Source organism: Anabas testudineus, chromosome 13, assembly GCF_900324465.2.
Source record: "Anabas testudineus chromosome 13, fAnaTes1.2, whole genome shotgun sequence".
Taxonomy (NCBI): domain Eukaryota; kingdom Metazoa; phylum Chordata; class Actinopteri; order Anabantiformes; family Anabantidae; genus Anabas; species Anabas testudineus.
Window position 1 is genome coordinate 14,118,172 of NC_046622.1, and position 140,713 is coordinate 14,258,884.

The 140,713-nt window shown below is 40.9% G+C and overlaps 10 protein-coding genes across 19 annotated transcripts; 5 read left to right on the top strand and 5 right to left on the bottom strand.

Annotated features, from left to right (window-relative positions):
* Nucleotides 1-5,907: 5,907 nt before the first annotated feature.
* On the bottom strand, nt 5,908-20,248 carry baz1b (bromodomain adjacent to zinc finger domain, 1B). 2 transcript variants are annotated; one of them, XM_026369639.2, is made up of 21 exons: nt 19,469-20,248; nt 18,020-18,136; nt 16,984-17,128; nt 16,477-16,669; nt 15,957-16,078; nt 15,526-15,723; nt 15,260-15,448; nt 13,837-15,124; nt 13,457-13,612; nt 13,144-13,282; nt 12,869-13,032; nt 12,603-12,717; nt 12,369-12,467; nt 11,980-12,157; nt 11,613-11,798; nt 11,171-11,318; nt 10,428-10,575; nt 10,009-10,121; nt 9,281-9,420; nt 9,077-9,180; nt 5,908-8,679 (listed from the first exon to the last, which is right to left on the bottom strand). In XM_026369639.2, the coding sequence occupies exons 1-21, from the start codon at nt 19,585-19,587 to the stop codon at nt 7,977-7,979; spliced, it is 4,764 nt and encodes a 1,587-aa protein (XP_026225424.1). In that variant the 5' UTR covers nt 19,588-20,248; the 3' UTR covers nt 5,908-7,976. The 2 variants fall into 2 exon arrangements, with proteins under 2 accessions (XP_026225424.1, XP_026225422.1); XM_026369637.2 differs by having other exon boundaries at nt 13,837-15,154.
* A 458-nt stretch (nt 20,249-20,706) lies between these two features.
* On the bottom strand, nt 20,707-23,073 carry bcl7bb (BAF chromatin remodeling complex subunit BCL7B b). Of its 2 annotated transcripts, none has more exons than XM_026365257.2 (6): nt 22,926-23,073; nt 22,369-22,444; nt 22,174-22,261; nt 21,845-22,003; nt 21,518-21,621; nt 20,707-21,402 (listed from the first exon to the last, which is right to left on the bottom strand). In XM_026365257.2, the coding sequence occupies exons 1-6, from the start codon at nt 23,036-23,038 to the stop codon at nt 21,331-21,333; spliced, it is 612 nt and encodes a 203-aa protein (XP_026221042.1). In that variant the 5' UTR covers nt 23,039-23,073; the 3' UTR covers nt 20,707-21,330. The 2 variants fall into 2 exon arrangements, with proteins under 2 accessions (XP_026221042.1, XP_026221033.1); XM_026365248.2 differs by having other exon boundaries at nt 20,707-21,405.
* Nucleotides 23,074-25,756: 2,683 nt separating this feature from the next.
* hip1 (huntingtin interacting protein 1) lies at nt 25,757-63,228 on the top strand. 2 transcript variants are annotated; one of them, XM_026365474.2, is made up of 31 exons: nt 25,757-26,120; nt 42,549-42,612; nt 43,386-43,528; nt 43,699-43,755; nt 45,078-45,158; nt 45,835-45,911; nt 46,710-46,771; nt 48,037-48,177; nt 49,012-49,069; nt 49,275-49,350; nt 49,680-49,823; nt 50,463-50,560; nt 51,097-51,169; nt 51,348-51,531; nt 52,024-52,112; nt 52,298-52,414; nt 52,830-52,931; nt 54,271-54,465; nt 54,612-54,759; nt 55,007-55,093; nt 55,608-55,715; nt 56,633-56,769; nt 57,000-57,110; nt 57,254-57,312; nt 58,502-58,595; nt 58,858-58,958; nt 59,194-59,299; nt 59,389-59,512; nt 59,600-59,661; nt 60,350-60,467; nt 60,562-63,228. In XM_026365474.2, the coding sequence occupies exons 1-31, from the start codon at nt 26,004-26,006 to the stop codon at nt 60,570-60,572; spliced, it is 3,144 nt and encodes a 1,047-aa protein (XP_026221259.1). In that variant the 5' UTR covers nt 25,757-26,003; the 3' UTR covers nt 60,573-63,228. The 2 variants fall into 2 exon arrangements, with proteins under 2 accessions (XP_026221259.1, XP_026221265.1); XM_026365480.1 differs by lacking the exon at nt 25,757-26,120 and adding an exon at nt 31,855-32,465.
* Nucleotides 63,229-70,879: 7,651 nt separating this feature from the next.
* LOC113147791 (protein yippee-like 2) lies at nt 70,880-79,135 on the bottom strand. Of its 2 annotated transcripts, none has more exons than XM_026339022.1 (5): nt 78,950-79,135; nt 74,117-74,348; nt 73,505-73,548; nt 72,940-73,108; nt 70,880-71,026 (listed from the first exon to the last, which is right to left on the bottom strand). In XM_026339022.1, the coding sequence occupies exons 2-5, from the start codon at nt 74,231-74,233 to the stop codon at nt 70,937-70,939; spliced, it is 420 nt and encodes a 139-aa protein (XP_026194807.1). In that variant the 5' UTR covers nt 74,234-74,348; nt 78,950-79,135; the 3' UTR covers nt 70,880-70,936. The 2 variants fall into 2 exon arrangements, with proteins under 2 accessions (XP_026194807.1, XP_026194815.1); XM_026339030.1 differs by having other exon boundaries at nt 73,000-73,108; nt 78,950-79,127.
* Nucleotides 79,136-79,860: 725 nt separating this feature from the next.
* gdpd1 (glycerophosphodiester phosphodiesterase domain containing 1) lies at nt 79,861-88,704 on the bottom strand. Of its 2 annotated transcripts, none has more exons than XM_026341492.1 (11): nt 88,505-88,704; nt 87,469-87,618; nt 86,850-86,892; nt 86,296-86,431; nt 85,608-85,653; nt 85,106-85,227; nt 84,850-84,939; nt 84,268-84,401; nt 82,583-82,642; nt 82,208-82,259; nt 79,861-81,763 (listed from the first exon to the last, which is right to left on the bottom strand). In XM_026341492.1, exons 2-11 carry the CDS (start codon nt 87,602-87,604, stop codon nt 81,629-81,631), a joined length of 954 nt encoding a protein of 317 aa, XP_026197277.1. In that variant the 5' UTR covers nt 87,605-87,618; nt 88,505-88,704; the 3' UTR covers nt 79,861-81,628. The 2 variants fall into 2 exon arrangements, with proteins under 2 accessions (XP_026197277.1, XP_026197269.1); XM_026341484.1 differs by having other exon boundaries at nt 87,469-87,621.
* A 1,184-nt stretch (nt 88,705-89,888) lies between these two features.
* Nucleotides 89,889-93,110, top strand: LOC113173849 (transmembrane protein 120A-like). The gene is made up of 12 exons (XM_026377446.1): nt 89,889-89,957; nt 90,291-90,409; nt 90,580-90,696; nt 90,799-90,858; nt 91,012-91,107; nt 91,210-91,299; nt 91,536-91,601; nt 91,805-91,866; nt 91,951-92,043; nt 92,212-92,276; nt 92,584-92,652; nt 92,976-93,110. The coding sequence occupies exons 1-12, from the start codon at nt 89,889-89,891 to the stop codon at nt 93,087-93,089; spliced, it is 1,020 nt and encodes a 339-aa protein (XP_026233231.1). The 3' UTR covers nt 93,090-93,110.
* Nucleotides 93,111-94,721: 1,611 nt separating this feature from the next.
* porb (P450 (cytochrome) oxidoreductase b) lies at nt 94,722-111,415 on the top strand. The gene is made up of 16 exons (XM_026369782.1): nt 94,722-94,846; nt 98,216-98,400; nt 104,183-104,231; nt 105,036-105,164; nt 105,476-105,625; nt 105,937-106,061; nt 106,197-106,286; nt 106,560-106,658; nt 106,889-107,005; nt 107,145-107,263; nt 107,834-108,015; nt 108,152-108,301; nt 108,409-108,676; nt 109,151-109,296; nt 109,628-109,713; nt 109,854-111,415. Exons 2-16 carry the CDS (start codon nt 98,228-98,230, stop codon nt 109,996-109,998), a joined length of 2,028 nt encoding a protein of 675 aa, XP_026225567.1. The 5' UTR covers nt 94,722-94,846; nt 98,216-98,227; the 3' UTR covers nt 109,999-111,415.
* A 1,010-nt stretch (nt 111,416-112,425) lies between these two features.
* Nucleotides 112,426-119,533, top strand: taf15 (TAF15 RNA polymerase II, TATA box binding protein (TBP)-associated factor). 5 transcript variants are annotated; one of them, XM_026372417.1, is made up of 17 exons: nt 112,426-112,573; nt 113,262-113,295; nt 113,781-113,814; nt 113,924-113,990; nt 114,316-114,373; nt 114,464-114,651; nt 114,709-114,744; nt 114,874-115,048; nt 116,756-116,790; nt 117,321-117,353; nt 117,454-117,563; nt 117,703-117,832; nt 117,917-118,018; nt 118,113-118,182; nt 118,288-118,376; nt 118,516-118,636; nt 119,083-119,533. In XM_026372417.1, exons 1-17 carry the CDS (start codon nt 112,564-112,566, stop codon nt 119,120-119,122), a joined length of 1,332 nt encoding a protein of 443 aa, XP_026228202.1. In that variant the 5' UTR covers nt 112,426-112,563; the 3' UTR covers nt 119,123-119,533. The 5 variants fall into 5 exon arrangements, with proteins under 5 accessions (XP_026228202.1, XP_026228186.1, XP_026228194.1 ...); XM_026372401.1 differs by having other exon boundaries at nt 114,464-114,744; XM_026372409.1 differs by having other exon boundaries at nt 114,464-114,744; nt 118,519-118,636.
* A 228-nt stretch (nt 119,534-119,761) lies between these two features.
* Nucleotides 119,762-132,675, top strand: mmp28 (matrix metallopeptidase 28). Its single transcript, XM_026375391.1, is given in 9 exon segments — nt 119,762-119,914; nt 119,916-119,994; nt 121,151-121,227; nt 121,864-122,063; nt 127,269-127,490; nt 127,808-128,053; nt 130,812-130,961; nt 131,299-131,466; nt 131,865-132,675. Coding segments are annotated over 9 exon segments (1,596 nt in total). The 5' UTR covers nt 119,762-119,855; the 3' UTR covers nt 132,260-132,675.
* Nucleotides 132,676-132,750: 75 nt separating this feature from the next.
* Nucleotides 132,751-139,929, bottom strand: LOC113172415 (protein FAM124B). Its single transcript, XM_026375378.1, has 7 exons — nt 139,347-139,929; nt 138,932-138,963; nt 137,724-137,933; nt 137,152-137,547; nt 136,681-136,877; nt 135,751-135,913; nt 132,751-134,965 (listed from the first exon to the last, which is right to left on the bottom strand). The coding sequence occupies exons 1-7, from the start codon at nt 139,415-139,417 to the stop codon at nt 134,364-134,366; spliced, it is 1,671 nt and encodes a 556-aa protein (XP_026231163.1). The 5' UTR covers nt 139,418-139,929; the 3' UTR covers nt 132,751-134,363.
* Between the last annotated feature and the right edge of the window lie 784 nt (nt 139,930-140,713).

The window sequence follows — 140,713 nt, forward strand, 5'->3', positions numbered from 1 at the left end:
TCCTGTCTCCTGCTTAGTGTCGTGCAGAGTTGATTGGAGTTCACCCAACATGTGTGTGTATGTGGTGTGTGTGTGTGTGTGTGTGTGTGTGTGTGTGTGTGTGTGTGTGTGTGTGTGTGTGTGCGTGTCTCTCTCCTGGCTCCTGTCTGCCTCCCCTGGATTGGACTCCTGTCGCCTTCACAGTGAAGGGCCACTCAACCTGGGTGGATATTCTTTCCCTCACATCTGCTATGAATTTACCAGAGCCAAGCCATTCAAAGGCTCCTTTATGGAGCCGTAAGCGGCGCTGTGACTGCTTCCTATTAAGACACATGCACACCTTGGCACACACATATTCATGCATACAATTACGCTCGGCATAGTAAGTAGGTTAAATATGCATTTTCATGTATGGTGCGTTGTCTGTCTTTGTGTCGTTCTAGTCACACACACACACACACACACACACACACACACAGACAAGTACATCTACATTCAGCATAAACAAAAATGTGAACTTAAGTCTGTCCCAACAGCTGCAGTCTTTTTTTTGTGTGTGTGTGTGTGTGTGTGTGAATCACCCGTGCATGGTGGAGTGGTGCACAGGCGGTTATTGGGCCATTACACACTTTAATCTATTTATTGCTGACATCCCTCTTACCATGCACATTGCACACTCCTAAGAAACATGAGCTGTGACGGCAGAAAAGCCATCATGTAACTTTAGATGGATCTGATCTGACGAGAAAGTCAGTAAAATCCGTGATTAGTATACAGTGATCATCTTAATTCAACATAAAAGATGCTTTGGGAAATAGGACGTGGTCTGATGGGACCAGACTTTATGTTCGTTTCAAATGTTAAATCAACCTTTTGACATCTCTGCAGGGACAATCTGCTTTTTTAATATTCAAACATGTCAAAGACACGAAACATATTTCTAAAGCAATAGACGTTTGACAGCTCATTTGCTTTCTTGCCTTGACTTGGATCAGAAGCTCAATACCATTCTGATGTGTGAACGTTAAGCTGCTGCCGACAGCTGGTTAGCTTAGCCTGACTCAGTCTGGAGCTACAAAACCGCCTCGCAGCTCCTCTGAAGATCATTAATTAACATGTAATTCTTGGTTTTAATCTCCAGAAAAAGTGTAATGAGGCTGTTGCTGTCGATCTTTTTTGTTTTTCTGTACCTTTGGACGCATTTTGCAAAAACACTAGAAACAGGGTGCAGTAATCGAGCCAGGCTTGCTGCTTCTAGTCTTTATGTTAATCTCCCTAAATAAAAAATCTATGCATTTAACCGACTACCACAGAATGAGAGCGGTATTGATATCTTCACATTTTAGACGTGTATCTTGTTGACTATTATGTATTTTAATAGAAAATATCTGTAAAACAATACATTTCCTATTCATGTAAATAAGACCTAAGAGTGAATGCAATGAAGCTGTCTGTGAATTAATCACTCTATGTGTTTCTTGAAACTATGGGAGAAAATTAAAAGGAAGGCGAGTCTGTCATTTACTGCTACGCTTTACAAAGATCTCATATACATATATATATATATATATATATATATATATATATATATATATATATATGTGTGTGTGTGTGTGTGTGTGTGTGTGTGTGTGTGTGTGTGTGTGTGTAGAAGCGTATTCAACATTTGGGATCACTTGCTTGACTGAATGGTAAGATGAAGCCTCAGTATGAATCATGAAAGGCCTCAGCCCACTTATTACGTCTACAAGTTTGAGTGCCTTTCATCTTCCCTGTAGCACGCTCATCCAATTGTTACTGCTGCCATATCTGGATCCCTGAGTTCAAAGAAATCCCTGGGTGATCCTGAGGTTATTCTCTCCGGTTGTTTTTCAGATTGCCTTTAACATTTTTCAGCTTTGTGCCTTCATATGAATCTTAAATTAAAATGTTATTGATAAAGATGGAAGCAACATGTACAGGAATACCCAACATTTACCTGTTTGATGAAAAGCCAGCCGCAGGATATAAACATTGTAAACAGGCCAAGTGTGTATTTTGGCACTGATGTGTCTGGTTGCATGGCGGAGAGTTTATATGACTGATATGTAAATGCTGCTGTTTGGAGCCTGGTCTACAGGAAAATCCAGACTGTTTGAGACGAGTGCTGGATCCCCTTTGGTATGAGGGCTCTGTGTTCCCAAGAGAAAAGCCATCCTCTGAACTCCTCCATTTTTGCATTCCCTCACTTTTCTTCCCTCTTACTTTGGTTATATCATCAAAGGGAGAGGACGCACATCAGTAGGAAAAAAAATTGGGGGAGAAGGCTCTGTTTTGTGAATAATACATTAATAATCATTTGTACTTACACTTGGAGGAGGAGGAAGAGAAAGAAATTAGGGCATATTGCTGCTTCGGTCACATTAGTTGGTTTTGGCACTCAATTTTCAGGTCACCTTTATGCTCTGTGAATAATTATGTTACCTCGATTCTTTCGGCTCTGGCAGAGTGTCAGGATCTTTCTGTCTCTTTCCCCCTTGTCCTCATTTCCTCTGTGCGCATTCCCGCAGCTGCCAGCGTGATAGACTATTGACTGAGCTCATTCTGAAGTGTGCCATGATATGACACAAATCGAGTTTACGCTTACAGCTTAAAATTCCCTTCATGCACTGCAACACAGGCTCCTGCTGGAGCGTGTGACTCGCTGTGTCATGTTGTGTGACGGCACCACTGGGACAGGTGTCAAAACTGCTTTCCGCCTCAGTATAACCAAATCTCAAGCTGAAGACCTGCTAGAAATGTAGAGAGATGTTTATAAAGATTTCATCTCTGCAGTCATGTCAAGGCGATAGGTACGCTATTAAAGGTAGAAATTAAACACTATGTGTGTCCTAATAAAGCGTTGGGCCGTCACAAGCGTCCACAACGGCTTCAGTGAGCCTCAATACAGACTCTACAAGTCTCTGAACCCAATAAAATAGAAAAACAAAACTATTCTTCTACAATAAATTCCCTCATTTGGTGTTTTGATGATATATAAAATATATAAAATATAAAAAAGTAGCCTTGTCTTGTCTCTCTGATTGAAACTGTGCTCTACTGCACCCGTGACACCACCCAACAGTGATGTCACAGAGTACGCACACACACTTACAGTACGCTCCACCATCACTGGAGCTCATCGAGCTTCAGCAGCGAGCAAAACCACTAGAGAGGAGAAAAATGGACATCCAGTAGGTGTTAAATAAACAAACTGTATTTCACAAATAAATACAAGGCAGCAATACTTATTACAATTACTACATTATGCTAAACTTGTTTAATGCTTCAAAAGTGTTAATTAAAACACTTTCAACCAATTAAAAGTTTAAGATGGGAAGAAGACGAAGTGATGTGACTTTGTTTACCTTATACAAATAGCCTTTTGTTGTTCATTGGATCCCTGTTGGCTTTCTACAGTTCAATCACCACCCAAGTTCATGAATAACACACAAACAATAGAAAAGTCAAGAAACTTTAAAAAATACATGCATTCATTTGTCATAAAACATGATCTGAACTTCATCTAAGTCAAGAGTATTAACAAATATAATGTGCCCAAAATAATAATACAAACAAATTCAGATCTTTCTTTATTGAGAATAAACATAAAACATAAAAGGTTCACATACTTTTTCTTGCCACTGTACATCACCGTTTCCCTTCATAGTCCTGCAGAACGTCATATCTGGCAGACAGACAAACACTTGTTGCCTCTTTGCCAGATGCCCTCTGTACGGACTTGGACTTGAGGTAAATATTTGCAGGATGGCATGCCCCACTCTGCTCCTACACACACACACACACACACACAGTGTGTGTGGATGACTTGATCACACGCTGCTGCTGTCAGTTTGCACAGGGTTCAAAGATTAGTGTATTGCCTGTGTTTGCTATAGAGCAAAAGCACATGCTGATGATGCTCCTGCTTTAACCTGTCAAAATAACCCTAAAAGCTAATAACTGAATGAACTGAATGAATTTCTAAAGTGGAAGTGTCCGGACGCATCATCTCATCTGTTTATCTTCAAGTCAAACCAGACCTCCGGAGTTAGAATCACTCATACTGTGACATCTAAACGCTAACACATCAAAATGCTCATAGTGATAACAATAACTTGCTATATTCTTTTTGGTTTGTACAATATTTACTATGTTAGTTTAGCGTTCTACCATGCTAACTTGAGGCCGATGGGAATACTTTTAATTTGAAAATTCATACTAATATTAGTTCAAAAAGAAAGTTGCAGGTTTTTCCAGGGGCAACACATTTTATTTCATCTAATAATTTGTTAAATATCTCACTCTTGATCAAAGTGGATCGACTGACACAACCATCCCAAGAGTCTGCGGCGTGTGGGCAGAGAAATATGACATGAGGGAAGCCTATAAATAAAATCCAGCCAATGTAGGAACTCACCATCGGATTTGAACTGTTTCTGGACCATTTGGACCTGCTACCTGGAAACAAAAAACCAACAAGAAGTAAATGTTTGGTGATTAATGCACGTCTCGGCTGCGTTTCACTGCGTAGGATGCACCCTGTGAGGAATGAACAATTCTTCACATGCTTCATGAGTTTGGAAAGACTCACCGAACTTCAAAAAGTATCTGGGATGTATTTTTTATTGAAGTTACCAACAAATTCTTCAGTGCTAAAGAGATTAAGCCTCCTTAAAGTGAAGTGATCTACTTCTCCGAGTTCATTGGGAGTTCATTCAAATCATACACAAATCATGTTGCTATACAGAGATGTTCAAGCACCTAACTCATAATGTTCTCAGACTGCTTTTTTCTTTTTTTTCTTCATCACGATCTTATTTTATGCCTCAAAATGATGCAATTACACAAAATAAGTAATGTCATGATGGAATACACTGCCAGTCCAAAACAACAAAAAAGTCACCACCTGGATCTGGATTTAACTAAGCAAATAATTAAGAGCCTCTCACTGCATAATTACTGCATGGATGATTATGTTTCAGCTGCCAACAAGTTGTTTAACCTGCTGCTGCATTGGTCAGGTCCAGGTTCAGCAACGTTATGTTCTCAAAGAATGAAGTCAGCTGACTCCCTGAATATACTGAATGACCAGGTTATTCCTTCAATGGGTTTTTTCTTCCCTGATGTCACAGGAATATTATGTAATTGTTGTCTAATCTTAAAATTGAGACTAATATAAAATATAGTAAAGGACGCTGGAAGCAGCTGTCATCATGCTTGAACTGTCACGTCAAACTATCACTAACCAAGAGCTACATTTTCCCTGACTTTCCACATCTCTGACCTTTACTCTGATCCATCTTAAACTCTACACCTGTTGCCAAATTACATGTGGCTCAACTGTCAGCACCTCTCTACTCGATATTCCACAGGATCTTGCTATCCTCCTTGCCCTCCATATCACTGACATATGCTTAGTTTTGTGTTTTTTCCCGTTGATAGGGATCACTGTGGCTGCCTAGTACCTGTCCAGGCACATTTTTGTGGAGAGAGTTCCCTGTGAAACTTGTTCAGACTACTGACTGCAGCAAAATCATCATTTCAGTCCAGCAACAACCTTAGAAACCACGTTCATTGTCTACACACTTGTATAAACATTCAGTGTTATTTGCGTCCACATCTTTCTATTTGTCTTTTTTTCCTTCTCAGCCTAATAAAATCATACTATTGTCTTGTAAAATGTCAATAACCAGTTTAAACTTGGCTCAGTTTAAGAGTTCAGGTCGAGTAGTTACATCCAAACGCAACTGACAGCTTCATGTTTTCCAGAAAACGAGTTTGGGTCCAGGTTGCTCATCTTTCTCTGTGAATAATGAAACCCTGTCTCCTCAATTCTGGCTTCAACAGCAGTAATTTGGCTTCAACATAAAAACGCAGATGTTTGAGAAAAGACTCAAGACCAGAGAGTGAGACAACCATTTGATTTTTTATTAAAAAGTAAAAATTAGACATAAGTCAGTGGTCACACCTAGTCCGTCATCCTCCCTGTCCATCGTCTTATCACAACATTTACAGATGGCAGTGATGTCTTGTCTAGCAGAACTGGGGACACTCATCAGCTCAACACAAACAAAACAGGGAGAACTACGGTCTTCGTCCATAGCCTTTATTGAAAATTCTTTACATGTGAATCTTCCGAACCTGCCCAAACCCCAGCTTTAGAGACTATAAATATATATATAAAAAAGAAGTGTAAAAGACTTTTGCCGTTTCTCCAAGAACAAAGAAAGCATTTACAGGCAGTTCTCATTTGAGAAGGGCAGTTACCTTTCGCTTGTTTCCTGAAAGGTCAAACAATTACAACAGTGATTTGAATTGTCAATCATGTCATATAACAAAATTATAAGGGGGGGTTCAAATAAAAATAAACAGTGGCCTAATTAATAAGTCTTAATGATAACAGACAGAAGAGGTGCTCTGTGTGTGTGTATACATACATACAAACACACACTTGTACATTTTGAGATACCTAACAGGATACTTCTGCACATTGAAATGTTTCTCATTCAGTGGGTATTCTGATCTTGAATAAAAATTAGTGTGTGTACTCTCCTGTAATGTAGAGGGAGAGCACAAAGCAGTGAGTCAGGTGTTTCAGCAGCGTCACTGATTCTTGGAAAATGCTGGGACTAAAATGATTCAAAGTGCAGGAGTAGAGCACCACCTGGTGACCGAACCAAGGCATGCTGGGAAACGTTCAATTAGCTCAGAGAAGCCGAATTGTCCTCATCTGTGGCATGAATTCCACTGAAAGTCATTAGGCATTTGTTACAAAATGTACAAGTAACTACTTCTGTTGTGATGCTGAACAGTAAAATAACAAGGTGACATATTCTCTGCATTGAGTAGGAGAGCCCTGGTTAAACCTTGCAATTTATTGGATGTGATTAAGATCGACCTTTTACAATACCGAATAAAATGTGCAAAAAATATTCAATATTCAAAAATGCCTGTTTTCTTAACAAGCGTCACATTTGTTGTTTTAAACACTGTTTACAAATGTCAATGCACATTATTTCAATAAAGTCTGGTCCTGCAGCTGCTGGCATAATAGGTGCACTTTACAAAGAAGGAGTGCAAAAACTGACGTGAGCATTGAGGTACCGGTTCTTTTTAAAGTGGCAGGGCACTACACAGGAGGAAAGTCTGGAAGTCAGCTCTGCACACCACGTAGGAGAATGAATCTTGGCACAAAGAGCCGAGAGGAAACTTTTAGCACTAAAAATGATGCGACTACATGTGTAAGCTGCAGACCAGCTCGTAGACAGTTATTCTGAACCTGGGATGGAAAAAGAAAACACTACTACTACTATTAAAATTCTACTATGTTTATCTATAAACTTGCATTTGACCAAAAGATAACCTTGGTAACAAGATGCTTAGTTGTAAGAGCGATTTACAGGGGACAGAAAAATGTTGCTATGTTTTTAAAGCAAATAAAGACTTCACAGAGGGATTCAACTACATGGACATAATCTCTTTAACAAGTACTTTAAGGTCAGTGAAAACACGAGAGACGTGTGTGGGACAAACATTTTACAGCTAGAGTTACTCATCATTAAACACGGCCAGGCTATGAATGAAGACGGGGGGTGAGCAGTTTACAGGACAGCATTTTGAGTCAATATAATTATAGTTGTGTGTGTGAGGTTGTCAACTTGGAGTTTAAAAAAAAAAAATCAACGAGTCTTAAGAGCTATGAGGACTTTTTCGCAAATGTCAAATTTTTCTTGGTTGGAAAAAAAATTCACCAACATTAAACATGTTACAAATATAAACCTGTTTTCTTTTTTCAAAAATATGAACATAAATTCAAAAACACAAAAGAGTCCTTCTGAGGATTAAGTCCTGCTGGTTGTTTTAGGAGGAGATGGAGGGCTTTTGATTTTTTTTTTTTTTTTTGGATGAGCAGGACATCATTTTTGAAAGCAAAGAGACAACAAATACAAACAAACAAACAAAAAGCACCCTGGACTTCATGAGCGTTTCTGTCTCTTGGAATGTCGCTGCTGGCTGGACCGCTCCTCGTCACTGCTCGCACCTCCAGCATCGCCCCGCCCCCCCCGATGACGAGTTCTACGTGTGTCCCGCTCGCCATCACTATCCTGCTCCCTGTAATCCTTCCTGCCTGTGGTGGCAGAGGTCCGCTTACTTCTTCTCCTGCCATCATCCTCCTCCTCCTCATCTTCCTCCTCACTAGCATCATCATCATCATCGTCATCATCATCATCATCTCGCCGTCCCCCACCTCTTGTGGTTTTCTTCCTGTTTGATTTACCATTCTGCATCTTTTTCTTCGGTTCTTCTTCCTGCTCTCCATCATCATCATCATCATCTTCCTCCTCTTCTTCTTCTTCATCCTCTTCCTCCTCCTCCTCAGATGTTGCAGGAACTTGGCTGACACGTTTACGTGAACGCCGACGGAGGTAGTTGAGGCCAGGCAGCAGCTTTTGAAGCAACTCGGTGAAGGTTTGCTCCGTCTTCACCATACACGAGAGCACAGTGCTGCCCTGCTGGTTGTATTCTTCTGCATTGGAGAAAACCAGTTTCATGTCTTCCAGGAAGTCCTGGGCATGACGATATGAGCCCTGGCTGAACTTTCCCAGAATTGTCTGGAAATCCATAGGTTGGGAGATGATATCTAGGTAGTCCTCTGCCTCATCTGGGGAAACAGGCTCCCTGAAAGAGGAGCAGAACATGACTTAAGAATAATGACCTTAATTCAAGATGTCTGAAGTTCCTCAGTCAGATTAATGCACAATCTTAATGTTCTGTCAAGAATACACAACTCAGTGAGGAAGCTATGCTTGCTGATATTAATGTTAACTCTAGACTGAATAGTAAAATCATAAATCAGCAGCTGACATGTTCATGCCTCATTTGTGTAACTCTTGTAAATGAGCCAATTAGAGCCAATCGTGATCAGTGCATAGTCTAAAAGAATATTGCTAAAGAAAGATTCAGTTGCTACAGTTCATCTATACATTGTGCGGTTGCTCCAGTCCTGCTTGTCATGTCTTCACTACACCTAATACAGACTCTACATGCAACCACATAGCACATGTCCTGTACTCACCTGAAAGGCCAACTGTAGCGAAATTTCATAAGTTTCTTAAGGATTTCCTCGCACCTCTCCAGCTCCAGTGCTTGCCTGCGCGGCCCTGACACGCTCTGTCGCACCTGCAGAAACCCCAAACACACACACACACTCTTATTATGTAACAATAATACAAAATAAAGTTTGTAGTTTTAGTTGGATGCTGCTTTTTTGGTTTCTTACCAGTTCATCGATGTCTGCAGGGCTGTTGGGGCCAGCTCTCTGCTTGCTGCTCTGGCTACTAGAAGATGACGGCTTCTTGGATTTACTTTTCGAACTTTTCTGCCGAAACGAAGACTGCTTATTTTTCTTTCTTGGTCTCACTGTAAAAAGAGTTCCAGACAAAAACCAAAGACCTGTCAGCAATATGCTTTTACTAAATCTAAAAGATCAAGTTAATTGCTGCTTTATCAGATCACAGAAATTCAAAGTCATCATAGAGATTCACACACTCCCACATATCACTCCCACATATATAAATGAAAATATAATCAGGAGTAAGTTGCGCTGTGATCTTCTCCTGATCTATTCAGCATCAGTTAACTAAACTTCTAAACCTTGACCTGCAGACCTGAACTGACAGAGGGGATCATCCTGCCACATACTTTGTGTGAAGCCAGAGTGAGATGCGGCTTCAAAGCACAGTACAGATCTAAGCTGTGCTACATGACAACACACAGACAATTGAGACAGGGGTCAAAATTCCCTATTAACATTCCTCCCATTCCCATTACCACTACCAGGGATCATCATTTTCCAAGGCTATAATAGGTCAAAACCAGTAATAAACTGGATACACTGGAATATTGACCATATGTATCACCAGTGTAAAGAAGCAGAAAAACAGAAAGACATTTGTGCTGAGACAAGTCTGTAAAACCTGGATATCGCCGTCTATACATGGTACTCACAGCTGTGTCCCATGGCTTTGTAGTCATTCTCTTCCTCATCATCTTCATCTTCTTCTGATTCATCTTCTGATTCTTCCTCATCCTCGTCTTCATCTGTGTCTTGGTTGTAGTTCCTATCAACAGAGTGAATATCACTGAAAACACATGCAGGTTGCAGATTAAGCCTGAAAAACAAACACTCAGATACATAGAAATTGGATAATTAAAACGGCTGTTTGTTGACTGCCAGTGATGAGTTGCTTTGTTCTAAGGGTGGTAGAGGGATAAAAAGTTCATTTGTCTACCTGGTTTCTGTCAAACTAGAGCATTGTTATATTAACGTACGTAACAATAAACACTACAGTTATGTACCAGCAGGTCCAGACTGCTGTTGTACAACACCAGAAACTAGCACACTTGTGTGTAAGGTGAACAGTTACCTTGAGCGGGAGCCACGTCTGGCCACAGTGGGCTGGCAGGCCGGGCACAGCCACTCTCCAGCAGGAATGCGGTACAGGGCCGGCCGAAGGCAGAACAGGTGGAAAGCCTTATTACACTCATCACAGAGGATAAGTTTCTCATCATCACCTTGAAGAGAGAGATCAGAATAAATTATTATACTGAGCTGAAGAATGTCATTTTTCATTTGATATTAAGGTTTCACTTCAATTATGTTTGACAAGCTCACATTTTCTCTGTCTTACTTTTTCAGATCATTGTTCTCTGATAAAACCAATAAACTTTTGCATGTCTTCCTTGCGTCTGTGTTGCAGTGCAAATAACCAGGTTTCTATTGTCATCTTATAACTACAGGTTCACCTGATGTTCTGCGGAGCTGTTGGCTCTGTATGTAGACCTGCCTGACACTACTAGTCTGTTCTGCTCTTTGCCTGCTTCTGCTGCTCTGTCTGGATTTGGGTCCAGACTCCACCAGTTTCAGCACAGATGGGCTTTGGCTGCACACTAAACAGGAAGCAGAAGACTGGTTTGGTGGTGTAGCACTGCTTCAATCAGGAACGACCCGCAGTGACTGGTCATTCTTAGATGCAGGCTACAGCATAACCCCACCAGATAGTTGTACTGACTGTTTTAGTGGAAGAGGAGAGCAACCCTGCATTGTACATTTTCTTTCAATCTCTCAATCCAACAACAAACCTGTAAGACAGCAGTTGAATATCCTTACCTTTCCTGCGACAAACTTTACAACGAGCGTTCTCAGCAGACATGTCCCACTTTATGCAAGCGTCCAACATTCCCAGCAGAACATGCATGCGAGAAAAGGTCTGGGCCTCTCGGATAGCCGTCTTCCACTTCTCCACCGCTGTCGCTACCTATGAGAAAACAGAAAGTTCAATGAAGTCAAACTGTAGATTTTATAATATCAATTTCCAGTAAGTTTTAAAATCAGATTTCTCCTTTATTTTGTCCTCAATGCATGCACCATGTATTTGTTCACATTTTCTTTTTTTTCTTTTTTTAATGTAATTTTACTTCTAAGAACAATGTCTTAATAAACGTACCAGAACTATGAAAATCATGATACTCATGAACTCTGAAAATAATAATTTTTGATGGACCCAGTTCTGTGCAAGATCTACTTAAAGGTGAATACTAATTGTTCTTACTCTGGCCTCCTCTGCCAATCTCTTCTCCTCGTCCACCTCTTCTGCCTTACTGCTGTCATCCCCTCCTTGCTTTTTCTTCTTCTTCTGCTTGGGGGCCATGAATCCCTGCAGGAACTTTTTGATTACACAGGCCTGAATGGTGATGATGCACTCGCCAAACTCTTTCAAGCTCTCCATGCCTTTTAACTGTGTAGAGAAAATAAAACAAACTGTTCTGAATTACAAGGTTTATGCACACAGATGAACAAAGGGCTGAAGCAACTTCTCGAGAAACTTGAAATAACTTGAAAGTAAAAAACCAACAATGCAATTTTTTGTATAGAAGCTATAAATTAAATTAAAATACAGTCCACTGTGTATAAATCACCTGCTCTTCAATGTCTACGTTGTCATCCAGGTAACCCAGGCCTCCCTTTTGGAGTCGGGAGGCTATTTCTTGGATGTCACTGCGCAGGTATTTAAGCAGCTCTGTGTAGCCATCACAGGTCCGGAGACCCATTTTGGCCTTACGGGTCAGATGGATGGAGTGGAGGATGTCTTGATACCTGAATTGGGAAAGAGACAGTTTGGTATTCAGCTAAATATTTAATACTTTATCTTCAGTGCCGCCTTTTTAAATAGTCATCGATTTTACTTATGTTTTGAGACGTTTGGGATGTAATCTACTATGGATCCCTGGACCACACTTCAGTTGAACAGCAGTAATAGTATCATGTTTGTTTAAGCTATTATCTCTTAGAATTTAAGTGCATTCACCTGTTTTGTATCCTCAACTTCAGTTCACTCTCTCTAACGCCCTGAGGATGAAGACTTTCCACCAGTTCCTCCAGTTCAGCTGGGTTATCACATATGAACCTGCATACAAAGGCAGAATAAAATATATAAGGAGAATGATGTGTAAAAAGGAGATGTTAAAGATGAAATCTACCAAATGAAAGAAAACAGTCAAACAAACAAACAAAAAACAAAAGACAGAAGCAAAACTCTCACCAGAGGTTCTGTCCCTGTTTGGGAACAGTGGTTTCTATACAGACATCTGCTGCTGCTCCCTGCTGGGCTCCTTCACTAATAGCACCATCTATGCTGCCATCATCCTTTTCAGCTCCTACATACAAACTATAATCAATAATCTGAAAACCGCTCACTGAGCAAAACAAGATGGGTTAAAGAGCTCTATTTGAAAATATATCATAAAAATCTATCATTTTGGTCACTAGTGTTATAACAAACATTTTGCTGAGAGAAAAGTTTTGCACCTAGTGAATCCTGAGTAGCAGCAGACTCGCCATCCTCCGCCTCGTCCTCCTCAGGCTCAGCTGGTTTGTCCTCGGGTGGAGGAGTGAAGCTGTAGTCGATGCTTTCATGCACCCAGCCTTTCTCAATGTATAGACCAGGAACCACGTCAGAGAAAAGCCAGAATCTGAACAAAAATATTAAGCAACGCTGCTTATAATTTAGACACAAAAATAATTATTGTAATATTTATTATGTAATTAATCTTTCACTTTTCCTGTCTGAGTGCAGCACTGACCTGTTATGATTTCTGTCAGTACCCAGTGGCGTCCTGCGCATGACAAGTCTGGCTTTGGTTATCCCATCCTGGAAGGCCCTCTCTGCAGAAGCCCTCTGCTTGCGCATCCGTTCCTCTTCAGCCTCCCTCTCCATGCGCTCTGAGAGTGGCAGATAAGAGTGAGTTTTACTGAATAATGCATTTAGTGACAATATTTCAGCTTTTGCTCCAAATTAAGCTGTCAGCAAATCATCATGTATTTGTCTAAAAACAAAATAAACAAAAAATAAATAACTAAAGTATGAACTGGTCCACACTCTGCTTTGAGGTTTACCTTTGTTCTGTCTGTCCATCTCCTCCTTCTCCTTCTTGGCCTGCATGGCCATCAGCCGCCGGCTCTTCACTGAACTGATCATGTCTTCTGGCTCCGGCTCCACCTTTACTTCTTTTTTGCTTTCTTTCTTTGCAGCTCCCTCTTTTTTCTTTTCACCTTTGAGGCCAGAAAACAAAAGAAAGTCTGGTATCATCTGTATTTCTATTTACATTTTGGGAATATTAATATGATTTTAATAAAGATTGATGAAAAACTGAAAGATCATTTCATAACATCTGTATTAAAAAGAACTTGGTGGTTATTTTAGTGCAGTAAAGTGACTGTTGAAAGATCTTAAAGTTGTTGATTGCAGGCGAAGTATTCTAAAGAGCCCCGCCTACCTTTGCCCTCCATTTCCTTCTGCTTCTTCCTCTCAGCCTTCTTGCGGTCATTGACTTCTTTCAGCATTGCCAAGCGCTCCTTCCAGAGTTCTGCTGATCGTTGCTGCATTGCATCAACATGGTCTTCCACTGAGTAGGTCATGAGTATGCGATGGCACAGTGCCACAAGCAGGTTGACTTTCTCCTCGGGGCTCAGCTCAAACACTTCGATTGTCTCAAGCTTCTCCAGAAACTCGCTGGTAACCACGTCATCAAACCCACCCAAGGGTCCTGAGTCCTCAGACCCCTGACCACTCTCCTCACCATGAGCATCACATGGGCGCAGACACAACCGTGCAAGTTCTGATACCGAATGCATGGTTAGAGGGATCTCAGATAAGGGCATATCAAGCTCACTGTAGCCTTCAGCCAGCTCGTCCTGCAGCAGCGTCTGTAGCAGCACCACCAGCACTCGGTTCAGGTAGAGAAAGCCGGACCGTTCCCCAGCCAGTGCTTCCATCAGCGCCGTTGCTGTGATGGGATACTGGTTATCTGGCATTAGCAGCCCTGCATAGCAGTGGAGGAAGTCCACGACCATAGCCACATCACCAAACAGGGTGTTGGGCAACCCCTCCGGCATGTCTACAAGCTTGAATGTCGGCAGGGTCTTACCACCTTGGATCTCCTGGTCCTCATATCTACGTGATTGTTCACGGCGTACCAGCATCTCTTTCTCACGCCTCTCCTTGGCCTTTTCTCGCAGTTTCTCTTTGAGTTCCTCGCGTTTCTTCTTCATCTCTTCCTTCCTCTCCTCTTCACTCATGGCTGCCCATCGTTTTTTTTGTTCTAGCAGCTCCCAGCGTTTCTGCACCAGTTCCTTGAGCTCCTCCGGCAGACGGCTGCGATCATCTGAGGACAATGTTTTGGCAGCTTTGGAAATGAGGGAGGAGAGGGAATTCTTTTTGTCTTCTTTGCCCTTGTTCTCCTTATAGTATCGAAGAAGGTGGAGAGCCATAGGGTGCAGTGGTTTCCCCAATTTAGGCGTGCCCATGCCAGTACTACGTGCTCTCTTCTTAGGGCTCCCAGCAGGGGTGCTCTTAGCCAGATGCAGCAGAGTCATCTGCTTCATCTTTGGTGTCTTACCACCGGATTTAGTGTCTTTTTTGGAAGCTTTGAGCACATTCAGCTTCTTATCGCCGCTCTTTCCAGTTTTCTTTCCTTCTTTCTTTTCCCCAGACTTTTTGCCTGATTTCGGAGTGGAGGCCCCTGAGCCTTTGCCTTCCTTCTTAGGAGTCCCCGAGTTCTTTACCTTGAGTGGAGAACCATTCATTTTTACTTTCTGAAATACATACAACATGGAGACATGAAGCTAATTTCTGTTTCTTAGGGGATAACCTGTATTTATCATGTAATCTCTTAATTAAACCATGACAAACCAACTAACCTGCATGTGGCCCCAGATGGTGGGACTAAGCGGCATGCCCAAAGCGTCTTTCTTCTTTTTTTGTTTCTTGTCTCCCTTTTCATTTTCTGAATCTTCTCCTGGTGTGTCAGAAGTCTTGAGCCTCTTGCTAGGTTTTCCCTCTGGAGATGTCAAGCTCTTGCGCTTTGCAGAGGGATTTTCTGCTAAAAACTTTAGACAAACAGAGTGTAAGTCAAGAAGAAGCAACGTTTCAACTAATATGCAGTAGATTACTAGGAGTGAATTACCTTGTGTGGATCAAGAAGAAAGTCGCTGAATTTGCTAGGCAGGTTAAACTTTTTCACCAGTTCATCTTCAACCACCCAGGGAGCACTCTCGCCCATGCCAAGTCTCAGAGCATAATGCCTGATGAAATAACGCATGATCTCCTTGGTTGGAGGGCGCTCTGTTCTGTAAAGACTGTCTGCTGGGACATTGCTGATCACCTACAACAGAATCAGTTCAAAGGGATTAGTGCTCATGTCTTTCAAGTATAAAACGATGTGAAATGGGCAGACAGTGATCCACACACGGACAGAGACACAAACACACAAATAATGTAAGCTACAATTAGTTGTAGCGCAGAAAATACAGAATAATTTAAGTAAACTGTTTTGGTTTTAAAACCAGACTAATTCTTATTATAATTCTGTTGACTGCTTGTAAATACAATACCAACCTTATCCTCATTGATAAGCTTCACGTCATACTTGTGAGGAAGGAATTTGGGCATCACCCATTTCTTTTTCTCTTCCTTCATGGCAGTGGGAAGTTTCCTTGGAGAGCGTCGTGCCCTGTCACCTGAGAAGAAGCAACATATTTTAAAATAAATAACTAAGCTTAACAATAAAATAAAATAGGGCAATACTTTTACATGTGTCTGAAATAAAGGTTATCTATCTAATGAGTGGTCAAAATAAAACATACAATGTTAAAACATTTTATACAATTATTGTTTAGTGTCAATAAATGAATGTGCAATTATTATGACATACAGACAGTAGTGAGATGTTTATGTAAAGTATAACATTTGTTATGCAGTGCAACAGTACAAAAACCCATGTGAATAACATAACCAAACAGCATATGGTCTACGTCCCGAAAGTATGAATCCAACATGAGTCAATTTCTTCAAGCCTTAGTATTGAGGCTATGTCATTGGGCATTGTCTTTTTGTTCATGCATTGATTTGTACTCACTGAGACTCTCCCTCCTGTTCTCCTCCTCTCGTGGAGGAGGCTCCTTCCTCTGGTTCTCCTGACTTGCATTCTCTTTGTCACTGGATGGTGAGTCACAGGCACCTTCAAGCTTTTTCTCCCCCGTTTCACCCTCTGGGTTTTCTAGGGGATGAATCTTCGCCACTTTCACTCGCAGAGTCTTGTCCTTTCCAACCTAAAGACAAAAGAAAAGAAAGGATTCAGAACTCTGTAGAATAAACATCAACTTTTTTAGCTTCATCCTACCCCAAGGATGTGTTTTGAATAAGTCGTGTAGATACTTTAAGTCACAATTTCTTATTTGCATTATTTTTTGCATAGCGATTACAAGCGTATTTAATGAGTGAAATTAACTTTGAAAATGGCTGCCAACGAGGAAGAACATTATCAGAACATATGAATTGGTTAATGGCCAGGAGCATAAATATAAATATAAAAATACGCTAATAAAAAAAAGAGAGAAAAAGAAATGTAAAAAGTCAAACTGACCAAGAAGTCACACTCTTCACCCACAGCATACTTGGTAAGGATTTCCACCCATGCCATTTCAACCAGTTTGTCCAAAGACACAGTATTGTGATGGACCATCTCCAGGACGGGCTTTTCAAACCACTGTGGATACTCTTCCTGAAGACTGTGCACAGAGGATAAGCAGTAGAGCAAGAAAAGTTTTAACAATACATGCAAATAAAGCATAATGCAGTTTGTATCTCGCCTTCCCAAACACAAAACTTGACAGAGTTTAAGAACAAACTTAACAGGCAAAGCTGCTGCCACATCAGACACTAATTAGATTTGTTCATGGGTGTGACACATTCTATTCATGGCATGGATTCTTTTACACTGTTTGGATTTCTGTTGTGCATTTATAACAGGGACCAGAACATTACATAACAGCAACAAAGGCTGAGAGTGGCAAGTGGGGGAAGTAAAATCTCTTAATAGATATAATTAGACACAGCTTAAATGCAGCTAGTGATCCTGAGTGACTTCAGGTGTGGGCAGCTGAGCACTGCTCTACACTGTCTTTGCTATGACATCTCTTTGGTTCACATATATAGTTTGGGCAACCTGCACAATAGACATATCGTATGTACCTGGTTGGTGATAAGTGAACTGAAAGATCTTAGTTGGACTATTTTGCTTTTTGGCCATTTTACGTCCTTTTGCACATCAGGATGCAGAAAATCTTATAAGGCCACCACACATTCAGAGATGAATGTGAATCACACCCCCTCTAAATAGAATAAGGAGGAGCAATGGGTTTATCCAATCATAGCAAAGTTACAAGCCTCGTGACCTTCACTGGATGAGTGTGGCTGTTTCGTGACACAACTGAATTTCTGTTAGAGAAACTAATCTGCATCTTTGGGCAAGTGCACCTTAATCACCAGTAGTAGTTACTGAAAGAAAACAGGATTATTAAATGTCTCTATATTTATGTATAGCTATGTGTGTAGTACATGGACTATAACCAGCACAAGATGACAGAATTTTGAACACAAAGTTTGGATGCAATACTAACAGTTCGGTGACTTCTTGTTCCTCCTCCCATGCTTCTTTGTGTGTAAGCTGGCTGCTTCCAGTGCTCTTGCATGTCCAGATGCGCTCATTATACCTCTGCAAGCGTGCCTCATACTCTCTGTAGACATTTCGTAAAGGAAATTCTAACATTTACACATAAACAATAGCCCTTTTTGAGCCACTTGTTTACTACAAGACATGCATGCATCCACTGTTGACTTATCTGTGTAACTTAAAGTTAGTTATTTATAAGATATTCATGACAAAGGGCATCCAACATACAGAGAAATAACTTTGTAATAAAGCTGAATGCAGGATTATGCTCTTTTCAACATGAAAGTGGGAAAGTTTATGAGGGAAGTTGGAGTTTGACTACCTAATGTTCAGTATAACAAGTACACATTTCTGAGTAATAAGAGGTTGATATTAAAAGAATGGTTTGACATTGGTTTCACCATCACTGACTGTAAAACCCTCCACATTAAAGGTGAAATCCCCATAGTATAGATGAAAGGGAGACCAGAGGCCTGTGATCACTGTTGATCAGGTAATGATATTGGAAATGTAATATTAAATGTTAATACAAATAGTTCAGTGAAGTCAGCGCAAAAAATCTAAACGTACCATAAACTATAATAACTTTGGTATCAGCAGAAATATCATAATACCACTTTAAGTACTACGTGTGTCACTGAGTTGTCATGACGGGCTTCATAACACTGCTGACGGTTAGGCACCTCTGACGTTTTAGGTTTTCATTTAGAAACCATTTAAACTAATGGGTAAAGCTACCCGAACAATGCACCAAAACCACAGTATCTACAAAGAAATGCTGTATTAAAAACCATCGAATAGTTTCGCCAAACTCAAAAGCAGAAACGTTTGCGCTAGCTAACCTGGCTAGCTCAAAAGACGCCGTGTGCTAACAGCTAGCTCAATCCAGTCGAGCGGCGGCTTCTGTCTGCGGGAGCAGGCGGCGGCTATTGTGATATAATGGGACACCTAGCGTTAGCAGTGTGCTAACTAACCTTGCTAGCATTGGTAGCTGACAGCAGGGCCGTAAAAGCTGAAAGCGAAAGGACTTCTTATAGGAGCTCTCTTCATTTAACGTTAACTAAGCATAAGACCAGTGCCACATAAAAACCTATATTAGCGTAGCCTAATTAGTTGGTCATCTAATAATAGCGACTGATTAGCAATACATTGTAGATATTAGCCAGTGAGCCTGTCATCCAGTGTAAACCGTGTAGCTAACGTTACATGCGATGAAACACTAAAGGATGGGAAAATGTCAGGTAACATCAAAACAGATACGTTAGTCAGACTTAAAACACTGTAATGTGTGTAACAATGTGAACATCAGTTTCGATAGGTAGACAAAGGGAGTAATGCTGCGTGCCGGGTGGCTCTATATATCGAGTCTGAGCATCAGAGCCCTGGTAAAGGATACTCTTTGTTCCTGAAGGCCTCCTTGGTGTGCTCGATGATGTAGATCTCCTCTCCCGGGCCTGGTGGCTCGGCTAGCGGCTTAGCCAGCGGGTAAGGTTTCCGGCCTAAAAGCGGTGCCATTTCAAATCCACAGATGGCACTTTTGCCAATGGTAAAAACCGATCCTCTAGCGACAAACTAGTACAATAATATATAACAATATGTCCTTGGCATGTATCCAAATGTCTCTAAATATCTTAGCACAACTCACGTTACCGCCGGCAGGCCCGGCTCTCAACGTGTAGCAGCTAGCTAGCAGCTAGTAGGCTGTGTTGCTATCTCGTTGCAAAACAATAACAGTGCGCTTCTTGTCACCTGCCTCATCGCACCTTTCTACTCTCCTCCTGTATTGATGTCATGTTGGTTTTACGCAGTGTCCGAGAGGTAAAACAGGCTGCTGGAGTTTTCTCTTTGGATAGTTGGTAAACTTTCAGCTCCTCCGGATGAACATGAAAGGATGTAAACCACACTAAAATCAAACTCGCTGCGACGGCCACAGCTCACTTCAGCAGAAGGTCTGGCGCGCTGTACAATCCAAAGTCTTCGCGAACTAGGCCTGCTCTCGCTTCATAAATTGTCTTCGCTGCATTTGCGTACTGTCGAACCTTGTTGCTATTAGATGACAGCGTTATCAAGTGTTGAGGAAAAAGTAACCTGGATCAATCAAGAGGTTAATTCCTTGTCGAAATGGCGGGAGTTTCTAGTCCACCGGCACAATTCCGCACACCCTCAGAACTCCGTTTCCCCGGCAGCAAGAGGCGCCGCACACACGTCCCGCCCTCTCTCGATGTTCATTGGTTCCCCCAGGGAGCGGTCCCGTCGAATAAGTCTGATGCGGCCTCTGATTGGCTGATACGATTATCTATTGTCAGTCTAGTACAGCCCATTCAAATAAACCACGCCCTAGACAATATAAATTGAGACTAGGAGTCAGCTGACAACAATAACCATTACATGATCTATTTAATTCCTTTAAATGCATTTAAATATTTTGATAATGTATTTGTGAAATACCAATTATTCTTTTAATTAATGCCACATTATTATTTAAATCATCCAATCAATTTAAATCATCAAATTAATTGCTAAACCTATTGTCTGGCCTTCATTTGAAACAGGCCTCATTAAACAATAGGCTACCCTGTCCTGCCTTCATGTCATTGTAGGGTGATTGAATAAATACCGACCTTGCAACATCAATGAATTAAAATGGAAAGTAGCATTTATTATGGTTTACAAAATGACTTAATTATAAACATGGGCAAACTAAATTATAAATATTAAAAAAACATTATTTCTTGCACGTGATTAGCCAAAAGAAGTGCTGTTCCAGAAAGGGCATCATGTTTAATACATAATAGCATGTCAGCATACATCAGCATCAATTTGCATAAAGCCTCACATTTAACACCTTTTCAAAATGGCCCGTAAACCTCAACAAATAAAACAACAGGATAAAGAAACATGCAAAAGTACACTTCAGCTGCATAAAGAGTAAATCAGAAAAAGTTAGTTGCAAGAAAACTAGACTTTTTAGCATGTGAATTAAAATACACACTGCCTTTTACAGCAGTAACGTGATATACAGTGTTTGTAAAATCCTCTATCTCTCTCTTCATTTCAGAAATCACTTAAAACAGCAACACTTAATGACCTTTAAAAGTGAACAAGAAGATTTTGCAGTAAACACTTTTTTGTCATTTGTGGAAAAGTAATTTGCGTAAAATTGTCAAGAAAATCAGAATAATTTTTAAAGCTTAGCTAATCTGACAACAACTGAGAACAGGTATGGTGTGCATTTTGAAAAAAACAATTATAAATAAGCTATCTCAGAACAGCATTTTCGCCTGTGCAAATCTTCTTTAAAGGTGGTGCTCCTGATTCATCCAGTTCCTCCTGCTCAGTAAAAAAAGGAACATATTAAACTGGTTACTTAAATGCTTGCATAATAAATATGAATTAAGTGCCTAATGAATTAAGGAAAACTGCTTTAGTTGTCTTGAATTTGAACCTGCGTGTCTGGAGTGCTCCGTCTAACAGTTCCTGATGAAAGCACGTCTTCCTTGATGAGAGTGGGAGGCTCATCAGCCCCTTCCTGTCCTGAATGAACTGGTTCTGTATTCACAAGAAAGAGTGGAATAACATCTACATTACTGCAGTTTTGACTGTGGACCTTAATGTAAATACAGTATTTTGTTGTTACTATTAATTATGGTTGGTAACACTTGATTAATAAATACAAGATATATTGTACGTACATTTTCAAAATAAAAATTATAATCTGTAAATAAATATTTTTAAAAAGGTAAAACGATGTGCAATAAAGCCATGCACATACCATCCGCACTCTCCTGGCCGAGCATTGGAGGCTGGGAGTCTTCAGTTCGGAGGCTGGAGGTATGTGGTGGGCTGACCTGCTGTGAGCTGGAGGTGCTGCTGCTGTTGTCCATTTTTGACTGGTAAACATCTGACAGAAAGCTCTGGTTGCTGTTTTCATCTATACCGAAGAAGCACAGAGATTGTACAAAACATCACGTGACAGCCCTAACTCTTTGAGTTTTGACAATTTTGACCATGTGATATTTTGTAATTTGGCATTTTGACATATACACATCATCATGTACACAGTGGGGTCAGTATTTCATGTAAAGCAGCCACAAAACTCACCAGTGAAATCCAATAAGGAGTTAGTGTTTTCCAAGACCACATCTTTCAGTCCTCTAACATCTCCACCTGTGGATTTGGTGCGGTAAATCTGATAACAGGACAAGGCCAATCAAGTTCACGAATGAGGAGAATGTAGAATAGTAAAAAATAAATAAAATAGCCCACAATAGATCTTTACATGGCAGAAGCACCCACCTGCTTTGTTTCTGTTACTGGCACCCACTTGAATATACGTAAGGATGTGTCTCCAACTGTCACCCATTTCTTCTCCCTGGGAATAAAAGTAGTTTAACATGTTTTAGAGAGGAGCTCGGTTTAGCTCTATAACTAACTATTAATGCTCCAACAACACCAGTATGTATCATGACATAACGTTACAGGAGACAGACGCCTTCTCTGTCACATCACTGGTGACAGCTAATCGAACATGATGTTGCGCTCACTTATAGCCGTGGTTTATATTACATGAATATGATAAAATATGCGAACAGATCGGAGGAGGTTTATGAATTTCATTGTTCCACTGTGTGACTAACCGGGCTTTCGCCCACTGGCTGTGGCCATATTGACAGCTCTCAGCGGAAAAACTCAGCTAACCCCGCCTCTCCTGTCAAACACGACCATTGATTGGTCAACAGCGCCGTCAATCATCTAACTTTTCCGACTGAAGTTTGTTGAGCGACGCAGCAGATATCACGCTACGGTCTACATCTACCTTATCCTCCATATTGTCCCCCAGATACCACACATACCATTTCCGCACTTTCTCGATCGCCGCCAGGACCTTTTTAATGTCATCTTTAGCCCGACTTCGGGTCTCAGCACGGCCTGATCGTCCCGACATCTTGATGCTGTTGTGATTCATCTACAGATGCTGAAAACTTCAAGACCAAGCCCCAGTCCTCCGTTACATCGGTAATCTCGCGAGACTTCACGGTCTTTTTTTTTTTTTTTTTTTTTCTCGTCGACGTTAGTTTCCTAAGTCTTGGGAGCAGAGCCGTAGAAATAGAAGAGTTGCGACAGCGAGAGGTGAAAAATGACTATTTGGGATATGAGCCAAAAAACAACCTTTGAGCAGAGCTTTGCAGTTGGCAGAGTAATATATGGTTTATGATATAGTTGAGGCCAATTCCTTTGTTATATAACTATTTTAGCAGCGGGGCTGGTTAATTAGGCAATCTACTCGCGTTAGCTACCGTACCAATGCATTATCATAACATGACAAACAGAGATTGTACGCACATTTTAAAACAGAACAGGTTCTGTGTTAGTATTACAAATTATATACAATTTTCTTGTAAACAGCTTAGGAAAAATTGAGTCAGTTTAACATCTTTTAATCTATTAATTTCCCAGATGGTACCATACCAAAATATCCGGCAATAGTTGTCAAAAACATAAGAAATTTTAACATCCTGTCTGATTTAAACTTATTACCTCAAAAAAATAATGATGAAGAACACCTAAATCTGTAAGAAAGAATATTTGCCAATGAAATGTAGTAAAACACAGCACAAACTACAGTAGAAGAGTTCCACAGTAACATTAACCATCAACTATTTAGATAGCCACCAGCTAATTGAGCACCTACACAGGTGGGTGCATCAGGGTAAGAAGAGAGGCAGGTGAAGAGATGCATCCATCATGCCTAGTGCCTACTGTACAAGCCTGTGGGGGCAGTGCCATGATCTGGGGTTGCTGCAGTTGGTCAGGTCTATGTTCAGCAACATTATGTGTCCAGAGAATGAGATCAGCTGACTACCTGAATATACTGAATGACCAGGTTAATCCATCGATGCATTTTTAATTCCCTGATTGCACAGACATATTCCAAGATGACAATGCCAGGATTCATCAAGGTTGAATTGTGAAAGAGTAGATGTGCAAATGTTGGGACATTGCAGAAGCTTATCTAAACAATGACACCTTGAATGCGTGCCTTTTTTTTTCTACTTTTTAATGAATTGCACGTGTCTGTTTAGTCAAACAGTACATTGGTAACACACACTCACATATAGGTACATATATATATATGTGTATATGTGTGTGTGTGTGTGTAATTACTTTCAATAAGCTTATCCACAATACGATTGTGTATGTGTGCTCATAGGACAAAGGATGAAAACAATACTTTGATTTGTGGCCCTGTATAAAAAACGCATTTCCATTTCAGATGTCTGTTCTATAAAATACTTGCATAAAAATGTTCTTACACATTCACATCGATAATAAAAATAAGGAGCCAATATTGAAGAAAGAGTGCTTTTATTTTATGCTGTAGCTGTATTTTTGCTTAATTGCGGTTTTTAAATATAAGGCTTTTTACTATGTGTTTAGAAGAACGTAGGATTGAATGCAGGAAGTTGTCTGGTTCCCAGGTTTGAGCAGCAGAGGGTAGGCTTGAGTCACAGAGTGTAAAACGTGTCAAGCTACCAGTTGAATGAGAGCAAAGGTTGGCAGTTTTGATTTATTAATGTGATAGGAATGATCACTGTCAGGAAATGATCCCTTGCTTTACTCTTACTCTTAGTTTACTCTTTAACCAGGTGCTACACTGGTGGAGTTTGTGATTTACAGTGCTTTGCCCCACCAAAAATCCCTTGTAAAACTGTTATGGTACAAGATAGAGGAAACAAATAAATAGCACGATAAGCTCTCCCATCTAGCAATAAATACTTTTTGACAAACTGCACAGTATCACTGCTGAGGCTGTTACGGTTACTGTTTCACATTACATTACTACAATACTGCCAGAGCAAAAAGGACATGACATTATTGGGGAAAAGCATCACTCCCTAATACTGTGATAAATGTGAGTTCATCACAGATTGTTTTTTACATTTAATTTAATTTTATATATTTTTATTTTGTTTCTGAAAGAACACATTTATCTTTTTTTTTAAAGGTGATCATGTGAATCACAGAGTGAGTGTTTTTGTGTGTGAAGCAGCTCAAATCACTCATCTCATGTTCCTGTGAGGACTTGGGTGTCATGTCTGTTTGATAAAAGTATGATAAGGCTGCTGGTGTAGTTTATATAAATTAATAAATATACATTTAAAATCCCAACTCGTTGCTGATGGTGTGGGCGGCCCCCGCTGCAGCTCCAGCCAGTGGCCGACAGCTCTGGGAGGAGTCAGACAGTAGTTGCCAGAGAAAATATCCAAATAGCTTCAACGCACACCAGCACTCACATGAGCACCGACCTCCTGGCTGCACTATTTAGGTTTTGATCTGATCACAACTCAACACGAGGGGTTTCCACTGAGGTCGCCTGATTTGTGCAGCTGTCCGTGGTTGCAGAACTGACTTTAAATACACATATCGTGTGTAGTTGTGTAAAGTCACCTCAGTTATGTACGCACATCACTTCCGGTTGCGCTGGACATCCGCCTGTGAACATTTCGAGTTGCATTTTTGAAACCTTACTGAGATACATTTAGACCAAATTTGGCACTAAAAAGCGCACGGTTAAATACACACACAACGACGCACCATCTGTTATTTGAATAGCCACACTCGCACATGTAGCCCATAACCACTATTGGGATTTTATTTTGAAAGCGGAAACGTGTTCCTGTCAGCGTGCTGCCTTCACGCCGCAGCCTCTCCTGTCATTGACGGGGTGTCGGACAGAAAGGCCAAATGATCCAGTGAACAGGGCGACGGATCCAGCGCGGCGTGGACTGCTGGCCGCCATAGCCAGTGCAGCTTTTATTTTTTTTTATTTTTACTATTTAGCTTGTCTATCGGCTGGAAGTCCTCCTCTTTATTTCGCTGCTGTGTGTGTGTGTGTGCGTGTTTTTTTTTTTTTTTACTCACAGACGATAATGGATCGAGTGAAAAGCTCCATGCAGCAAGTACCCAACGCTATTCCCAAAGTGATCCGACGGACTGGAGGGGCCAATAGCCTGGAGCTGGAGAAGGAAAACTTTGAGAGGGTGCAGGTATGGACCAGAGGGGGTCACGGTAATGTAAAAAGCTTTATTGTGTCGAAAGCGTGGGATGAGGGTTTGGCTGACAGCCGCTTTATTTTGTGGGAGGATCATATGCATGTCAGGCTGTCTGCTGGCATTTCCTAAACTAAACTGTGCAATGTGAAATACTGACTGCCTGAAGTCAGGATCCATAAAAAGGACATACACTAACCACGTTTTGTACATTTAATTTTTGTTTGAGTAATTCCTACAGTGTGGATGGTAATTTTACACTGTTCCTGTTCTTGATTTAGATTAGGGTTTATTTTAGTGCTACTTTCCCTAATGTCCGTCTGTGATCAGCAGATACCAAAGAGTCCACTGTACAACAAAAGAGCTGTTGAAATGTAGGTCAATGGCCTTTTGAATTCAGATAATAGTGTTGTTTAGCCTATCTGCAGGATAAAGCAGACATGAGGGAAGCAAGCTGAAGCTCCATATGACAGGCTGTCACTGTCTTTTGTATGTAGTGTCAGCAGGATCAGTGATGATGGTTTAATGAGACATAGAAAAGCAAAGGGGATATGAGTGGAATCTGTTTTTGTATATGTTATGTTTTGGTTAGATGCTGTTGAATGGATAAATGCTGTGTGGCTTCACAGGCTGCATCTGACTTTGCATGACGTGGACTCCCAGTGAGCATATGTACGTAGATTGCTGTTATGCTATGGAGCCCACTGCTTCCTGCCTGGTGGTCTCCCCTCCCCTCTATGCAGACCAGGCACAGGAGAGACATGGAGTGAGAAAGTAGGTCAGATGAATCTACACAGCCAAACTGATGGGATAGTGCTGCAGCCTTTCTCTAACAGCTGCCAAATTGGACTGTAGAGTTAACACAGCCTAAATGTGCACAGCAGGTATTCTGCAATTTTGCGTCTAGATGGGTGCTCACAGTTTGCCCTCTTCCTATTTCCCTCCAGACACACACACACACACACACACCACTCTCATCCGGGATAGTTGTAGCATGGATTAGAACAGGAGAGTGTGCTTTATGTGTCCTGAGCCAAGCCTGGTCACTAGGTCACGTTCAGGATCCTGAGATCACATCGTCTGGAAGTGTGTCAAGACAAAACGATCTCCAGTATCACAACAAATGCACATAAGTTTCTTCCCATGCCTTTTTCGCTGCATGGAGTTCCTATCATCAGCAGCTTTGTGTGTCGGCTTTATAGCTTAAAAGCTCTAAATGATCTGAGATCGTGTAAACAAAGTGCTCAGCTCTCATTAAGGAGGGCGGAAATATGTAAGCAAGATAAAACACGTCCAGGTTTGATTTTCTAAAGTTATCAGAGTCCTGACACGATGAGACGGCAGTAAGACACGTTCAACTGTATTGTTGTTGATACTAATGGCGTCAATTTAAAGCTGTAATAGTTTTCCTCTTGGATATCTACACACTTTAAATCACTGATTAGGATTTGTCCCCCTTGTCTCCCACGGGGCACATGTGTTTTCTTTTTCCTGTGATGATTTTTGTTTTGGACTGAGAATCCCGATTTGTGGCAGGCAGTACAGGAATCAATGAATCTGCTGTCTACTTCACAGGAGATAAGCGAGAGATAATCTCATCTGATCTGCTGTGCGCTAAAGCTGTCTAAATCTGTGGCTTGCCCGGGCTTTCTCTTTCACCTCACCTACAAAAAAAAAAAAAAAAACCTGTCTGTACATCTTAGATCTTATCTTGGGTCATTCAACACAAAGTATTTATGTCGCACATCTTCTGATTTAGCTTTCACAATTTGATTCAAAATATGGATGCTGTCCTGTGACACCTACCTTGGCTTTAAAGCCAAAGTTGTGTTAAGTGTCTGAGAAGTGCTTGCATAAATATCTCTCTGTTGAGTTGAGTAAACAGCCAGGGTGTGTTCAGAATCCCCTCTGTCACAGTGTCCGCAATGGGTTATAAAAAGCATGAACCAGGGCAGCCAGATAGCACACAGCGTTTGCTTTTAATGACATGTTTAGCCTCGTAATAGCAGCTGACTCTTTAATTTGGTGTTTAGGGGGGATTTAATCTTTGGTGTGTTTGTCTCGAACGTCATTACATGTTTTGGTGTTCTGGTTCATTCGCAACAGCAGTATTGAAGCCCACAAGTAAAAGGTAGTAATACAAGGTAGTAATGAACGCTACATGTCTTGTAATCTCTATCTTGAGGCTCTAAAATGTCAGAGATGCCAACTCTCTCCTAGATTGCAAAACCGTCTCCAGGCTGTCAGCGACCAGAGGAGGTTTTTCATTTGAAATATAGTGTAGGTAGTAATCTCCAGACCGATATGAACCATAATTAGCGTTTCTGGAAAGCTTCTGGGGCACCGGTTCCTCAGCTGGGACATGTAGTTTGAGCCAGGGAGTGACACCACATTGTATGTTACATAATTAAGACTTTAAAATTAGACTGTTTGCCAGGCTCCTTCTTTCCTCCTCCATGCGTCCACAATGAGGTCACTCGTGTTTGTGTCTGTATTTTGAGTGCGCGTTTTTGGCTGTTGGTGTGTCCGTGTACAAAAGAGTTACCTTTTCCTCCTCTTTTTGATCAGCTGTCGATATAATGAGTGGTTTTATGAAGTTATTTACCTGTCATCATGAAATTCAGCTAATCCCTTTTATATTTAGATAACAGTTTCTATATGATTTTAGTCTTTTCCACTCTTTTCGTTTCTCTTTACCAGTACTTGTAGCCGACCATTTTAACCACTTTTAGCTTTCTGTTTCTATTAGTAGACATTTGTTGCTGTCTGTTGCTTCTAGCTAACTTCACCTAATGATTTATTTTTACACGCACTCGCATCATGTGTTTTCACGTAACACCCTGATAGTTGCAGAAGACCCTCCTGGGTTTAAGTTCTCCTGTGTGTGGACCTGCACTAATGGACCCCGCTTGTCCCCCTGCACCCTGTTTTCCTGCTGTTTGGTCCCTGGCAGCTGTGGAATTCAGGGGTGGAGCAGGGCCGGGGCCCTTGGGCACAAGCAGGATTCAGCAAGACGGATGTCGACAAGGCCTTTTTCAGTCACCCTGGCTCTATGCATTTCCTTTTATTTTTGTTGTGTTGTGTTCTCTCCCCTTACTCATTTGTTTTGAGTCTTCCTTGCCTTCCCTTACATCCTGCAATTCAACATGCAAGGAAGTTATGGGGGCGATATTCACATACATGCAGTACACATACAGAAAAGCATGCAAGCTTTAGAGTCAGGCCATTAAAAGCTCTGAGGCAGCAGAAACAGCAGGCGGTGGTTTGTGGCCTCATTGCACTGAGTGGCCGTAGAATAATAGAGCTGGACATGAGTGACAGGTCAGTAAGTGGAACAAAGTGCACCGATGAGTTCCTGGCGGCTGTAACAATGGCTTTGATTTACAGATTGTTTTGGAGATCTCTTGCGTGTTTTATAGCACAGTAAAGCAGAAAGGGAGACGGACAGAGATGGACTGTCGCTTTTTGTTTTCATGCAGCAGAGGTGAAAGTTCAAACTGAAAACTGCATCATATATCTAAGCGTGTGGTATGCAAATTAGAATAGGTAAGAGTGGTCTGATTTAAAATAATGATCCAAATACAATACAGTCCTCATGAATGTGATAAAATACATTCAGGCAAAGTTGATGTCTAATAATAAGTTCATTTCTAAAGGAGTGTTACGTATAGATGATGAGTATATGGGTGGTAAGTTTCCATCCTTTGAATAATTCATGAGTAACCAGTCAGTATTTGGCTGATGAGGTCCCTAATGATCCCTGATGATGTCACCTCTCACCCAAATATGTTCACACCAAAAACTTTGAACAACAGGCTTGATGACAGTTTTAGTTTTGCACCATTAAACATAAGCCTTTTAAAAGTACATGTCACAACCTTAGACTCGGGGGAGGAAACATCTACATTAGAGGACTTTAACCCCTGTGTTCAGAGTTAGGCATGTTTGCTCAACACAGACCATGTTTTGGCCACGAAATGCAAGAGAAATGATTCAAAGGACTATTGATTACCTTCATTGCTACAACAATTTTTTTTGTAGTTATAACTAGTAGAAAAATTATAACTTATGATATAATTGATGGTGCTGAAAATCCAACATCAGAACTATATCTATTATTCTGCACTTTAGAAAAAAAAGTATTATTTTTATACCAGATTTATTAGACTAAGGAGGACATTCATATTTACCAGCACTTAAAGACTTACTCTTATTAGTACTTTTAATTAAAGCATCAACTTTTTCGGATTTCATTTAGACTCCTTACAGAGGGAATATACCCAGTGTCATTAATGCTTAACTTGATTTTGAGGAATTTCCCGCAATGAAAACCAAGTGCAGAGGAGCGGATACGGACAAAACAAACAACCTGCTCACATTAAAGTGCTCTTTGCACTATATGAAAGATTAAAATAATCCCTCATCAGTATTTGTTTGTCCATTATGACAGGTTGTTTTATACATCTGGGTTAGAACAACCAGTGGAAGTCATTATTGTTCTTTATGCCAGGTGGCTAGCTTGTGTAAAGATAAAAGGGGGGAAGATTTTGCGAGTGGCTGAGTGGAAAACTAGGCAGAGACAGAATGGGACCGCTGTGTGTGAGAAATGCTTGGTGAGGCTGCCCTCTGAGAACGGCCCACGCCGTACCAGGAAGTGAAGAGACTTGTTGGAGAAGAGCTGGCATTGTCTGGAGACAGACTGTTTACGTTGTGCAGCCTGCAGGTATAATGTGCACTCTTGATGCTATAATGAGTAGCATATTGATTATTGTGGCTGGGCTGGACTTGGCCAGTCAGCTGATCCTCTGTGATTGTATAGAAAAGCCTTTTTATAACAGTGGCCTGGATTTTAAATATGGATCTTGTGGGCTTAGTGTTTCTGGTGACATGACAAGCACAGCGTTATTATCCTTGAACAAACCAATTATCTTTTAAAAGCCATTTTAATCTTAGATTTAATAATAAAACATGAATAATTCATATTAATACAAATGTTAACACACACCGTAGCATACTGAGGGTTTGGAAAACTGGGCCCTGTTGGTTTAAAGTTTACCAGAAAAGCATGACAGTAGTGTCAAAGTGAGCCAGCATGCAACATTTAGCAATCATTAATGACTGCAATTATTTACATGTGTGCTTTTCTTACTGGGATAAGTCAAAATGTCTTTGGGAAAAGCTTTATTTAGCAAACACAAGTGGACTGCCTTGAAGTCAGAAGACTGTAGTGAAGTCTCAGAGACACCAGATGGGGGCATCAGTCACCTTCAATTGCTCTCATGGTGAAAGTTGTACTCCTTTATTTTTTCCCCCTTTTTCAACTTTGTCAAATTCGTGCTTTTTCCAGGCTCAATGTGTTTTTCAAAACCATGTTATCACTGTACTTATTATGAAGAATAAGAATTATTTGCAAATAAATTAACTCACATGTGCAACAGGACAAACCTGTTCTGCAATATCACGTTATACAAGCAATGTTAGTGTTTGGTGTTTCAACAGCGGCTACATCATAGGTATGTGGTGTTTGGGGGAGCACATTAAACAGGAATCAGAAGGGGTGGAGGAGGTGGGGGGGGGGGGGGGGGGGACACTTTAATGAATTCAAACAATGAGGAGAAGCCGCTTAAAAGATTTTGGATACATTTTTGTTTCCTGCTGCAGGTTAAGTCAAAGCTGGGTGTTTAAAGTAATCATACAGGTCTGGATCTGGCTCTTAATGAACTGAGCATCAGGGGAAACTCAGCTGCTTTCTCATTTGCTGAAACCACCTCCACCTCCACTCACACAGGACCCCTGGTGGTCCCCGGACCCCGGCTTGGGAACCACCGGTTTGAGCCATCCCACTCTGCAGGCTCCATGCTACTATTGTCTGCCCGGAGAGCGGGCTATTTGCAAAATAAAGGTAGCCTACTGTCTCGGTCTTAGCGGCTATGGGGGCTGATCCACCCGTGAGGTGTTTGCAGTGAGCAGCAGGGTGAAATGAGCGGGTTTTGTCCGCGCTAGTTTCTCCTGTGTGCTTCGCCTCCGGCTCCTCGGCGCTCGGATGCTGGACGTCCTCGCAGACACGGGAGCGCACAGGGCTCGCAGAGAAAGGAGAAGGGACGCGGAAGGAAGAAGGAAGGACAGGGGAGCTTTTTCATACCAAATCGGGACACATGTTGAGCTAACGGACCGCTCCACCTCCCCCCCCCCCCCCTTCTCCTCCCAAATGCATTTGTTGCCTCAGTCGCTCTCCTGTTCGTAATTACTCCGCGTTAGGATAAAGCAGCGGATCCGCTCTCCAGCTCCGAGGACCGTCGCTCAGCGCCCGCTGCGTTCACGACCATGGACCTCAGTAAAATTGTAAGTGCCGAAGAGCAAATGTATGTTGTTTATTTAAAGAAAACACAAACGGCAAACGATAGATCAAGTGTTTGCATGCTTTTTTTTTTTAGAGGTGGGGGGTGGTGTCTGAGAAGTCCTGTTGCGCGCACACACACACACACACACACACACACCAAGGCTGTTTTTTGCGCGAATACGTGCAAGTTGCGCTCAATGCAAGCAGGGACTTGTTGTTATGTGCATATTATTGTGGCTAAATGCGCCCGTGGGAAGTTTGGCTTTTTGTTGTGGGGGAGACAGAACAGATCAGCCCCCCCAGCACTCAGTCCAGTGGTTTGCAGGCTGGAGCACAGGGTCCCTGGTCACCTACATGCAGTGGAACCAATTCAACTGATGGGGTTTCTCTTGAGTTTCACTCTTAAAATGTTGTATTGAACCAGCTACAGTCACAGCCGTCCTATACTTGGGACAGGAAATGTACACTGGTTTTTGTGGTTTGAGCTCTTTGTGTGTTTTTTAGGGGTCCAACACATGAGCATGCCTGAGATGGGCTCCGGTGTTGCCTGCAGATTTCTTCAGCTGCACTTCTGTGCTACAGGTTCATCAAAACACAGCTGAAATGTGCCATGAATGTCAATTACAGCTTGTGTTGAAGACAAACCTTAAGGGGCATGGTGTGTTTGTGCAACTATTTTTACTGTTATTACACACTTATATATGCATTTATTATGTTGTCACATGCAGCTCAGTTGAGACGTAGAACAATTCGTTTTCCATTGCACATCTGAAAGCCAATCTAACTGTCATATACCTAGTGTACATTTACGCTGCTTTCACTCAGAGGACTGTGAATGATGTGCTGGATACTAACAGGCAGTCTGTGTGTCTGGAGTGTAATGGAGCAGGTGCACATAAGCCAAAGCAACAAGACTGGCCTTTCACTGCCAACATGGATGGATGGGTGTACTTTTAGCTCTTGTATAGGTGTGGGGGAGGGTGGATGAAACACCCAGAGCCTTTTTACCAGAGATCCTGCAAAGTTTGTGGAGGAAATAATACAGAAAAAAAAAACACCAGATCCAGGCAGCTTGATGCTCAAACAGGAAAATCATTCTCATCTCCGAATTGAATCTCAGCTGCCTACATGAAGTCAGTCGGGGCATGTAGCGCAGACATGGCGTAGGTGTAGTGATGGAAATTCTCCTCCAGTGGATCTCCATTCAGTGGTACTTTACAGACTATTTCAGACAAACCCTTTGACGTTATTGGGTCATTGTCATTGAGGATTCTGGATCTAACAGAACTGCTGCAGGCTGCTCTGCTCATTGCCTTCTTGTTCTGCAGCCATGTTTTGACGTTTTGGCACAGAGTGGTATGAAAACATACCTACTGGTAGATGTAAGGCTCACAGTAAGCAGACAAACATTCACACACTGTACAGAAGTTGGTGATGCACAGTAGAACTTTATGTAGAAACTTGACTGTGTGATATTTTGATCTTTATTCTTTGATGTGTTGAAAACTGCATGATAATTACAAGTATCTTATATGTAAAGGGGGGGGGGGGGGGGTGACAGTTGACTGGTTAAAATTAAACCATTGTGACCGCTATGTGCTCGGGTGATATAGAGTGTCACTTTGTTCAAGCAAGTATAAACAAGATGTTATAAATACCACACAAAATATTGCTCACTTCCTCCATCAACAGAAGCAGTTTATTTTAATGTGTGCATTTACAGCAAATGTTGACTAACATCAGATGATGTAACTGAGCTTCAGTAGTTGGTCCAGTCAAAAATATCATCAGTCCTATAAACTGTTTCCGGCAGGAAATTAGAACAAGTGTGAGTCTTTCTTGGTAGTAAATTAAATATCTTTACATTTTGGACTGTTGTCGGACAAATCAAGCAATGTAAACCCTGAATGACAAACGTATTCTTCCACTTAACCTCAGCAACATGTCTTACAAATGGGACAAACTGAGCTAGCAGTTGCCAGTCAAGAAAAGCATGATGCTTATAATAAATGTACTATGTACTGTGGGACTGATGAATTGTTGTTGGATCACTACATAAGCCATCATCATCATCATCATCATCATCATCAAGCCCTGCAGAAAAACACACACACACTCACAGAAAAACCCTGTGATGTTCGCGCCTGTTTAGTGTTGGGGGGGTGATGAGCTAGTGGGCTGAGGGGGGGCCTCGCTGAACTGCACAGATGTTCCTTTTACAATCTGTCGTCATGACATCATCAGTCCTGGAGGAAGCTGAGCTTCAGAGCTGAGGCTGCTTCACACCAGGCTGCAGAAAGCTGACTGAATAGGAGAGGCCTATAAACCTGCCAAGGAAGTGCAGGCCTGAGAGTTTAATTACGCTGGAGTCCAGCCTTCAGCATGTGTGTGTGTGTGTTTGTTTGTGTGTGTGTCTCTATCAAACCAGCTGCTGCCCCCCACCTCTGCCCTCAGGAACAGAAGTCGAGTACTCTGAGGTCACACACTCCCAATGTGAAGCTCTGTGTTCTCGTGCTTTTTACTGGGCATCCCACCGGCCTTAACCGCGTCCTCAAATCTTATTAATGGGATCGAAGTTGTTCTGTAGAAAAAGAACCACAACAACCATCCGAGAGACTTGTACATGACTGACAAGGGATTTCAGCCCATCATCCTTCATGCTGTTGATCATGAGTAAATGTTGATAGACGCTGAGGCAACATAGCTGGGCGGTTTCACAACCACTCATGAGCAGAATTATAAATTGTAATGCAGATTCAGTCCGCTGTGTTCATAGCAGAGCTAGATCTACGCAGACTCTCTCTGTACCCTCCATGGAAGCCTTTACAACATGACCTCTACGAGCTTGTAATTTTCCTTCTCACAGCCGGGTCTTTCCCTGTGTATCCATTCAAGTACACAGGAAAATAGCTATTCTAAAAAAGACTTTCCACTACCTTCCTCTCCACAGTGCCTGCCAGGCTCTCAAGAGGTGTGGAGTGACTGTTGTATGAGACCGGATGTTCATGTCAGATGAAACACATAAAACGGTCCTTAAACAAGCAACACAGAGGGCTCTGTTCAGAGGACTGACCTTTTTTGGACAGGGTGGAGTTACTTTTGGGAAAATGTTTGGACCCAAAATGCTTTTCCATTTATTATCTGATTTTTTTTTTTTTTATATGTGCCATTTCATACCGTTGTAACCTGTAGTGAAAGAGGGTGTGTGCTTGTTGAAATGCTCCGTGGTGAGGCTGTTGGTTTCAAGTATTTTGTTTTGGCTGTGCATGTTGAACTGTGAGGAGGGGGGGTTGGTTGAGAAAATAGGCATGTATTTTAGTCACTCCAACTTTCCTTTAGAATAACATGTTATGAAACACTGAAAGTGAAGGTTGTTGGTTATTTTTGATAACATATAGGTATTCCAGTGTAAATAAACCTTGAGCAGCTGCTGTGTTTCATATTTGTGTCTTGACACATGGCACAAATAGTTTCTTTCCCAGGAAAGAGATGTCCTGTGACCCTGAATTTTAGTATCTTTCAGCTCATTGTTTTGGTTTGGTTGCTCTACTACTTTGCTCTTTTGGTTCCTTCCAACTCACAACTGACTAACTGTGGAGCAGCTAAATGCCAAAAAGCCTCCAGAGTAGGGTGAGACAAATGTAGTTCAGTTAAATGTGGTGTTATTAACTAATGGTACGAGTTGTGTTGGTAAACATGTATTAAATAACTTATTTATGAATCATGGAGCAATAGTAGGTTCGACTTCTGTATTTGATTCAGTGGTTTTTGGCAGGTACACTTTTTTTTTATAACTAATAATATAACTTAAATGAGGGCAAAGTTGTTTTAAACCACATTTTTTCTGGACACAAAGACACCTGGAAGCGTCCGGCAGGAAATGTGAGAGTGAGGTGTTTGTCCTGAGTGACTGTCTCAGCTGCTGCCTGTCTGTGTTGACTGGGCAAGGTTTATAGCTGAAGGGGAGCTGGTCACTTTTCAGCAGTCAGGCAGGAAATGGACAGTATAACGTGTGCCAACACAGAAATCCTGACTGAGGGCCTGTAACATCCCCCTCACCACCACCAAACCACAACCCACCACCACTACTTCCTCCTACAAAGACCATACCTCAGCTGTGGCACCAGTGCCACATTCACAGACATTTCTGCTTTTTATTTCTCTTTATATCCATTTGCTGTTTATGTCCCTGCGTACAGAACAGAGGGTGGAGGAGTCTCAGTAGCCACCATGTAGCATTTAAACCATTTCATTCATACTGAAATAACAACAAGAGTGAGAAAACCTGCAATGCAAGAAAACATCAAATATATAATAACTAATATAAAACTGTACACTGAATAATTCACTGGATGTACATCAGTATCCGTATCCTGTGGATTTAAATTTAAATATATTTTTTTACTTCCAGAACTTACTTACTGTAGACACTACAGTTTCATGTGTTTTTACATGTTTGTGTTATAACTGCACACCTGCACTTTTTGATGCTTTATGCAAACTACACTAAATGTATTCATGTGTAGTAATGTTGTCGTTTATCCCTTCTTCTCATGATAATTTCCTTATTAAATCACAAGTCACTAAGCTGGAAAAAGAAATATCTGAAAATGTCAAACTCATCACCTGATGAATGTCTTGACACAAAATGCTTGACTTAAAGGTTAATTTGTGAAAGTCACGTAGCTGATGTAGATTAAAGTATTATTGCATTGGACCTAAGTTTGAAGAGTCATTCTTCCTCAAGCCACCCAGAAATGATGATCTAATTATAATGTGTGAAGCCTGAGCGATTGCTCTGACTGTCATGGCTACTCCCAGCTCCTGGTTCTCCTCCTAAATGACTGGGGTCAGATAATCATAGTACTGTAACTAAGATTAATCGCTCCACTCCCATCCTAAATCATCAGGGTCACATAAGGATACCTCCTGCCCTTCTTTAACCATGAGAATTTAAGTCCAGTGAGAGCCGGCGTTTCCGCATTCAGTCTGCCGCCTTTCATTTTGGCTCTGGTGAGGTTTTCCAAAGTCATTTTCTCATGATTGAACACTACTAGCGGCGGGTTCGCCTCATCATTAATGTTGACATAAAACATCCAAGAGTGCCGTCACTTCTCTGCAAACATCATGCATGTGACTATGATGCGTTGACATATTTCCAGGACTTATGTGGAAATCAAATTGCCGAGGCTCTCGTTAGTCACATGCTCTCGGGAATCGGTCATCATCGGCCGTCACTCAGTAGTGAGGCAGAGGATGAAAAAGTGAGTCAGTGGGTGAAAGCTGTTTCATTTAGCAGGCAGAGGATGCTTCCTCTCTCTCTGAGCACTAAGCATTGGCCCTTCAGTGGACACAGCCAGGTTATGATCAGCATATCAATGCCCTGCTTTCTACAGCAGGGCCAATTTGGGGCCGCCAGGCCTAACTTAACATGCTTTTCACCACCATAAATAACACTTTGTTCGCAAGCAAAGCTGGGGAAAAAAAGATGTTTCTGTAGATATCAATCAAAATACAAAAAGGAGTTGTGTGTTCAGCTGGGGAATAATTGATCAAATCCTTATTAGAATAGTTAGATATAATGTTTTGAATGATGGAGGAGTGGCAGGAATGCACAAGGGAAGAAGTGCGGGGGGAAAGAGATGACGCTGTGCCTTAGGTTTCTGTCAACTTCAATCTAAGGAGGGCTCCTTCTGGACTGGTCTTTGCTCTTTATCCTCATTATCACTTGATTCTCACCTTTAATTCTGTCATGATTTCACTTCGTTAACTGGTCAGATCAACTGGTCTGCATGGAGCTAATAGGCCATTGATGCATTGATGCCAGCGAGCCGCCTCAGCCAGTGCCAGGAGTCCTGGGCAGCTGGACTCTCATTCAGTCCAAACACAAAGCATAAAGTCTCACTGTGGGCTAATTGGGTCATCTTCATGTGGGAACCAGTTGCACTGTGAGTTTCTCAATCATTCCTTGATTTTTTTTTTTGTGACAAAGAGAAAAGAGGAAGCAAAAAGAGTAGATTCCAAAACCACCCTGAGAATTTCAAGATGCAGTTGATCTTCTTGCGATCTCTAACCTTAACTTCAGCTGATATCAGCTAAAGCAGCGCTTGAGTTAAAGTCAAGTATCAACACTTGTACTGATGAGAACATGAGATAATGTCGCCTTTTGTTGTTGACAGATTAACAACCAGGAGGGTCACAGGAAATGGCATTGAAGTCACTTCCTCTTTTTGCTAATGCAAGGCAGATGTCGCCACAGTGTAAACATAATGTTTGGACAAAGCTTTGCACTGAATTGGATTTTATAAATATAACCTTTCTTAAAAAGAGTATTTGTTTTTGTTAAAGAGTAGAACTGGACTGATATTCTCTGATTAGCTAGAGCTTGAGGTTATAGTAAAGCGTGCGTGTTGTGTTTAAGAGCTTCATCTAAACACTGTAATTAGAACTGTATGTTACAACACAAACCATCAGACTGAGCTCAGTTGACCTTTCTCGTGTAGTTTCTATCACAGGAAACAGTGGACGTTTGGCTTCTGATCTTCTGCACAACCAGAACTGAGTTTGACCTTTACAGTCGTGACACACACACACACACACACACACACACACACACAGGCTCAGGTTGTGCTGATGATGCAACAGGACAGGTGTTCGACCTGTAACTCCAGTGCTCATGTTTAATCAACAATGTGCATGTTTAATAACGGTGGAAGCGCGGCCGGTCGTCGTCTCTACAACACACTGTGGCGTCACCTGGATTGCAACCCGAGCACCGACACCAGGGCGATGTTACATTTGGAGCCAGAGACAGCTTTGCGTTCCTGCTGTGCTAACACTCCTTACGCTTTAGTGAAATTGCTCATTCTTAAACAGAATCTCACTCGTAAATTAGATTTGTTTTTGAGAATCCAAACCCCGTGTTTGCCACTTGTTCCAGCTGATGACGATATGACACTCAGACTACACATTGTGGTGTGTGCAGGATTCAGCCCATTGTCTGTTGTTTGGACAAGATAGCAGCTGAATTTTGAACCAGATGGTTTCTCTCTAATCCCAACTTTTGATTGTTTGAAGCTGTGCATTTGAAGGGATTATGGCTATAAAGATGATAATCTGGATTGAGCTTCCTAAAATGTTAGATTGAAAACAACCTGTGATACAGAACTTCTTTGTTTGATGTGATTTTACTTACAATTTGAGCTAAATGTGCTCGGTTTGAGACGCTGATGGCAAACCTGTGCCCCCAAGTGGTTCCTCTTCTTTTTCCCGTCATTCCTCCCCCCTCCTTTTGGCCTCCACCCCTCCTCCTGGCCTGCTCCTCCTCTTCCTCCAGTGATTCTTCATGATGAACTTCCAGTTCACATACTGGAAGAGGAGGAGCAGAGTTGGGACAACTGTGGGAAGTGAGATTATGAAACGGGCCTCACGTCCTCGGCTGACACCAACCACCACTCACAGTTCTTGATACTCCGCAGATGAGAGTTGCAAAACGTGTGTTTGGCTTAATTTTTTTACTTTGATATTTCGTGTCGGGGTTTTTGTTGAGTTTGTTTGATTTTCCTCTCGTGTTTTAAATGTGATACTTGAGCCAGATGCTGATCCAGAACACCTTCTTTTGAAAACCATCTGAAATGGCTTACAGTCTCAAACAAAGCAGGCCTGGACCTTATAGCAGGAACATTTTGTGGGTTCATGTCCATGTTTATTTTATCATACAGCCTTCCTGTTTGGCTCCCCGACACAATCTTGGTGAGACATAAAGAAAGAATTTCACAAGAACACAGTTTTGTTTTGTTTTGTACCTCATGGTTCTTGAGACAGCAGTGTCGGGCAGTCCCTCATTCCAATTTGATCCAAACTTAACATGATTTAGGTGAATTGATTGTGATTCCACTATAATCAATATGTAGCTGTAGACTACAAAAAAGAAAGAAGTGTTCTTACCAGATCTACATGTTTAGCTCCAGGTCTCTGATTGAGGCTAACAGCTCAAGGTGGTTCCACCTACAGTGGCACAAAAAAGTATGACCTGAACCAGGTGCTTCCTGTAGCTGTGGATCAGACCTGCACATTGTTCAGGAGGTATTGTAGCCCATTCTTCATGAAGAACTGCTTTAGCTCTGTCACATTCTTTGGACTTCTCATGTGTGGCTCTGTTCAAGTCATTTCATAGCATCTCTATTGGGTTGAGGTCTGGGCTCTGACTTGGCCACTCCAAAAGGTGGATTTTGTTTTTTTGAAGTAATTCTGTTGTGTGTTTTCGGTCATTGTCCTGTTGCATCACTCAACGTCTACAGAGTTTCAGCTGACGTACAGACATTCTCACATCCTGAAGAATTTTTGATATGAAGTTTCCTCCACCGTACTTTACCATTAGAATGATGTTTCATGATGTTATGCAGTGACCTCTTTACGTTAAAGTTTTGTCAGTCAACAAAACATTTTGCTGCTGTGGAGTGTCAATGTGCAATGTTCTTTTTAGTAAGCAGCAGCATCCTTTGTGGGGTCCTGCTATAGACACCCTGCTGGTTGTGTTGATGTTTTACCTACTGTAGACTCACGAACAGTAGGTACCCAGTTCCAATGATGCCTTTAAAACTTTGACTGTCTCTCCGGGTTGTTTCTTTACCTCATTGATGAGTGTTTGTTGTGCTCTTGTGTTATTATTTTATCCACATTATACATATATTTACAACATACAACATTTATTTGTTAATAATCGTGACTACACTATATAGGAAAAAAGTGTTTTTTTATTATGTCCAGTGCTGCAGTAAAACTACCAATCAATCAGTAGCTGTTGGTCAATGTATTATTTTCTGTTTCTGCAGCTCATTTCTCAGGTCGTGTTTATTCCACTTTGCAGTTTTTTTTCCCCAAATACTGGATGCATTGTCAGACTAGTGAAGATGTTCTCCTAATGTGCTTGTGTTTTTGTCTATTTTCCTGAGCTGCAGTGCGCTGAGCTTCCAGGGCTGCTGTAAAATCATTTACTTTCCCTCCCACACGACTTAAACACGGTATAAGTACAAGCTCACAGAGCTGCTCTTTGCAGCTTTCCGTGAAATGACATGTTCTCTGTATTAAATGAATAAACATCTCCCAAAACCTAAAAGGGTTGTACAACAACTGTCAACACTGCTTACTGAAGCAAATCACTGCCGGCACTAGTGCTCCTGCAGCAGGTAACACTCCCGAGAAAACTACTGGTGGTTAAATTTTAGCCTGTTAATGTCAAACACTTCCACTGCAGCCACTTTGTGGTAGTCCGTCTGACTGCTGTCAAACCGAGCACATTAGTACGCTTTTCTAACTGTGTTTGTCTACAAGACTCATGTTTAATTCAACGGTCACAGCACGTCTCTGTTGTTTGTGTATGTTCGATGATCATTTAAGCTGAAGTTGTTGTTGTGGAGTTTAGTTTAAGCCACAGTCCCTCAATAGATTTCACAGTGCAGACAGAAACTCCACTGGTCATCCACACGTGAGTAATCATAGGTGCTGTATTATTTAGTCTTCTGCTTGCAGACCTAATGCTAACAGTAACAAGGATTTCCTCCGTAAAATGTAAATGCAGATCTCACATCTGATGATATATTTTTGTCCTCGCTCTGTATTGAAGAGAAAGAGCACTCTCTTGGTTGACACCTGCCCTCTAAAATAAACATTCATGACCTTTTCTTGTCCTGGTTCTCTCTAATTTGAAGTGGTGACTGTATTCTGCAGGTGAGATGTAGACAGATAGATGTGATGGCATCTATGCATCACTTGCTGAGACAGTTGTTTGCCTCTTAGGCTGTTGAGCTGCTGGCCTATCAGCTGCTGCCTTGAATACCAACTGTGTAGAAAATGGGTCAGTCATCCTACTAAAAAGACTTGCTTCCTTCCCTCCCCAAGGTTATTAGAAAAGGGGAAAAAGCAACGTTCAGAATAGGTGGAAGGATGTCGACTTTCACAGTCAAACACTAGAAACTCAAATGTTTTGTCTTTTTTAAGTGAGGAGAAAAACGTTGTGTGCTGATTTATGTTCTCCGTTTTCTTTCCTCTGTTCTCCTCTGCCCTTCCTTTCCTGCTCTTCACAGGCTGTCAGCATCAATAAGGCCATCAACACACAGGAGGTCGCTGTCAAAGAGAAGCATGCCAGGAATATCCTCATATTGTCTGTGTGTGAGTGAGAGAGAGAGAGAAAGAGAGAAAAGTGTTTATCTTGGTTTCCAAGTATGTGTGTGTGTGTGTGTGTGTGTGTGTGTGTGTGTGTGTGTGTGTGTGTGTGTGTGTAAGCATGTCTGGAGGGTTATGTTAGTGCAAGATCAAAACAACAAACTCACTGTAACCTCATCATCTGCACGTGGCCCTGCTGCAGAGCTAATTTAGTCATATGTGAAACAAAACACAAAGCTGAACAGACAGAGAGAAGCACTGGTTGGAGTCTGCAAAGTTTTCTCCAGTTTCCCATCTCATCAAATTAAAATCTTCTGGGAGACGGGAATGTAAATCCAGTGTCTAAAAGACTTGTTTTGTTTTGTTTTTATCTTGGGAGATTATTAATATTGACTTTGATATTAAAAACAATATTTTACCATTTGAAAAAAAAACTGCAGTACAAACATACTGTAATTAAAGCATATTTCACTTATAGACTCTTGTGCATAAGGCAGCTTGTGTTTTTTATCATTATTTTTAGTTACCAAAGGCACTGTCTAGACTGCAAACATTACATGAACTCCCATTTTAAACTACAGAGATCACTTTTTGGCCAAGTGCAGACATTGCATGCAGGATTATTATTAAAAACTGGATTACTCACATCTTATCAGTCGGAGAAAACAAAAGAGAGCGAGGCAAAAGATGATAAAATACTTGCGATGCATAAGAGCATCATGAGCTATAACCCTGTGATCCTTGACTGTCCCTGTCACCCTGCATCTTGGGGACCCATCATGAGAAAGGCGCACACACTTTCTGGGCAGCCGTCAACCGGCTTCCTCTCTCCAGCAACGCAGTGCTCTGCTGGAAGTTCTGCCACGTCTTCCACAAGCTGCTGCGAGACGGACATCCAAATGTACGTAAAGATTATGTAGCTTTGTCTACTAATTATTTGTAAAACGTATTGATGTGCAATGTCTTGCTACATCATCTGTGTTCAAATAATTATAGCCAATCATGATATTAAAATGCCAACCCTGTGTGATCTACTCCTTCTCCTCTCTGGTTCTGTTGTCATTCTCCCAGGTGATAAAGGACTCCATGAGGAACAAGGCTGATTTGACTGACATGAGCAGGATGTGGGTAAGGACACCGAGATTACGATGCTACGCAGCAATATTACAGCATGCATGAACGTGTAAAGAACAGACGTGTAAAGACGTCACTCCATCGTCATTAATTATCTCTACTGGTCACTATTTTCTATGTAAAATGGCAAAGTGAGTCAGTAAATGCCAAAAATGGATTGGTACAGAATAAAGGCTGTTTTACATTGACTAAGGTGGGCAGGTGTCAGTATTACCGGTGCTGGTCAGTGACTTCCCATCCAGAGTGCAGATGCACAGCTACCTTGTGTATGATTTTGTCATCTTATGATATTACTTATATTTTACATTATTATATCTTCCATGTCAAAACAAAACCTAATCAATGTTTAGAAAGAGCTACTCGGAGCACGATAGGTTACAGCAGATGCCACATAACCGCAGCATTGTCAGTTTGTGTCCGGCTAGAGATCCTTGCTGCAGGTCAGCCCCCTCTCTCTCGTTACAATTGGAGTGTGACCAAAACTAGAAAGACGCAGTCGATGAAGCATTAAAATATGTAGAATTATGATTAGAAGGAATCTTGTTTTGTTTATGTTCACTAACTGTCCCGCTTGTTGTGGTCGTCGTATCAGTGGAACGACAGAAGTAGTTCCCTGTGACGGACAAAGCCTTGTTCAACACAACATGTCGCCTGACAGCTGTATGTTAGTCTACAGCCTCTGTGTGGGGAACCCATTTTTGGATAAATGCTTTCTGAATAGATTAAAATTCTTAAAGAGCACAAGTCTCTCCACAGTACCGATGAAGCTATATCTCATGAAAGTCACAGGTTTGTTCTGTAAACTTGTAACGACAGCACTCTGAAATGTGTGAACTGTCACTTTTCGCTTGGAGTGTGTCTGAAGCAATATTGACTTGGGTGGAGCCCTAGATATTTAAGCTGTTTTTTATTACTCAGTCACTAGGCTGGGGAATACAGGAAGTTCAGTCCCTGTGACTGGGGGTTGTGGTCTCTCTTTCCTGTTGTGTCATTGCCTCCTGAACTCCCAGGCTCGTGGAAAAAGGAAGTGAGAAGCAATTGGTGAAATAGCTGAAGTAATTCAAGTTTGTCTTCATTCTCAGAAGAAAGACATTTTTCACTGTACCTAGTGTGAGGTAGCAGAGCCCCGAAGTATGAAAGTGTTTATCAAATAGTTTCCGCTATAGTGAACAGCCAAAAAAAATACCAACTGATTTCCTCCCTCAGTTTTCAGATCTGGAAGACTTCCAAAGAAGCAAAGTGAATTTTCTTCTTCTTTCCTTTGATAGTCTCTCTCCTAATGTCTCTCTTCCCCCTCTTTTCCCTCTCTGCACCAGGGTCACCTGAGTGAAGGCTATGGGAAGCTGTGCAGCATCTACCTCAAACTGCTCATCACCAAAATGGAGTTTCACATCAAAGTGAGTCGGCCTGGCCTATAAAACCGAGCACCAGCTTCCCTCGTCGCTCATTATCTTTGTCTCGCTTCTTCCAGTGCCAGCGTGTCTCTGCAGGGGGGCCGGCTTCATATAAAATTCTGGCTTTTACGCTAATGGCCTCTCAAGAATCTGTAATATAGCCTTTTTATGAGACAGCTGAGCAGAGTGGGGCAGGGACCGAAAGGCCATCACAGTGTTGATGCTGTCACAGGTGTTGTGTTGCTAAAAGATGGAGGTTAATTCTTACCAAAGGGTGGGGCCAGGTTGGCAAGACGCAACTCGAGAACCATACGTGACACTTTGACATATAAGCCCTGTGATGTACATTTCTTTCACGCCTCTGTGGCTTGTGTTTGCTAAATCTAGTGTGTACAGTATATTTCAATGGACATGGCTGATCGAATTCCTGCATTATTATTATTATTATTCCCAATTTAAATCAGATTATGTGTAAATAAATTGAGTTGTTTATTGTATACCTGTCCCTGTGGTAGCCTATATAAACAATATAAAGGTAGAGACAAAAAAGCAGTAGCCAGTACTGGAGTAAATGTACTTAGTTATTGTTTATTGGTTAATATTGTGACCGGTTATATACAAATCTCGTCTCAGACGGACGACTGAACATAAATCTGCTGCATGTCCTCCTCTCTTTCAGAACCCCCGTTTCCCTGGCAACCTGCAGATGTCAAACAGGCAGCTTGACGAGGCGGGAGAGAACGACGTTAACAACTTGTGAGTGTGGCGTGCCGCTGCTTGGGCTGCTGTTACGGTTGAGTCTGTCCGCTGTGCTGGCCGGGCTCCAGGGCCGTCACAATAATGAGTTTCAGTGTTGTTTCTCAACTGAGGGGGCAGAAGTGTGAAATGATATGAAACTGCATGGAAACTTCAACATTGATGCACCCAGAGTTGATGCTCACACATGAATGAGCCAAATGAGGCCATTCACAGTGATAATTTTAGAACAGACCAGAGATGTTTTTGGATTTGAATGTTTTTAATGGTCTCATACGACTCGTTCTTCACACTGTCAAAAGACATCCGGTTGTCTACAGTGATTGCAGATGATTGCTTGATTAAAGTGCAATTAAAATTAAAATACATAATATAGCAGTGAGTAGGACAAGTTCTTAGACATTTGCTTAACTGAATATCTGCCTGTGACTCTTTAGCAAAAATAAGTATGTACCTGTAACATGTCAACAGTGGATAGAGGTTAAACTAAAAAGTGTTCAGATTGTTTGATATTTAGTTTTGCAATTAGTGAACTCACAGATTTATCTCTTTGTTGAAAATATTGATGGTCCGTTTATTATATCGGGTTTTTTCCTCGTGACTCAGCTAGTTAGAATGCAGGAAGGAAGCGCTCCTTTGTTATAAAGAGTGTGTTGGAGTAAGAGTGTCGATTTTGTTAAGCTGAGGGTGCCAGGAAACAGGAAAACACTTATCTGCAACTGGAAAACAGAAAATCAGCATTAATAGAAATGATCTCCTGCTACGCCTGCTAATGAGAAATGTCTCTCTCCTGTGTAGCTTCCAGTTGACTGTGGAGATGTTTGACTACCTGGAGTGTGAGCTCAACCTCTTCCTGGGTGGTAAGTGATTCTGGTCTGACTGTATCACACTGTGTAACTGTACCAGCTTGTCTGAAGCAGACCATGATACACACACACACACACACACACACACATACACACACACACTGATAGACACTAGTGCATGCTCAGACCAGCAGGCACAGTCTGATTGATGAAAGACAGACAGACAGATGTACAGTGATGATATGATGAGCTTCTCCAGTATCGCCTGACTCAGTCTGCCGTGGCGCTTGGTGCTTACAGACGGCTCTGCTCTGTAGTCCTGTTGTTGTCAGCTTGAGTCATCCCAGGTTAATGTCTTTTAAAGTATGGACCAGGCTAAAAATAGACGTCTGGAATGTCATCATGACTTTAAAAGAAACACTGGAAAACCTGCAAGCGCTCCTATTCAGAAATCCACACAGGAAATCACATTGTGGGTTTCTTTTTATCATGCCCTTCATTCTGCGTCCTGATGATATTATCTCACTCTCTTCCTCCTCTCCTTTTAGAGAGCTGTCTGCCAAAAGTATATCCCTCCATTAGTTTTCAGGACTAAATGAGAAATGTTTTCTGCATCACACAGATGATCAGATATTTCATTTCATATACACAACACAACGTCATACTCTGTGTTACCTTCACATCTCAAAGTTCTTGACAGTTTCCTCCCCTGTGTTTTGAAAACATCACGTCATCTAGGGGTAAAGAGGCCAGGCCTGAGGTGTGTGTGTGTGTGTAAGTGTGTGTGCGCGCCTTTGTGCGTGTGTTTTCTAAATGTGCAGGAAACCACGCCTCTGCAGTGCACAGAGGCTCTCAGGTCCTGGCTGTGGGGATGGCGTGAGCATGGTGGCAGGGAAATGAAAGAGGGCCGTAATGATGGAGGCAGGGAGGGAGTCAGACAATCCTGTTAGTGTTTCAGGTTGCTGCTGCCCTCTCTGCTTTACTTTAAACCCTTTTTCTACCCTTTTTTATAAAGAGTGAGCTGTGTGTTGCTTTCAGACACTTTATTAGTTCATTCTCGTGGCAGAGGCAGGGAAATGAATAGCCAGCACAACAGCACTACTTCACCGATTCATGAAAAATTAATGATTGATGAGCCTCGTGCTTCACCGTCTCTCTGTGTTCGCATTAATAATCACTGATGTGTGCACGCGTGTGTGTAGTGGCTCCTGCTGTCTTGGTAAAGTAACCTGCTGTGTTCGTTCGAGTGTGTGTGTGTGTGTGTGTGTGTGTGTGCGCATATTGATTTTGTGAAAACACCTATTGATCTCCTCTCCCAGTATTCAGCTCCCTAGACATGTCACGGTCGGTGTCGGTGACAGCAGCAGGTCAGTGCCGTCTGGCCCCCCTCATCCAAGTCATCCTGGACTGCAGTCACCTATACGACTACACCGTCAAGCTGCTGTTTAAGCTTCACTCCTGTGAGTCTCACACACACACACACACACACACACACACACACACACACACACACACACACACACGAGGCTCAGTAACATTAGTGCACATTAAAAGCTGCTCAGAGCTTTTGTTCAGGATGGAAATATTTAGCATTTTCTGAATATGTAGTTAGTTTTCTTACTGAAAACCATGTTAGTGATCTAGTGAGTTGCATGTATTAAAGGGAAATGCCAACTATTTTAATAATTCACACACAGCTTATACTATATACTATACTAAAACTTCCCTGAACCCAAAGGTAATGTTTCTCATTTGCTTGTTAACCGACCAGTTATAACTGCTAAAAATAAGCAGCAAATCATTTGTTTGCTGGAACCAAATTAAGCATTTTTTGCTTGAAAATGTATTAAAATAGCTGTTGCTAAAGTTGCCTTGCTGCAGCTCCAGGTAATAGTTGTATTACAGGACCTGAAAGAATTATTATAGAAATTACTATGACAGAAATAAAGACAGATCAGCCAGTATCTCAAATTTTGATTTCGCTTTTGAATTCCTAGCTCGTCCTTCACCTCTTAAACGTCCATGACTGTGAATCATTAAAATGGGTGACGCTTTTCTTCAGAGATTCAAATCTGACATGCTCTCCTCTGAGTTAAAGAATTTTTCAGACTCGTGGCTCAGGAAATCTTTCAAATATCCCCTGGATGAACTCAAAAAGACCTTTCTCGCTTTCTGAAAAGTCGATGTTTTCGAGATTTAGAGGCTTTCACCTGCCAGCTTTCATATACTCATGCACGTTACCTGAACCGTTTTCTGTCCTAACACTCATGTGTTTGTGTTGTGTGTTCTTGCAGGCCTTCCAGCAGACACTCTCCAGGGCCACAGAGACCGCTTCCAGGAACAGTTTAAGAAGTATGAAGTTCACTTACTATCAGAAAAGCACTCGGTCACAGCTTCACTCTGCCTGAGCGTGACCCTGAGGACTAAGCTCTTAGTGCTGTGTTGAATAGATTGTCAGTGTCGGACTCTTCTGCTCCGTCTGCCCTTTTCACTCTGATTTTCTCTTGGTTGCTGCTTCTCCTTCTGTCTTTCTTATCTCCGTTTCTCTCATTTGCAGGTTAAAGAGTCTGTTTTATCGCTCCAGTAACTTGCAGTATTTCAAGAGGCTGATTCAGATTCCACAGTTGCCTGAGGTGAGGGCTGCCATCACTAATTCTGAAGTTTTCCACACTTCCACCGCACCGAAGCTCAAAGAGCTGTAGATATATAAATGAAAATGAGAAACTGCCTTCTCAACACGTACTCCTAGCTTCCACTTCCTGTCCTAAATTTGGTTATACAGTATCTATTTGAGGATATAACTCATATCCACCAGTAACATCGAGTGACTGGACTGAGACAAACACCTGTTTGAAAAGAGTTTTGCGAGTTGCTATTTAAGCTAAAATCCTAACACAAGAGAAACAGAAAATACATTGAAAAATAATATTGCTATTAAATTTGTTCTCTCTATTTCTTGCAGAACCCTCCTAACTTCCTGCGTGCGTCAGCTCTGTCCGAGCACATCAGCCCCGTAGTCGTGATCCCTGCTGAGTCCTCGTCCCCCGAGTCGGAGCACGTGGTGGAAACAGATGACCTAGTGGACACAGACGTCCCTGTGCTGCCGGTAACTAAACAAAACAACTTTCCCTGAACGGTATCTTCTTAAATGCAATCACTCTGCCTTGTAGCTGCCTGGCTTCTGGGGTCACATTGTAATAAGCAATCAAAAATTTAATAAGGATGTTGTATTGGTGGGAGTAGTCAGGAGGGAACAGATGCACAGAGAGAAACGGGAGGATATGAAACAGGAAATAACCTGCTCCGCTAATAGACTGCCGTGAAACCACATATTTTTTAGGCTCCTGGGAAGAATACTCTAAAACATCTAGTGGAGATTTGTGCTGGCATGCCACAGTGTTAATTATATTGACTTTGACATGAGTGACTGTTAAAGCTTAACGAGACAAAAACACACATTTGTCTTCTTGTGAAGTCGAGATAATGTGGTAGTTAATGTTGAACTCGCAATCCAGCTGCAAAACATCTGGATTATAGTCTTTGCATGAGCAACACAAACATGCTGAGAGACTGGGTGTTTGTTATTTTTCTTTTTGTTTTGTTTTTTAGCTATAAAATCAGTTTTACAGCTAAATTACATTATTGGAAGACTTGAAATCGTTGGGGCTCGAAGTTGGATTGTGTGTCCGTAAAACAATGCAATAAACAATAAAATAAAATTCTCTTTCATCTTTTAAACACGCAGGCGGCCGTGGAGACCAAGTTCGACGACCTGTTTGGCACCTCTGCTGCTATAGACCCCTTCAACTTCAACAGTCAGAATGGCATGCGCAAGGATGACAAGTAAGCCTGGAAAACATTTGTTTGTTTGTATTATTATAACTTATAAACATTTGTTTTAAATCACTAGGACAATTATTCTTATGTTTGCACCAGAACATAAAAAATGTTCATACATTGTTTGACAGTGGGAACTGAGTGCACTGACAGTACGCACTGTACCTGCGTCTTCATCGTGCATGTTTACACTAAAAACAAATCATCCAGTATCAGACATACGACCTTCATACTCACTCAGCCCCCATACACATGACCTCTTTACCTAAATTACACCAAATACCACTAGTACTCTTTTATCTCTTGTGCCAGATGTCACACAGAATAATCCTGTTTGAACTTACTCTTGCATGAAAAAGCACTCAAACGTTATTTATGTGTTTCCTGTTAAAATGTACGGTGCTGATATGAATTTTTAATGACGGCATTTGTGTTGTGTGTAAAGTTGGAAACAGAATATGGCTCGAAATCAGAAATCTGTGCTGACAGATGATCAGTGTCGAGTTGTTGATTAATGAGGACTATTTTGTCGGTATCATCAGAGACCGTCTGATTGAACAGCTGACGAGGGAAATCCAGGCCCTCAAAGAAGAGTTGGAGTCTTTTAGACTAGAGGTAAAGAGAGGAACAATTTCCTTATTATCTGTTTGTGTATTTTTTAGCATGTAGAGCTCTAAAAACATTTTAACCAGCACATTTGTCTATTCAGGATCTGCAGAACAAAACCAGTTTTTCTCTATGCTCATCTTTGTCTCTCTGTCCTTGCTTTCTTTCTCTGTTCATCTGTCACCAGAGCGGCCGGTTGTGTCAGGCGTTAAGGGGGAGAGTCAGTGAGCTTGAGGCAGAACTTGCAGAGCAGAGCCACCTGAGGCTGCAGGCTGTAGGGGAGAGCGAGTTCCTGAAGGCCGAGCTGGACGACCTGCGGAAGGTCAGAGAGGACACAGAGAAGGAGCAGCGGAGCCTGACGGAGATAGAGAGTATGCCCTAATTGAATTTACTACAGTACTTTCAGCTGGTTGCTGTTCTATAGATATGATGCAGAAAGATATCAGTCCCCTCAGGGTATTTGCAGATTCTCTCTTGTCTCATTTTTTTTTTTTTTGCATTACAGTTGTTACAGTTATATATAGTGTGTGTGTATCTATCTACTCATGTTGTAATGGGGTGAAACCTACTAGCAAAGACAGCAGTGTTTCAAGGTGTGCTTGAACGCACTTTAAAGGACAGTTTACCTCTAATGACTAAATTGTATTAAGAGAAATTGTTGTTGAAATAGGAAATTCAAAATAATTTAGTTTGTCAAAAAGTGAGTTGAAGACGAAAGGTATTCCCTCAGCAACCTAAAAAGAATTCATTACTGTAGGCCTTTATATTAGCAGTGATTTACCTGCAGGTCCTCACATGCTGAAGTCATTACCTGTATGCCTGATGATCTTGGCTCCTGTGCTGAAAACTGTGTCTCTTGCCAGAAAAAGCTCAGGCCAATGAGCAACGATACACCAAACTGAAGGAGAAGTACACAGAGCTGGTTCAGAGTCATGCAGACTTGTTGAGGAAGGTGAGAACAGAAAGCGTTTCATGTTCTTTAAATCCTTCTCTGTGTCCTTGTACTCAACTATAAAACCTGCAACCTCTGAGTTAAATCTAGTCCTGTCCTCATGTTGTCCTTTATTTTGCCATTAAGCTGAACATAGCCTCTGTCCTGCTATTCTTCGTGTCTACATTTGTGTCCTGTGTGTGCAGAATGCAGAGGTGACCCGGCAGATGACGGTGGCTCGGGCGGCTCAGGACGAAGTGGAGGCAGTGAGGAAAGAGATGCAAGAGAAGGTGAAGGCAGCCCAGGAGGCTGCAGACAGACAGGTGAGGATGGGCGACATCAACATAGGGCAGTCTCTGCCAAACATGTGACAGCAAGTTAGCCCCCCTGCAGCTACGTTATTAGCTGGTGTGCTGTGTCAGAAGAGTCAAACCACATTACTGTAGGTTGGTGATGAGGATAAATAGGTAAAAATAAGATTTTCTGGACACACCTAGAAAAGACTTTGCCACAAAAAGACTCAAACAAGCCAAAGGTGTTTTTAGAAATAGTATTTTTGTTTGGTGTTGTATTTTAAACCAGTAAAAAAGCTTTAAACCTGGACTGAAAAGGTTTTCTAAGCTCCCACGAACTTCAGACTTAAACTCTAGACCCTGAAATTACCTGATATTTCATTAATGTTTACAGCCTGAGCCGATGTGAGCGATCTAAAGTGAGCTTTTGACTTTTCTTGCTCAGGAGAGGGAACAGCTGGAGCAGCTTCAGAAGCTCCAGAGAGATCTGACATCTAGCCGCGTGGAGCTGGACTCCCTGAAGACCACCATGGCCTCGTCACAGCAGGTCATCCTCCTTTTAGCTTACACAATGAGACAAATCTACTAACAAGACACGAAACATTACTTAAAGAATGAAATCAAAAAAAAAAAAAAAAAAAAAACAATAAATCAAGCCTAGACACAGATAACGTCATTCTGTATCCTCCCTACAAACCCTTGCAAATAGTTTTTGTTTCTTTTCCAGTTTAAAATCCCTGCCCATCATTCACACTGTCACTCCCTGCATTTTGGTTTTTATCCGTCCCTCTTAGTCACCGACTGTTCTTCTGCAGCAGCCCTTTTAGTTTCATTCAGTTCCTGACATAATTGATATGCTAATACATTTCTCTGACAGCGATTGACTGCACTGATTGTCAGAGAAACTGTTTAAAGAGGAACAGTTTTCACCCTCTACCTTTCTTCTAAATCCTCCCTCAGTCTGACTTTGTCATCTCTGCACAGCTGAGCTAAGTGGAACTTGAATGACTGGCGGCATTTAAATAAATGTGTTATTTTGTATTGTATTCGTTAATAAACCTCACCATCCCCGGTAACTCCACTGATCGACGGCTAGTCCTCTGCTCCTGATTTCAGATGTTTATCTGCACATGCACCATTCCCTGTACCTCTCATCCGTCTCTCAGCCTCCCACTCCTGTCATCCTATTTTTGTAGCCCCTACTTATCAACTCAGTCACTCTTTTTGTCCTCCTCCATCTCTCTAATCTCCACAGTCCTTTTTCACACACAGCAGCCCACATTTTGTCTTGTCGCATGCTTCCAGTCCACTCACAAACTTCCCTCACACATTTTAATAATCTTAACAATTCTGTTTCTCGTTCATCTCTCCACGTTTCTCCTTCACTGACGGACCTGCTGGCTCCCAGGCTGTAAGTCTGTCACCTGTGATCTTTATTTTGTGCCTACACGTCATTGTTTAGTTCCTGCTAACAAAACAAAGGAGGCTGAGAGTCCAAATGTTTCACCTCACAAACATCCAGTACCCAGGAATGAATGTAACTTGCTCTCTGTTGCTATAAGATTGTTGCATGGCAGCCAAGTTGCACAACCGCAACTTCCCAGTGTTCTTTTGATTGTAAACTTGACCTCAACCCAAATCTCTCTGGAGTCTGTGTGCCTGTCCACAAACTCTGGAGACAACAATAGTGTTGTTATAGTGTTTTTTATTGTGAGGTCAGAGCTCTCTCTTCCTACCACATCCTGACATGTCCCGACAGCTACATATTATCTTCACCATGTCCCCTTGTCTTCACAGTGTCCTTCGAAATCCTTTTCTTCGGTTGTTGATTGTGTCTCTCGCTTTCTCTCTTTTTAATCTCTCCTTCTTTTGTTTATTCCACGCAGTCGAGTGAGGTGCTGAGTACTCAGCTGGCCGCCCTCGTGTCCGAGAAAGCCGAGCTGGAGCAGTCCATGTCGAAGGTGGAGGCGGAGTTGGCAGTCCGGGTCCAGGAGCTGGAGCAAGTCCAGACATCCCTGGCAACTGAGAGGGAGAGCGGGGTGAAGACAGCTGAAGCCCTACAGAATCAGCTCAATGAGAAGGTGAGGGGTTGTCGCTCTATTAATTAACCTGAATTATCTGTAATACATCAAGCAGACGCTTCAGTACCAAGTGATTGAACCTCCGAGAATCAGCCATGTCAGACAGAGGGTGCTTCAACCATGTCTGTGTGTGTTCACGTCCACAGGAGAGCAGGGAGCAGGCTTTGGAAAGCCAGCTGGTAGCAGCTCGCTGGTCCAGTCTGCAGGGAGCTGTGGAGGAAGCAGAGAAGATCATCCAGGACTCGCTGGCTCAGATAGACGACCCGGCACACATCAGCTGCACCAGCTCCGCAGGTCAGAAGCTAAGGCTTTAAATCTGCAGCAACACAGAACAAAGCTGCTATTATTCATGGAAGGAAGTAATGCTGTGTGTAGTAGTGTGTGTGTGTGTGTGTGTGTGTGTGTGTGTGTGTGTGTGTGTGTGTGTGTGTGTGTGTGTGTGTGTGTGTGTGTGTGTGTGTGTGTGTGTGTGTGTGTGTTTATGCCTTAGATCCTGTCTCACTGATCTTTGCTGGGTCTTTTGTTTTTTTAATCTCTGCAGACTACCTAGCATCCAGATGTCAGGCCTCTTTAGACTGTTTGGACCGACTCCACTCTGCCAGAGGAGCCTTTGTAGCCAACAGCACAGGTGAGAGGACTCAGTGTAGCTGAGGGGACGAATTAGTCCTTTTAACTAAAATTGTTATTGTTGTGCATTTGATCCAGTTTCTTAGTATTTTAAATAATACATCAAAGAGCAACTTCACCTATTTGCAAGTTCCTGTGGTTCAAGTTTGATTATCATCGTCTGGAGTCTTTCAGTTCAGATGATGTCATCTGGAGGAGCAGGTCAGCTGAGACCACTCTCCTTAGTAGAGGATGAGCAAACAGATGACATGTGAACTGAAACACTCCTCTAGGTGATGTCATCTGGAGGAGTTTTTCATATGTTGAAAATAAATAAATAAATATCGGAGTCCACAAAGACTGACTTACAAATAAATATACAATATTTATACAGTATATTACAAATATACAAGACATAAAGCAATATCACAACAACTATGAACTAGGTATGTAAGATGACCACAGATGTGTGGCTGTGAAGTATTTTTAATTATTATTATATTTTAAATTTTCTGTATTTTTAATTTTTTGTCTAGCTGTGTCTGACCTTGTACGAGTGGTGACCCAGTGTGGCCACCTGGTGGGCGACAGCATCGTTCAGGGTAGTGCCACCTCCCACATGGTCCCCGTGGAGCAGGCTGATGGTGAGTGTGTGTGTGTGTGTGTGTGTGCGTGTGCGCAATGCAGAAAGTGAGAGATGAATAGACTGTAGGCTCCAGTTCTCTCCTGATATTAATCTGTGGGCGAGTCATTCGGCCCAGATATGCACATGTTCCAACATGTTCGAGTGCTTAATGTCTGCTGACGTGTGAATGTGTAATGGGAGTTAAAACTCATTTCTCTATAATTTACTTGGACATGCATCAATTGCAGCATTAGAAAACAACCTCCTGGTTATTAATACTCCTAAATACTAAGCAGTACTAAGATGTTGTGTCTTCAGTGGATAATTTCAATCCAAATATGCATGGATAGAACAAATTGTTGACTTCATAGGGAAGTAATGTTTGCAGAATTCAGTCTCCCGGGAGATGTCAGCAGACTGGGTGAGTCTAAACATGCCCAAATAGCATGGAGCTCTGGCCAGCAGCCTTATTACAGAAAGCAAAAACAAACGAAGATTCAAAACTGGGTCGGACTGAAGCCGTGTCTGTAGCTGTGACACTGGGAATAGATGGAGGGTGCTTTACACTGACGCAAAGTTGGTCCACACTTTACTGGAAAATTTTTATACAGCCACTGTACAGTTACTATCTGAAAACACAGGCCGGCCGCTGCTGTAGTGGTAGTTTTAGTTTCCCTCCTCCTACGTCAGAGAGGCAGTTTCAGCTGGTTGATCCTTTGCCACAGGAGTTGTCAACAACATATTACCACTGCAGCTGCAGCCACTAGTGGCACTGTTACATATCAGAGTTTAGAAAAGCTATAACGTGTTGTGTTAATGTGTTGGGAAGAGTAAATAACATCACACATTGGATTATGACGGCTATTAAAGTGTGTATGTATTTACTGGCAGTGATAACACATGCATCCTCCCTGTACTTGTTCATGTCTCTGTTAGCCCTGTCAGAGAGCGTGAAGGTGTGCGGGGCCGAAGCGCTGGCTCTGCTGGGACAGATGAAACAGCAGGACAGCCTGGCTGCAGCGGACAACGGCAAGCTGAAGGCAGCTCTGGAGGCCATCTTGGCCACTGCAGAGGTTCGTACTACATAGACACACGTTAATGTTTGAATAGTGAACTGTGAACCAAAGTGCTGAGAGATAAACCGAGTCTCTCTGTTCATGAAGTTTTTACAGCATCTAGACCTGAGTAAAAAGTTCAGATTTGACTTGTGTTTCTGAACTTGCACTGTAATATTTACCTTCACTCTGTGTTGTCTTGTCTTGTGTTTCACATGTTCGTCTCTCGTGGTTTAACTTTTTTTTAGAAACTGCGTCCACGGGGTTTGGAGCTACAGCAGGGGGAGCTGGGAGATCTCGTGGAGCAGGAAATGGCTGCCACTTCCGCTGCTGTGGAGTCAGCAGCTGCCAGAATAGAGGTGTGTGTCTGTGTGTGTGTGTGTGTGTGTGTGTCTGTGTGTGTCTGTGTGTGTCTGTGTGTGTCTGTGTGTGTGTGTGTGTGTGCCCCTAGTTTCACTTTACAGCAATATTAACTTCAAAGTGTTTTTTTTTCTCCTGACAGGAAATGCTCAACAAGTCTCGAGCAGTTGATACAGGAGTCAAGATGGAAGTCAATGAGAGGTAAAAGTCGTGTTGGAATGAATCAAATCGCATCACTTACAGTTAGTCTTAGGTTCATAAACATGACAGACGGTCTCCCAGATACAAAGTGTGTAAAGGGTCTCTCTTACTTAGCAAACATTTAGTGGTTGCATACAAGTAATATTGGGTCAGACAACACCAAGCCAAGTTTGTGATTATTTGTTTGTTGGAGGGACGACCGCAACATTTAATAAATGCAAACAAAGGCAATGAAGTGGAAAAAAAAAAGTAACACAGTAACACTCACCAGTCACATTACATTTCTTTGCAGCAGCAGCAGATGGTCGCACACTGTTATGCAAAGAATTTCATCAATTTAGCCACAATGCATGAAAAACTTCCTTTCTTTTCATATGTGCCTGTCGTACTCTTCAGTAAGTTTTGTTTCCAGTATTGCTGGTGACTCATCTCCACTGGAGCAGGTGTACAATCCGTTACCATGTTATAGTTGTGTCACATCATATGGTTTTATTGACATTGTGCTGCTAGAGCTCCAGGAAGTTCAGATATCTCTTGACGACATTATTGACAAGTCATTTAAAAACTCTGCCATCAGACATTTGTTGCCTGCACACAAACCTTCATGAATCGAGCCAGTGCTTCAGAAATATCAGCTCAGTTTGAGGGTTTAGATTCGTGCTCACTACTGCTTTTATCTCATATTGATGTAGTAATTAGGTTTGTATCATATTTTAAAATCCAAAGAGAAAATGATTTATTATTCATCAAGATGCTCTGTTCAAATTAAGCCAATTAAACCTTTCTGCTTTCTTCCATTGATTTAAATATTCAAGTAAAAAGTAGCTTTTGCAGTTACTGCTGAACTTCTGCTGTGAGAGAGACACATATATGCAGCTACACTTAGTATTTAGGTCAGTGGTGCATCAGTCATGCAGTAACTAGACTGCAGGGAAACTACTTTGTACTGTATTTACTATTTAGTGAGGTGGAGGATTTGTTTCTGCTCCAAGTGTCGGTTTCCGGGTCGGTGATATTTTTGGCTAAATACCTCATAAGATGAACAGCCTGGATAAATATATGTTGTATGAGATATTTGCCGGAACAAGGCTGAACAGCCTCCACCACATCTTCCTTCACAGAGATCAATATCAGCAGAGATGGTACAATACGTCAGTGTTTGTGTGCTCTGCTCTGTCTCCCCCTGCAGGATCTTGGCGTCCTGCACAGAGCTGATGCAGGCGATCAAGGAGCTCATACTGTCGTCCAAAGATCTGCAAAGGGACATCGTGGAGAGTGGCAGGGTGAGATATAATGCTGTCTTTGTTGCTTCTCAGAGTTGACGAAAAGGAAAAGTTTTGTGTGACAGATCTCTCACTAGATTACCAGCCTAATTTTTAAACAACAGTACAACAAAAAAACGCTTAATAGCTGCATTGTAAGCATATGTATTGTTTGTTGCCTGTTCTGAGCGAGCTGTAGTGTTTCCTGTTTTCCTGTAGTGGATTACACATCAACTGTGAGAATTTGAAAACATATTTTCCAAATGGCCTTTCTGTCCACCAGGGGGCAGCATCTATGAAGGAATTTTATGCCAAGAACTCCCGCTGGACTGAGGGTCTGATCTCCGCCTCCAAAGCGGTGGGATGGGGCGCTACGGTCATGGTGTAAGTACCAGTGCTGCCTTCACTGCGTCTTACTCACCACACAGTATAAAACGTTCACAGAGTTACTAGTGGGAACTAAAAGCAGCTGTGGTTGCTTTGTGAATTTTTAATGAACCAGTAGAATAAAAGAGGTGACCTGTCAGTGGGATACATGATAAACAAACGTAATAGTCAGTCCAGTTTTAAACATGGAGAATCTGACTGATTGAGTTTATTTTGTGTCGTGTTCTTCCAGTGATGCCGCTGACCTGGTTGTGCAGGGCAAAGGGAAGTTTGAGGAGTTGATGGTGTGTTCACATGAAATAGCTGCCAGCACAGCGCAGCTAGTGGCTGCTTCCAAGGTGAGCAAACATCACGCCGATCTTCAGATCTCGTGTGTAGTTGCAGCGTGCTGTGGCAGGAAGTGTCTAATGCTGTTTGTCTTGTTCAGGTGAAAGCAGACAAAGACAGCGCCAACCTGCACCGTCTGCAGCAGGCATCCCGGGGAGTCACACAGGCCACCGCAGCAGTTGTAGCCTCCACCAAGTCTGGGAAATCCCAGATTGAAGAGACAGGTAAGAGAATCATGAGTGGAAAGATAAATTAATCACAATACGACATATTCAGAATGGGTTTGAACATATTTTCTTGTTTGTGTCTAGATACGATGGACTTCTCCAGCATGACTCTGACACAGATCAAACGACAAGAGATGGATGCTCAGGTGAGTGGCAGGATACTGAGCAAATTATCCACCGTAATAATCCACAGAGTAGTCTGTCTTAAAAATCACGTTTTAAATTAAGCAAAAGTCACTTTATTATGACAAGTTGACTTTAAAACAACATTAGAAAATCTAATTTTAAGTGTCCGGATTAGACTTTGAACGTACAGTGCTTTTCACTGATTAAGTAGCTGAATTACATTTTATTGAAAACTTCACTCGGTGCTGTGCCTCTGCCTCCTCCACTCTGAAAAGAAAACAGAAAGGTCTGGACCTGCTCACACACACACACACACACACGACCCATTGTTTAAAATGCACAGAGGGCTCCTGTTTAAAGAGTCTTAACCAAAACCAGTGTAAGTAATGATCATCAAGTGGGTTTTAGAAAGGGGAATAGGAGGAAAAAAATCGACAAGCAAAGACTTGTATTTCCAGAGTGGACCACATTACAGAGCATTAATTAGCAGATGCAGCCTCTTGTGACACTGATTATAGAGAAATTACTGACTCGTTGGTTCGATGTTTGGATTGGCTCAGATTTAAATTATATGCATGATAGTGTATTGTAACAGTAAGTTTGTTCCTCCCAGTCTGTCTCTGTGTCTGTATGGCTTTGGGTTTTTGTGGTGGACGAGGGGAAATAAAAGGCCACAGCGAAATGATGAGTGCGTGTTTGTTTCCACAGGTCCTGGTTCTGGAGCTGGAGACTCGTCTGCAGAAGGAGCGAGAGCGACTCGGCGAGCTGAGGAAGAAGCATTATGAGCTAGCTGGAGTAGCAGAGGGCTGGGGCCAGGAAGAGGAGGGTGAGGAGAAAGAGCACCTATACACTGACTAGTACCTTAGTAGTGGGGTAAAATCATCAGCAGGGTCTCAAATCTGTCTCCTCTTTCTCCACAGGCACAGGTTGAGACCCGCCACCTTCGGTCAGCCCCCTCCTCTCCCAGAAGACCAGCTTCTGTCTGCCTCTTTCTATTTATACACACACTTTTCAGTCTCTCTCTCCCTTGTTTTCTTCTCTGTTTTTGTTTGTTTGTTATCTAAGCCAAATAAAAGGTGCTTCTTTTCTAAACCTGCTTCTCCACCCAAGTCCAGAAGCTCCAAGCACCAAGGGCTTAATAACAGGGGGACATCTGAGGGAGGAACAATTGGATTTAAGAGGGGGCACGAAACAATACAGCCCGACTTCACATCCTCCTGCTCCCGCTTGCCTCTGCCGCAGGACTGTGTCGGCGAAAAGCAGCAATGAAGTTGATCCGTTCTGCAGAATATTTATTGTCTTCTTCGGTCTCCCTGAGGTCTAATGAGGGTGCTCCGTCGAGGAGTTGCTGCAAAGACGCTACAGGAACAAATTCTACTCAAGACGTCCCAGGATGCACTGCACAAGGGCCAAACTCTCAGCAGAAAAAAGGGGAGATCAGCGACTGTCTGTGCCACCCCAGCCCCAAACTCTTGTCTCTGTGTAATAGATGGCGTGCATGCTCTGCTACTAAACCCAAGTGTTTTTGTTCCACCTTTGAGCTTTTATAGCTCCCTAGTTTCTTCCTATTCTGTTCTCACTGTGAGTTATCACCTTATTAAGTCCATACCGCTTCACCGGCTGGTTCATTGGACTTTCTGCCTTTCACCTCCTCACCATTGTAACGACAGTGACTGTTAACTTTAACCAACCCACTTTTTGGTTGTTGTTGTTTGTTTGTTTGTTTGTTTTATTTGGAGGTGCTTGCATGTAAACTCTTAAAGCTGCAGTGCACAGTTTTTTGTTCTGTCAGCAGTCGTCTACCTGCGAGTTTTGAGACTGTCAACTACCTCACGCTACATCAGAGGTCAGAGGCAGCAGTGCATCATGGGGTCATCCAATGAGTAGAGGTGTTGTCTAAACACTAACTACGGTTCATATGTGTGATTTCCCCGTTTTTAATGTTGAAATTGGGAAAGCAGCTAACAAGAGGTAAAACTCGGTTTCTAATATAGAAAACTTTAAAGTCTCTTTCTACTTCGGTTCAGTAATAAAAGCGTTTTGTTGCAACAACAACTCAAATGTTTAATGAAGATGAAGCCTCCCTGTCGGTGCATATTTTTAGATTTAGTCGGTGAAGCAGCGCTGCAACAAACCTGTCGCTGCAGCAGCAGCAGCAGCAGCAGCATTGGATGCGGAGCTGGGATCCAGTCACATAATGAAGTGCTAACAGTGTTGTCTTCTGGAAAAGCAGTGGCCCTCAGGACCGCCGTGCTCTGGATGAAGATGATAAGTTGTCGGGTGTCGCAGGAGATATGATTGCCTTGTTAATGAGTTAAGAAAAGGCAAATGTAAATCCTTAACAGTGTGATGTTTTCCAGTCGAAGAGTTGAAGTCCATCCCGCTGCACAAACCTTTGTTGGTGAAGTGTTTTAGATTTACCAGGTTAACTACGTGACACTGCCTCTTCAGATACCCCGTGGGACTGATGGTCGACTGCCGTTTTGTAAAACTTCACTAACAGCCTGCATTGCCAAGACTACAGTGGTCACAAGTATGCAGTGCGCAGACTGCAGTGTTTTCAATAGCTTCCTCAAGACCAAGTAGCTGTGTATATAAACGACAAGCCTTCTGATGTTGGAAATACTCTTTTTTGCTTTCTTTTAATCTAAAAGCAGTCGGTGGCATCGGTTTTTGCATCTCTCCGAGTAAGGATTCAGTTTAATTGAATTGGGGATCCAAAATGGTGCACATCAACAGCACGCATAACTAACAATCGTTGTTATTTAACAGATTTTCTTACTGAGACTGATGAACTGACTTTTCAACTTGTTGCCAGTGAAATGGTGTGAGACGACTGACCATGCCTTGGTGTAGACCATGAGATGTGTAGGCATCCCTTTATTTCTTTCTGTTTAATACGTTTATCTCTGTGTCTTAACATACTTCATTTTGATGCTCCGCTTCAGCTGCGTATCTCTAAAAAGTTGCGACACTGGGAATTTAACGGATTCTGGAATAATCTCAAATAATTCTTAAATAACGTGTTTTAACCACTTGGAGGTTTAGATGGAGGGTTTATCAGAGAAAAGTGGATTATTAAATACACTTTGAAATGTTTTATTCTCCTGCTCCAACCAGGTTAAAACAAACAGCAAGTATTATTTGCAGTACTATACTCTCCAGGTCTTTGTACTTAATATTGATTTTAGTGTTTTCTGTCACTTCTTCCACAACAGAGTAAAACAATAGCTGATTATATTTGAATCATTGGAGTGTAAAACAAACAAAATACCATAAAGCAATGGACGCTCCACTGTTTTTGGTTTTTCGAGTGTCGGGACAGATGAATTGAATGCACATTGAGTGATATGTGGTTGTATTTTTGCCCAAATATTCTTTATTAACCCATCTCTCCTCTTGGGTCTGTCTCTGTAGTCCTACCAGCTCAGCCAGCCTTTCAAACTGCCTCACACTGTAGTCAAAGAGAAACAAATACTCACATAGCAACATTGAAATATGTCTTTGTATGATATACTAAAACTATGTTGGTGGGTTTGTTTTTATTTTTTCAGTTTTTGAAATAAATATTTCAACTTGTTAATACAGACCAAACTGTGTCCTTTCCCCACGTTTTATTTTTTACTCTGTAGTACTGTTCTTGTTAAGTTGGATATCAATCACAGATTGATTAAATTAGTTCACCCATTGTTCCATTAATCCTCTTTCCTCCTGATGCAACTGTCTGTGTAAAAAAGTGAAAGAGTGACAAGTAAATGATCAAATAATTGCATGTCTGCTTTGTGTAGGAGGAGCTAACACGTAAAAATGTGTCAATAATAAGTGTTTTCAGTGCAAACGAGTGTGTGTGTGTGTGTGTGTGTGTGTGAGTGGAAGAAAAAATGGGGTGTGTGTTGGCCTACACGGAGTGCAGCTAAAATCCTAATGCACCTAATTGATTTTTTGGGTGATATATCGTTCTCTGCTAAAAGCATTGGCTCATGCTCAATTTAAAGTGCTTTGTTGGCACTGAACTCAAATTAGAGGCAAACAAATGAACTTTGCACACAATGTCTGTGGCTGCTTCAGCTGCATTGGAGACAAAACACACACAGAAACACACACACACACACACACAGACGTTTACATCGGAGTAAATAAATGAGTCTAATCTGAAACCACTGTGCTGAGATTACAGAAATCCTTAATCTGGGTTAACGTCCGCTTCGGGATCAACCACATCTTTCTATGAGAGTCTTATTTCCTAGTAAGTAACAAACAGAGACCTGTCAACATGTCCAATCTAAGACACAGACTATCCAGTACTACATACATCTGTCAAAAGCTGCAGCAGCTGAGTATGAATATTACTTCAAGACAGGTGTTCTTTCCTGACAGCTGACGAGTCACATCTGACATCAGCTACACAAAGACAACATGTGTCTTTTGAACTATGAGCGAGCACCGTAAACCTGCAGGACTCAGGTTTAAAGCATTAATGATTCAGTAAAACCAGGGTTTACTCAGGTTGAAAGTGGACAGCAACAACATTTTATCTCATGTCCTACTTTCCTAACTGTTAAGGTGTTATGAAATGAAACCCCCGTTAAATAAATGAAATAAATAACTGAAATTAGTCATACGTTGTATTATTGATAATGACATTTGCAGATTAGTGAAACATCAGAAGAGTCGTAGTGAAAATAAACACAAAACACTTTTTGTGTATCGTATAAAACTCCAGGATCTTTTGAAATGAAACCTTCCACAAACCATCAGTCAGTTCTCTAATTCTTTTTCTTTTGATCAACTAATCCGTTAATTGACTAACTGAATCAAGTCTTAAAATAAGTCACTTTTTCCAAGTTTTGTTTAGTGTCATCATGTGACATCAGTTGTAACAACTCATATTACATTGTTCTTAACCTGGCATCTTGCTCAAACTACATAGATGAACAGATTTCACTGATCAGATGATAATCTGTCGCCCAACTGTATCTCATAACACAGAAGAACACTATGTCTCGTTCTCCATTTCTCTGACAGTTTCCTGGTCTCACGTTGTTGAACGCTGAGCGGTTTACCTCTGGTCGGACTAAAAAGTGGTACAGTTTGCGGTGGTGCTGGCTTGTTTTGCTGTGTGCTGCTGTGCTGTCACATGGGTAATGTGTTGGGTGGTGCCTGTGAGAAAGACAGGCCACGCTATTTATAGTCTCTGCAGTCCTGAGCTGGACTGCCTTACAGCAGCAGCCGCCGCAGCAGCAGCCGCAGCAGAGTTCCTGTTTGTCTCCACTCTGCTCAAGCTGGATCCAAATGGGACCAGCAGCCTCATGTAGTTTTTACTGTAAGTGATTTAAATTAGTGGAAAGAAATGTTGCTGCACAAGAGATAACAATTTCATTTTTGTGCTTTTTCTGCTGACAACATATAATTTCCCAATCAATTTACTGACACCTAAAATGGATATTTACTAACAGATGCAGTTAGATTATAACAACTTGATAGACCTCGAACTAAAACCTAAACTTTTCTCCATTTTGTTTGTTAATATATATTAATTTATAGATCATTCATATGAAAATGCAGCAAGATTACATTTTAATTAGAAGAAAACCTTTGTATCAAATTGATACCAGACGTACAAGAAGAGACACTGATTTATAAATCACATTTTTAATAATAACAATAACTACAGTGGATCATGAAGCCATTCATATGATTGATATGATTTATTGCAGTAAGTGAGAGAACCAGCGTTGTATCTGTCATCAGTCCCAGCTTTTCCTTGCAAACCTCCCGACCCACACTCTGTAACAACAGCAGCAGCACGATCACATGTTTAACATCAGAGTAAAGCAGACTGGAGGAGATCCTGCTTTCTCAGAATCTACTATTAACCCCTAACATACGTTTTGCTCAGTTTCCTGAGGACATTTTGCTCTAACATGTAGCAAGCTGAGGCTCATTCCCAGAATCTGAAACAAAGATGTACACATCTCTTGTCTTGTGAATGAACAGAGGTTAAAATATTCAGTGATCTTTCTCACTAGAATTGCTCCTGGTCACAGTGGATCACTGTGTTAAGAAGCCAAATAAACCGCATTTATTCAAATAACACGCTGCGATTCAACTGTCAAACCACCTAAATGCTCTTTCTGTTTATAGGAGGTTTATCTGAATAATAGTGTCGGCCTTCTGCGCAGCAAAGTGTCATCGCTCAGGCTGCCCTCACAGAAGGCCTTTGAATGCATTGTTTTGAGTTGGCCTTGCACAGAGCACTTCAGCGAGGCTGGCCTCGGCCCGCTTTGGAGTGCCTGATACAGATATGAGGTCACAGGATGAGGAAAAACGTCCCCTCCTCCTCCTGAGGGCCTGTGGGCACTTCTACCAAAGTAAACAAAACCCCGACATCACTTTTCTTCCCTCAGGGGTCAATGATTCCCCTAAAGAAAGAACCACAAAAGCAGCTTTTAGTTGCTGGTGCAGACGTTCCCCAGTGGCGGTCGTGCCTTCCTATTGATCACCAATATCTGCTATGTGGTCTAATACAGAACCTTTTAGAAGTGAGCTAGCCTGATTGTATTTACTGAAAAAAGGAAAAAAAAAGTTATTGAGGTTGAGTTGTTGTTCTTTGTGCTACAAGTCAACAGATTTCAAGGAGAACGATGACGCATTTGTGTTGTCTGTGTGATGCAGCTGGAGAAGTAAATTAAACCAATTAATCAGAGGGAGAGGCATCATGAGACGGTTTGTGGCTGCCATTTATATTGTGTGTTTTCCCTCAGCAATATTAAAGTATTGTTGTGGTTTCGTCTGTGTATGTGTGTGCGACTGTTGACTCTGCATGATGGATGATAACTATCTGAGCCATTAGAGACTACAGCTCTAGAGGTGTGATTGTGCTACTGAACGTCTATACGAGGACCAACGATCGCCAGAACGATAAAAACATTAATAAAGAAAGAATTTAAAGTAACTAAATTAAAGGTTTATGATGTTAATCATTAGCTAATAGTTGTTTTCTTGCTTTGGTTTTTGCACAGGTACACGAAATATATCAGCTTAAGTCCCCAAATGTTAATGTCTGGGTTCAGGATTACATATAAGGTAAAAATAAAGGTTAAAGGGGAACAAGAAATGAAAATATTGAAGAATAAAAGGTAAAGGTAGGTAAATGACACAGGGTGCAACACTGCAATATCTCCCAGTAAATACACCTTTAGGGAAGAGAAGCTGGTTTTGGGTTTTGCAGGAATACTACACTATGGAAAATGAGTTTGTGTGTGTCTGCAGGCTAAAGGCAGTGTGAAAGCCACGTCAGGATGTCTTTGTTAAGGGTGTGTGTGTGCAGCCTGGCATACTCTACATCCAGCTTTGCATGTCTCGAGGTACAGACCTGATGATGTGTTTAAATATAAGGGTATTAACCTTTTTAAATGGGTTAGGTTTAATATCACATTAAAAATACCTACACAAGCATAAACAGGCAGGTTTGGGAAGCTACAAATGCCAAATGGTCTTTAAACCTGACCCACATGTGATCTTTCATTGCCATCACAACATATCTGTAAAATCTAGGTCAGGTCACAAATCACATTTTTTTTATGTGGGGAAGAGATGGTCACATTGGTAGTTGTGTCCTGCTTTGCCCATTTTGCACATCAAATTTAATCATTACACATGTATAGTAATCCAGACAGTCAGCCCCTCTGCCCTACTTGTGCATCAGACGCACAGAGAGATAGAGAAGGGGGCACAGATGTAAACACAGACATCAACGGTCCGTCAGGTCAGTCACAGAAACAGAGGAGGGGTGTGCATGGCAGACCCAGACAGTGCATGACACCAACTCCTCCGCTGCTCTGTTTTAGGAATGAGAGACGGGGTTGCTAGGAGACGCAGCCCAATGCAAACACAGCACCATCTGCTGCAGTGAGATTTGGAGTGGGTAAGCCAAGTCGGACAGAGAGAGAGAGAGAGAGAGAGAGAGAGAGAGAGAGAGAGAGAGAGGGAGAGGAATCAGCTCAGGAGGATCACTGGAAACAACACTACAGAGACAGGCAGCGGAGGAGGAGAGGAGTGATGAAGGATGATAATGGAGGGTGAAATCGGAGAAAAGAAAAGCAAGATATGAGCGTGGAAGAGGGTTGGGGAGTGGGAATGAGGAGGAGAGGTGAGAACAGGAAGGGAGGGGGAGAAAAACAGGAGGAAAGCAAGTATGACGAGGAGCTTGATTAATGCATGACTAACAGGTGTGACTCTGATGCCACCCACTCATAACCCTCCTCCGCACACAGTAACATTTACACACACATTATTTACAAATCCATTCTCACCGAAAAAACATCGCAAGCATCATCCTCACAATATTTTCTGTATTAGATGTGAGATGCGATACCAAGCGAGTGCTGCTGCTCTTGTTTTTCCCATCACAGTCCCCCATATAGTAACAGATGATGCACTTGTTACCATGGGGACAATAAAAAGTCACTGTCAGATGGAAATCGGTTTAGTCATAGCAGGCTCTGTGGCGCCTGAAACGTCCACCTTGTCAACAGTGTGAATTACCAATGGAGGTAAGGTTGTTACTAGTGTGCATAAGACATATTTACACCTATCAACCGCAAAAAGGAAAGCGAAGAGTTAATTTAGTCAAGATGACTTTCAGTCAGCACATCGCAACATTTGCTTTGTTTTGAGTTTGACTATGCGTGTTCATCCCATTTAATGGAAAGTGTGATGCTAGGTCAGTGGAGAGCACTGGAAAGCACACATTATTTAATAGGTGAACAAGAACAAACACTATATTCCATACAGATATCAAGGTGCATTTTATTAGATGAAGATCCAATGATATATAGTCAACATCAGCATCCTCCTTTACAAAAGACTCTAAAATTGAAACATTTTCAGTAAAAAAGTAGTATCGTACAGCCAATGTGGGGTACCAGAGAGAAAGCATGACATGACCTAAATCATATTCATTCATCATTGTATGGATCATAGATAAAACACAATACATTAACACTATTTACAGTATGTAACACAGAGGTCGACATGTATGGTAATCCTCATGGTGAATACAGTAAATAGAATATATTCATATATTAAGATCTTTTGTTTACAAAATCATAATGCATTATATATAGCACAGAGAAAGGCTATCCACAACCTTGGCTTTCAGCTATACACACACCCCCTTATTTTGCAACACTTTGCCCAAGCAAAATGAGATCTTTTGTGTAATGGGTGGGTTCTTTGGTCATGCTGGGTTTAATGTTGCAGCCTCCGACTGAGCAACGAGCTGCTGAGTGTTACCGAAGAGAGTTATCTGCTGAGGTTTGGACGTAACTGAGTTTTCAACTGGGATCACCATACTGTAAATAGGGCAACTTCTAGGGCAATGATTGCAACAACGGGAAACTGTGTATCACAAACAGGGGAACTCATTTTACTTTGTGAACCAAGGACCTGATTTCATCCGTAATGTTTTGCGCCACTGCAGAAGGATCTCACAGCTGGACTGAGATGAAACTGATTAACGTTGTATTACAGCACAAAGTTTCATTGCAACTCTAATACACACGAAACATGATGAGGACCGAGCACGAAACTGGTCACAAAACATTAGTTAAAGGTCATGCATGCATTAACATTGCAGTTTCACAGGGTGGAGGCAGCTATAATGTAGTATTCTCTCACTTGGAAATAATCATTTCCATCAGAGAATAACACATCCAGCACATCAAGAAGATCCTGTCCTTGGCAAACTTAAGTTAGCATTAAGGTCGGGGTTAATGTTATCTCAAATATTAACTAGGTGTCATAGCCCGAAAGCCCGTGATGAGGAATATTTCTTATGCTAAAATGGCCAAAATGAGAGAAAGAAATTTAAATCATAAAGTGTTTGTGCATTAAAGAATTACATTACCCATGACATTGCTTCCTCTTGTTGCCCAGAAGGTTTGGTGAAGATGTTTTCTGAGAGCCAATCGGATCAGTGTAACAACAGCAGTCATCCCAGACTGAAAGAGATACGCGTTTACACATTTGGATCAACAGTACACACCTCTGTGCTCATGTCTATACCTCGAACTTTAATAAAACTCACTTACATTTATTTACTATGTGGATTTTCTCTTGGCCCATGAAACCAGTCATGCACTGGCCATTTGATGTTTCATATGAAACTATGTGGATGGGGCTGTGATGTGTGTGTCTGCCTCTGAGTAGCTCACCCCCTCCCGCCCCATCCGCAGTGCCTCGTCACCTTCGCTTGTCCAACAACAGAAGGATGCTCACACACCTTTGGGAATCCCAGCTGAAGTTGCTCACCTGAGTCACGCTTATGTTGTGTAATTCTATCTGGTCAAGTTAAGGCGGATGCAGCGATGCATTCGCTGACACCAGACATACACAGGGAGGATCAGCAGATCACTTTACAGGACTCTGGATGTCGAAGGATGAATAAAACTCTGGGGAGCTGTTTTGCAGCGAGGTTTCAGGACAAGCCGGTGGCTGCCTGTCTGTATCTGTTTCACTGTAAGCCCATCCTGCCCGTCCTGAGCTGCATCTGGCAAGTCGTGGAGTGGATCCCAGCCAGAAGCCATCAAAGCCACTGCATAAATGGATCAGGATCCTCTCCTCCCCGCCGTGTTGCGTGAGCGGCCTGGTGGGCAGCAATCTCTGCACCCACCCACCACCACAACCCAACGCCCATGTGCTTGGGCCTCCGTGCCAAGTCTCAGCGCCAGGCCTCATCACCGGCCCAGCTGGCATGACCCCGATCAGCTTGATTTGCTATAATCATCTCAGGTCATCTCATTCACAGTGGGAGCAAAGCGAACGCCCTTCAGCTCTTTAACTCAGACCAGACCAACTGGCTCCTTCTGGCTAAATCTCCACTGACTGACCGAGCAACTGGTTTTAACGTTATTATTTGACGAGGTAGAAAACGTCACACATTGAAGATGTCTTACCTCTTTTGTTTGGGTTTTTTTTTTTTAAATGACGTCGTATTTTCTAAACTGCTACTGGCCCGTCACCTAGTCCTGCTAGCTGTGTACAAGCCTGCCGAGTCTGACTCTCTGTCAAGCTGGGATGTCTGGGGCCTTGATGTGTGTGTGTGTGTGTGTGTGTCTGTTTCATCAAGGGAGGGATGGGCAGAGAGTTACAGAGGTTAATGGTAAATCAGCCAAACCAAAGTCACACACTCACCTACCACACATTACCCCCCTCCCACCCACCTCCTCCCTGTCATCCACCCAGTCCCCCCCTCCCCTTCACCGCTGCAGTCATGTCCCGGCTGCTCGCCGCTCAGTCCCAGCCGTTGTCCTTGATCATGTGGGCCAGCTCAATGATGAACTTGCCCTCTTTATACTTCTGACTGCTCTCAAACGCGTGCTCCTGGAGGGTGTGGCAGAGGACAGGGGAGACAGGATTTAATGCACAGGACAGATGGACAGAGAATGACATGTTTACATATTTAACAGAGAGTAAGATAGCGAAGGAAAACTGTTCAGTCTTTTCAGCTGAATGAAAATCCTTGACTCAATCCTGGCCTGTGTCTGTATGAAGCAGTTATATAACCATCAGTCAGTAAACTACAGAGGAGGCTGCCGAAGCAGACCGGATCATACCTTATATTGGCAGGAATGTGTCTCTAACCGCTGCTTATTCTCTAACTGACTGCCAGACTCAAAGGGCCACAGGTTTGAGCCATGCAACAGCCAACACTGAGGTAGAGTTTGCTTTAATTTTGCAGGCTGTAACATGCATTTCTACTGTTAGGTGTGTAATCCAAAATTCCTGTGGAAAATATGAATGGGATTTATAAGAAACACCGGAGCCAAAGTCTGAGCTACACTGAAGCTTATTAACTGCAGCTCCGATAAGTAAAACACATCAAGAAGCACCATAATTGTAAATGTTCACAATTTATGTCCATATGCTGACTACAAAATGGAAATTATTAATAGCCAACAGCCTCTGAGATACTGTAAACATGAAGTAGCTGATAATTAAGTAGTAAAATTAAAACTCATGATGCCAGATGACAACTACACAGGAAAAACGTGTAGACTGTTTCTCTAATAAACTATACTGATTTATCATCTGATTATCATGCTGTACTAAAGCATTAACATCAACAGCTAAGTACTATTAATGTAAGCAGGGAGCATGCTAACATTATCCACCAGCTCAGGTCAGGTTAATGTATTTATATAAAAGCAACACTGCGTTCATATACGGCCTTAAAAAGAAGCCATCTGTTAACTGAACAGGCCCCGTCTTTGTCAACAGCTTTATTTTAGTTTAGTTTTTCAACATTGATTGGATTGAATAGTGTTACTTCTCTTTCCAGCTTTCAGGGTTCAGTTGTACCTTGTTTTGTCTCCGGCTGTTTTGGTCCAGAGCTGCAGAGGCACGTTATCAGATTTCAGTAGGTCAAGCCTCTCGATAAAACTTTGACGACTGCAGAAAATCAACACTGCTACAGCTGATATTATTGGCAGCCCTCCATTAAGTCCTATCTAGTGTCTTTGAGCTTGTGCATGCATGTGACCTCTGTTTTCTCTGCCTTGTGGGGTCCTGACAGGAATAGAAACTACTCAGAAAAGAAGCTTCTTTTAAAGCTGCTCTACCAGGTGTTTACCAGGCATCATAAGGAAAACAGTTATTTTTAGGCTGAAGGTTAAACAATCAGGTACAGGGACTGACACGAAGCCGTGAACATTACGGTTAGAGGTTAGGCAAAGAGTGCTGGTCAATGGAGCCTTCTCAGAAGACAAACAATAAAGGATACTGTGTGCATGCATGTGTGTGTGAGTTAACCCTTTGACGGTCACGTGTGGTGTAAACTCTCACCTCCACACTGACGGGTTTCACCAGTGACAGCTGAACATGCTCAGCTCTGCTGACACATGTGCCTATCATGTTTGGTTCACCCTGACATGGGACCTAAAATGCTATCTGTACTAAATACATACTGTACAGATATTTTACTGCATCACAGATTTTAAGAGACAGTGACTGAATATGTTGCTTCAATATTACCCAAAGCTCCACAGTGAGGCTACTGTCTATCACGTAACATACGTAAGTTCAAATATCCATATTACAAGTTAAAAATAAAGTAAGTTAAGATTTAGATTTCTGCTTTTTGGGTCCAACTCTTTCGGAGAAGTCTATTAATTATTTCAGCCCACAGTTTTACCACTGCACTGACCCTGAGAGAAGAGGGGGTCCAAGCATAATCAGGGTGTAAATAAAATTAGAGTGTGCTATAATAGCAGCCTCCAAGTTTATCATGCTCTAACCTTGGATGCAGTTTGTGAGTTGTGCATCAAATCATGGGTTTGAGCATCAAGGACACTCACATATTTCCAGCCCAGGGTCGTCTTGCAGTTCTCACAGTAGATATCTGCTACAGCATGCAGGCCTGTGAGCAGAACTCTCTCCTCTGCAGGGCCACACCCAACGTTCACCCTGAGGAAAGGAAATTCAGCGTGTGGGAGGCAGACACAAGCGGAGACAGAGAGTGAGAAAAGTTAAAAAATAGTGGTGTGAAAGTGGCTCAAGTTGCTCAGTTGCATGTACTAAATGATGTACTCGGAGTGAGTCACTGCCTCCCCCACTCACACAGCGCATACTGATGGGGCACCAGGCCACAGGCACCAGGAGCATAGATTCAAACAGCCTAATTTTCACACTCAATTCAGCTGACAATGACAACGCTCCAAGGCATAAGCGGCTTCTGTCTACGCAGGGTCTAAAACAAAACTATTTAAAACTATGTGGAGGAACATGCAACACCTGCGCATGTTGCATCACTTGACTTGAAATGCAGCAAGAGAAGTTTGGCGTATTTAGACAGATACTCACACTGAGTTGAACAGGTAGGCTCTGCCCTGGCTGCCCTGGAACGACTGCAGAGACAAGATGACACCAAGATGAAAAGGCTGCAACAAGAATCTACCTGTTTATACAGTGTAATTACTCTATAATGCATCAATCACATAGCAACCCTTATTTGGAGTCCTTATAAAAATACCCACAGTATTTTAATATCTACTTTAAATTGGTGCATGCTATCCCATAAATAGCCAGAATGCACCCAGTAACATCCCCGTTGACTTACATAGAAGTAGCTTTACACCTAGCAATGCCTTCAGTCGCCACAACACGAAAGCTGCCATTGTTGAGATATAGTAACCTGGTTTATTTAGAGCAGCTGTTTTATGACTGGCAGAACCACTTTGTGTGCAGGTGTGTGTGTTTCCATAATCGCATGTGGAAAAAGTGATACTGCATTCATAATCCAATTCACTAACCAGCTTATAACATAATCCATCAATGGACAACAGTGTATTCAGCCTGATGTTTATTCTTTATTATTCCTTATCCTTTGTTTTTAATCTTGAAGGCATCACATTTTAATTGCTGTTCATCCTCATAAATGATATCCTGTCACCTGTAACTGCTGTTGCCGGTTACCTTGGAGATGAGCTCGTCGTGGTTGGCCAGGTGAGCTCGGCAGTGGATGCAACTGTAGGTTCGATGGCAGCTCGGCAGGTACGCCTGAAAGGTCTTGGAGCGTGTCATTCTGACCATGGGCGGTGTTGGCGGGCGGTGCAAAAAGGGACTGCCAGCCCAGGTCGGCTCACAAGGGAAGCACCGCAACACACAGGTGAGGGCCGTGGTGGGCGGTGGGTCGGGAGGCGAACACCTGAGCACAGACAGGGTAAAAACAGCAGCTAATGGTCACACGGTTGAGTGGCAGCTGCTTCCTTGAATTGATCTTGGAAACCGAGCAACAGGTGCATAATTGCTGATGGGATTACAGTCTGCCTTGTGGGTTTAGAGAATTTTCCAACCTGCTTGCATCTGTGAAACTCCTAAAACCTAAAAAAAACACTGGGAGATGAGACATCATGCATGATTAATGAGCCTGTGTGCCAGACTGAATCACTAAATTTCATATTTGCAGGCTAAAAACACTGAGGTTGTTTAGTGTAGGAGATTCATTCAAATGTGGTCTCCACCACATAAGGAACCACAAACAGAGCTACTAAGTGATCAGAAGTTATTATCAGTCTGAGAAATCATAGAAAAAAAACGAAACTAAATTTGTTGTAGGATAAAGTAGTAGTCTGTCATTAGTTACACTGACAGATTACTGTCAGTTCTCTACGTGTGATCAACCCATTGTGACTACCGTTGAAACGGACCTTTTTAGGCAGCAGTGCTGGCTCACATTCTGTGTTTAAGTCTATGAGGCTGGAGGGATAAGCTGCTTAGCCTAGCACAACTGTGAGGATCGTGCTATGCTCTCTCCATGATATCCAAATAGACTGAGCCCTTAAAATACTTCTGCAGGGATGGCCTAGTGACTGAGAAGATTAGCAGGCTGGCCTGGGAACCCGTCCCAGAGGCTCAGGGCCACGAGGACAGGAGCATGTTTTAACTAACTGTGCAGGATAAACTAAATGGGTTGAGGACTGTGCTCTCTGCCTCATGGTGCAGTTACAATCTTTCTGGCTTTATTGCTAAACACACAATAATTTGCGCTGAAGCTGCACTGTTGCAAACACAAACTCGTATCCCAAAGTTAAAGAGTCTCAATAAAACTACTTCACAGAAAACCTTCTAACTAAATCACATGAATATTCAGTAGATTACCAAGTTACTAAAGTTACTACTGTTTAACTTTACTTAGTTTTTATGAGCAGTGTTATACACTAACTGTCACAATATGTTGTTCCATTCTGGCTCCTTGCTCTTGTTTGTCTCCACTGAACCATCTGGAAAAACTAATAAAATACTGAATGGGAGTCGGAGCAAGCAACACGGAGAGGCAGGAGAAGAGGGAGAGAGAGAGACAGAGAGAGAGAGGGGCCTCTTTACATTACTGCTCTGCAATATGATTGTTTTTAGTGTCACATCAAGGCTCCAGTGCTAATAGGAAGGACAAGAGGATATAAATAAATAAGGCAGTGAGACGTGCCCTTGTTTTCTCTCCTCTGACTCAATGCCAGTGGCGTAGGACTGGGGCACAAAGACACACTCAGTACAGTTGTCAGAGCTGACCCCTGACACACACACACACACACACACACACACACACACACACACACACACACACACACACACACACACACACACACACTGTGATATTTAACCCAAAGCATAATTTATCCTCATGGTCCTCAGGACCGAGGACCAGAAGAAGTTTATGTAGCATCCAGTCCTCTGACATTTGTTCAACTTATCGCTTACTGTCATTTAGGAATGGTCAGATTCCTGACTGACAGTACCAAATAAAAATATTTTAATTTGAACTGTTTAAGCCATTTTAAATAACTACCTTTCTCAACTGTGATTTGCTGCGTTCCTCCTAATTAAACAACTGAAACTAAATATATTTTAAATATATTTTATGTAACCTAGACAAATAGGAATCAACCTTGAGCTTTAGGAAAACGTGGATGACATTTTTCGTTTATAAATTCAGCAATTCATCAGTTGATGTGAAAACAATGTTGACTGTGAGCCATATAGATAACATTACATTTGCAGCCTGATTAAATCTTGGTGATTATTCTTAGATACTGTAGGTAATCTAGCAATGTAAGCTTCAAACTTAAGCTTCAAATTTAATTACATTAAATGTAAGCTACTTCTTTTAAGCCTCTACTGCTGCATTTGCCACAAATCACTCAGGCTAAAGGTGCCAGCTAAATGCAATGTACTGTAAGGACACGCACCTGCCCAGATGTCACACACTAGATGTGCACGCAAACTATTTTGCTGTCCGCATGTTAACGTTGTGCATCTCATGACGCACTAATGTGTTTTTAATGTACCAACATTCAACAGCAGTGCTGGATTATAGCTCTGCACGTGTTGCGTATCTTCTCATCAGACATACATAATCCATTTGATGTGTATCATCTGTGGTCAGTGAGCGGAGAATGACTTGTTTACAGCCCTAACAGCGCCCCAGTGACTGTCAGTGGCTTTAGATGAAAACGGATATATCTAAGTAATAGTCATTGGTCAATGATTAAGCATTAGGAACAAGACATTTAGGAGAGGTACATGCGTCAGTCTGTAAATGCGTTTAAGGCAGCGCCATTTGACATTTTCTAACAATTTCCATCAGCTTCCAAGAACAAGGCAACACTCATCTTTGTGGGTGGAGATTCTTGAACATCATTTTGCAAGACAGTATTGTCTGTGGGAACAAGGATGCTGACTCGTTGTAAATGCTGACGCCAAGAGTCAATCTTTGCACTAACAAAACCTCTGACAGAATAACAAATTGCATAAATGATCAGATGACTACAGACCTTATCCCAAAGATCCAGACAGACTCCAACAGCAGAAAATTTGATCAAACCTGACACGTCAGGGCGAAGACTGTCTACATATCCCCAGTGTGTGTCTTTGGTGTTTGCACATCTTTTATCAGTTTATCTTTCAGTGTGCCTGCCTGTGTCTGCTCATCATCAGTCTCTATGACTCTCAGCATGTTTTGTATGTTTAGTTCTCTGCTGTCACTCTGTCTATTCATCAGTCCTGCTGCGGGGTTGTTTGAGGTCACCAAGCTCTCCATTCTGGTCATTTCTGGGTGTCATTACAAAAGGCAACACGCCAAAAGGGCCCTTGTGTCCGAACAAAAAAACCTTTGTTATGTAACTCACTGATGCTGCCGCTGCTGACGCTGTTTCTGACAATGGACGGACAGGAGAAAAACAGAGGAAGAGAAAAGAAAATATGATAGTCTGTCAGGGGCAGGGGGGGTAGTTAAATGAAGAGAGAAAGGAAAAGGGAAGAAGCAGAGTGCGTCCCTTCAGTGGCTGAATGAGCTGTGTGTCCTACACTACCCACAAGGTGCACTGACTCAATTTCTGTACTTCATGTACTTTCATCCTCTTCTCCGGTCAGTGTAACAAACGGAGGAGAATGACATCACTCATTATAGTGGGAAAAAATACTCTCTGCCACCCCCCACCGCCATCAAATTTCACTGATGAGATGATCCTCCAGCATCCCAGGTGTGTGTTACTGTTGCTATGTTTTATTATCTCTACTTGCTTCTAATATTCTTCTGCTGATCCTGTACGATGAGAGTGATGCTCGTTCTCGGGTGCTCGTCATAAAAAAGACTTATGGAAAAATGATTTTATTTAGTTTCTTCGTTGTGATTTTAACGCACACATTCCTCTTTCATGAGTGTAAATTATTTCTCTATGTATGAAGACACAAAGTGCAGGCACAACAGAGGGTACACAACTTCTGTTTATGTATGCAAGTCCCGTATGCAAAGTATCATATGTCAAGGCCTGCAACTCTATGACCTCCGTGAACGGATATCAGCCCCTCACATGATGGTCAATACCTCCAGTGTGTGTGCTTGCATGCTCTGTGATGACAATAGATGCAGGGATGTGAGTTCATGAGGGTGTTTGTTCTTGTCTTTATGCACTTGGGTTGGCTTTATTTACCCCTATTTACCATTTCTACTTGCAGGTCTAACACATGCACATGTTGATGGGGTGGCAACGTCACATCACCTTGGTGTAACACATCAATAAACAAAAAAATAACTAACTAACTAAAACAAGGCTTACAGTATGTGTGTATGCGTTGTTATTTGGAGTAAATTAGGTTTCAGGCAGTGGCGCACTTTATCTGGGGCAGAACTTCAGCCTCCACACAGTGCACAGATGGTGGGGATGCCTCAGCTCAGCAATGCTGAAAACACACACACACACACACACACACACAAACGCAGACACACACACAGCACCACCACCCGCTGTGAAAAGCTTTAACATCTGCATTGACTTTGATAGATCAATGAGAATCGGGCGATTGCCGTCAGACTTTATGTACACATGAGCGCATTACATGATAACCCGCATTGATCCTCGCTGACGTGCGCCAGGCGCGTTCACGGGAACAGGGACTGTGTCGCATACGTGCAGGACTGCCACCAAAAACAGCAGGCATCCCAATAACGACCACTAGCCACTGTAGGCAAACTGAAGAGCAGCATTTAACATCCCATTCAAATGAGAGCTGCAGACGTGAAAAACAGTTCAGTGACAATGATCTAATGTATGTTGTCAGGATGCAAAACCACAAATGTGTGTTATTATGGTACTATTAACGCACATAGGCCGATGTGCAGTCTATGCTAAAAGTTGGCTCGATTAGAAAGTACTAGATAAACTGTGCATAGGCTTCACAGAGCCACATAAAAACAATGCGTAACACCAAATGCAGCACTGTGGAAAAATAACGCAGAGGGAATAATTTTACCTTTGAAAGGAAGAAAAAAACGACTCTCCAGGTAGCCCAGTAAACGTCCCACCTCCTCGTTTTCCTCGTGGCAGTACCAACCCTAAAACCCCTTTTTTGCAATCCTTCCCAAGCAAATGAGCTCCTCTCCGTCCTGCAGAGACGCAATGTTTTGACGCGCAACGATGCCCAGCAGAGTTTAGAGGAGGCAGGGAGAGAGTGGAGAAACAGCCAGCCGGAGCGAGAGCGTTCACCCGTTACTACTTCCGTGTTCGCCAAAACAAAAGCTTATTTTAATAAAAGGGGCACATTCTTGTCTCTGCAGGGTCCCGTTAATGTGTATATTTTAGACATTTGTTCATGTGATTATGAACAAAAGTTACTTGTAGTATTACAATAAACAAGCATGTGCGTAGATAATCTAGTCAAAACGTCGTTTTGCTCAGTACAATTACAGTTGACGGACCAGTTTGAGTATTAAATGTCTTACATGTCCTATGACGTGGATAATTCCCCGATGGTTGCTAACCATGACATCACTGCTTCTTTATAAGGTGGTTGGATCATTTAACTTTGTTAATTTACTGCATTCATAAAGTTGTGCCGCTCAGGACGACGTGAACCATCTTGACCCGCATCTTTGACCAAACACTGGCCGTTGACTTAATGAATGTATGACAGCTGCGTCGGCCAATCAGCAACGCCGTAAACCACAGCAACACCTCGCTTATTGGTTGACAGTAATTACGAGTAACCAATCATCTCACTGGACTCTCATATTTACTGTCCTATCCAGGAAGTATTTTTGGGTGATGGTAGTTTGCAGTAAAGCTTGGAGCACCTTAGTGGTTCGTTAAAGGAGTCTAAAAAATTTATTTGTCGATCTTTTTCATGTAACAGATCATAAGCATCAATAACTTTTGAGCTACAGGTAAAACTTAAAACTTCTTTAATCCACCCAGTCTACAGCGCCACCTCCTGTTAGTCTGCAGGGGATTACTAAACATGTATCCACAGAAAATGGCAAGTTGTTGTCCAAAGTGGTCAATATCAGCATATTTTTACTATACACACACACACACACAACTCTTATATAACAATAATTAGAATTTCTATTGTTAAAAAAAATATTTGGGAGCCAAAGAGACAGGGCCCAGACACTAATCTGGGTATGTTAAACTATTCAAACACAACAGTTTAACAGATGTTCATTCAGCATGCAAACATAAAAGTATACTCAGAACAGCACAGTTCATGTAATCAAAATATACAGTATAGTATAATATAGAACAGTATATTCATCAAAGTAATATTTGTAACATGATTGGTAGATCACAGGCATTTCTTTTGTCAAACAATAAAGATTTTGGATGCACAAGTCTTATATTTCAACTACAACAAACACAATTAAACAGAATAGGAACAAACAATATACAGTACATTCTACCAGTTCTACATTCATCACTGCTCCTGTGCAGTCACAAGTGTGGATTAGACAATGTCAGCGGTAGGATCATCTTAATAATGTGTCCACATTCAAACTGCAACACTCACAACTGCTGTACTTAATACATTTTGGTTTCAAATAACAGCAAAATGCATCATGGCTTCAAATTGTGCTTTAAAGCCCACACATTTAAAATGTTCCAAAATATTCAGCGTTGATTACAATCACTTTAACACAGGTGAAAAAAATAGTAATAATTAAAGTAATAGTAATAAGTTCCTTAATTTTATCTATGGGGTTAATTTATGGATGATCTGCACCAGTGTCATTTCATTTTATTAAAAAAATCCAAAGACTAATCAACTACATATAAACATTTGACACAGCTATGCGACATACAACACATTGTTTAAAAAAAAACACATAAAAACTGTTTAGTCTTTATTGTGTAGCCCACAAGAAAATATGCCTGTGCTTAAACTCATGGTAAATATGTAGGTAGGAGCACTTCCTGCCTTGTGTACCTCTTTTTTTTACGTTGCACCCCGCACATATAAAAATATGTCTCAATTGATTAGATTATTGCATGGCCAAAATGCTCAAAATAGGCCTCTAAATGTCATAAAGCAGCTGGCAAACTAGCATTATTTCTGGCATTTTCACCAGGGCAACACTTCAACTATGAACCATTAATATGGCAAACTGTCATTTACTTGAAGGCTTTAAAAAAATCTAAGACAAAGTCTTTAATGAAGTGAAAGTTAAATATTTTTAAGTCAATGGTCATGAATCTACTGATATACAAGACTGATAAGATGTACAAGCACTATATTTCAATGGCCATTTTGTCCCATTTTTTAAAAATTGCGTGTTGATAAATAGCTCTGTAATACAAATAAAAATCTCATAATGTTGTGCGTGTGCGCGCAGGTGTCTATGTGTGCAGCAAGGGGCCACAGAACCTGCAGAAAACATATCTCTAGGTAATAGCAATATATAACAGGTACAGTATGTCATCTTTAAAAGATTTTATGTGATTGAACACACCGAAGGTTGTGTTACCAGTAGAACAACTTTCCTCAAGACCAGTGCAGGATGCAGCAGATCCCTATTCACTGTAAAGCAAAAAGTGAGAGTGGCTCTGCTGGAATGCATGCAGTGAAGGTGGGTCTGTTAGGATGGGGGTTGGGACGGGTGAGGGGTGGTGGGGTTGGAGGGGTTGGAGGGAGGCCGACGAGGTAGATTTTGGCAGGTCATTGGGGATTAGAAATGCTATTCCTATCCATGAAGTCCTTAAGCTTAGTGGGAAAATCTGTCATAACTCCAGTAGCTCCCAAGTCAAATGCCCTCTGGAAGTCCTCCTCGTCGTTCAGCACCCAAATGTACACCTGAAACCAGATGCAACACTTGAACAGTTAACAGGCATACAGCACACTAACACTAGGATTAAGAATGCTTTTGTACTCTTAATAGCAGTGTTTGAGACCACTCTGGCCTATTTTTGTAGGAACCTTGGACATTTCCCAGTCACAGCCCTTAACTACAGAATAACACTGCAACTACAACAAACAGCTCTCTGCGTGCAGACAGGCTCAGTATTGATATTTTCTTTCATGGAAGGAAGGGAAAGATAACACAGGTGAAGGGACTTAACCTCGACACAATTCTCTAAATCCACCTAGTGGCTCCAAAACTATGTACATGTCAACACTGGATACACTGTTGTATAAAACAGCCAGGGAGTGTAAGCAAACAGGTTTGCTCTGTACTATAATAATACTATAATGCATTGATTTAATGGACGAAAGGCCACTAGTCACTGGTGGTTTTACCTGTATTCCCCGGGCAGTTAGATGGTCAAACAAAGCTTTCCTCATCAGCAAGCTGCAAGAAAAAAATAAATACATATGAGTGGGGAGACAGTGCAGGTATTGCAAAAATACAGAAAATGTTGGTTACGTAACAGGTTGTGTATGATCACATGTATTAATTTGTAATGAAGAATTCTTCCAAATGTCCAAATTCCAATTATCACCAACACTAAAACGCAAACATGTTCAACAGAGATAAACACTAACCAGAAATCACAAATAAACAGAAAATACAATCAAAGTCAATGAAAACTGCCAAATTAGATTTAGCTGCTCTAAAATTTTAATTTAAAGAGGATAGAGGGTTTTTATATAGTCAAGAAAGGAGTGACTTACGTGTCTGCCAGCCAGGCGATGAATCGCTGAGTCCTAGTTAATTTGTTTGGATCTCTTAGTCTGCAAAACAAATCAAAATTATTTTAGAAAGCCACACGTGCTCAAAACAGTCACAAGTCACGAAATATTCTCAAATTTGAAGATTGGTAGGAAATTTTTCAAATAATTAATCAGCGCTCTTTTAGTTTTTGCAGCACTGAATGTTCGAAGTGCAAAATGTCCAGAGATCAACCACAGCTGGACAGAACACAACAGACTGCTGACACATTTCTGCACAGAAACAATCTCAGAGTGTTATGTATTAGGTAGTAATGTTATTAGTACACAATTAATACTGTAGAAGCTGTAAAATAAGTGTAATCAAGGATCCTAATCCTTAATGAATGTTCAGCAAAACATAATCTGCTCTATGACCTTGATCCTTATGATCCACTAACACGAGGGGTGCAAATGTTTATTGTAACGGATTAATTAGCGACTGAGATCATCGTTCAAACAACATCCTGGTCCAGTTAACAGAGACAGAAAGGAAAGCATAATGAAATATCTAACTTTTAAAGATTCACTACAATATTCTTATTGAGACACAATTAGGAGGAAAATAATATTCTACACATCTCAACACTGCTTAGCACAAAATCTACTCATTGAATTTTTTTTCCATTCTTTCAACACATCCCCTGGTCTCCCTCAGTATGTGAAGTTGTCTGATACAGTTGTGTTTTTAGTTAAAGAACCTCAGTCTCCTGGGAACATCCCTGTTCGAGGTTTGTCAGGCGCTTGATGTCATGATGTGTCTGACATGTGACCTTGCTGACCGTGCTTTTCTTTCCAAAGCTGATAGTGAGAGTAAAACATGGTAATGCCAATGTCAATTTAACCTCTTGAGGATTTTACAGAGCCATGTTCAGTCTTTTGTTTTCCAGACTCACAGCTGCCTGTAGCACCTTGTTCAGCGCTGTAACCTGAACATGTGGTGTTTATTCTTGGAGCTGAATTATAGTTTAGTCTTATGATCTACTTATACTTGCTCATATGGGAACTGTTTTGAAATAGGCTTGTATTCAATTCTACTTCAGTAAAACAGCCCTGAACCTCTGACCAACTGCTTTCATATGTACTTGTATATGTGCTGATACTGATCTCCTCAGGTGGAATGTAGAGTTTCTGCCGTATCTTCCTGATAAACTACTGTGGAACTGTAGAGGGAGTGTATGTAAATGTCTCCCCCCACCCGTCTTACACAAGAGTCACAGACACACCTCTTTGTGGTGGTTTAGTTTCTCTTTTTTGTCTGTGTTTGGTATTTTTTTGTCTTTGTATCTTTGTGTCTGTGCTCCCTTTTGAGGTTTCCTGACTTCCCAAACAGAGGTTCTGCTCCAGGGGCTCACTGTAATCCATTCATACTTTTTTAAAATGCATTCATTATCCAAACCACTTTTTGTCTTAAGGGTCACAGAAGGGCTGGAGCCTAACCGAGCTCTCATTGGGTGAGAGGCAGGGCACAACCTAGACCAGTCACCAGTTTATCACAGAACTCAAATGTAGAGAAAGACATTAACATTCACAATCTCATTCACATCTATGGGCAATTTAGAGTGACCAGTTAACTAACTAACCGCATGTCTTTAGATTGTGGGAGAAAGCTGGAGTACTTGAGAAGTCATTTCCATGTGTAGACTTACTTGGTGATAATGGAGGGCATGGGGATCTCCAGGAACTGCTCCTTGAGGGGAACAAAAGGCAGAAGGCCGGTGTAGAAGAGGCCTAAAAGTTGCAACACTCTGGGAAAGCTGAACAAAACTGGAATACGAGGGTTCTGCACAAAAATACAAAGCACAAGTGTTTATTTTATGGTGATTAATTATTAATTTTTGTTTTGTAATGATGTGAGTATGTACTTTCACAAGGACTCAATATTTTTTATACCTGATTTTGAGAAAGAAAACATTAATAAAAAGATAAAAGCTATGTTGAATGTTTAAATATCTCCATATATGTAATTTTATGAACATAGTATGACACTTGACCAATTTTTGACTGGCCTCCTATGGTTTAGTCTGTGTTTAAAATGCAATGGTATTAATGGTTCCCCACTGCCTAGGAAGCAAGCTGAAAATCAATTAAGTCACCCTTTAAAACCAGATGATTTATTTATTTTTTGTCACCAATGTGAACTACACATCCAACACTGTTACAGACTCAGTCGTTAGTGATTAAACAAATAAATTAAGAAATATCTAAAAATAAATCTCACATAAAAATACCTCTTTGTAACACTTCTTGACAATCTGGTTGCTAGCGTTGCCCCACACAGTCAGGTGCTCCCTGTCATACTTGATGACCAGCTCAGAGACCTGAAAGGATTAAAGATTATTACATTACATTATTACAGAAGCTCCATAAGATAAATGGTATTCAGGCGTGAAACAAGAACAGGAAACTCTGGTACTACTGCTTGTTGCTATCCATTTGTGATACTTGTACACACACACACACACACACACACACACACACACACACCTTCTTAATAAGAGTATCGTTGTTGATCTTGATGTCAATGTTGACAGGGGTATTGGGAAAAGCTTCAAAAACGTCCCTGAGGAGAGGGATGCGTTTGTCCTCTCCTCCTTCACAGAAACACTCTGTACAGACAAGGACAAGTTACACAAACACAGTCAACTGAACTGGCTGAACTGACACTGGAGCGTGTCAGCCCATGTGCACCTATCATGTCAACTGTGTAAACAGCTTCTATATTTCTTCTTGTGTCTGTCAAATAAATACACTCACTAGAATGTGTGAATTCTATATAATTGTAAATTCTGTTGCAGTTGAGGTGAACATTTTACTGGTGGCAATCTTTAAATCTAAACACAAAAACACAGCACTTGTGTATTTGCTCTAAACATACATCACACACACAGCTGGAAACTGATGTGCACACCAAATAACAAGGTTCCTGAGTTGACTCTCTAAACATTTGTAAACTCATGAATATCAGTCATGTGTATGTAATGCTCACCCCTCTGAAAGGTCACACCTAGCTTGCCGAGGTATGGAGGAAGCTCCTGCAAAGAGCACACAGCAGTCATTGGTTAACAAACATGATTTATGGCCTAGAGTCAAGTAAGTGCATGACAGGTCCAAAGGTGGCGTGATGAGTGACTGAGTGACTGAGTGATGATGACTGCGGGCGTTCACGTTAGTGACAACCTGGATAAAAGAGACGGGGCCCCAGCAATAACACGTCAGATATGAAGGGATCTTTTCTTCTGTGTTTTAAAAGCCCATATATTACTCAAACTGTAAGCCTAATCATCTCTATAATTATAGGTCACACATACTGGAGGTTAACTGTGTAAGGGTTTCTAGGGAAACCAGCAGAAAATAGAAAATTCTCAATAAGCAAAAAATTTGTCCACTTTGAGGTTTATTTTTAAATCAGGCAAAAGTTCATCATGTGACATAATCAGGAGACTTTGTCTGGACGTCACCTGATTAAGATTAATCAGGTGACGTCTAGACAACGATCTCTCTCTCTCTCTAAATGTTAATACAGACTAAAAAAATATACATATATAATAATTCCATGTTTTTGATAATAGTTGGATTTGACAAATTATGACAAATATTTTCCTTTTAGCAGCTGCAAATGTAAAATGAATAACAAAATATTTGAAAGTGGGAGATATTACAGAGCTGACACTCACAGAATAAGACATGTTGCAGATTTTGCCATCAATGCCCGAAGACCTTCTCAAGTTGGCATCGTGTGACACCACTACCTGCTCGTCTTTTGTCATGTGGCAGTCCAACTCCAGCATGTCGGTGCCGAGCTCCACAGCGCTGCATGAAATAAACCAAAGTAAAGTACATACACTGAATATATTTCTACATCTGGGAGACATAATTAACTTTTATGGCTAATCTCACAACTGTTGTCACTGAGGTCTATTAACCAACAGTGAAACTAAGAGGCAGAGTACAGACACATTTAATTGAACAGCATCTCATTCCACTCTACGATGATAAATCAATATATACAAATAATAGCTGTTGATCATTTACGGCTTTGACATAATTAATGATCCAAGGCATTGCTGTCTGTATGTTAAAGTGTAGGTAAGCAGACAGACAAAAAAAACAGACCATGGTCACACTACTGCACTCAGATGACAAACACTGCCCACAATCATATGTTCAAGCACCAGTGATATTTCACGCACACAACAGCTTTTTCAATGTGACTATGGTTATCACTCACTGTTTGAAAGCTGCCATGGTGTTTTCCAGGTTTTCACCTGCCCCTGTAATACAAAGAGTAGACACTAAGTTGGTGCAGTGTTTTCTTCTTATTTGACCTACATGAGACAACTGGAACGTTGGCCTCTCTGCATGAAAGGCTAAACAGAGACGCTAGGGATATACTGAGAGTCCTGTGCTGTCTTTATTGCTATGCTGTTATCCTGCATTCTTTTCAGATAGCTAATTATTATGTTGCCTGACAAAAGCAGAGTAAAAACCAAAACCATATAAAATACATTATTTTACATCCTAACCAGAGGTAGGTTAGTAGGTAAAGTAGCTAAACACTGAACAAGCAATTAGCTCACATTCAGACTTCAAAATAACACAATTTCACATTATCACTTACCACATATTCATTGTCTGAATTAGGTCAAAACTGTCCATGTATGATAATTATGGTAAAAACGATATTAAATTGAAGCCATTAACATCAAAAAGGGCCAAAAGGTGTATGTTAACTATTAACAAATGAATTCCAAATCAGTGAGCACGGTGATGACCTATCATGAGCTTTAAGAAAGAAAATAATTAACACCGATATATACTGAAATCAAAATACGTGACAACTGTTTTACCTCCACGATGGGAAATATGTTTGCTGATGAAGGTCTCTCGCTTTCTCCGGTGCAAAAGAGTTGGACATTTCAACAGCAGGGCAGAGGTGAGCACGTAGCCCGTTATCGTTGACAAGACATATACAGCAGCACACATGTTCTATCAGTCTTCTGCTGCAAAAAGGAAGAAATAAAACACAACCCTGTTAACTATATCTATGTATCTCTATGCATGTGAAATGCTGAACTGAAGTAAAAGAAAAAAAAACTTGCAGGAACACTGAGAGCTGCTAATTATGCTCAAGTCTTTTCATATTGATTAATTACTGAGTAAAACGTTATTAATGATTTTACCAGCTTTACCGATCTTTTGGCAGATACGTCAGAAAATAGTAAAAATCCCCATCATGTCCATTTTGACAAATTCAAACAGCATTTTTGCTCAAGAAAATGACGTAACAATGAAGCAATTATTAATTGATTCATTTATTTCAGTTTAATCAACTGACCACTTAAACTCTGCCACAATCCTTATTTCTAATTTCAGTTAGGGACAAAGATAACAATGGATAAATGCAATCATTCATATCATCTTTGCATGTGAAAACCCATTCACAGCAAATGTTTAGCATTAATATTTCCCCAATTATGAAAGAGTTGTAGTAAATAGTATGTACAATCAAGTACCTTTGCACTAAATAAATCATCAATAAGCTCCATGAGCGACATAGGATGCACACTGAGGCTACAGTATGTAGATTTTATATTTTATATTTATATTTTCAACAAATACTGAATACTTTTGCACAACCCTGATGCACCAGGAATGGGTGACAACAATTACCTGCAAGTTACTGTGTCTATTCATTCATTCACTGTGGAACATTTTGAGATGCGAGATGTAGAGACAATTTATATTTAGACAATATTTCAGAAAACATTAAGGACACCTTTTCTCCCTAACAAGACATTTAGTGCAACAGAAAATCACGTCGAACTAGCTAAATGAGGCTAACGTTAGCTGAGCTTGGTTCGAGCCCACAACATGAACTCTTACCTTGGTCATCAAAATGTTTAACAGCTTGATCTTCGTTGTTTTTTGGCCTTGGCTAACCGATGAAGTTCCAGTCTGACTTAATTCGCGCCCGGGACCCTGCAGATAAAGTAAGGTATGTGAGAAGTGAAGATAATGTGATGAAGTGGCCTCTCTGCCACAGCTCCACTGAGCTCCGCTGCACAGCTGTCTCTGGACACAACCGGCTGCTGTCAGCTGTTTGCGCATGCGCCACCACAAACGCTCACCTATGACACCAACAGCCACAACAATGGTACTTCCGTCCGGATATTTCAGAATAAAAGCAGGAAATAGACACACCATGACACATAATTGTTGGAACTGTATCCAACTGGAAAAAAAAAAAAAATCTAGAGATGCACAGGCTTTGATAATTTGTACAAATGATAGATCAAATTTATTTATCAGGCCAATAAGTAAAATACGCATTACACACCATGCACATCGGTAGTAGAAAGTAAGTAGTAAGTAATAATATTCCAAAAATACCACATTTCATTCAGGGAGACGATTCTGCAGATCCATTAGGCTACCTTAGATATTTTAGGTATTTTAAACGTATATTGGCTTTAAGTTACTTTCGACTGGTGCTCCTAAATGAGTGCTTCTACTTTTTATTTTAGGTCTATTTTGATGTTAATACTTGAATTTCTGGATAAGTTGAGCTTTGAAGTATTTTCACAGACCGTGCTACTTTTACTTAGGTACTTAAGAAAAGTAAATGAGTACTTGTTCCACCACATATGGTAACCTGCAAATTTAAAGTATAGTTATTCTTAGTGCAACTTCAATTTAGCTTAAACTAAATATGTACAGCCTAGGTACTATCATTATGCATAATTTCGCTAAAGTTAGACTAGTTTATATTTTAACATTTGATTTGAGGACAGAGTGCAGGCCAGCAAATGTATTTTTACATTTTACAAGCTTAGTCTAAAGGGGACGGCGTCTTTCTATTGTAAAGTGAGATGGTAACTGATGTAGTCCACCAGATGTCGCTAAAATGCAGCTGTGTCAATGGCAAACAGGCTGAGAGTTAAAATGTGCATACAAGCAACATGTGATCTGGCTAACAGGGAACTAGGTGAAGGATGGCAAAGGTAAAAAATATGGATCACTAGTAATAACCTATCATCTAACTCTGTGAATGATAATTCAGCTATGTGATAACCAGAGCAATGTCCAAGTCAAAATCTTCATATCATATTTGTACCAGTCAAAGTTCACTTTAGGCAATAAACCGTCCACACAGATGTGATACACACCCTGAAGAGCAATTCTTTAACACAGTGCTTTATGCAATTACTTGATAGTGGCTCTGAGTTTGCTGTCAGTGTGAAATTAAGAGAAAGAAAGTGCTCACAAAATGTCTCATGATTTAACAGATGTTCTGGAGGAGTGGAAATGTCTAGAGGAGGAATTTCAACAGCTTCAGGTAAGAAATTTACAAAAATCAGCTGACAGTAGAGCTGTTATAAAAGTCATGCTCTCATACTACTTGCTGTGTTTACTCAAATCACATGGTAAGCAGTTTTTTTAAATATAGAGCAAATAAACGTGAAAAAAGGATTGCATGTCATATATCCTGGCTGTGCTCCAGATTAGGTACAATAGTCAAGAAAAGGTTTAAAGAACTGAAATGACCTTTGTTATCCACACGTTCAGTTGGCTATTCGGTTCAGGGCACAGGTTTTTAATCTTAATGAGATTTTCCTGGTAAAATAAAAGGTGAATGATATTAGTGTTCCAATGTTTTTATGTCATCCAGGAGACACACAGAAAGTACTTAGAGAAACTGGATGAAATTTCCAAACTACAAAGCAACTGCTCTACCTCCATTTCCCGTCAGCAAAAAAAACTGAAGGAGATATCCCACCTGGTGAAACAGTAAGTGTCCACACACACACACACACACACACACACACATGGCTGCAGTACATGAGATGTGAGATGCACACCAACAATGACAGTGAGAAAGAATGGCGAACTGATAGTGAACCCTCAACACATGCTGTAAATATAGAAAACTGTGTCAATGACGTGTTCTTATCCATCAGACACAGCAAAAGCCCATCAGAAGAAGATGCTAAAAACCTGGATCGAATAAAAGAGAAAATCAAGACTCGACCAAATGCTTTCTTTGAAATGGAAGCATTTCTTCCGAAGAAAAATGGGTAACAACTACTTTTTATTGAAAATATTAGATGTGAATGAAATACATGACAATGGATACATTCCCTTATAACTTTACTTACAGTGATTGTTTCTTATTTCAGGTTATATCTCAGCTTGGTTCTTGGAAATGTGAATGTCACTCTGTTCAGCAAGCAGTCAAAGTAAGGCATGGCTGTCATTACCAGTTATATTAATGTCCACTGTTTATATGTATGGCAACATTTATTCAGTTAAACAACCATTTTCATTCAGCACTGTTTCACATTAATCTGTGTACTGTATATTGAGTACTGAAGTTGACACATCCCTGTCAGATTCGCCTATAAAGATGAATATGAGAGGTTCAAGCTGTACACCACCATCGTCTTGCTGCTGTTGTCCTTCATATGCTATTTCTTTGTCAACTACAGGTACATCACACAACATGTGCTGCATACTGTAGTTCGTCACATGTGCATTATATAGTGTGAATGTGACTAAATCCTGCACCTGCCTTATGCCCCTGATTATAGAGCTATTGATGCAGTGGTCAACTTCCTGCTGGTGTGGTACTATTGTACATTAACCATCAGAGAAAGTATCCTCATCACCAATGGCTCCCGGTCAGTAGCTTTTCTTTCATTATTACTCTTACATCATAATTTGAGGAAGGATATATTGTATAGTGTACTGCCAATGATTTTTCCTCTCACTATTTTATAAACACATTTGTTATTGTAGCATCATCTTTTTTCATTTTAGTGTATTTATGTCAAAGTAACTGTATTTTCTTAAGCATGTCCTTTAACAACACATTTAACAAGTGTTAAAAGATAATAAAATGTTTCTGACATCACAGAATCAAAGGCTGGTGGGTCTTTCATCACTACATCTCAGCCTTTTTGTCTGGTGTAATGTTGACGTGGTGAGTAGAGGACAATAAAAACACTGAACAACACACAAAGAAGCCATGAAACTATTTTACCATAGTTAAACTTCAAATTCATATTATACTTGCTTGTATTTCTCATTGTCACCTATTGTCTTCCTGATATATTCATTTTTATTATACATTATAAGTGTATATACATTTTTGTAATGATGCATTTTCTGCCGTTCACACCAAAGGCCAGATGGGAACCTGTACAAGACATTCAGAAACCAGTTCCTTGCATACTGCTTGTACCAAAGTAAGGTCAACACACATGCAAAACTTCATGATTCCCTTTTCCTAATCAAACCAAAGACTGATGTCTTTTATGTGAAACGTGCAGGTTTTGTTCAGTGTCTGCAGTGCTATTATCAGAGTGGATGTCTGTATAGACTACGAGCCCTGGGAGAAAGACACAACATGGATCTGACCGTGGGTGAGATACAAAACTCCAAGGACGCAGATGCTTTCAGCCAGTCATGACAGAATCCGTCATGTCTGGTCTTTCTCATTCTCAGTCCTGTAATAAGCAGATGTGGGAGTAAAAAAAATAACAAAAAACTTCTAAACTGATAAAAAAATTCTTCTGCTTTTTGTTTTTTAGAGGGATTTCAGTCCTGGATGTGGAAAGGGCTGACGTTTCTTTTGCCCTTCCTGTTTTTTGGTCATGTGAGTTCCAACTGTGACGCCTCTAATGTGACAGATAAAGATAATGTTCAGAGGAACTTGACTAATTTCTCGCAAACTGCTTAGTTTCCACTGAAAAAAGTGCTTTGTCATTGTTTAGTCTGGTCAACCAAACAAGCTGATACAAAATGCTGATGTCATTCTTTGGCTAATACTATACTACATATTTAGGACCAACGTGACGAAGTGTTTTTGGTGATGTCAAATAAATTCAGCATGTCTCTGTTTTTGCATTGGCTGGTGTGATGTGTTTTTTTATATCCATTCAGATAATGTTTTGTCCTTATAGTTCTGGCAGCTGTTCAATGGCATCACTCTCTTCAGGATGGCTCAGGTGTCAGACTTGAAAGAATGGCAGGTCAGTCACCAGATGTTACAAGTTTACCCTGTCCCTGTCTCTTATCTTTACACCATCAACACATACAACTGTGTGTTCATATTTGGACATCACTGGTGGCCTAGCATTACATTATAATGTGGTCTATGTACAGTATTTAGTGAGTTTCATTTATAATATTTTCCTTGTGTATGTAAAACATTACAGACTCATTTAGTTTGAACCTCACTTGCACTACTTCTGACTACATCCACACCTGATCCCCTCCATCAAGATCAAGAAAGAATTCACTGAAACTTTTATGCTTACTCATGCTTTGTTTTCTATGTTCCATGTGTTTCCAGGTATTGATGTGTGGTCTCTGCTTCCTTATTCTCTTTATGGGGAACTTCTTCACCACTGTTGCTGTGGTTCGCCAGAAATTCAAAACCCGGAATCAGAAACTAAAGAGTCTATGATGAATTAAAAAAACAGAAAAGCCTGCAAAATGGTGTCTCACATGCTTCTCTTCAAATGCAAGCTCATGTTAACACTATTGCTCTCATCATCAATATTTTTCACAGTAGTAGTATTATCAGTCAACTGTCAGTGATCGCAATAAAAAATGTGTGTGATGGAAAATCAGTCATCACTAAAATGTAATTTATGCTGTACAATGACTCTGTGTTTTTATCTTTGCGTTAAAAAGGAAAATTACTCTCCTTATTCCTGAATAAAACCATCTATATAGAAAATATACTATTTTACAGACACACTAGCATCTGTGAAGACGTTATTATGAACCAACATTGACAAACGTACTTACAGTGAGGAGGAAAGCAACAATAAATGAGTCTTCTACTTGGAATTTCGCTAATTTCGCAATGATGTACAAAACGAACAAAAACCTGAAAAGTTTGCATTGCATTGCATCGTGTTATTGCATTAACATGTAAGCAGTACATCCATTTTGTTTTTGCAAATGACCTTGCATAGCTTTTTCTATATAACAGTGCTTATTATTTTTATAAATTATTCTTATTAAGCTTAAAATGGAGTGGAAAAAGTATTATGGCTGACATATACACAGATAAAAGTATTAAAATTTAAGATAAACCGATTGTGTATTGTATTTGTTATAGCAGTTCCACTAAAGTGTGATTCCATTTCTATATTTCTCAAAACATTTTATTTAAACAACTATAAATATTCAAACTTTCACATTAAAATCCAAGAAAAAAAGGAGATAAAAACGTATCTAAACACGTGTTGAACTTTTTTTCTCTCTTTTTTTTCCTCTTAATCAACTCACAACCTATAGTTTATCTTGTGACTGGTAAATAGTATACTGTTTATTGGGTAGTTAAAACTACAATAATTAAGTGCTGCCTATATGTTGTTGCATCAGTATTAACAATAGAGTTGTAAGTAACTAAGTACAATAACTCAAGTAAAAGGTATATTTACTTAACTAGTATATTAAAATACTTTTACAGTCTATTTCGTAAGTGAACTCTTATATACATATTTAACTAAAATTGCAGTATAGTGCTTTTTTAGGCAAGTACAGAACTTGCATGTGTGCTTCGGTGTTCATTTTACGTACTCATAATCAGAGGTGATATATCATAGATCAATCACACATTTTCACCAAAGGCTTTTCCTTGTGTATTGTGAATCTGTGGTTTTTGTTATCTAAGTAAATGGTTTTGAGTAAGTCTTCCACCACTGAACAGCACAGCTGAGGATCCAAGCAGATGAAAAAAACTCACAGTTTGTTCAACACGTTTCCTTGGCACTGTTAACATTTACAGCCTTCAAATTCTGGAGGTCACATTTGATGAGTGTGCCTTTCAGTCAGTCTGTTCTGCTAGTTGGATTACATAGCCATGACCTTTGGCCTGCTGTACTACGACAGCTATTTACTAGTGCAGGCTACATGTGCACAGTGACATTAGGTAATGCCTCCAAGACTGGTCCAACTGTAAACACGTGTTCGGGTAAACTAAAAACGGAAGATTACATTTCATAATCTATTACAGTAGATTAATGTCTTTAAAAACATGACGCTGCAACTTCTAAAGATCTTGAAACAGGCCCAGATGAGTTGTTTTTAGCGTTGGAAGTCTTGAGACCTCCCCCGCTGCCAGGATCGAGTTGGTTTGCTCCTACGCAGCGTAAACTTTCCTTCCGCATTGAGCCGAGCGTGAGCCTGACGCGAAGAGGAGACAAGAAGGTGAGCAGCACACCGACACCCCATCCGTGAAAAAACTAAAAGTCTGTAGTCTGTGGCAGTTTCTGGATTTATACTTCGGTGATTAGAGACTTACACGGAATGTAGAAACTTAAAATACAAGGCAAATATTCAGCTTTTACATTGAAAGAAGTGCCGATTCAGGTGTTACGCAAACTGAGGCTAACTTTAAAGTTATCTCGTTGGACAAAGTCGAATTATAACCATATATAGTTTAAAATACTTACTATTACTCGTTGTAATAAGATGTGTTCATATCACGCTTTAGACAACAGTATGTTAGTATCTGATTAAACCTGTGTTTTCTAACACTGTAGTGTTGTCTCGATCCAGAGAATAGTCATGGCCCTAAGTCCACTCCGTTGTCTGTTATGGTCATTTTACTGGTTTCATCATGTCCGGTGTTGGTTTCAGAAACGAGTTAACTTCATTAAAACGAGTTAAACTGGTCGCCGGTCTCACACTACTCGCGGAGCTTCATTCATGACCCCGCAATCCCAGAGGTTTCACAATTATTTGCGTAAAGCAGAAGAGTTGAACTGTCAGGATGAACTCCAGTAAACCTAGTCCGGGTCACTGTGAAGCCCACAGGCAACACAGTGACCCGGACTTTATTTCACAAGTTAGAGTGAGGTAAAAAAAAACAAACAAACAGCTGGAATATCTGAAAAAATACTAAAACACGTAATTAATTATCAAGATAGCAGCTGATTAATAGAATAATTGTTGCAACTGGATGTTTTTTCAACTTTGGTCATAAGAAGTAATACTTCATTAATAGAAGTTGTCTTTATTACAGTGTTGTCAAATGTTTTCCAGTTATTAAGACAACACTGCAGTCTATATAGCTAACTTTATATGTCACATTGTGTTTTTAGTTTGAGCTCCTGATTGAGCCCATTGGGAGATCACCAAGCGACGTAGTTGACATGGATAATGTAACACAACAATCGAGAGGCACTGATGTAGTTCGGTGCCTTAGCTTGTTGTTCTTTTCCTGGATGATCCATTTAGTAGATACGTCTAGCTGTAACTAATATTTCTTTCCTTATTTATTTATAAAATCTACTCAACACCTCTCTAAAACAGGTATTAATGAGGTGTCCTTAAAGTAATGGTTACGTACCACATAACTGCACGGTACTTTGTTCAAGTTAAGCCAGGTCACACTGACCCATATCTGTCAGTGGAAAGAAATTAATTAAACAAAATTTAATCTCTTCTATGAGGGCAAGATTTAGATAGGGTTTTATTTAGATTTAGGTGTACCTGGCAACTAATGTGTGTGTTTTTAGTTGTACTGTATATTTTAATAAGGCTCTCAAATCATGTCAGATGTATCTCTCTCTCTCTTTAAATTGCTGATGATGATATATTTGCTCATATTATCTTACTCCTGATAAATCTTATCTGTGTACATGTCAGCCATAAATGATGTTATTACAAAAATACAAAAGTTACATTTGAGGTAATTAAGAACTAATGTTGCAGTTACATAGTTTGTCTACGAGCGACCACTGACGACATAGGTTTGTTCTTTAATAAATACCTATAGTGATTTGTGTGAGAATGTTCATGTTATGTTTGTTTACCCAAAAATGATAACTATCTACCAAAGCATTAGCAGACGTTTTACACTCTTATTACTGGTATCATCCTTAAAAATCCAGTATTAGTGAGATTATAGATTTGATGAATGGGACGATTTTAGGTGAACTATCTGCTGCAGGTGTCAGAGAAACCTCTGCACTGGGTAGTGAAGAGATTTGCCCAACAGTGACTCAGCAATTTAGTGGTGAGCAACCCAGTGCCTCATTGAGTGCGTGTCTGCGTAGCAGAGAAAACTGATGCCAGACAAACAGTTTCCTAGTTGGGAACCAGCCAGTGTACAGGGTCACACAAAACCCGATCTCATTCTTTTCACTCCTTGAACCAAACCTGAGAGTTCAGAACATCACGTCCTTGTGTGCTCATCGTGAACAGAGTTATTGTTGTAAGTGCATAAGAAATTGCTTATGTATTAAAAGCACTGGGTTACAGTGTTATAGAATGTTGAGCCAAATGTAAAGCTTATTGTCCAGCAATGCTTGAACAGAAGCTGTCATTGTATGGGTTAATATGTAGAGTACTGCTCACATATGTTAGCAATCATATTGTTTTGTGCAGCTGCAGTTTTGTTCAGTTTTACACTGGAACTTTCACATTTAACATGGGTTTTAAGTTCGTTGTCCCTTAAAATTATATTTAAGAACTTATCTTTTTAAGTTCTTAAATATACATTTTATATATTGTATAGTACATTATATAAAATAAGTAGTAATCAGTATAGGGTACGTGTACAAGGACACATGTACTTTTACTCCTACACAAGTTGTAGGACTAAAACAAACTTATCTTTAACTAATTCCAATAATATTCAGCTGTACATATGGTTCCTGTTGCCCTCTACACACGGCATTACCTAATTTACTGTTTATACAGTGCATTACATAACTAAATTGCTTTACTATCATTGAATGACTTGTTTATGCTTTGGCATACTGATATGATTTTCATTTTTACCTTCCTTCTCCTTCTCTCAATCCAAAATAGTTTTTGTGGATTATTGATATTTAATATATTTTAGTATATTTACATGAACTTTAGCTACTGTTTGGACAAAACATCATTTATTGCTGATACTTTCTGTTTGCAGTAGGGATGGTTACTGTTAGGTAATAGTCAGTACCAGTTTTGATAATTTTGCTTAGAGCATTAATATTCTTATTCCTACTACTCTCTATCTCTACTTACGTATGTTATTATCAGTTTACTTTCTAATTTAATGGGAAGTGCGCCCGTGTGTTATTTTAAATTAGAATGTGAAGTGAAGGGTTTATTGTTGTTTTCTTGTAGGGACAGATAATTAATGGCTGATTTGTGGTTGCAGTCATTATTTAGTACAGATGACTGGGTTACTGTCTTAGAAACCATTTATACTGATGAACAAAGCCCATATAGAGGCTCGCGTCTTAATAGCAGTAAATACATTAATGCACAGTTTAGATGCTTTAAAATCAGCAGCAAATTAGATGTAACAAAGCGGTATTGTTATGAATGTCAGAGCAGAGGGGCTTAATGTTGACGCAGCTACAGCAAGTTGCACTTAAATTAATGTTTAAGTTGAAACTTTGGCTGCTGGTGTACAGGTTTCTCAAATTTACATCCACCCATTCACATAGTTTTCCCTTCTCTTTTGGCCTTAGTTAACTGTAGTACTATGTAGTGCCATCATTAGTGGACTGTTAGAGACAGGGAAGTTTATTTTGCATTGTAGACCGCTCTAACAGCTGTGCTTTTACTGTTCCCTAGGAGAGTGTCAACATGGCAGACATGGACACTGAGACCAGCACACAAGCCGTGGTGGGTGAAGAGGAGCCTCTTTTCAGCAACCTGGACCTCTTCCTCTTCTCCCTGATTGTCGGCCTCGTCATTTATTGGTTTATGTCTCGCAAGAAGCCAGAGCCCATCCCTGAATTCAAGAAGATTGATACACCGTGAGTATCTACAGTTTCTCTGGGTTTCAGTTTTTATTTTTTTATGAACGCAAATGTAGTATTGAGAAAAATTAGTTATTTATGACTCGCACAGTCCGAGGAGTCTTCCTCAAATGTTTTGTTCTGAAACCCCAAAATATTCAGTTGAAGTTCATTTAAAAAAAAAAAAAAGCAAAAGCAAAAGCAGATCCAGACAGCAGAGAAGATCAGCTCAACAAATATTTGTCACTTTTGCCTTAAAGGTGATAGAAATTTGTATTCAACCTAACCACCAACCAAAATACTGTAGTTACTGATTACGTTTATTTTTGATTAATTTATCATTGTATCTCTGTTTTCCATCACTAGACGCTGCTAATAATTTGGCACAGAGAACAAAGATTAGTGTGTGTATCATCAGCCATTTGTCGGTTTATTCTGCATAAGCTACCAAACACTCTTCCTCAGAAACGATGTCTTCAAATTCTGTGCACAGGTTATCATTATATGAGTCCTGTATAGTGAAGTAACTGTGTAAGAGTGCACCGTCAAAAGTTCTTGTAAATGTTCCACTAGTAGTGACCTTTGTTTTCTCACCCCCTCTTCTTTTGTACAGACTCTCTCTTTACACGCAAACTTATCTGATGCCTTTCTCTCTCTCTCACTCACTCGTGTCAGTGCCTATGAGCTTTCCCTCCTCTGTTCCCTCCTCTCATCACTTATCAGTGGAGTGATGAAGGCTTGGCTTGATTTCAGTGGACTCTCCTTCCACTGGTCACAGTTTTAGTCCCTCCCCAACCACTACACAATTTCTTTGGTCACCAGAGTAAAGCCACAGGTCAGCAGCAGTACGCTGTGACCATTTCTGTGAAAACGGGAGGTCGACTAGAAGCGGGGAAAAGATGACAGGAGAACATGTTTTGCTTTGGGAAGAACATCTATGGAGGGCGGGAATACAGGAGGGGAACATGTAGCAACACACGAACCAAGCTCATCTCCCCTCCCCTTAAAGGGAACTGAGATTACCTAACTGTTACAAAGGGGGCGTAGTCTTCCACGTCTTTCCTGTGCTTTTGTTTTTGGCCCTGAACCCATTTCAAAAGTTCCCAAGCGAAGGGGGCGAGCCAAGCTGCTTTTGTGAGTCCTCTATGAAGGTGGAAAGTTGAGGCAAAAGACAAGCAGCCCATTCTTTGCCCCGAGTTACTTTTTTTCATTCCACTTTCCCCGCTGCCTTGTTTTTCTTTTTAGCAAATGCGTGTGTGTGTGTGTGTGTGTGTGTGTGTGTGTGCTGAGCGGCTCTGCCATTGGAGTCGGGCCACAACACAAATGGAATCCTTTTATGATAAATGAGGTTACCATAGCAATGACATTCCCCCCTCTCCTCCAGTGAGATGGGGGCGGGGTATACTTCAGGAAAAACTACATTCACAGCACTACCCCCCTTCAGTGATCCACTGAGGAGTTGCTCTGATAACTAGCCAGATTCTCAGAATGGATCTTGTAAACTTCTTCGTTCCTAACACCTTTCAGACTGAAGAGGGAAGGGGGCGGGGATGAGCAGGAAGGCATTTTCAGCCTGATGGTGTTTCATTGTGTGTTTGTATGAGTCAAAAGTGTGGGTCTGCAGCTCAGCTACATTTTATAGGAAAGTCAGTTTCCCACCATTGTGTCCTCAGCGTTTGCCAGATACTGACAGTGCTTGTAGTCTGCTGTGCGGTGAAGCACAGACGCTGCTGGTTTCAGAGAGCAGCACAGGAAGAGGGAGAGTTCAGATTGTATTGGAGCCTCTAAGGTGAAGACAGGAAGCTCTTCAAGTGTCCAGCTGCTTTTCTGGATGGTTTTATTTTTCCATCCTGTAAAGGGTTGCTGTGCTGCTTTTGATTTTGAGCGTGGCTGTTTCCTGGCGTTTCCTAGCCAGTGGTGCTAGTGGCAGTAGTGGGATAAGGGCTGCGTGCCATGGGCTGTGTCTTCTCCTTGCCAGAGGACAGGAGAGATGCTGCTGAGAGGTCAGTAAAGTGCTTGATTTACTGCTCCACTTAAGTACAGTAATATGTTTTCAATAATGCTTGCTTAAAATTGTCTCTTTTTTATTCCTGCTGTTAAGTTTGATAGCAAAGATCATGTTAGCATTAAACTGAAGGTTTGTTTCAAAAGTGAGTTTCAGACACAGTAGTCGCTTATTTGTTCAGTAACTGACCGGGAAAATAGTGGTTTCAAAAAACAGACCGTGTTCCCAATAGATTATGACAACGAGAGAGTGATAACATCTGACTGCAAACACAATTTAATTATTGGGACTTCTGTTTTTTTCTCCCTTTTTCCACAAGCTCACAGATTAACAGCATGACCATCAGTTCCAGCCTTGTTTATTTCTTATTCAGGAATCAAACATAGCCTAAATTGTCCATTTTATTTGTATTATAGAATAATAATTTGCGTCATAAAATGGAAAAAACGTGCCACTGATTGAAGCATCAAACTAAGCTCCATTTTTAAAGCTCCATGTTTAGTGTGACTGAGTAACATTAAACTAACTAAGTGTGTTTGTTTGAAAACATCCTGGATTCATGAATGAATGGAAAGTTCACTTTGTTAGTTTGTACTGTGCAGACGAAGAGCTCTGGAATATTTGGACTAAACTTTGATTTGTTCAAACAATGAGTAAACACCAGCAGACAAGTATGTTGTTGTTTTTTTGTTCTTGCCATTGCAGAAAACAAAACTCAAACTGGCTGTTAAAAATTACTTGGTGCCTGTTTTAAGTATCAACAACAATGTCTGTGTTAAATAATGGTGGTCAGGAACTTTGAGTGGCTTTCTTTTTAGTTTCCTTCCTTCCTTCCTTTTTAGATAAAAAATAAAATAAGCTCACCCAACAATTTGTAAGTCTGAGAAATTATCAAACTATTTAACTTGAGGCAAAATCTAAATTCAGAAAATGCTGTTGATTTCTACAACTAGATATTAGCACATGATCACGACACGTGGTCGTTCAGATGCTGCAGATACCATGAACTCCAGTAACCTGGCTGTTTTCTAATGATGCACACAGAAAGGCACCCTGCTGAGCAAGTGTGGGGCTGAGGCAGACAGTCTGAGCTCATAGCAGGACAGATGTTAGAGTTGTCAGAAATTCATCAGCTCGGGGGCAAAGGCTTGTTTCAAATTACAATCAGGAATTTACACTTTACTTCAGAGTGTGGTCCGTATTCTCCACAGGGGGCACTTTTTATGGTGTGCTCAGGATAAATCCCAAATGCCTGCACACTGCTGTTCTGTGGATGGGGCTCTTTACTTGTAAATTCTTTGGCTAAATGTGTGTTGGAGACTAAATGGAGTCAGATGCCATTCATGTATTAAATCTTACAAACAAATTTAAAAAAACGTTTACTAGTATTAATGGCTATCCCGTAAAGAATAAGTTAAAATAAGATACCATGAATAAGATAAACATTATTATTCACCGAAGGAAGATTAAGGTAGTCTTGTAGATAAAGATAGTAAAAGTAATTAGTAATCATCTGCTCTTGGCTAGGAAGTTGTAGAGCCTGATGACTGTGGGGATAAAGGATCTCCTATATCTTTCAGTCCATCAGGATGTTGTGTAGGGGATGGTCGGTGTATTGTAGAATGGTCTCTATCTTTTTCTGTGTGCGTTTCTCCATCACAGCCTCCAGTGAGTCCAACCTTACAAGAGTAGAGTCACTGTGCAGTCTTTTTGGACCCGTTCGTCCAGCCGCCTTGCATCCTTCTGCTTTATGCTGCTTCCCCAGCAAACAGCAGCATCAAACAGCAAACTTCCTGCTGTAGTTTGATGAACATTTGTGGCACGTTTCTACAGATGTCCAATGACCTAAGCTGCCTTAGGAGGACATATCTTAATCAGTCCTTTGTGCTCCCTTCCCATTTCTAATACCTGCAATAATTGCAGTATCATCAGTGTACTTCTGAGTGTGGCAACACTCAGAATTGTACTGGAAGTCTGCTGGTTACAGTGTGTACAGAAATAGAGCCAAAACAGTCCTCTGTGGAAACCCAGTGCTGCTTAGGACTTTACCAAAAATGCAAACAAATGAGGGGTCAACCCTTATCCCTTTCAGTTCTCTAAGGAGTGGACTTGAAAAATCCAAGAATATAACCCTTACAGAACTTACAGGTTCTCCCGGATGAGAAAACACGGTGACACATGTAGGAGACAGCATCATCCACACCAATGCGTTCACTGATCCACCAGCCTATAGTCATTTAGTTTAGCAGGACACTTTACTTTAGGTACTGGAACTATACAAGATGGCTTCCACTTAACTGGGACCCTCTCCAATTGTAGACAGAGGTTGAGGATCCTCTGTACAGGCTTACATAACTGAGCAGCACAGTCCTTCAGCAGCCTAGGACATGTAGGAGCAAGAAAAAGCATGTGAACCTTATGGTTCACTCATGGTTTTCTGCATTCATTCGTCATAAAATGTGATCTGATCCTAATCCAAGTTACTCACTCATAGTGCTAGTGGAAAACGTATGTGTATATTTGAAGGTATTAACAGTGTCTCTACAGTAGTTGATATAATCTGTGAAACAGTTTGTCAGTGTCCGTGCGCTTCCTTTCCGCTCCCAGCAATACGTTCCAGTCTGTGCATTCAAAGCAGTCCCTTAGAGACTCAACAGCCTCAGGTGTCCATTTCCTGACTGTGGTTGCAGGTTACCTCAATACAAAGGGCTTATAACAGGTCTGCAGTAAAACCAGCCAGTGGTCTGACCTGCCGATTGGTGGTAAGGCAGTAGAGGTGTAGGCTTCCTTGACACTTGCATGTGCTAGAGCCAGTGTTTTACCTTTTGTGATAGGAAACAAACTGGGAAAATCCAGTGAGGTGTGAAGTGACAGTCGGTGTAAACTCTCCTGATATTATAATAACTGAATAGTAAAAATAGATTAATCACATTAATGTTTGTGCTTGAAGTTATGTGTAGCCTTTTTATTATGTTTTCAGTGCCAATAGAGTCACAGCTGTCCACTCAGAGCTTTGATGCTGAATCGAGCGGCGTCGCCTATTATTTCCCTCTAATAGATTTTGTTTCCTGTCCCCTTTTTCTAACGCTGTTTGCACATGTTGTTTTGATCTGTTCCCATCCCAATGAATCTGAATCAGGGTTTTCAATTACCATGAGGTGTCAGCTGTAATGATTATGCATTATGTATCACTTCCCTCTCATTTATTTTTGAAAACTGAGTAATATATGCTTATGCTTGGTACGTGCTTGCACACAGAGCCAGTATGACTGATTCTTGTGTGGCTGCTGAGTCACTGCTCTGCTCCTCCTTGTTACAAGAAAAAAAACAGTGACCTGACAATTTGTCTTGTTAACCAATACTTGGGGCTACACATTTTTATAGATTATTACTCTATGTTATGTTTATTTATATAGTCATCATTGTAAAACTTGATGAAGTCTGATGAAAACGTGATGAAGTAGGTGAACTTGTTGAACCACGTTTGCCTGAAATGTCATGTTACTTATAAACTGTCACCTGTCTTCAACCTTTTGCTTTCTAAGTGAGCTGAATCAAGCTTGTTTACATCAGTAATGTTTTTTATTCAGACAGAAGAAAAACATCCACAGCTTTAAAAATAATTTTTTGTCTTTACATATAAATATTTGTCTTTACATGTATACTTTTTTTTTCTTATAAATGGTGCTTGGCGAGCTCTGTCACTGCTGTAGTTGGTAGTTTAATCAGCGTCATATTAAAGGACTAATAGTCTCAAATTACTTAATAACAAGTCAAATCTGTTTTTCCTTCCAGAGCACCCGCCGCAAGGGAGACGAGTTTCATCGAGAAAATGAAGAAAACGGTCAGTCATGTTGATTTAACGACCAAGAGCAGTTTTATTGCTGTTTTTCTAAATCAGCAGTCGGGGTTTTAAAAGATGACTCTGAGCCTTTTGGACTTTCCTATGTACAAGGTTTAAATATTGTCCTTTAAATCGTTTCCCCCATAGTACTTGTTTTAATTGCAAGTCAAAGTTCCTCAGTGTAAACCTGATTCACAGGATTTTTCTCCGACTGCTTGCAGAATGTAGTTGAAAATTAACATTCAGTTAAAAGCCTGCATTTAGTTTTTCTCCTCTTTTTATTTGATTCTATCTGCTCAGCGAATGAAGAAGAAGAATGCAGCTGTAGATTTGGAAACAATGTTTGATGGGCGTCTGTTTTGAAGCCATCCTTGAGGAAAAAAAAACGTTGGTTTTGAATCGTGGTTTTGCAGCAAATAGTTGAGGCATCATGATGGTGGCAGAAAAAAACTTTTTCCCCAGTGCCTGCTAATTTTTTCTGTTGTTCTCTGCTATGAATTATCATGGCAGCACTTTGAGATAAACTATATAAAGATTCTCAGAAATGCATTTACAGATGTGTCAGTTTGTTTATGTGTAGATAAGTGATCTAAATTATCTAAACTCAAAGTTGTATCAGACTCTTCCACTGTCTCGCCAAATGCAACATGAGGGAGAAAATATATTCTGTAGAAGTTTTAGATAAATAAGAAATTGTTTTAGACATAGAAGACTACTTAAATAATATTGTAATATTAATATTATAGTTGTGAGAGACAGTGTGTACTTGCATTTTGTAAATACTGTCTTTCAATTTGTAACCAGGGCAAGAACATCATTGTGTTCTACGGCTCGCAGACGGGCACAGCAGAGGAATTTGCCAACAGGCTATCCAAGGATGCTCAGCGCTATGGCATGAAAGGAATGGCTGCTGATCCAGAGGAATACGACATGGTAATTTCCACATCAGCGCGCAAACCACAGAATGAAAGTTGACAGAGGTCCTTCACATTCTTGAGGATGATGCTCATTACAGCTGCCAGCGATAGATTTGTGATAGTGTTTATAAAAAGAATCACAGCAAAGCCTCGGTAGTGATAATCAGATTTTCTACATATGAGTCTACAGTCACTTTGATGATGATAATATATATATATATATATATATATATATATCACAGTATACTGTATATTGAAGACAAACCTATTTAAAATGATATAATAGTCAGAGCTCATTATCTCTGATCCTGATCCGTCATGTTTCAGGGGGAACTGTCCCGTCTGTCCGAGATAAAAAACTCACTTGCCATATTCTGCATGGCCACCTATGGTGAGGGGGACCCAACCGATAACGCTCAGGACTTCTATGACTGGCTGCAGGAAAATGATGATGACATGTCCGGACTAAACTACACAGTGAGTCTTAGAAGTTCTATTTGTATGAAGTCGTTCAACTTCCTACAAGCTTACAGGAATTGAGAGAATTGTGTGACTTGTTGTGAAAAAAGTAATTATATAGTATAGAAACTGTATTGGTATTAGGTTAGATGCATAGATTTTTAACTTAGTAGGAATCCATGGTGCATTATACTGATTTAATAAGCACAACATAAGGAGGACTGTAAAGTGCAATAAGAAGAAATATGAAAAGCTTGCACTACTGGGAGTCCCATCACTCTTGTAATAAGCATAACATGGTTACTCACTGTATCCTGTTCTATCTCCAGGTGTTTGCTTTAGGCAACAAGACGTATGAGCACTACAATGCAATGGGAAAGTACGTCGACAAAAGACTGGAAGACCTGGGAGCCAAGCGCATCTTTGATCTTGGTTTGGGTGATGATGATGGCAAGTAAGTGACAACTAATCCTTTGAGCCTGTTAACAAATTTTGAACTCCATTTGGGTGATGACGCACCTGATTGTCCTTGTTCTGACTTAATCTAAATTTTGGGACAAATCTTAATTTGCCTGGTATTGTCTTTCAGTCTGGAAGAAGACTTTGTTTCTTGGAGAGAGCAGTTCTGGCCAGCCGTCTGTGAGCACTTTGGAGTAGAAGCCTCAGGAGATGAGTTAAGGTACCTTTTCATATTAGTTTTAAAATGTTTCTTCTTCACCTCAGACCTTTTTGCAGTTCTTTACCCAGTGTCCCTGTATGAACACCCTCATTCTCTTTAAACAAAACTTAAACCCCAGTTCTGTATGTAAAGCAAGCAAATGCCAGGAATGATCTGTTATTATCTTTATTTGTTATTTAGTATTATTCGATCTATTAAACCTATTATTTAGTTTTACCTAACATTAGTGAGCATGCATCACTCAGAGGCTAACCACTGTTTTTTTCTTGGCAGCATTCGCCAGTATGAGCTGAAGGAGCACACTGACATCAACATGAACAAAGTGTACACAGGAGAGATTGGTCGCCTGAAGAGTTTTGAGGTCCAGAAGCCGTAAGTACTGCAGTAGAAACACCAAAGCTTAAACTCTTTGCTCAATTACAAACAACTTCAAAGGTTACCAATGGCTGCTTTATAAAAATGAAACTTTCTGCCCTCTAAGGAGCACGTGAAACACATGCAGACTCTTAAAGTCTTTTTTTTATTTATTTATTTTTTAGTAATAAATCTAACCAATTTATTCAGTAATTGCATACATTTACATATTACTCTTTTATTTCCAGGCCTTTTGATTCCAAAAACCCTTTCCTGGCCCCAGTGACAGTCAATCGCAAACTCAACAAAGCTGGTGATAGACATCTCATGCACCTGGAATTAGACATAACAGGTTCCAAGATCAGGTGAGACTGATTCATCATGTCCAATGCTGAATATTGTTTTTTTTTCCATCTGACTAGATTAACAACTCTGATTAATTTTGCATGTAAAGCCAACTGATTACAGATCAGTGTCTAAATCTGTCACATTCTGTGATTTCAGATACGAGTCAGGAGATCATGTTGCCGTTTTCCCCACAAATGATTCTGTGTTGGTCAACAAGCTGGGACAAATCCTTGGAGTGGACCTTGATAAAGTTATCTCTCTCAACAATCTTGATGGTATGGCACTAAAAGCCTGAAGCACCTTGACTCTATTTGCTCGTCCCTCAAATCCTCTCACAGAATCCTTGCTTGATATGTAAACTTATAGTATGTTGTACGGATGTCATTTTAGTGCAATAACATGTTGTTGCTGCAATATAAAGTGTTGACTTTGGTTTAATTAAATAAAGGTCATCAGATTGTTGGTTGGTGGTTGCATAAGTGATGAGGGGAATTCATGTTCAGTTCTTTATCAACATTACTGGAAAGGAAATGCTTCTAACAATAAAATAATTAAAGCTACTATATGCAGCTTTTGGGAATCAAATTAGCTGTAGCTTAAAACTCTGTGCTACCCAGCCCGTCATCATTAATCCTCTTCAGATTAAGTTGTGTTTGGGAACATATTTCTACTAACAAATATATTTGAAAAAAGTTACATACTGTAGCTTTAAACTAAATGATACTTAGGGAGTGTTTTATTGTATTTATACTTTGAGGAACTTCACTTAACATTTTCTCTTACCATTTGTCCATGAAAATGTGATTTCAACATATCAAAATCAAAATAAACTTTGTCTTTTTCAGAGGAGTCCAATAAGAAGCACCCCTTCCCTTGCCCCACCACCTACCGCACAGCCCTCACACACTACCTGGACATCACGCATCCTCCTCGCACCAACGTCCTCTACGAGCTGGCACAGTACGCCTCTGACCCCAAAGACCAGGAGAACATGCGCAAGATGGCCTCCTCATCACCTGAAGGAAAGGTCTGTAATGGATGACAGAGATTCACTGGTGGAAGCGTTACTGTATATATCAAAACATGCACTGTACTTCTGTCATGCCCTCTTTCTCACCTCCTATACTTCATGTTATTGTGTTGTTATGACCGCCTCTCTTCAGGCACTCTATCAGAGTTGGGTTTTGGATGCGAGTAGAAACATCCTCGCCATCCTGGAGGACATGCCTTCTTTGAGGCCTCCTGTTGATCATCTGTGTGAGCTGCTGCCTCGTCTCCAGGCTCGCTATTATTCCATTGCCTCCTCCTCTAAGGTAATTTCTCTGCCTAAGAAGGGCAGAGAACTTTGTTTTTATTGTATTAGTCTTACATGTTTGTTTGCTGTGAGGATTACTGTTAGTAAGTCTCTTCTGTACTCTAGGTTCACCCCAACAGCATCCACATCTGTGCTGTAGTGGTGGAGTACAAGACCAAGACCGGCCGCACCAACAAGGGAGTTGCCACTAACTGGCTCAAGAACAAACTTGTCACCGACAACGGCCACAAGTCCACTGTTCCCATGTACATCCGCAAGTCTCAGTTCCGCCTGCCCTTCAAAGCCACCAACCCAGTGATCATGATCGGCCCTGGAACAGGAATCGCTCCCTTCGTTGGGTTCATCCAAGAGAGGGGCTGGCTCAAACAGCAAGGTAATGTCACGCGCTGGGGACTATAGTGTGTGTTGTTGTTGTTGTTGTTTTCTGACCTTTTACAAACTTGTGTCTTGACAAGGAAAGAAAAATGATGTTGAAGACCTCCAGATATAGTTGTCATTTCTGTCCTTGTGCACTTTACGCACAAGTGTACAACTGTTAACAAAAAAAAAAAACAAAGGGTTAAGGACACAAATGATGTTTGATGGGTATAAATAAACAAACAGCTTTTAACACATGTTGATATATTCAGATAAATCCCACACACACCACTGTGTCACCCTGAGTAGGCTGTGAAGATGCAATAAGGGGTCAGGCAATTTTAAGCTGAAAATGTGGAGTAGTATGTTTACAAATAAACATGTCAGTAAACACGATTAATGTGTGTGGTGACTACGTGGAATTAATAGTTCTAAAATTCTTAATTAGAAGAACCTGAATTCAATATTCAGCATCTTGTTTCCGTTACAGGAAAGGAGGTTGGAGAGACGGTGATGTATTTTGGGTGCAGACACAAAAACGAGGATTACATCTACCAGGAGGAGCTGGAGGAAGCAGAGAAGAACGCAGTCCTACCACAGCTACATGTTGCTTTCTCCAGAGACCAGGATCAGAAAGTAAAGTTGTCTATTACACTTCTTGTTCCTTACAGTTAAGGCCAGAAACTACTGTCCAGATTCGATAACAGGATACTTCGGTGCATGCTGATCTTTCTGGATCTTTTCTTAGTAGGATGTACCAGAATAAGTTTGACCTTTTTGCTGTTAATGATACAGTATATGTTAAAAAAGTGAAAGGGAAATGTCACTGCGTAGTTCTTGTTTTCTGTTAAACAACTGTACACTGTGGGTTATCTGGGTCTGTGTGGAACCTTTTAACCATGTATGTGTCTTGACTCACTCAACACAACTAGAACAATGTTGACTTTGTTTATTCTCCAACATAAAGGTGTACGTGCAGCATCTCCTGAAGAAAAATAAGGAGAACATCTGGAAGCTGATTCACAACGACAACGCTCATATTTACGTCTGCGGGTAATTTGAATTAAATTTAAATATCAGTGACAGTCGTCATTGTCCTATTTATTTTTGTCATTTGGTGAAATTCAATTGAAGTATTTTAGCAGTATTTGTATGGAAAATTTAAGTCCCCTAAAGTGTGTCTCATGGTTTAGGGATGCGAGGAACATGGCTAAGGATGTCCAGTCAGCCTTCCATGACATTGCAGAAGAACTGGGAGGCATGACACGTACCCAGGCCACTGATTACGTCAAGAAACTGATGACCAAGGGACGCTACTCACAAGATGTCTGGAGTTAAAGAACCTCAACTCTCACTACTCTGGTGGTGGTTTTAAATTTTCCACTTTTATTGTATGTCTTGATTTATCAGGACTGATTTATAAGCAAAACATTAAACACTTGTTCATATTTACCCTGGTTCGTGAGAGCTACAGGTTACAGAAGATCATGAGGCAAACCCTACCTCAGCAGGTTTTAATATACCCATTGAGCAATTTTAATTTCCTACTACATGTATACTACATTATGTATCTGGACCAGCAGCCTGTGTATGCTGGAGGCCTCACTCGAGCCATGGTCTTAGTCTAAACCTCACCTAGTCTGGTTTCTGGAGACCATTAAGAGAGAAATGAATGAATTAGAGTAATCATGTGTTTGACTGCAACTTTGAGTGTTTATGGATTGGATGTAAGAATCTGATGGCTTAATTAAATAAGAATAATGAGGTGCAAATGCAGCCAAGAGACATCTTCATTTCAAATTAAATTATTCTACATAATATACGTCCATCAGTTTGTGCAGCTTTTTAAACTGATGACGACTGACTGGACAATCTTCTGTGAGTGGGAAATAGATGCACTGGTCCCAACCTCTGGATGTACATAATGTATAACCTGTAACACCACAGCAGATCGTAACATCATATATATAAGTGAGTATATGAAGAATTGTGTGTTCCTGTTGCAGTAACTCAGTAATATGAAAGGTGCTGACTTTAGTTTTTCTCAGAGCTCATCTGTTAGTACTTTTAAGAGTACTTAAAATGCATGTTTTAAAAACCTTCTGTGAGGAACATTTTTTGTGTAACAAACTGGCACCTTAGTACAACTATGTTTACCTTTGTATTTTGACAAGGGAGTTTGCCATGTATGCATAAGTTGCTGTGTATTTTAATCAGGAATGGTAACCTTTTGAGAGACTCAACAAGTGATGCAAAGGGGGAGATCATTTATTGAAAAACAAAACATTTTTTGTTTCCTATTAAAGCCAGCCTTTATACATGATGAGAATGAATGCTAAGGTACTCCGAAACTGTATCTGACCTCCAAATGGTGTTTATTTTATATGCATTGGGCAGCAGGGGATTATGAATTGTGTTAGTCTGCACCACTAAATCATATATCAGAACATCAGCATCTCATTGCTCACCATGTTGCTTTTGTGTGACAATGGGATGTTTGAGGTTAGACAACCAGATAAAGTTTAGCCTGTGCCTTTCAACACTGCCTTATTAATGATTTAGCTCTAAATCCCCTAATGCCAAACTGTCTTTTAATGTTTTTTTGTCCTTTAATGCTAAAATTGTGATAGAACATCGAAGTCATTTAAGACACTTTAGCCAGCGTTGTCACTTTTTTGTCATTCCACGCTAAAATGTAATTATTTGATTGTATTAAGGCATGTGTTTTTTAATGAATAAAATCAGATACATTTCAGTTTGGTGTTTTTTAAATTTATTTACCAACAACTGATTTTACTTAAGTGATGTACATTCAGTCTAGCAGATGATCTCAACCATCTGTTGCAGCTCAAACACTCATTCACAAGACTTGTTGAGAGATTAAACTCACTCAGGGCCGCAGTGTGTGTTGGTATTCGTTGAATAAGCAGCTGCTCCTATCATGCAAGATTTACATGGATCGCAGGATCAGCAGCCAGTTTACATAACTTGTCTGAATAAAACCCATTAAATAAAAAGTCATTGTGCATAAAGATTAGTTTTATGTCTTATCAAGACAATAGATGTGGCCCAGAGAAATAAAATATGTTGTAGTGTATAAAACTGTATATTAAAGAAGTTGCAAAACCAACATGTTAAATGTAATCAATATTTTATTTCTCTTCTTTAAGAAAATGATCACCCAGAATAGCCACATTGTGATAACTATGAAGAATAACAATAAAATACAATAAACGTTTGTCTTGGCTCTTTGTCCTTACATGATTTAGCATAACTGCATGCAAATATATTGAATCCCCTTAAGTTAACACACAGGAAATATAGAAATGAAATGGATATAAAAACTTATAAAAATACTTTTGAGACCTACTTTGATGCAGCATATTCTAAAAAACAAAGCAGTTAAGAGAATTAGATACATGGTGGGTGAAGAAGAGAGAGTTGTTATTACCACTTACAGTAAGATTAAGTTTACTTCCATTATGGTCATGATGATGACAACTACAGCTGTAGTGATCGAATACAGCTGTGCTACTTTGCTAGTCTACTGCAAAAACATACTAAATACAAGTTCTCCTGTTTCTGTGTGTTTAAAATAGAAAGGTTTTACACCTATTTGACCTAATTAATTAATATAGTTTTAATTTACCTACAATCATCGTCATCATATTGTATTGCGTTACCTCTCTCAAACAGCAGGTGGCGATACTCTCCTGAGGTGTGAGCGTGAGCAGCTCTTTGAAACAGGCGGAAGAAGAAGCCGCATTAAGACAAGTGTCGCAGTGGGTCCAGCTCTGTTCAGCGGCGCCTCGCTCACTGCACTGGTTTTAAATTAGCCTTTCACAGAAAACGGACTGCATCGTTGTTGTTTTTTTAATTAAATAACATATAAAGCGGCACAAGATGGCCACTGGTAAGTCAATGTGCATTTTATTTGGCTGTGTATCTTTTTTGTGGGGACAATAAAAAGGGATAGATAGCATTAGCGCTAATTCAGCTAACCGCGAGGGAAGAACGCGGAACCCGTCTATTTCTTGGAACATCGTCTTTCATTAGCACAACAAAGTTAGCTGGCTAGCTACCTTTGAGTAACTGTTTGTCAGTGTCGGGCTTATTTTCTAAACTTATTAATCGCTAACTGTATCCCCACAGTTACGTGTGGTATTTCTAATAAGAGGGAGGTTGACGCAGATTGAGCGGGGCCTTGACGCGTCTGGCTAACAACCCAACGTGTCCGCTAGCGAAAATGAATGCGTCTTTGTTTATACCGACGACACTTGCACAGTGGAGCAAAACGCTGACATTATCTCGGATTATATAATTTTGGGACAAGTTGGCAAATTCCGTTGTAATACTGACTTTACAGCGAAACATTTTAAGGATCGCCAGCGGCTTTAGTCTACGATTGTATAGTTTCGTTTCAACATTTACTCCGAGCCCAAGCAGGTTGACCGCCATTTTAATATTGGCGTGGTGACGGCCTGTCCTCCTTCAGTGACCTAGTTCTGTCTTCACTGGCTGTTTAGTCACTTTCTTCCATAACCTGCTGTCTTGTTTCACCTCAACAACATTTATAGTAACTTTACTTACTTCTTTTCCAGACTCAGGCTACGGCCAGCATGGCGGCTCACAAAGGTAACATACAAACCAGCATAATAAAGATTCACCTTAATTTAAGTGTGTGACTGATTTTGCTGCATGTGATTAAAAACAGCACATTAAGAGCCTAAAACAATTATCTAGAAGCAGATACCACTGATTTTGGATAATTGTAGAAATGTGCCTTTATCTAAAATTTGACAATAAGTGTGAGGTTGGTGGTGGGCCCCCTTTTTTATTTTTATATAGTTTACATCTTGGGGACCTAAAGAATAGCTGTTTAATATATTCCTTTGATACTGAAGCATTAAGCATTTGATTATGATGTGGGGATTAGGAAGATTTATCTACGATTATAGTGTACATTCACCTATGTCCTTCATCTCACGCAGTAATATTATACTATACACATATCTGAAATATACTGAATTATATATACCAAATATTTTACCAAGTTTAAGTCCTGCCCAAACTGACAACACTGGGTTTAACTAACTTTTTTCCCCTCTCCATGCCTGTAGCTATGGATCATATGGCAGTCAGCAGGGTGGACAAGTAAGAACTTTCCCCAAGCTACAGCTTGTTAGCTGCAAACATAATAATTTTAAATATATCTTAACATTTTCAGTGTATTGCATATTTAAATTGCCTTTGTGGTTGACAGGGTTATGGACAAGGAAATGGCAGTGGCTCTTATGGAGGACAAAATTATGGTGGCTATGGACAACAAGGTATGACATAAAGCATATATTGACATCTGATAACGGATAATTTACTGGAATAATGACTTTTTTTAATTTTTTATTTCATTTAGTAATTATGTTTAAAATATTATCGGGTCATCTAAAGTCATTTAAGAGAAACTTTTATTGTCATTGCAACATCGTGCAACAAGATTGTTTATTTTAGTACAGGTATAGTGATTAAGTATTTCAAGATGCACTTTGTGTTTGCTTTAGTTTTGTAAGATAATACCAGTACCAGTAAATTACACTTAAAAGGAAATGAAATTTTGTGGCTAATCTTTTATTGACTTATCTTTGTGTGTTTTTACAGAGGGTTTTAGCCAGCCCCAGCAACAGAGCTACGATAGTTATGGACAGGATTCATCTGGGTAAGACGATGTGACTTCTGACTCAACCCACTGTTGTGATATTTGGTAGCTGTTGTGCTAAGTTTAATCTTTTGCTTAAACCACTTCAAGGTATGGCGAAAAGCCTTCTTATGGACAGCAAGGATCCTACGGAAGCCAGGGACAGGGCGGTGGTGGTGGAGGTGGAGGTGGATATGGTGGCCAGGGACAAGGAGACAGCTATGGACAGCAAAGCTCCTATGGCAGCCAGGGACAAGGAGGTGGAAGCTATGGGCAGCAGAGCTCCTATGGAAGCCAGGGTCAGGGCAGTGGCAGTGGCGGCGGCGGCAGCAGCAGTGGTGGATATGGTGGCCAGGGACAGGGTAGTGGCAGCTATGGAAGATGGAGTGAAGGTAAGGGCAACTGAATTTTAAGTCAGTTTCAAAAGTATATCTGTGTTCTGTGAGCACCTTGTATACAACTTAAATGTGCTGTCTAATAAGTCAGGTTGTGTGAATTCTCCATTGATTTGTCTTTGTTAGGTGAAGCTGGTGGTCAGGGTGGGAGATTTGGGCGTGACCATGGAGACCGCTCAGAAGGAGGTGGCTTCAGAGGCCGCGGACGTGGGGGCTATGATCGTGGCGGTTTTGACCGCAGTGGTGGATATGACCGCGGCGGCTACGACCGTGGCGGAAGAGGTGGACCTCCTGGTATGGGGTAAGTTGCACAGTGCCACTGCCCCTAAGGTACCTCTAAATAATACACTGTGAAATATAAGACATGTCTTGTTGTCACTTGACACATGGTCACTCATCAGCTACAAACCATCCACGTAGATGATTTTCACCCATTATCTGCTTTGTGCTCCAGATCCCCAAACTCTGTTTACCTTTTCCCCCTTCCCAAAGCTTTATTCATTCAGAGTTGTCATAGATCATGTTGTATTCTTCACCTGTCTGCGTTGTGGTCCAGGTGAATGAGCCTTGTCAGAAAATCTGAGTTTTTAAATAAGCGACATGCTGAAGTTAAATCCATGCTGCTAAGGTCACATTTTCAATGTTCACACCTAGTGTTTTGGTTAGAGACTGAGTTATTTGAAAAGTTTCAAATCTACTTCTGAACCAGGTCTAAAGGAATGGAGCCTGTACATAAATGCACCAATAAGAGTTCTAAGAAAACCAGACACAGCTATGCAACAGTGATCCCACATATTTGGACAGTTTATTGGCACTGTGCAAGAATATATATATTTTTTAATCAGAAAAGGACACATTTGTCATTGTTACAAAGGGTTCTGCCTAAACACAAGTTTCTGTAAGGTGAACGTTCACATGCAGAAAGTGTTTCTTTGCATGAGGAACTTGTGCACCACAGTGACATACTGTGATAATCCACCCTTTTCATCACCTAAAGGACCCTTTAGTCCTTCTTAGCATCTGTCAGTTTTGAAGAGACATTTTATATGAAGTACCCATATTCCCCTGTTTCTGAAAAGAGCAAAAATGAACTACTTGGATTTTTTTTGTTGACAGACTTTGGTATGATCTGAAAGCCCCACATGTTGGTCCACAAGGTAACATTGTGAAGACAACTGGTGTAACAATATGTTGTCTATTGAATGCTGGTTATACATTATACATCCCTTGAACCAGAGAAAATTCTTTTAATTCAGATGAGCTGTCCTGTCGCATTTGTAAACTGAGTTCATTCTGAACAGCGATTTTTTTTTTTTTTTTTGAGTCATGTCTCCAGGAGCTGTACTTTTTCAATTAATAGGCACAATATGGTGTTTTTTTTTTTTTTTTTTTGTGCTCCGAGGATCACGTAATAGTTCTGAACAATGGAAATATCACTGAAAAGATGCCCTTAGACCTGGAGCCACATCTTCAGCTGCTTCACATTCAACAGGTTTCATTCAAGTGTTGTATATTTGACAATGGCGAACATGTGTGATGTGTTAACATGGATCTACATTTTATACTACAGGTGTTCAGAGTGATTGAACTAAAACTTGGACCTCTGTTAAAGGATCTCATAAACGCACTCAGTGGAAGATTACTTAGAAATTGCTACACTCCTTCAAACCAATTTGGCTTCTCATGTAAAAACAAATTGAGCTGGTTGTTCAGCTCTTGGTATCCAATTTGGTCATGTAAAAAGTAAAAGTACCAAATTATTTGTAAATAGTGGCCCAGTATCATGTGATAATTGTCTTCACTCGTCTGCCTGATTGTTCAGTCAGAGCTGCCAAGTCGTCTGTTTATTGATCTATAATGTCAAAGACTAACGGATTCCTCGTGTGAGACATTTTCACCGTAGTCATACACCCTGGCAGGAGTGCATACTGATGGGGATGTAGGGGAGCTTTGAGCTCTCAGTTGGGACAAAGGAAAAGCCATCATATCTCCAATTTTTCCTCTGCAGAGGTGGTGACCGTGGTGGCTTCAAAAATTACGGTGGTAAGTGACGAGCATCAGAACTGTGTCGGTGGGGGAGGAAAGAACTTGAGTTAGCAAAAAGAGAAAAAATGGGATTAAAAAAAAAAAAAAAACTCAGTGAATGCCACCATTTTCATGTCCAGAGCCCAAGAGACTCCACCTATTATTCTTAGCAGGATTTGATATGGTAAAGAACTTGGAGCCTGAGTTGTAAAATAATGGTATTTTTGCATGAAGACGAGGGCTGATTGTAAATGACAGAGGTGTTCCCAGGACGAAGAAGGAAAACTTAAAAACTGGAGACATTTTGGTGGTTTTCATTGCTGGTGTAAGCTCAAGAAAAACGGAACAATTTTGTTCTTGTAACAAGGTGTTGGTATGTGATGCAACGGTATGAAAAACACCCATCAGAGAGATGTAAACAGGAGCTTGGTTTAATTTTTTTTGTTATGCATTGATAGGATGAAGTTAATAATTATTTGTATGAAACGGTACAGATGAGTAAAGATTTTACTCAAGTGTTTTCTTCCATCCTTTCCTCTGTTTTACAGGCTCTCGAGACTACGGCTCAAGGGATGAACCAGGTAGGACTCTTTTAACGTGACGAGACTAATTTCATTTTCATCTGAATGAAACGAAGCCCTTAGATCGTCGCTGACCTTTCTCTCCTGATCTTTTCCACAGCTGGAGAGCAGGACAACTCTGACAACAACACCATTTTCGTACAAGGACTTGGAGAAGATGTCACAGTTCAGGAAGTCGGTGACTTCTTCAAGCAAATTGGTATCATCAAGGTATTTATTTAGTTTAGTTTGCTTACACCAAGTATTATATGTTCACAGTATCATGTTATATTGACTGTAGACTCATGATTTAAGTAGAAACGACAGATATAAAGGGGAAACACTGAAAATCTAACATTTGTGCTTTTAGGTGAACAAGAAGACTGGTCAGCCAATGATCAACATCTACTCTGACAAGGCCACCGGTCGGCCAAAAGGAGAAGCTACTGTATCCTTTGACGACCCACCCTCTGCCAAAGCTGCCATTGACTGGTTTGATGGTAAAGTCACTGATGCATCATTCATATTCTTTACTTAGATTTTTACATCGCTCTAACTGTAGTTTGTCTTTTATTTAATTTTAGGCAAGGAGTTCCACGGCAAACCCATCAAAGTCTCCTTTGCCACCCGCAGAGCTGAGTTCACACAGAGAGGAGGTGGAAGAGGGGGGCGAGGAGGAGGAGGAGGTGAGTAGTGATTGAGTAAAACAAAGAGATGAAAATAACGAGTTTCTGAATTGAGGTTCTCCTGCTCGTGTTTTCATCTTTTGATGTTCTTAAGGTTTCAGAGGTCGTGGTGGCGGAGGACCTAACTTTGACATTAAGGGAGGAGACTGGCCTTGTCCCAACAGGTCTGTAGGAAACTGTTTGTGTAATTTAAAAAATGGTTAACATACAGCAGGAGCTTGTTTTGATTCTCTAAAAAAAATCAATGTCATTTGTATTTTACCCTCCAGTTCTTGTGGCAACATGAATTTTGCACGGCGGCAGGAATGTAACAAATGTGGCGCCCCCAAACCAAGAGATGCAGGATTCGGAGGTGGAGGTGAGTAGTTTAAACTTTCTTATATTTGTAAAAGTTAATTTAATGTAAAAGTCAGAACACTATCTGATCATCTGAGCGTGTAGTTTTACCCAATATTTTCTTCTTGATCTTGTTTTACTGACAAGTTATTGACTGTTTGCAGATTGTGGAGGCAGAGGAGGTTATGGCGGTGACAGAGGTCGTGGAGGTTTCCGCGGGGGAGACCGTGGCGGCTTTGGAGGTGGAGGAGGATATGGAGGTGGCTTCAAGATGGGAGGAAGGTTGGTCAGATTTCTCTGCCTTTGCTGCTGTAGTTCGATTATATGACCAGAAGAGGGTGTAGCCTACTGAAGAATGTTAGTACTATTTAATAACTACGAACAGTATGTACTGTAAACAGTCTTGATAGCAAGCATGCTAGAAAACATCCTGTTTGAACTCATACAAAGAATCTGCAGGTGTTAAAAGCTTTAAATCAGTTAGCTACAAAGACACGGCAGATGTTTAAAACATCTTCAGTTCTGTTTACAGGAGTCTTAAATATTTCCTCTTTCCAACTATGAGGAGCTGCTTTAAGTTTGGGCTTATTAACAAGCCAAGTCGTGAAGCGTGTCTGGCGTCCAAATATTTATGCGGCACCCTTCACTTGGGACACAGAGGCTTGGCATTTGATTTATAGCTTCTTTTTTTTCCCCTCTCTCTCTCTCTCCTCCCATCCCATCCTCAGAGGTGACCGCAGAGACGACAGAAGAGATCGGCCATACTAAGCAGAAGAGCAGATGGAAACCATTCCAGCCCTAGAGTTCATCATTGAGGGAGGGGTGTAGTTTAGGGGTGGGGGGAGAAGACCAGGAAAGGAGTCCAGATGACACGGATTCGTGTACGTTTTGTAGCCAGTCCTTCCCAATTTATTACTGTTCAGCTGTAAGAGAAGGTGTGTTGAGCTCATGTGAAAGGACTCTGGGCTGATTGGCACTGTCAACGTGGTCATTGGTTTTGTTTTGTTTTTGTTTTTCCACTTTTTTTTTTTTTTCTTTGTACATCTTTTTAATTTTCTCTCGGATTCTAGTTGCAGATGTTTTGTGAGGTAGACTTCGTAACATTTTGTATGAACAGAATGAAATGTTTTACTTGGGTTATGTTTGTTTTCCAAAATGATATTAAAAACTGTGATCTTTCTCTGTGTGATGGGTGACTTTTTTTTTAATAGCCATGATTTTCAACACCACAGACAAAGACATTAGAGTTTATCCTTTAAATCTATCAGTATATTCAGCAGGGAGCAGCGTGTGTGTGTGTGTGTGGTGCTGTGATTTGGCACTCGGCCTCCACACAGGCGCGCAGAGAGGGGCGGTGCTGACCCGCCCCCGTCTAACTTTCCGGGTGGTTCAACAGCCTCCGTCAGTCCTCGCAGGGATGGAGATGTTAGACGAGCAGCAGCGTGCTCACTCGGTGACAGCGAGGGAAATCAACAATGACCAGTCCAGCAGTTGAAGGGAAATGCGCGGTGTGGTGACGCTGTGCTTGACCCGCAATGAGCCGCCGACCTCGGGACATGAGCGCAGCCTGGATCCTCGCTGTGAGCGTCTGCTTCAGCGCGCAGGCTGTCGGAGGATCACCGCTGCTGCTGGACCCTGAGGTACTCCTGCAACAAGAACTACTACAAGCTGGGATAGTTTTCAGTTTCAGAGATTTCAATGAGTTTAGGAAGCTTATGAAAGTCTATCAAACTGTCATCAGTGCAGAGACATTAAATCTTGTTGGCATTAAAATGTAGATTTTTAGCTCATATTTCAATTGAATAACAAATGGGCGTTTTTGTTATGAGCAGGTATAAATATATTGGCTGAGAAGTTGTTTTCCCATTATCATAGTTAATTGTTGATGCTCTAAGGAGATGGAAACTGCTTTCACAATTTAGACATTACATTTAAATAGCTCTATAAGAAGGGAAATACACATTTAAAGGAAAACAACATGTTGACTTATTTTAGTTTCCCTACAGAAAATGGATTTCACCAACAAAAAGTTGATTATCCAGAGTAATGGTTGTTCTAAGGTAGTGTGCCATCCACTACAGCTGCATGTAGTGACACAAGAGGAGACCAAGCCCATTGTTTGAAGAGAATTACTATTTGTGTTTCAGGGTGTTTTGGGATGTTTAATAGCCTCGCTGTGGTCTACGCTGCTCGCCTTTAGTTTCACAGCTGCCATCCACAGGCTAGATATTTCCTTCAGGGCTGACAGACCACAAAACATGAGGGTATTACATATGTTTCCACAACGTCTCTTTTTTTTCCCCTACATGAAACATAACCTTGTTGGATGTTTTGTTGCCTCTAATAGGCCAGAGAAGCATTTTTTATTGCACATTCCTGTTTGGAGAAGCACATCTGTCGTCTCCTCGATGTTCATTTCCATCCCACATCTGTAATCACGGCTGTGCCTGAGTTGCCTGAACATGCAAATGGCTACATAGGCGAGATTGTAATATTACATTGTGGTATTAACTCTCAACATAACCACACAGCAACATCTGTTGTCATGCACCCAGTTGGTTCATTCTAACAGTATTTTATAGGGATTGCATTTAAGAACTCACAAAATAATAACTATATAATAATGTTAAAGGTTTCTTTCTCTTATGGGTGGTCCAGATGTATACGTCCTTTCTTGGCAACCTACAGCAGATATGGGGATTAACCAGAGCGTCAGTGTGCTGCTGTGAGGTTGTTTCTTCCTCCAAAATGTCACTTTCACCAACTTTAAAACATTTTTTTTTAATACAATCTCAGGTCTTTCTGGAGAAGTACGGCTACCTCCATCAGGACAACCACATCCACAGCAGAGCTGAGGTGCGGTCAGCCATTCGGTAGGTGACTCAGCTTTTCCTAAGTGATGAATGTAGAAGCAGGTCGTCGGATGTCCTGAAGTGAATATGGTATGATTTTAGAGCAAAATAATAAATGTACTTCTTTACACCGGTTGTTAGCTGGTTGGTTGTTAACAGGGGGATGGGTGAGCTCGGTGTGGAACAAGCCTCAGGGCTGAACGTCAGTACAGGGCAGTAAAACACACCCTCACCTCTGCTCTCAGAAATCTGCTGAACTCTTTCTGAACCGTGCAAGATTTCTAAGAGCCTCACCCTCTGTCTGTGTACTCACTGTACTGTAATGACAAGTGGTTCAAAGACTATTTGTCCTATTGAAAGCCTGGACTGAAATGATTGACTCTATGAACCTCCACAGCCACATTTCCACGTCCGAATCCACAGGTGATCCAGTTTAGCATTAACATGCTGGGTGTGAGTGCAAAAATCAGTATACTGTAAATGTTCTCTTAAATACTCTTCTCAGAAATACAGTAAGACTTTGGTCTGGATTCTCAGACTTACCAGGGTGGATCCAGTTAGTTTTAAACTCCTGTTAATTCACGTATTGTGGGCATGATTGAAAAGCCAAATGCTTGTTCAGGAAGAGCCTCATGCAAACATTTCCTCTCTCTGCAGCGAGTTCCAGTGGTTGTCCCGGCTTCCTGTCACAGGTGAACTTGACGGCACCACCCTGAGGCTGATGTTGGAGCCCCGCTGTGGGGTGTCGGACGAGGGCAGCCAGCAGATCTGGGCTCACAGGGTAAACACCGTGTTCACTGGAAAGAGCGGTGCTGCAGGACGACCACAGCGCCGCAGGAAGCGCTCTGCTACAGAAGGTGTTGTGTGTGTGAAGTGTGCAGTCGTGAGACACCATGTTTACAGTGAGCTTTATTTGTATAGCACCAGTCACACAATGTCAACTTAAAGTGCTTCACATCCGTATAAAAGCAGCTGACCAGTAAGATTAAATCCACTACAATTAGAGGCTATGATATCAGAGGTCTTGGGTGTCCGGTGGTGGAGTGGTCATAAAGAGCCAGCAGTTACCTGGGAGGGTCCACCTTCATAAACTAAAGTGAGCCGAGGGCTGTAATTAAAAGTGGTGGAGTGTCTGATGTGACGTCCGTCTGCCGGGTTGATTCCTGCTTTGAGCAGCAATTATAGAGATCCACGTATCACAATATCTTCTCCGGGTGAAAACTACAACTCCAGAATTGCACAGTTAGATTTTTTTAATCTTTAGTTTGGGAGTTACGAGATGAGAAGAGTGAGTCAAAAACAGTTTAACCCCTTCATTGTTTTCTCAGTTTAAATCTAAAATCATTCTGGTTTTAAGTTTCCAGGATGTGTCCTTACAAGAACTGCAGTTTGAATATTGCCCTAAATTCCTTCAGGAAATTATGAGGACTTTATTGCAGATTATTGCAAACAGAGTGATGAAAGCATTCATTGGTGAATGGCTAAAGGCTGCAGGATTTCAAGTGTTTAACAGCAGCTGAGAGTGTAGCAGAGCATTGCCAAATTTCTTGCAGACTCCATGAAGTAATTGGGCGCAAGGTCCTCCCTTCCTGGCTTAGAGCAATTTACAGAAAATCTTTGAGAATTACCAGGAGGTATAATTCTTTCCTTGTCAGCAACATGTGTGGGAGGTGTTGAAAAGGGAAAAACCTTTACTTTTCTACTTTGTGGGATATTATCTCCAATAATGAGGTTCATTTGTGGTCATTTATTTATGTGTGCATAAATTAGCAGTGTATTTAAAAAAATAACTGCTAAACAGATTTCAGTGACTGGTGAGAAAAAGGTTATTCAGTATTTAGTGTAGATTTGGAGTCATTTCATTCCTGATCTGGTGCTGTCATTCCTCACATGTCCTTAAAGACTGAGCAGCCGTCTGATGACTGCAGCAGAAGAAGAAGAAGCGTCCCCGCTCTCTCTCTCTCTCTCTCTCTCTCTCTCTCTCTCTGCTTGTGCCTCCAGCCTCATGATGTGTGAAGCCTCTGCATTCCTCCCCGTCACTGACGATGTTGGCTAATGTTCAGGGAATGTGGCGGTGACTGATGTTTGCTGCTGCCTCTTCATGTCAGTACCTGACACATCCATAGCTGACTGGCTGTATTACGATGTTTGCTTTGCTCACTGGTTTTGTCAATGGCCTCATAACTTTACTGGTTGAATGAGTGTCTGGATTACGGCACGTTGTTATGTAAGGAAACACCTTTCTGTTATGATTTTAGTCCCAGACGTGACTCATTTGACAGGTGGTAGTATTATTACACAGAGAGCAACATTAATGGAAGACACTTTCACACCTTGAGGCTCAGACTTCTTACAGGTCTGGCTCCATGTATCGAATGAAGCAGCTCAACGTAATAACCTACTGTAACTGTGAGTGGTGTGGTGCTGCTGTGGAACCACCGCCTTTGCTTCATCATCCTGAAGCAGCGGATGTGTTTCTGCATGCGGCTGGAACAGTGTTTGCTGGAGGAGTTTCATCTTTAGGATCAGGGATTTGGTCCAGCAGATTCAGACGCTAATGACTCTGTCATCAATCTCAGCTGCACTGAACTGTCTTCAAAAAATAAGACTTAGTATCAGTAGTTTTTGGAATTCGTTGTGATCCAGCCATAACTACTATTTTCTCAATCATCAAGTCGTCATCAAGACTTACTAATGCTCAACAGTTTGTTCTTGATGCTGGCTGCTGTTCAGTCTGCAGGCTACAGCAACATGCAGATGATTCAGCTGTGCAGCCTCTTTATTCACTCTCAGCTGTGGTGTAATGGGATTTTGTTAAGTGTGAACGTGTCAGCCACTCAGCTTCCTGGAAACTGAAAACAGACCTTGACTTGTGATGGAATCTGATGCTTGTTCCCACTGATATTTACAGATCTGACATTCCTCTACCCACAGTATGTCCAAGATAAGTACTGTAAGTGTGATAGGTATGTGTGTGTTTTTTAGAGGTGTGCTGCTATGGATCTGCTCCCTGCCTTAGAAGCTGTAAACACGTATTTGCCATTTTTAGAACATGCATTTTAGCTTTAAACTATGTTTTTTTGACAAATTTTCTGTAGTTCCAGTTATTTATCAGTGACAATTTGCTCTTTTCTTCTATATCATATTATTTAGTTTTCTTTGGATGACACAGCTGAGCTGTGTGGTGACATCACCTCTGTTTCCGTGAAAGCTTGACGAGCATGTTAACATTATTTACTTCAAGATGTCTTGTATCTTTGGTGACACCTGCAAAACGACTTGTTACATGCTATAGTCTTTCTATAGACTCTGACTTTATTCATATTAAATAATGAAGAAATCTGTAGAAGCCGATAATGAAAACAGTGCACACATATCTGCCTGTACTTCTCATATTGTCCTTTTTGTGCATTGAACTTCACATTAGACACACTAATACACAGTGATGAGAGTATAATTTGCAGGATGAGGCATCTTTATGTCTGCATGTGTCAAACAGCGTCCTTGACACGAGCAACAAACAAAATCTCCCTGCACTTTCACAAACAATAGCTATCAAACCATCTCGGCCACTTCCTACTGTCTGTGATAACCCACCCTCCCTACACTGCTGCTACAGGGGGCATCATGTTAATTGCTTCCATAAGGGAAGTCGTGGAATGTCTCGTGTATTGGACTTCCTGGCTTCTCCGTCGTCCTCGGGGAGCTCTTACTCTGCGGCGGTCTCGGCCGAAGAGATGGCGCCTGAGCTCTGCTGAGAATACGGCTCCACACACATCATGTGGCAACTTACCAGCAGGACCAGTTCATCTGGGAATGAAAAATGGAGCTGGGTTGGGAAACCAGTGCATTAGAAACGTCTCACTGACTCCAGTTTATGTCATATTAAGGTTGAGTTGTTAGTTCTGTGGGTCTTTTTATCGTCAGCGTGACTGTTACTCACCTTGACACAGTGTTGGAGGCACCAGGTCTCTCCACTGTTATTATTTCAGTCAATTCATGCAACATAAATCGCTTGTTCAGGATAGAGTTCACGCAACACTTGAGTTGCTGTTGAACTACAAATTATGTCTGTGTGTGTTTAGACAGAAACACACTGATCGCCATTGCCAAACCCATGCCCTAATGGCTCCAGATATCCAGATATTTTGCTGTCCCCGGGGTGCTATTGAGGTCTCTCGGTAATTCGCAGTATGTAGTGCATACCTCTCGGTTATCGCTCTCATCTTTTCTCATGACTCTTTGCTGTATATTTTTTAACCATTGCATTAAAATAACTTTAAACACATAATCGTCCACAGGCTTCGATTCTCGCACCTGAGTGCTTCAGTCCTCCCTGTGTGATTTCACAGGAGAGCGTGATGCAGGAATGCATGCAGACCTCCCACTCACATTTGTCCTCCACCCTGAGGGAAACATAGGTTAACTACAGTACCAAACTGTAAGAATACTTCATTGGATGTTTTGTGATGATTAGCATCTTACTGCTAATATGAATAAATGAAAGGACCAGTTCTGAAATGATGAAAATGTTCTTTATCATAAAAGCTTGGACGGGTCAATATTGACTCCATTAAGTCAACATTTTCAGAGATGACCTAAGAATTTGTCCCCACAGTTGCTCATTCACCGGCTCTGTCCACATCATGCACACTATGAACCGTCAGCGTGAGCGTCCAGCCTCTGCAGCTGCCTCACCCTAAAGGTTCATATTATCTAATGATTGTTTCCTGTGAGGCAGCTGCTACAGAACGACTAATTTAACTACCCCCTTCTCTCTACCGCTGAACAAATGGGAGATTCTGAAACACGTGTAATTTCATCTAAGCTGAGAAACCACAGACACATGTTGAAGTAAACTGTTTAGTCAAACACGTAGTCTGAGCGGTATTTAGTTTGCCCAGCTGTGGACTAGCGAGATCAACATCCTATCATTTGGCTCCGGAGTCTCTACTTCAGCAGGTGATGGTTTAACCTGTCATATCTGGCATCCTGATATACACCGCCCGTCCAAAAAGAATCACACACTCTAATGTTTTGTTGGACTGCCATAACCTTTGATTACTGTACGTCTAGAGTTGCATTATTCTTACATCAAGATCTTGTATCGATGATGGGAGAGGATCTGGACTCTGTGGGGGCCAATCCATGTGTGAAAATGATGTTTCATGCTCCCTGGATCACTCTTTCGCAATCTGATGAACTTTACACTTAAAGTTAAATTGAGAATACGTGTTTGAAAGTTTATTTTCAAGTCAAGTCAAGTCAAGTCAAGAAGCTTTATTGTCATTCCAACAATAAAGCTTACTGCATTTTTCTGAGCTGTAGAGCACAAGAAAAATGTTAATGTCCTCAAACCATCCTACTTTTAGTGATAGTGAGTCAAAACAATGTTCATTGTAATGAAGGAACATGTTTAACAGTGTGACTCGCTTATGTGTTGATGGCTCACAGGAAAAAGAGAGATCAGGCTTTTACTGCACAAAACAATTATAGTTGATTGATTGTTGAATTTGGTCTTTGAAGAATATGGATTCTGTCACAACAAGAAAAAATAACCTGGCACATTATTATTTATTAAGAGTGCAATAAATGAGCTGTGTCATTTGTAGTTTTCTTTCCATTGGTCTCAGTGAGTGAAACCAGCCGTGCATCGTTAGCTTCTCTATGAAGCAGAAGGTAAATGTGTTCTCAACTAAATCACTGCGTGTTACTATTTCTTTTACTTGTGTGTGTGTGTGTTTTCCATAGATTGTGTTTTGATGGACAGCAATAATAGATCTAGAAGTCATGATTTCTTTGTTATTGTTAAAAGCTGTGTATTGTTCTAGCTCAGCCTGTGGTGACCTGAACTGATGGTAGGAAGCAGCTCACTGGTGGATAGTTGGGATTCACTGCTGATTCTTTTCTCTTCTTTAATTCTAAGCAGCGACTTTCAATGATTTGCAGATTCAAGCTGATCTGCTGTAGCACTAGGTTTGTGGTGAACACGATTATGAACTGTACACCCGCATGTCTCATATCTCTCTTCCTCTCTCTTTCTCTTTGTGGGTGTTCGCCAGTTGAAAAGTGGTACAAGCGTCACCTGACCTACCAGATAGTGAACTGGCCTCGTCACCTGCCTCTGGGCTCAGTGCGGCTGGCGGTGCGCGCCGCCTTCCAGCTGTGGAGCAACGTGTCCGACCTGGTGTTTAAGGAGGCCCCTGAAGGACCTGCAGACATCCGGCTGGCCTTTTACGAGGGGGACCACAACGACGGGGTCAGCAATGCGTTCGATGGTCCAGGTCAGGGACACACACACAGTTCACCGGCCTATCTGAGTTTTCAGTTAGAAGACCTTGTTGTGTGATTACTGGGAATAAACCAGTTTAAGGTAATAGTTTGATGCACAATAAAATGTTTACATTACACTTATTTGAGGTCATGTTATCCCACAACTACTGCTTACCGAGGCGTCTTTAGGATTTGTTCACACAGATATGAAAGGTTCAGTTTCTTTAGCCTGTGATAAATTTGACTCAACAATAAAACAATGTTGCATACAAATCCTACAGTCTGAATTATTATTGTTATTATAAATTATTTTTAACTGTGTCCTCAGGAGGAACCCTTGCTCATGCCTTCCTTCCTCTTCGGGGTGAAGCCCACTTCGACATGGCTGAGAGGTGGACGCTGAATGGACACAAAGGACACAACCTGTTCATGGTGACCGCCCACGAGATTGGACATACTCTCGGACTCGAGCACTCCCCTGTCCGTCACGCTCTCATGTCGCCATACTACAGGAAGCTGGGCCGCAGCGTGGTGCTGAGCTGGGACGACATCATCGCAGTGCAGCAGCTGTATGGTGAGAGTATGGTTCTTCTTATGCTCACTGTTCAAACATTAAAAGAAATGTGTAGCATGGGAAGAAAAGCGCTTTAGAGGACAGATGACAAATGTCTCTCTATCTGGCTTCATGATGGCTTAGTTAAAGATGGTGAAATTATGGTGAAACGTTGCAGTTTATCATGAATTACTGGAGCCAATTACATGAATTACTAAACTGTTATGAAAGACCGTGTTTGAGAAACACACAGAAGTAGAGTGATTTTTGCTCTGTGGCCCATTAAATCTGGAGTCTCTGCACTGAGCTGTGAAAAGGCCACAGAGGCAGCACTGAAGGCCTCGAGCTGCAAACACAGAATGGGAATGAGCAGAACAACAGTCAGCAAAACTCTAGCAATCATTAAAAAAACGTTATTTGTGAAAATGATTTCCGAAGATGTCGGATTTATTAATAAAACAGAACGAAAAAGAAAAGAGGGTTCTTGGCAGCCATGGACAAACATCACGTCTTATCAGTGTGAGCGTGTGTGTCTGTTCTGTACAAATAAACACACTCGGCGGCCTGTTTGGTTGGTATTATTATTATTAAGGTTATTGTTGTTGACTGCTACACAGACATGTTCACCTAGGGGGTTTTAGTGTTGGCATAGATTAGTGGTGTTGTTGCAGAGTGTAGGAGGATTATATTCACCTTTGTTTGTGACACATAGTGTCTGTGTACTGTGAGTGCGTTGTCCCTCCTGGCATGTTTAAAGCAGGTTTCCACACCTGCCGCTCTGCAGACTTCTTTTATTGTTTTTTTTTTTTTTTTCACCTGCTGAGAAACTGACTTCACTGCGGTTGCAGAACATGTACACGTAACATGTTTGCACCTAAAGTAGCTTCCTGACCACCTGTCCTGACCTGGTGCGCTGCTTTAAATGTATGAGATGCACCTACAGCGCATTTTTTAATTTTTTTCACTAATTTTAATGCTTTGGTGCCGAGAGCAACTGCAAAAGACCAGAGGAATGTTTGTATGACTACAGACAGAATTATTTCGAAGCGTTTTTTGCCCCTTTCTTATTCTCTGAATTTTAAAAAACAACAACTGCTGCTGCCTCAGTCACACTTCTTTATTTTTTGCTCAGTTATACCTAATGACTACACTACTTAATGCTCCTACTCTTTATAATTTGACCATCGATTGAATTAACTAGCAGTAATGAGCAGCAATTAGATCATGATTATTTGTTGACGCTCTTTAGGCAGTGTGCCTTTTCCTTTTACACTGACATTAAACCTGGAATGTTTCCTTATCAGTCTTTAAAGAAAGAATTCACGACAGCTCACTTTTTTATTACCTTACAAAATGTTCTGCAGGATTCTTCTGGTGGGGTTTAGCAAAGTGCAGCGTGCTCTTCTCTACCATGTGGCTGTAATTTCTGCAGACCGCAGCTACTCCCATGTAAATGTCAAACAGCTCCAGAGACAGACATGGACAAGAACTACAACTGACAGAACCGCTGTGAAAATGCTACATCAGCCCATAGATAGAAGCCTTAGGCAGTGTATGCATATCAGGTTGTGTATGTGAACCGTTCCTCGTGCTGGCATTGTGGTCTGATAAGAAGCAGATGTGAGGCAGCTTGAATATGTCAGTGTCCAGAACTCCTAACAACCTCTGATAACACTGTGAAAAATAGAATAATAAAAAAAAAAGAGCATTTCTGCCTTATAAGATGCTGTATGAACTAATTGTAAAGTAATTTATTGTGGTTGACTTGGCTTTAAATATAAAAAATACAAACACAACTGTAACATTATGTTATAATTATGTTTTTTCCTCATTTTCATTTCCCTCTTTCATGATTGGATTCGTTATTTAAATGCTGTTAACACATTCATGCAACAAAATACTTTGCGTTATTGTATGAAAATCTTTGTTCTTTTCATACTGAAAATACATACTGCTATTATACGAGCTTTGAAAAGATCTCTTCCTGACAAACGTAGACTAAGAATAAGGGAGGTTTTCTGTCTGAGTGGAGTCAGACATCCACGCTTATCTTACAACACAGCTCCTGCTACCACACACATTCACACAGAGCTCATGGACGTTATCCAAGTTGCTGTGCAGATCTGTTTTTCCGGCACTCTTCCTCCGCTTCTTGTGTGTACTGATTTTATCCCCGTCCTTTGCAAATGTTTGTTCAGCTCTTTGAATACAAAATGGCTGTAATTGTGTCTAAAGGACCATTCATTCTTATGTTTCGGTATGTTGGGCTCTTGTTCTGCTTTGATTCTTTCAATCTCAGGTGCCAAGAGTCTGAACTTTGAGAATGAAAAGGCCAAAAAGAACAAGTAGGCTGTTGTTTTATTGCTGAAGATTCAGCAAGTGTAAGGTTTTAGTAAGCGCATGAGCTGAATTTGTTTATTTCCTGTGCGGTGTAATGTCATCCATCAGTATACATCAACCCAGCCACATCCTGTAAAGGACAATTTATTCATTAAAATTACCCAAACACTGTTTTAAAAGGAATGTCCACTGTTTGTCTTTCCATTTGTTCCCATGCTGTCCAGTTTAGAAAATGCTTAAATTGCATTCAACATGCTTGAGAAACATACTTTCTGTCCTCAGATCTGTGTTTGGTTCCTGTAGATCTTTAATAACCGTATAACTGGATTATGTGTGGAGGAAAACACAACTTCCTCTAACTGATGACAGTAAGCGGATTCATTGAAAGCTCGTTTGATGCATTTCATTTATTGTGTTGTTGCTTCGTTCCTGCCCTCAGGTAAGCCGTCAGGTGATCGTGCCGTGAGGCTGCCGGGTCAGGTTTTACATGCCAAACTGCGGGACTGGGAGTTCACAGAGCTTCACACAGGACAAAAACCCGCAGGCCAGCCTCTCTACTGCCAGGGCGCCTTTGATTCCATCACTATGGGTGAGGCCCAAATGAAATATTATATTAGAATAGAGGAATTTTAAGCCACATCCATCATGGCATTGGTTTCTAGTGCAGCTGCAGAAACAGTAAAATATCCTGTTGTTGTTTTTTAAGCCGGTGGACAAAGCAATATTAAAGACTCCACTGTAAATATGACGACTTTAGTTTCTGATTGTGTGTTCAGTGTTCACTCACCAGATTTGTCTTCATACTCATGAAAAGCTACATTGAAAAGATTAGTTCTGTTTCCAAAGTCAAGAACGTACTTCCTCTGATGTGGTACGCAAATGTTTACCATTGTAATATTTTTCCTGTTCTGTGTGTGTGTTTCCAGACCAGAATGACACAGTGCTGGTGTTTCGGGCCAGCGTGTACTGGGCAGTATCAGCTGAAGGCGGAGTGAGTGGCCCGCTGTCTGTCCGTCAGCGCTGGTCTGACCTCCCTCCGGCCATTGAGGCTGCCGCCTTCTCTCCACTGGACTCCAAGTGGTACTTTTTCAAAGGTGCTGCTTCACTGAACTCACTAATGCGTGTCACACTTCCTTTTAAAGACATTTTTATCTACTGGCTTACTTCACATATGTGTTAAAGTCTAAAAATAGATTCTAATGGGCCTTTTCAATAGGAAAGGATTAAAGACATACTGTATACATAAGAGACATGAAGCCTTGGCTGTAGTTTTTAAAGCTGTTTCATCTTTGTGCTTAAGGCTAATAACTTATTTGAAGTTATCAGCAAGTAGAAAGTGTATTTGTGCTGAATGTTATGAAATCCTGTGTACTGCATGAATGAGTTCTTATGATTAAATATGTTAAATCATTTGTCCATGTTTGACATAATATCTGACAACTTTTAATTCTGATTGTGAATTTAGGTTTTGTATATTCTCCTTCTTTTGCAGGGAAGCGGATGTGGCGTTACACAGGCAGTGTACTGGACCCAGGTTTCCCCAAGCAGACCAGTGATTTGGGGTTGCCTCGCCACCCAGACTGCGCTTTCTATTACGCCCCTCTGGGTCACATGGTCCTCTTCAAAGGCTCCCGCTACTATGTGCTTAACCTGAAAACCATGCGTCAAGAGCCCTACTACCCCCGCAGGCTGACAGACTGGACCGGGGTGCCACAGGGGACTAATGGGGCGTTGCATCGAGCAGATGGACGGCTGTACCTGTTCAGAGAACAGAAGTTCTGGAGATTTGATACTGTCAAGGTACGAGTCACCAAGGTGGGCCAGTGGGCCAAGGATCTGAGCTGGACTGGTTGCAGCAATGCTCCTCAGAGCAACAACATCCTTTGACCAGCAGAGGGGGCTGTAAGCTTTAGCTAAAGTGCAATTTGTTGACGTACAGTATAGCAGAGGTGCTGGAACATTTTAAGGCACAGACACAGCGGGTTTATCTGTTGTAAGACAGAAATAATCCCACTTGGCTGATCAATCCAGTATTTATACTGCAAAGTAATTAATATTACTCATGTGCAATTATAGCCTTACTAATACAGTTAATATAGTTACAGGCCTGAGAAGAGAGAAGTGAGTGAAGCGGAGATAATATTACACTGGAGTTAGAACCATGACTCTAAAATCATCTTCTTTGCTCTATTAAGATTTGCAATATCTGAGAGACAAACCTGATGATAATGATATTTGCTCTTATCTCTATCTCTTCAACGTCTCTACCATATGTAAGATATTGTATAAATAACTGATGTTGACTCTGGTGTTTGTGTTTTCCCTCCTCCTTGTTTGCTTCAATAGAAGGTCTACATCTTTGTCACTGTATGTAACATGCCATCACAATGGCACATGAATGATCATCATCACAAAGCTGACAGCTTTGTCAACAGTGTGATGACAAACAAATGAAAGAAAAAATCTAAAACACAGTGAAAGTTAAACAGGAAAGTTCAGTCAAAAATGAGAAAGCCAAAGAGTAACAGCAGTCTGATAGTTTAGAGAAAGTTCCAGTGTTCATTTATGATCCTTTCATCCTACTTTTGGTGTGTGATTGCCCCCCATCACTGCAGACAGAGCAGTAGTTTGTCAGCGTGCAGATCATTCATTATTTCACTTGCTGTACGCACTAATCCCTCAGCTAATGAATTTTGACAGTGGTGTTGCAGTAACATTGAACCTTTAAACTTTTTCATGTGTAAACATCAGAACACACAGATGACCTTTATAATTTAAAGAACACAAAGCTGTTTTGCTCAACTATATTTTAATATTAAATCTTAGGACATTTCTCTACATCACTGAGCATTTTAGACACTAAAGAGCCTCATAATTGATACGATTCCTGACTAAGCGTATTTGCTTTCTTCCAGTCACGCCCATTGAACAGTAAACAGGTAAACACATTCACATGTTTGAGTCCATAGTGTCCTGTTGAGTGAGCAACACTGTACAACCTTGACTTAAATACATTTGATCAAACACAGTGATCCACATGCTGTATAAACCTGTGAACATCAGATTCAGAGTTACCCGTTAATAGTTTAGAGTTGTTATTTTGCCATAACTGAAAGTTTTAGTCAACAGGAAACGACGTTCGACAGTAATCTTTGTTATAGTGGAGAGTGGTACGACTAAAGTCTTGTTTAGACATAAAATGCATAGTATTTCCTTTTGTCAAAGAACTGTTTATCAGACTTATCTAAACCACTACAATCAATAACCTTAAGCACTGCAAAATGGATGCACATGAGTTTTCACTTAAGTTGATCACTTCTTATGTTTCTAGTGGCCATATTGTGCCTAATTTGGGGTTTATATTTTATTCTGAGGCTTCACTGATACAAGATTATATTGTATAAGTTAAAAAAAGAACTCTGAACACACATTTTGGCTGTTGGATTCATATTTTAAAGAATATTAAACAAATCTCTCTCTCTCTCTTCACATAGTTACTTGGAAAGTAATTCTAGCCTATTTAAGAAAACGGTAATTTGGCCTTCGCTTAATTACCTTGGCCTTCAATTATATATTCAGCACTCATACATGAGTAAGGATCATTTCAAGTGTATTTAAACAATGCACTTCAAATGCATTATAAAAGACAAACCATCAGGCTATACTTTCACTGTGTCGAGCCTGACGGTGTTACTCTTTGGAGAGCAATCAGGCTAAATCAGAGTTCTAATCACAATCAAGAGAACGTCAAAGTGCGCCTTCACACTGAGATCATCATCGGTTTCAAACTGTGTTTGCTAATCACAGGGCTACAAGTTAGCACAATAGCTGCACAAATCATTAGTTGGATCTAAATATTTTAAAAGTAGTTCTGTGTTCCAGAGCACAGCTCCTTTAGATCCTCTTCAAAGGGTTACGCACCTTGCCCAACGTCTGTTTTAGTGTCCTGATATGTTTTTAATTGCACTGTCATTGCCACCATGGCAGGAATTTATATAAAGAACTCGTCTATCACCTCCTGGTTGTTTGTGCGTGCTGACAAATCCTCCGCTGTAGTTCTACTCTCGACCAGGGACCCTTTGGATTGTTTGTGGTCTGCTGCCATGGTCCAGCAGCCTTCCCTAGCAGCATTTGTACAATTTGCAGGGCCCCACGTCTTGGAGGGGCCCTGAGGGCGTCTGTGTGTCTGTAGTGGACATTCATTCAAATCTGTGGCCAGACCCTCGACAGCTAATGCCCCAACGGCTGCAGGTCTCTCGGACTGAGGAGTCATCAAAAGGTCCACGGAGGAAGAGCGAGTAATAGTTTTGACTGTATCAGGGCGAGGTGAGACAGGCACTCCTGTGTCAACATTTGTCTCAGACTCCTCTTCGTCTTCTTCTAGAAGGAGATGAGAGAGAGAATGGGCGATGGAGGGCCGCAGAGGAGAGTCAGGGTGATTGGAGGTCAAGGGTGGTGCAGGGCTGCTGCGCTGGGATGAATAACAGGAACTGCCAGGAGGGGTGCTACAGCAGCTTCCTGATCCATAGCTCTCTGCTCCACCGCTCCCTCCATGAAGCTTCTCCAGTACAGGGTCACTGCGTGGTCTGTGGCCTGCCAACAACCAAAGACACATCTAGCATTTCCATGTTTGAAAATGTAATATACTCGAATATTCCTGGACAAGGAAACTGCTCAGTGTTGTCCCTTAGAATTCAGTGTCAATTCAGGGTGACGATAGAAACAACATTTCTCAACCTTGGATCTGAGACTAAATTCACTAAAAATGTTTTAATCACACATCCTTAAACATAAATGTGTATAAAAACTAAAGTATTCTCACACTGATGAATTCACAGCTTTATTATTGGTGGTGAATAAAAAACTCCTTCTATTGTGTGTGAGTAAGATTAGTTTGTTCTCTGGTAAAAGTGAACTTTTTCACAATACAGTAGCATTAAAAAAAAAAGTACGTAGTTTAAGTGGCTGGATAACATTGTTATGCAAAGACAGTGTTCAGGGACACACACTGTTTTACAATGGGCCATAGTGGACTTGTCCCTGTGTATCTCAAAAAGGCTATTGTTCTATTTCCTTAATGCTAGTTGTGCAACAGTGGTAGACCAGTTCTGCACTCAGCTTTTGTCTTCTAATTTCTTTTTTATAAAATGTTGTTGATCCAACACCTAAACCAATCAGATCTTAGATCAGGTGAAAAGCAAGAATCTATTTACAAACCTTTCTGAACACCAATGATAGATTCTTCTTTCCAGGAATTCTGGGCAATTATTCAGTGATTGGAAACCAACTAATATATGCAGCAGCAAATTTAACATCCTGTAGACATGTCTCATTTTAACATCTTAACTCCATAAACACAGTTTTCATTCTGTGCTTACTTTGCTTATTTGTTTGCCCAGACAGGGGCGCTGTGAGGCTGCAGAGTGACAGACTATGGCACTGTCCTGAGCTCTTGAGCTGCATTCCTCGAGTGGACATGCTGGGGCAGGTCAGGGGGAAAGCACAGGTCAGCGGTTGCTGAGGTTGAGAAGGGGTTTTCACCTGCAGCACAGAAGAACAGAAAGAGATTTTATGACTTACACCCAGACTAGAGCAATTCAAGCAAGTTAAGAATTAAGATAGACATATTTGACTTATCTGACACATGTGACTTTAGCCTGTGAAAGACAGTGACCACCATTTTGATTTTAATCACAAGAAAGACGACAGGACCAATGTGTTTCTATTTATTTTTTATTATTTATCTAAACAAATCTTCTAAACATATTTAAATAGTAAAACTATCCACTACTTTCTCCAGACATCTAAGATAATTTCTCACTATGAAGCAAGAATTAAAACATTTGTTTATATTTATGTAAACCTAATTTACATCTAATTACTGCAACATGTCCTATGTGTCAAACAGGACATAAATCCTGAAACGGAAAGACAACACATTAACCTTCTTTCAATTCTGCTGCTACAAACTTGTTACTCCACCTGGGAGGATGGCCAGCTGCATGTTACGTACAAAATTTCCTGCTGTTCAACTTGCATTTTAACAGGGCAGTGAACAAAGACTGTACTCTCCAACCTCTGTACTCTGTGGGATAATTATAGAGTGAATCTTGCGTGTTGACAGTTAATGTTGGGCTGCCTGTGACTAAGCCACTATGACAAACCTCATGATTTAGCTTGGTGTAAATCAACAAGAAGATTTTTTCCATTCATTCCAACATTTGTTATAAAGCTGCACGTTGAACAAGCATTTTATTAATTTGTTAACTTAAAATGACGTAACGTAAATTAGACTAAGTTGAATCTACCTGGAAGAGAACCTTGTTGCCATCCAGGTCTTCTGTCTGCCACCGTGTATTGCTGATGGGTGTGCAGGGGTGGGGCAGCAGTGGAACCAGCTGGCCAATTTCTTCCACACTAAATTGCAGCACAGCAGAACTGCATGACTCTACCCGAACCCCTGGTGACAACTGCTTCAATGCCAGCTGCAGACACAACCCTGGCTCTGTGTGGGGATGAGAAATTAGAACAACAGATAGAAATATAGCACAGGAGAACAAAACTGTTTGTCATGAGGGACATATAGTGTGTCTTTTTTTTTTTTTTACTGAAATTTATACAGAAACGTGCAATTTTCAAACACACATCAAGGACCAGTGTTCCAGTATATAAAAAGCTAACATAAATCTGGACAAATACTAAGTTATGTATTTTATTTAATGCGAAGAATAGAAACAAAATAAAAAAGTTAAGATACACAGAAAACACTGAAGACACACCTGTGTGGAGGGTGAACCAACAGAAACCTGTCTTCTGTTCTTCTGCCGGTCGCTGGAGCACCGTCTCATAGAACCGCACAGCATCCTCATAGTTGTCATATCCACTGTACAGTGTCACACGCAGTATTTCTCCTCCACAGTGCACCGGTCGGACCCCCCACACAGGCATCCCTGCACCCAAACTATAAAAATCTCTGCTGGGCAGCAGATAGGGACGCAGCAGGGCATTGGTGGGGGAGCTGCTAGAGGTAATATGGATCCCTCCAGTTCTGCTGCCACAGCTCTCAGTGTGATGGTACTGCCAGGGAGGCCTTTGAAAAAAGTCCAGAACTTTGAGGATTCGTTCCTCTCCGTAGGCCTCATGCAGGAAGAAAGTAATGGCCAGAGAAGGGTAGCCTGAAAGGTAGTGGGGGAATAGAAAAATTATTCTTTTTGTGTACAGGAGAAACGTACACTTCTGGAGTGTGCCATGAAGTTGAATTTATAGGTATTACAGGTTTTGCATCTTTTCCAAAATGAATCATTGTGTTTACAACACAATGTATAATGAAAATAAATTCAAGGATCCTTACCCGCCACAGGAGAGCGACGTGTGTAACTTCTGAATGGAGAAGCCCTCTCAGACACATGGAAGATGCGGAGGCTTGGGCATAGCCAGCGCAGCAGGCGATCCAGGGAGTGCTGCAGCAGTAGAGAGTCTCCGGGATTGGCCAGCAGATGCAGGTTTATTAACAGAAGCTGCTGTTGCCTCTGCTGCCTGAGTCGCCTTGTCATGAGTTCAACTGGGGTTACACACAAAACATAGTACAAAGATATTTCACGCAGATGCAAACATGCAAATGCAGATATAAGTCATAACAAATGTCTTAGTAAGTACTGTTTTGTTGTAGTTTGTAAAGTGGTACTATTCTACACACCAAGTTCAGTTAACTTGTTATGGGGCGTGTGAACCCGTCTTCCTCAGAGAAGTAGAGAAATTAACTTATTGTTTAATTGCAATTTCTTGTGGCTCTGGGTAACCCCAGCTTGGGTTTGGAGATTTATATTTCCACTGTAAGATGTGTTGACAAGCTTACAGGTAGTATAAAAATCATAGAAAATGTTAACATGCAGTGCACTAGATGCACACTGCTCCCAATTCCTCTTTAAAGCGATATTTAGAGGTATGTCTATTCTATAATTTACCATGGCCTACTGTGCCACATCATTAGATTTTTTGATAATAGCTCTATAGGCTGCTTTGAAGACCAATATTAATCAGTAGACATGAAAAAGATCAAGATGACATATAGGACTTAGTCTGAGTTATAACTTTTCATGTCCAAACAGACAAATCATGTAAAATCCCTAAAATTAGAGTGTAGATTTGTGTCAAATGATCCCTTTGCCCTGATAGGACCAATAAGAATAATACGTTTGTTTTTTTGTTTTTTAGAAATAATTAGTGCTACCAACAAATATATTTTTTTCAAAAAAGAAAACAATATATTTTAGTTGTATATTGAAAGTTAATAGTAAATGAGTATTTAAAAATGGAAAAACATCTTTTATAAAAAAATAAATCAGAAATCAAGACAGAAATTAGAATAAAATTGGTCTGGTACAGCTTTGGTCCTAATATTTTATTCAATACTTTTTTTTTTTAAATATTATTCCATATTTCCAGCAACAATTTGCAGTAGTTGGAGCACCTTTTAAGCAGGTACCTGCTGTTTTACTTGAGTCTGTTTACTTCTGCCACCTCTGCCTTTATGCTCTGTGTGAGTGAAGTCATACTTACTGCCAGATGATGACATCCTGCTGCAGTCAGATCTGAAGAAGAAACACGATGAGAAGTATTTTTTTACTACATTTGGGTTTAGACAAACCTGAGGACACACATCTGTCTCCATCTTGTGGTGGTTGGTTTGGAAAGCTGCCCCTTTTCATTGGTCTCCATGACAACACTTTATCTGTTGTGGGCTAACATCAGCGTAAAAAGCCAATTATTGAGAAAATACATTAAAGAACCCGACAGTAACACAACTAATCACACATTAAAGAGCAAAGGACTTAAAACAATGATTCATTTGCTGGTTGGAACTGTTCGCTTCACACTTTACTACCTCGCATTAAGTTAATTTCCATTGTGGCTGCGGCTAGAAAGCGAAGTTGGCTAGCTAACGTTAGCACGGAGCTAGCTAGCGTTAACTCACTCGGCTGTTTCAGCACCGGAGTCCACGTTTTCATCGTCGGCTCTCTTTAACGCCGCTGCCCTTCGAAACATCACCTGGTTCACACTTCTACATGCAGCCGTGTGTCTCGGACGGAGAGTTTGAGCGCTGTTTGCAGCAGTCGGGACGGACAGTGAAAGGCATCCTGCTTGATTTGTGTCCACAGCCTCGAGAGAAGGGGGACTCTTGCTGGGACGGTGACGTCACTGGACAACCCCACGCCGCTATGTTAAAATAAAAGCTCAGTGAGATCAAGCAGCGGAAAAAATAAGAAGAAAACAAGTACCACCGGTGCCAATAAGGACGTTTACGTGCATGTTTAAGAAGTTGCTCAAGGGTAGTTAAATTCAGGGCGACAGGGAGCATCAGAAGTGTTGCTGCTTTAAATCTAAAGCCGCCTATAATAACACCGCGGAGCAGATGGCGTGTGTCCAACAATACGAGGGGGACAAAGGACAAAGTGCTGGAGACGTGTGGAGGGGTGGAGGCTCCAAACCCTGGAAATTAGACACTGTTTGTTAAGACCCCGTTAAGAGCATTACAAACTCCTGAACAGCTCCCCACATCTAAGAAGGACGCTGACTTGTAAATAATGTGAAGTGGAAAATCTCCCACCACTCTCTGTTCAAGACAAACATTTAGTGGTAAATTAAAGTTTGATCGAGCTTTAAACTAAACGAAAAACTGTGACACCCCCCCCTCTCCTTATGAGACACATGATGATCAACAGGAAAACAATCACCCCCGGAAGAAATTAAAGGGCAACTCCAAGTGCGACAAACATAGTCTACAATAAGTGGTTAAAAATGCCAAAAATGTAGTGACACAAACAATTATGAGTAAAAAACACAATGAGAATTTGTTTGTGAGAAACATCAGAGAAACAGAAATGCCAATGTACCCCCACAGGGACCACTGTGATGCATTTATGGGGCTGCAGTGTGGGTATGAAATAGTGTTTGGGGTATACTGTGTGTCTGTATTAAACTAATACAGGATATGTGTAGCAAAAACTACAGTGTTCAATGTTAAACAACATATTACAAAATAAGTAACCACAGGACATCTCTCAGTAATTAAAAATCTTACAATATTTCAGAATTAAAGTTTTCCTTTTTTGTATATACGGCTTATTGTTATTTTCAACATTGAGCACTACAGTTTAAATAGTTTTATCAAGTTTAAGTATTTATGTTGTATGTGTTGTTTCCAAAGAGTTTAATAAAATTACAAGGCCCTTCACCCCAACAGCTCAGTGGCCACAGGTCGTACTGGGCAGTTTCCAGGTGCGATTGTGTAAATGTGTGAATGTGATCAGAGCGATCCTGAAAAACAGAGGAGGCCTCTCT

What these genes read in the sequence shown, in the direction of transcription:
- LOC113173849 (XM_026377446.1), top strand. Translation starts at nt 89,889, where the DNA reads ATGTCTCATGATTTAACAGATGTTCTGGAGGAGTGGAAATGTCTAGAG. An exon ending in TATTTCTTTGTCAACTACAG is followed by an intron (nt 91,108 to 91,209) that starts GTACATCACACA and finishes CCCTGATTATAG; the next exon opens with AGCTATTGATGCAGTGGTCA. An exon ending in CAGACTTGAAAGAATGGCAG is followed by an intron (nt 92,653 to 92,975) that starts GTCAGTCACCAG and finishes ATGTGTTTCCAG; the next exon opens with GTATTGATGTGTGGTCTCTG.
- LOC113147791 (XM_026339022.1), bottom strand. Translation starts at nt 74,233, where the DNA reads ATGGTCAGAATGACACGCTCCAAGACCTTTCAGGCGTACCTGCCGAGC. An exon ending in ACGACGAGCTCATCTCCAAG is followed by an intron (nt 73,549 to 74,116) that starts GTAACCGGCAAC and finishes TTGTCTCTGCAG; the next exon opens with TCGTTCCAGGGCAGCCAGGG. An exon ending in GCCTACCTGTTCAACTCAGT is followed by an intron (nt 73,109 to 73,504) that starts GTGAGTATCTGT and finishes TCCTTTCCTCAG; the next exon opens with GGTGAACGTTGGGTGTGGCC.
- gdpd1 (XM_026341492.1), bottom strand. Translation starts at nt 87,604, where the DNA reads ATGTGTGCTGCTGTATATGTCTTGTCAACGATAACGGGCTACGTGCTC. An exon ending in ACATATTTCCCATCGTGGAG is followed by an intron (nt 86,893 to 87,468) that starts GTAAAACAGTTG and finishes TTTGTATTACAG; the next exon opens with GGGCAGGTGAAAACCTGGAA. An exon ending in TAACTGCCCGGGGAATACAG is followed by an intron (nt 81,764 to 82,207) that starts GTAAAACCACCA and finishes ATCTGGTTTCAG; the next exon opens with GTGTACATTTGGGTGCTGAA.
- taf15 (XM_026372401.1), top strand. An exon ending in GACTGGCCTTGTCCCAACAG is followed by an intron (nt 118,183 to 118,287) that starts GTCTGTAGGAAA and finishes TTTACCCTCCAG; the next exon opens with TTCTTGTGGCAACATGAATT. An exon ending in GGCTTCAAGATGGGAGGAAG is followed by an intron (nt 118,637 to 119,082) that starts GTTGGTCAGATT and finishes TCCCATCCTCAG; the next exon opens with AGGTGACCGCAGAGACGACA.
- hip1 (XM_026365474.2), top strand. Translation starts at nt 26,004, where the DNA reads ATGGATCGAGTGAAAAGCTCCATGCAGCAAGTACCCAACGCTATTCCC. An exon ending in AGGAGGCTGCAGACAGACAG is followed by an intron (nt 52,415 to 52,829) that starts GTGAGGATGGGC and finishes TTTCTTGCTCAG; the next exon opens with GAGAGGGAACAGCTGGAGCA. An exon ending in CTTTGTAGCCAACAGCACAG is followed by an intron (nt 55,094 to 55,607) that starts GTGAGAGGACTC and finishes TTTTTTGTCTAG; the next exon opens with CTGTGTCTGACCTTGTACGA.
- LOC113172415 (XM_026375378.1), bottom strand. Translation starts at nt 139,417, where the DNA reads ATGTTTCGAAGGGCAGCGGCGTTAAAGAGAGCCGACGATGAAAACGTG. An exon ending in ACGTCGCTCTCCTGTGGCGG is followed by an intron (nt 137,548 to 137,723) that starts GTAAGGATCCTT and finishes ACTACCTTTCAG; the next exon opens with GCTACCCTTCTCTGGCCATT. An exon ending in GCAACAAGGTTCTCTTCCAG is followed by an intron (nt 135,914 to 136,680) that starts GTAGATTCAACT and finishes TCTGTGCTGCAG; the next exon opens with GTGAAAACCCCTTCTCAACC.
- porb (XM_026369782.1), top strand. Translation starts at nt 98,228, where the DNA reads ATGGCAGACATGGACACTGAGACCAGCACACAAGCCGTGGTGGGTGAA. An exon ending in GCCTCAGGAGATGAGTTAAG is followed by an intron (nt 106,287 to 106,559) that starts GTACCTTTTCAT and finishes TTTTCTTGGCAG; the next exon opens with CATTCGCCAGTATGAGCTGA. An exon ending in CCATTGCCTCCTCCTCTAAG is followed by an intron (nt 108,302 to 108,408) that starts GTAATTTCTCTG and finishes TCTGTACTCTAG; the next exon opens with GTTCACCCCAACAGCATCCA.
- bcl7bb (XM_026365248.2), bottom strand. Translation starts at nt 23,038, where the DNA reads ATGAATCACAACAGCATCAAGATGTCGGGACGATCAGGCCGTGCTGAG. An exon ending in CTCCTTATTGGATTTCACTG is followed by an intron (nt 22,004 to 22,173) that starts GTGAGTTTTGTG and finishes TCTTCGGTATAG; the next exon opens with ATGAAAACAGCAACCAGAGC. An exon ending in CGGCCAGGAGAGTGCGGATG is followed by an intron (nt 21,622 to 21,844) that starts GTATGTGCATGG and finishes TTGTGAATACAG; the next exon opens with AACCAGTTCATTCAGGACAG.
- baz1b (XM_026369637.2), bottom strand. Translation starts at nt 19,587, where the DNA reads ATGGCACCGCTTTTAGGCCGGAAACCTTACCCGCTGGCTAAGCCGCTA. An exon ending in GAACAGGAGGGAGAGTCTCA is followed by an intron (nt 16,079 to 16,476) that starts GTGAGTACAAAT and finishes GCTTCTTCTCAG; the next exon opens with GTGACAGGGCACGACGCTCT. An exon ending in CGCTACAGTTGGCCTTTCAG is followed by an intron (nt 8,680 to 9,076) that starts GTGAGTACAGGA and finishes CTCCTCTTTCAG; the next exon opens with GGAGCCTGTTTCCCCAGATG.